This window comes from Rhea pennata, chromosome 6 (assembly GCF_028389875.1).
Source record: "Rhea pennata isolate bPtePen1 chromosome 6, bPtePen1.pri, whole genome shotgun sequence".
Lineage (NCBI taxonomy): Eukaryota > Metazoa > Chordata > Aves > Rheiformes > Rheidae > Rhea > Rhea pennata.
The window spans coordinates 20,818,711-20,962,889 of record NC_084668.1 but is presented as its reverse complement, the minus strand read 5'-3'; the positions used below and the strand labels follow the sequence as shown (position 1 = coordinate 20,962,889).

General features: G+C 35.6%; 2 protein-coding genes across 6 annotated transcripts; both read left to right on the top strand.

Moving 5' to 3' along the window:
* Positions 1-23,549: 23,549 nt before the first annotated feature.
* LOC134141993 (sodium channel protein type 1 subunit alpha) lies at positions 23,550-92,369 on the top strand. Its single transcript, XM_062578657.1, has 26 exons — positions 23,550-23,816; positions 32,032-32,150; positions 34,862-34,951; positions 35,782-35,910; positions 36,622-36,713; positions 37,629-37,901; positions 45,415-45,478; positions 46,097-46,238; positions 46,391-46,597; positions 47,137-47,442; positions 48,164-48,544; positions 49,751-49,883; positions 50,701-50,939; positions 53,275-53,448; positions 54,075-54,431; positions 55,153-55,635; positions 57,812-57,929; positions 60,012-60,166; positions 62,587-62,760; positions 64,244-64,366; positions 78,543-78,824; positions 85,960-86,013; positions 86,347-86,484; positions 89,357-89,461; positions 90,570-90,840; positions 91,201-92,369. The coding sequence occupies exons 1-26, from the start codon at positions 23,550-23,552 to the stop codon at positions 92,367-92,369; spliced, it is 6,045 nt and encodes a 2,014-aa protein (XP_062434641.1).
* Positions 92,370-97,744: 5,375 nt separating this feature from the next.
* Positions 97,745-140,061, top strand: TTC21B (tetratricopeptide repeat domain 21B). Of its 5 annotated transcripts, none has more exons than XM_062578286.1 (29): positions 97,745-97,800; positions 97,997-98,126; positions 99,739-99,849; positions 101,102-101,268; positions 103,322-103,444; positions 105,142-105,299; positions 106,830-106,914; positions 108,376-108,474; positions 108,955-109,147; positions 110,787-110,884; positions 111,357-111,557; positions 113,232-113,361; positions 113,835-113,992; positions 115,410-115,634; positions 116,538-116,776; positions 117,061-117,133; positions 118,183-118,293; positions 120,721-120,859; positions 122,755-122,861; positions 125,528-125,716; positions 128,658-128,768; positions 129,902-129,983; positions 130,758-130,908; positions 131,414-131,575; positions 131,961-132,156; positions 132,813-133,037; positions 135,860-135,980; positions 138,206-138,273; positions 139,244-140,061. In XM_062578286.1, the coding sequence occupies exons 1-29, from the start codon at positions 97,780-97,782 to the stop codon at positions 139,319-139,321; spliced, it is 3,951 nt and encodes a 1,316-aa protein (XP_062434270.1). In that variant the 5' UTR covers positions 97,745-97,779; the 3' UTR covers positions 139,322-140,061. The 5 variants fall into 5 exon arrangements, with proteins under 5 accessions (XP_062434270.1, XP_062434269.1, XP_062434271.1 ...); XM_062578285.1 differs by having other exon boundaries at positions 101,066-101,268; XM_062578288.1 differs by lacking the exon at positions 97,745-97,800 and adding an exon at positions 98,336-98,434 and having other exon boundaries at positions 98,045-98,126; positions 101,066-101,268.
* The last annotated feature ends 4,118 nt before the right edge of the window (positions 140,062-144,179 follow it).

Below are 144,179 nucleotides of genomic sequence, written 5' to 3'. Positions count from 1 at the left end.
AACTGTGTTTGATAATTTTCTGGATGAATATGTTTCTTTCATTTTATTATTTTTCTGAACTCCAGTACCAGCTCACTCATGGGAAAGCATGCTGGCTCTTTTGTGGTGAAAATATCATGAATAGGCTTGTTAATTCTCTTCCAGTGGCAGGAATATAGTCCACCTTCAGTTTCTCCATTGAGGACAGCTGCCATATATACTGGCAGCAGTGGAATTCCACAGGAGTAAGAGGGTATTTGGCCCATAGATTTTCTTTTACTGCCAAAAGGAGTAGCAGAAGACAACCTGAATTCTCTTTGCTGGCAATTGTATTAAAATTTGAACAATACATATTCACACATGTAAAAACTGAGAAAAAATTGTTATGTAGTCAGTAAGACGGATAAGGAAAACCATTAGGCTCTTTTTAGCATAGTCTTTTAGAGCACTTAAGAGATCAAATTGCTCAAAGGGAATAAAAATCATAAGGTTGAAATATTCTAAAATGGACAAAAGTGAACCTCTGAGTAAACCTTAACCTTTAAGCTACAAGTAATGTTTCTGATCAAACCTAATGTTGTAGGGAGTATGATGCAAAATTCTCCAAATGTTTTTCCTAATGCTCAGTAGTTCTGAGCATATGTTACTTTCATTATTCTAGTTATAATGTTCTCCTTAGAAGCTTTCTATGAACAAAAACTTCTAAACCTGGATGGAAACAATCTGAAGTTTATTGTAGGTGAAGTAATTAGTCAAGTCACATATATAGACACAGAAATCATAGTCCTTTTCATTACTGGGATTAGTCCAATTTCTGTTAAATGAACTTTTTAATTTAATATTAATAATTTTTATTTGAAGAATCACAATGATATCTTACTGAATACATGGATGTTCAGTGTTTTCAGGATTCCTGTCTTTCGCTGATAGTTGTGTTACCATTTCTGTCTCTTTCATTTCCACCCCTGTGTTTGATTCCAGGGACCCTTTCACACTCCTCTGATGCATTGTTTAGTTCTAACAAAAATAATTGGTATTTATTTTGCACTTTTTACCAAAATTTTGGATAACACCCTTTCCTATATTTAATATTCCATATTTAATATCAATTGAAATACTGCTTTTTTAACTCAGCCATCATTTCACTTATTGTTTCTGTTTATTAGCCCCAGAAGCTCATTCTCTCCTACTTCTCTGTGCTAGGAAATTCTGATTACTTTGCTTCTTCTATACCCAAATTTACATCACCTTCTCTCTCAGTGGTACCCAGTGTATCTCTGGCCATCTTTGCAATGATCCATTTTACAATGTTTCCATCCTTTTTTACTCATTTCCTCTTTTTTACAAGTCTCTGAGAAAAGCAGGATATAATCCCTCTATTTTTTGGCCTCAGAAACAGTTATCAAGCTCACTTTGTGATTTCAAGCTCTGTACCTTTTCATTTCCTCTATCTTGGTTGTGGTTGTTTATTTCAGTACCTTGTAAACATTCAGATCAATCACTTTTATCTTTCTGCTCTTACTCTTTCAACAGATTCTCTGTTTTACTCCCAACATTGTCTGTTTTCACTTATTTCATAATAAAATGCAGAAGATCCTCCTTCTGGTTAAAAAGAACCCAACAGAAATGCTGCATGAAATGCTGGCAAGGTCACAAAGATGATTTTAGAAATAAATCGAGGGGATTTTGTGACTCTAAGTGACTCTAATGTTTTTTTTGTTTGTTTGTTTGTTTGTTTGTTTTTTAGAGAGATGTTGGTCAAAGATGACAAAACTAAGCTGAAACTGCACTATTTTTTAGTTGAAGTAATGTATCTGAAGGAAGCTGTCAAATGTTTGGTTATTTAAGTGCATTTTAAACCAATGACTTGACTGTGTTCCAGATGTATTTGCATGCAATTCTTCCACCCTCTCATCCCTCCCTGGACACCATTTTCTACTTACTCTTTAATAGTATTTCTTTAAGAGTAAGATCTTTCATTTTATTTAATGTTTTCAAGCATCTAACCATTTTTATTTTACTGTAAATTTATTTGCCGAAAAGTAATCTTGCAGACTAAGATCTTTCTGAGGAAGATGATGGGTGTTTTTCTTAGGAATGCCTCAGAAGGGTGCTTTGTGTAGTTTTGGCAGGGTTTCTGGAGCAAATCTAGAGAGGAAAGGAAGGGAAGAGGGTCAGGCAGTCATTTGAATATACTGCAGATTAATTCTATTCTTCATGTCCATGGTGGATAGGACAAGAAGAATGCAAAAAAAAAAAAAAAAAAAAAAACTAGTTCAAAAGAATTTTCTGATGGTGAGGATAGCAAAGAACTGGAATGGGCTTTTGGGGGAAGTTGCAAAATCTCCATCATGAATGTCTGTAGGAATAGTTTAGCTGAAACATTTGTTGGGAAGCATAGTGATCCTGCCTTGGGCAGGGAGGTGAGCTGGACGGCCTCTGATGATCTCTTCCTTCCTGTTTTTCTGTTAGTCTGTAAAAGGAAATAGATATCTGAGGTAAAACAGACTTACAGAAAAGAATATCCTAAGTTATATAATGCATATTAGTTATATAGTCTTTGACCTCCTAAAAACATTTCTTCTAGGCTTTATTCTAAGTATGTTTCAGTAAATATATACGCTGCAACATTTTGAATAGATCTAGAAAGAACTGAAAACATGTGCCAAAAAACTGTTTAATTTCTTAGTGTTTCTCTTAGATTAAATAGGCTTTCCTGGATAACCACAGTGCATTTATGAATAAAAGGAGTTAAAAAAAAGAGTACATGGCAAATCTGTTAAATTTTTTTCTCGTTGTCAGGAGAATACTATACAGTTAATTAAAAAGACCTTTTTAAACAGAGAGTTTATCTTTAGCAGAGGGAACTAGGACAGTTCAAAAGCAGATTAAATGAAAGTGGGTGTACCAGAGCCATTTCAATGTTTTTATATTATGTTTACACTAATATTTAGTATTTTTGGTGGCTGAAAAACCCAATCTGATACATTTCTTTTCTAAAACTAATGCCTAAAGAAGGCTAAATATACATCTGAAATACATAGGGAGGTACAGGGGCAGAGAACTGTTTAGAAACCCATGCTGGCTTCATTAGCAATGCTTAATGGAAAGAGAGGTTATTCAACATTTTTTTGAGGATTTTTTTCTTAGCATTAACTAAGTGGTCAAGATCTAGAAATTCACCTCTGAGTATCTCCGTCTTCAGCTCAGATTATTTGCTCTTTATGGGCACATTGGTGGACATGGACCAGAAAGGATGACCCTTTATCATGTTTTCAGGACTTGTCCTCGAAAATCGGCTGGCCGTACACACCCTATTACAGGGCCTGCTGCCTGAGGTGAGCTAACTTGTCGGTCATGCCCGCAGACCCGTTGGCAAACTGCTAACTAAAATGCATCAAGATTGTGCCAGTGTTATTTTAACAACTGTTTAACAAAACAGGTGACTTTGTGGCCCAGGATCCAAAAGTATTTCTTGTTTAATGTATTAGTAAGATGCATCTTCTAAACTACAGAGGAAACAAAAAAAAATCGTTACTCATATAAAGACATTAAAGAAGATACACCAAAAATACTTGTAAATATGCTGCAGAATATTATACTTCATTCCATAGCACTGTTTTCTTGGTTGTGGAGCTTTGTAAAACTGTGTTTACTGGCACATCTAGATAAGGAAGGTCTGCTGGATGTTATTTCAGGATGTGTGTGTCTATTTTGTTTATCTGCTTTCTGATGGGCAAATACAAAATTATTCCTGGGCTGGAAATGTGTGAGTCTTTTTCCCAAATATTTTTGTTCTAATACACAAGCATGATTTGAAGGAACAAAGGAAGTTTCTATATCAGACAGTGAAAGCAAACAATTGACTTCCATCAGTGCTAGTCTTTCCCACAATTCTAGGTAGAGCTAACTACCTTCATTACTTTAAACACTTCAAAGGATCACTGCTTTTCATAATTACACTTTAACTAATACTATCTGGCACTTTGAGAGTGCTTTCCATATCAAAGAGTTTATGAATCCTTGAATATAAACCTCATGCACTGTGAAACAGTTATCTGTCTTTAACAAATGAGACGATTAAGGTGTTCAGAGATTACCTGAGATATGTTTGTTTACCTAAAGTATTTTACTGTGATTCTCATCCTGCATTGAAGCAACAAGGCAAGTTGCATAGGCGAAACAGTTAAAATTACAAATGCAACACAAAGTGTGGCAGAGAGACCGATAAACCCCAGAGCCTATACATCTGTAATAAGGGGCAACTATACATCTCTATATATGCATATACATATACAGATATATGTACATATACATACATATATACATATGTATGCATACACATACACACACGTGTGTGTGTGTGTGTGTGTGTGTGTGTATGTGTATACACACACACACAGAGCAATGCTAAGGTGGACACAGTCTTAAGTCAGCAGGTGTGAGGACTGTACCTGTCCTGAAGTAAAATTGTCATAATTCATGAATGGGACATACAGTAGAAAGTATTTCACTGCTTCACTGATACACATATTCAGTGATATTAAAAAAACATAGTTGCTTTGAGTACATTAAGTAGAATTCCATTCGAAAGTTAATTTTATTCAGATAATATTTTTAGTCTTTTATTTTTCAGTCCTTTTTGAAAGCGGGCTTTTGGAACATAGGTGGCATTGGTGCTACCATTTGCTTTTGTACATAAACCTCAGTCTAAACTGGAAGGTTGTATTGTCTCTTTTCATTTGCTAGCAACCATGTTTACTTTGGTTATCACTGCAAAGAGCTGAAAATATATAATAACTTAGAAGGTCTACACATTTTGTATTTTTTTTGAATCTGTTATTGTTATATGCCAGCCCTAAGGATTCTTACAGGAGTTCTAGAGCTGCAGTCTGGTAAAAGCTGTAGTATGTCTGGTAATTTTGGCTCTAGGTTATGTCTTACTTAGCTGCTGCAGTCTGTGAATTGAATCTGTCATTCACGGGCACTGACCTCAGACTTGCCCTCTACTTTCCCTTCAAGACAGATTTCTATACATCTGTAAAGCTGACTAATCTTGAACCAGCACTAAATAATATTTAATGACTCTGCTGGGAGAAACTAAAATGCATACTGCTGAAGAGCAGGCAATGGTAAATTATTACACATACTAAGAAAGCAAATAATTACCTCATGCAATGCTCTTTCTATTATGACTGTATATCTAATTCCTAGACAGTAGCTGTCATTGAGTTTCTTAAAGTCTACCTCTCCCCCAGATTTGGGAGTAAATATTCATCAAGAGGTATAGGGGAATAGAAACATTCAATTTTACTTTTGTAAGCTATTTCACTGTTTTAGAACAGATCTATCTTCAATTTGTTAAGGTATGCAGTTTGAGCATCTTGGGATAGTAACTGTTTGTATTAAAGATTTTTCTCTCCCCTTTCCTTTAGCCTCTTTGCCTGCAGCATTGCCATGGATCTCTCTGCAGTGGTGTCTGTTGATCAGGGTTATATGCTTTGTAGGATTCTGAGACGTAGGCTCTGGGTCATTTTGGCCATAGATTTTTTCTTCTGTCCTAGAGCTAAAGTAGGACTGACTATGGGCTATGGCTAAACTTTTGTAACATTGGTCTAAGCTTCTAAGTTTATATTTAGATGCTTAAATAAAAAATATAATTTCCAAGAAAAGAGCGACCAGAATTTAATAATGACTTTTGTGTGAATTCTTGATTGCTTAACACTTTGGAAAAGGTTGGCTTAAGTCTTTAGCTGTTTGTTCAGATAAATTCCAGATAGGAAATATAAGCCATTTGTTCTCTTTTATGTGAGAAAACATTGTGAAAATGACTAACTAATGGCTGTGAGTAGTAAAATTGTGATTAGCATTATTCTGAGGTCTGCACTGTTAGCAGTTCTCCCTTTCTTTTAGAGGTCTACAGATTTATTTCCTGTGTGTAATGCTTCTAAATCAGGTGGCTTTCCTGAAACAGCAGTTATCATTAACTGCTTTGGGGGATTAAGAAAAAAAAGATATTTTCTTGAGGTGTTGATATGTTAAAATAAAAGATTGCACTTTTGTAGGGCATGTTTTCATTTCTGGAAGTTTCAGGAAGAGAATCACTGCATCAAACAGCACACAATCTAAGTGTAACAGAAAAGAGCTCAGATGGTACAGACAGAAGTCTCCTTAAGGAGAAGCAGCAGTGATGGTAGCAGCTGAGCAGCCTAACCACTGCAAAATTTTTAAAGGTATCTTGAAAAAGAGTAGGTCAAGAGGAGGATAATGAGACAGCGCTGCAGATATGTGCACCTCCAAAATGAGATGAGGAACTTTCTTCAGAATTTTTAAGTTTAAAAACTGAAGAATGGGTTTGACTTCCTGAAAGGGAATTTCAGGTGATAGATCAGGAAGAAATAGACTGGAAAGACCCTTTGAGAGGAAAACAGTCATCTAATGTCTGATGAGGTTTGAATAGAGAATTTGGACAGCAGGTGACAGAATTTAAGCAAGGAAGTAGGAACTGATCTTCCTTTCATCATCACCCCGCCTAAGGGCAAGATGTGTTTGATGAAGCCAAAGAAATGAGCTTTCCAATAAACACAATGCAAAAAAGAGACTGGCTGGCATTTATAAGCTCATGGATGGATGAGAAAGTCTGTATCTTAGATAAGTTATAGGAAAAAAAATAGTAAGATTTTGACATCGCCTGGCTGCAAAGCTTAGACAAGGATGTCTGAGACCTGTAGGAGTTGGATTTGTCATGAGTGCTAGTAACATAGATATCACTCATCCCTAGCAGCCTTTAGGCTTGGCTGAGCCTTTAGGCCTTCATGTGCCAAGCTGTTGTGTTAAGCAGTGGTAGGTTGGAATTAGTCACTACACCTCAAAATTGAAAACACTTTTACTGGCAGTAGCAGTGGAAAGAAGTCTGAAATAATTAAAACTCTGGTCAATTGGGCTGCATTTATACTGCTGTATAGAATGTTTCAGAAGGCAGCTTGGAAACCAAAATAGGTACCCATCCATACTGCCTTTTTTCAGCAGTGCCTGTGTGGGCAGCTATGGTGATATTCTGAAAAGGTAATCTTCACAGGAAGGTGTAACCCCACTTACCTGCATTATGAAGACATCCTGGCTGTCTGCTGTTCAGGGGCAAGAACAAGATTAACTTATCTTCCTAGAAAATCTCATATATCCCCTGCTGCAAACTTGGAGATTTGAAAGCAGCCTGCCTTCTGAATCTAGAAGGACTTTCTAAAAAAGGCACTCTGGATGGGTTCATATTGTCACAAGAGCAGGCTGTGATAGAAGGCAGTTCTGGCAGCACAGTCAGATGTAGTATAGATATAGCCTATATGCATAGCTAAGAAAAAAAGTAGTAAAATTAAATGAAATCTTAACATTTCAAACCTACTGATAGCTCTGTGAACTCAAATTTCAAAACAGGAGTCTTAAAATTTGATGCTGTAATGGATCGTCTCTTTCCACACAGATCCTTTCTTCTCAAGGGACATACTCACGTCAGTTTCTGACAGGCCTTGTAAGGTACCTACTAACATTTCTATGCTTTGGCCATCTGTTATGCATCAGATCATTGTGCTCTCATTGAAAAAAAAAAAAACGCGTTGTATTCGACACTCTCATTACTTACACTGGATTTCTTCTTTCAGAAGAAAACAAGGTCCAAATAACATTAGCAAATGCACTTGATTTTGATTTGGAAAATGTGATTGCTCTTCTTTTCTTCATTGATTTCTACACAGGGCAGGTAATTTGATTTAAAATAGGATGTGCTTTAAAGGAGGCTATTCCTGACAAAATCTCTTTTTAGCCTTTACTGTTACTTTCTGATTGATCACTAGAATATCCTTTTGATATTTTACCTGCATCCTGTTTCCCTGCCTTTTTTAGAAAAGTCTAAGCATGTGACACAATAAGAATTAAAATATAGTTTCATTGTTTTGGTTTGGTTTAACAACTCTCAGCCTCCATTCCCTGTCATAAATCCTCTTACTCATTTTATTAAAAGTCATTACAGTGTCATGAGGAGCACAGGTAATGGAAGCAAGCTGTCTTTTTAATTCTTATTGATAATGTAGTGTATAAGTTTTCTAATAGCTGCTATACTGACAGATACCCTTAAGTAGTTTTCACATTCTCAAAAATGACCTTGAAAATTTCTTAACTTGAAGACATAAGAATCACCTATAAGAATCAAAAGCCATAAGGGGAGAACCATTAACATCAGCAAATGAATTCTTACTTTCCATATGAAAATGCAGTCTTTTATTTTTCAGTTATATACGATACACTTATATTTCTTCTCATCATTCTGTCATTCCACTTTATGCTGAACAATGATAGCACTTAACACATAAATGTTATACAGATATCAAACACTATGATTACTGGAAAAAAAACCCCAGCATACTAATGGTAGATTATTATACCTAGTTAGGTGCTGGCATATGCCGTGTCCTGGCTTCATCTGTACAGAATGACAGGTTGGAGTAGAGTACATTGCTTTTACTTGCAGGGGATGTGACAAATTCAGGTTGGAAGCCTTATGAATCTATAAGGGAAAATGTTTTAGAACACAGCATTAATTTGCATGGACTGGAGAGTATGGTAAAACTTGTGCACATACATAATAGTGCCTGAGTGAATATGGCCTTACCTCAGTAGCTGTCTGAAACACATAAGGACATACACAGGAGTAGGTTCAGGGACCCTTTTCCCACTCAGTTGTTTCTTCTTCTAGTTCCACTGATTTCAGCATCAGGTTTACGTTGTGGAGGTATCTGATCCAAGAGTCAGATTTTGTCCTGTAACTCTTTGGTACCTGCTTGGTGAGCTCTAGGACACTCACAGAGAGCATGCTGAGAGAGCACAGTTTGACCTGTGCTTTGGGCTGGTTCACTGTGTTTTGAATACCACAGCTTCCTATAGGAACCTGTGATATGTTGAGCTTTGCCGGACAGAGTACAAATTCAGCACAGATTTTAGATATGTTGATAGGCAACACTCTGGAATATAAGTCTGGCTTGTTTTGTTTGAACAGCTTTGACACAACAAAAGTTAAAGACTGAGACTACTTCCTCTCCTTTCACATCATTATTAAATAAACCTGTAAAAGCATCCAGTCTTTCACAGTGGTAATTCACTGACAGTTTTGATCTTGACCTCTGTTTTTGGAGTACTTTGGATACATTCACCTCCCTCCCCACTTGCTGGCCTGCTCCATACTTCTGCAGTCAAACTGTGCATCCCCACAAATTCCCTCACCCCACACCACCAGCCCACCAAAAAGCCTAACTTCACAGCCATATATCTGAAAACTCAGCCCCAGTCCTACCCAGCCCAGCTGGTCTGCCACTGAGCATGCAGCTCCAACCCCACTCCTTCCAGCCCTCTCCCTCCCCACAAGCCTGGCTGCCCACCAAGGGTGAAGGTGACCTTGGCCAGGGAGGCAGGGAGGGCAGTACCCTCATGTCTCACTCCCTACAGCCCACTTACACAAAAGGCTATGTTTAAACCCCTCGTGGACTTGCCAGAGAAGTGAAAACATATCAGGAGGGAAGAAGATGTTAGAGTAAGAGAAGTAATTGGAGAGGAAGGGAAAGTGGAAGTCTGGATGAAATTTTCATAGATTTTCTTGTGACTTTTCCTGGACTAAACCACTGACCCACTTCCAACCTTCCTCACTTTGAGAATCACTCTTTTACAGCAGTTGTTGCCAATGACATTACTTTTAGAAAGCATTTTCCTTTCACTACAACTTAAAGTATGAAACATCATTTGGGAAGTAATTTGCACTGTAAGTAACAAAAGATGACCTCCATCATAATGAATTTATAAACTCTGTACAAATATTTTAATAATTAATTATTGAATGATGGAAAATATATTTGTATTTTAATTATTTGCATTTACTAATTTATTATTACAAAAATTCACTCACTTGTGTCTCTTATTTATTAGTCCTACAGCACTGAAATATAAAAAAAAAAAAATCAGAAAAAGAAACCACATCTTTTTAGCGTATGTAAATGTCAGCTGGTAAAATTTCAGTGTATAAAGCAAAGTCAAGGAAAGTATTTCTCCAGGTTTATGTGCCTCTTCTTTCAGGTAAGACAAAATATTTTGAGTTTGAGTTGAATTTATGGTTTTGCCTAGCTCAAATGAGAATTCTTCTTCAAGATAGAAATCAAATATATTGATCAGATAATAAAACTTACCTGTGTGAATGGAGTCACTAACTTGTTTTGAGAACAGCTTCAATAGGATCAAAAATTCATCTACTCTATTGCAAAATAACTTACTAATATAATTTAAATCATAGACAAACCCAGCAATTTTAAAAATAATAAATACTGAAATATTTGAATAACAAACCAACTCTTTCTCAGAATTGCAAGGCCCACTAATTCCCTTTGTACCTATACTTTTCATTGACTTTTTCCTCTAAAACAGATAAAGATTTGTTTGATCTCAATTCCACGTATTGAGGTATTCATAGTATATTAAGTGCCCCATTGTTCCTATGCTCCTAGTTAAGGCAACATGATAATTTCTAAGCTTCTTAATTGTGCATGTTTCCTAGAGCCTTAAATGTTCTTTGATGTTTTGGGCCACGAACTATGTGATACTTTGATCTTCTCTCTGACAGTGTTCATTGTTCACATGCAAAAGTCTTGCTTTTCATGACTGCATATCGTTATCTTTTATGTAGTGTACTTATTTCCATTGCTGTGCACTCTCTCAAGCACGTTGATAAGCTATTTTAAAATATGCAGTTTCCATCTTTGGCACCTTCACTGCAAGCCTATTTATGCAATTGCTACTAGGTGGTATATATGGCATCTATGAAAACATTGTTCAGCTCTGAGAGTCCAACACGAAATGGTGCTTTCCCTTCAGATGCATTGATCAGAGGCGAGCACTGAGGAGTGCATCGGTACATTGTTCTCAGCTGGGCATATTGTAAATCGATACCTCGCTCTGGAGGTTTGAGTGGCTGGAGCTCTCTTGCATCTAGTAGGACTAAAACTAGCTTTTATAGTCTGCTATTAGCAGAGTAAAGATTTAAGGAAGAACAATGACTAATCTTACCATTTATCTAAAAACAATTTAAAATATTATGCTAGATACTCAGTGCCAGAGAACCTTAAGGCATTATAACTCACTACTGTAACTTAAAAATCACTATTTTTCAAAAATACTCCAAAATACTGTAACTACTATTACAGGATAAAGAATGACAATTTAGAACAGCAAGAAGAAGCCCAGTGCTCTAAATTCACAAATGCACAGGTACTTTCGGTCAAAAGAGAAATTCATATTTTTGAATGATAAGAATAGCTGAAAAGTATTTTTAGTCACAAATCTCAAATCCTTTAAAATAGGTAAGCATTGTTATTCCCCATTTTATAGACAGAAAAGCTGAGGTTGAGAGAGATGCGATTTGCCGTTAGTCAGATCTGCCTTTACTTGCTGTGGTAACGACTGTATCATGTTGCAGTTTTTATTTCAGCTCTCATCTTACAGATGGGTCTACATAAACAGATTCCCATGATACAGATGTGTCATCTATCAGTTGCAGTTCAACTGCAGGACAGAATTATTAAATACAGTATTTTTTCATTAGTTTCATTATTTTGGTTTAACTGCACACATTTGATGTGCACTGAGTGATATTTATAGGAAGTGCTGATCTTAAGCATCTTTCTTTTTGGCACTTCTCTACCTATATTGAGAATGGTTTCTTTGCAAAATGGTCACTTAATGTGCACTACAATTATAGTTTTAATCACACAGTTAAGGACTGTATTTGGTAAAATAAATGTAGTCTGCTTTTTAGTAGGGAAAGTATCAGAAGTGACTCAGGTTGTGAAAGGTTGATTGTGTTACTGCAAAATTTGGGATCATTTATGCTATTTCTAAGTATATAGCTATTACTTCAGAAATTTGTGATTAATGGTTTTTTATTATACTATGTTTTGCATATTATATCACATTTTTTGGCATTCAACAATGTTCCCTTAGTTCTGCTATTTTGTAACTTTGTTATCACCTGCAATGTATATTTTTTTCTATTTTTTCAGTATACTTAATAGCATGAAGTTTGGAATTTTGGAATGTTCTGGCCTGGTGAACATGTACAGCCTCTGTACTGCAAGTATATATATTCTTGTTTGTTTCAAAGAAACACATTTCTCTCATCTTTCTTCTTGATCAAGCATAGGTTTAAAAAATAATAGAGAAAGCTCAAATCTCAATACCACTAGATTTACTAGTGGTAATTATACTAGTTCTAGCTTCTGCCTTATCATTTATTATATCTTTAAATTCTGAAATTTTCAAAAATCGATATCCTGAACATCTATTGTAGAGTTAGAATATAAAATATTAAATCACTGGAAACTCACTAGCATCTCAAAAGAAAAAAAAAGGTGAACTCTGCTTCTAAATAAAGTCGGTGTGGCAAACAGTCTTCATTCAACAGCTTTCACACCAACTGCTTCTGCAGGAATACTAATTCCCAGGCTCAGCCTTTCTTTGCAAATCTGAAGCTTTTGGCCATAGGGCATGGCCCAAAGGGCGTGCCAGAGACAGCAGCTGCCCTTGCTGCTGCTTGTAGTTAACCATTTCATACCAGAAACGATTTCATTGTTTCTGGGAATTTTCAGGAAAGATTTTCTTTCCCTTTATGCAACTGTAAATATCACAGGTGTAACGTAGGGCTGTTCTGATTTCAAAACCAGGTAAAAGTTGGAGGAGTCCTGGACACCCAGTAGAATGTCTGGGCACTTTCGGGGCTGTGTGGCTTGGCACATCACAGCTACCGTCAGCCATGGGGAAGCTCTGTGCAAACATCCCTTAACTCTTTGGCTTGACTACCTTTCTCTCAAGGCTGTCTTAGACAGAGGAGACAGAAAAAGGTGGATTAATTTCTATAGGACCCATAAGGTTTTCTCCTCTGAAGCCCAGCTCTTCATAATGGAACTTCGTACCGTCTTGGACTGGGCCCACTCAAAGGAGTGCACCTTGCTCCAGAGCAGCAGGAGACAAGGATGACCCCTCTCAGATTTTCTCAAGGTCTCCCTCAGCATATACGAATTATGATTTCTAGAATGATTCAGAACTCCTCTCCTTGTCCTTGGAGACCAGCCGCTGTAGTGTCTGACTCCTCGCATATGGAGATCCTGGCAGTGCACATTAGATGGCATCTTTGTCCCTGACCAAGAGCTGCAGACTGTTGTGTGTGGCTGCTGGTGTTGGCGGCTGGATGCAAAAAGAGCTAAGATGGCCAGGAGCATCTGAGGGAACTGAAAGACTATTGACATGCAGGGCAAGAGTTAATTCAGAAGAGAAAAATCACAGCAGGAGTGAAAATGATGGCAAAAGCAACCAGCGATGGGAATTCTGAAAAGCAGGCATCTCCTTTTAGGTTATATTCTGTCTGTCTATTCTTTAGCTTATCTCAGTTAAAATTGTATTGCCTCAATGGCAGGGCTGGTTTTGGAAAATGCTCTGGGATTTCATGCAGAGAATGATTCCCAGGCTCTTTGAAAAACAGTATTTACTCTCCTATCAGCCTTTAAAATTAATCATGTAACTTCTTCAAGTTGGAATAAAAAGATCCTGGGTGCAAGATTCTGTCACCATGGCCCAAGGTTTTGTTGGCAAATAAGCAGCCCAGCTAGTAAAACTGGCATATCACACAAGATTTCTGCAGCTGTTTGAAACTGTGTTGCCTTTCTGCATGTCAATGGAAAACGTGCAGAAGAGAGCAGTATTTTTTGGTATATTTTTCATATAATCTGAATACATTATTGGCTTTTGATGTCAGTTCTGCCACTTGACAGACTCTCACATTTCTTTAACTTTTTTACATGACCAGCATTGTACAGAGAGTAAAATTTCCCTTCAGTTTTGTGTGTGTATATGATTGTTTATACCTATGTACAAGCTCCTTTTCATTAATACATTCAAGCAGAGATTTCAACCTCTGGAATAAATTTACTTATGTTAAGTACTAAAATATATGTAAATCTCAAGGCAGATTCTTTAAGCAAGTACATTAAGAATATAGAAAATCTTAATGACATTTATTTTTGTGCTCTTCGCTTGTATTCATAAGCCACTAAGATGTACTACACATAGGAGTGTACAGTTAGATTCACTGTAATACCTGTTTTAAACAAACAATATATATTTGTCTATGATGCAGTTGTGAATTCAGAAGATCAGATCAGAAAAGTGCTTTTCTTTTTTTAGATATTCATAAAATTGACTATTTTTGAAGATGATGATATTATCACTTTTTTAAAAGTATATTTTAGGTCTTGAATCTTTTTTTTCTTTCTCTCTCCTCCTGTTTTGAATTTTCCCTATAGTTTCTTAAGAACGGTAAAATCAGCATTTTAAACATTTCTCATAAAATTGAAATGAGGACAGAGGAAAAGTAGAAAAAAAAATAAGTCTTAAAAAATGAGTAGTGCCTTATATACAAAACGCCCAGGTCAGCTCTTAAATCCAGCTATGATCATTTGGATTTAGATATTACACTTTATCATTCTGTGCTTCTCTTTATTCCTAAACCCTTATAATTATCAATATTATGTTTTAATTTATGCTCCATGTGGTAAAATGCTTCATATCTATGTAAAATGCTCTCACAAATTATTAGGACTCAGTTCCTACCTGAAATAGCTGTCACTAGGTGGAAGTTAGTGCTCACAAAGACTATCAATGCAAATTCAGGCTTCTTGCAAATCCCTAGATGTCTCAAAGGAGTTAAGTCTGTCTCTCTGCTCAATGTCAGTGGCTGGGAATATCACAAGGGCAGCTATGGGCAGATGGAGCAGGTAAATATGGCTGGGACCCATCCACACAGGAAGACAACATATGTCTTTTAATGTCATCCAGATTATGTTCATTTTTAGTAATTCTTTCTGAGGCCATGCCAGCTAGGTCAAGCCACAGCTAGTTTCCATGGTGCAAGCAAGAAAATAGTGCAAACTTTATTTTTTTCTCCTTTATTCTGTTTAGGGGAAAGCATAACTATTAAGCACTTTGGCAATGTCTGTGTATCATTTTCTTCTGCTGTTTTTCTAAGTCACGTGCTTCGGTGGCTGGTTTTTTTTTTAAGTGGTGAGCTGCACGCTAGTATGAGAAGTTTGAATCTTTGGGATGAAGCTGTTTAAGACAGGAGTGTGGCAATATGCACTGATGTTGGGATTTTAGGTTGCTTCTGAACCCTAGGACCCATTTGTAGGAAAGGGAGCAGACAGGCTTTGCCAAAGAGATGTGCCAGACAGACTAAGGAAGGCAGTGGGTAACCTACTGAGAGTACCTTGTACCAATTACAACAGAAGGCAGAAATACAGCAGCTAACTCTACATATGCTTACTCAGACACTAGTAGCAAAAATTTGTGGATGTTAGAGCAAGTTACTTTGTCTAATATTCAATAGGGTACATTCAGTGTTGAGTAGGATATGCAGCTGTGCTGCCTCCCAGGGCAGTGGCTAGCAAGGCTAGAACACTTTCACATCTCCAGACGACTGTCGTATATAGACGTGCCTGGACGCAAGATTGAAACGTGGAATGTCCACCTGGTAGAACCTAATGTGGACTGCCACAAAATGACATTCAACTAACATTGCTAATTCAAATTTTATTGAAAATCAGTTCAAAAGTAATCAGGAAATTGATGAGAGTCATTTGCTTGTTTTGTTTTTATGAAGTCTGTGTTTTGGAAGAAGTTTCTTTACAGCAGTGATGTAACGTTTTATATTCATTGTAAAAAAAATTTTGAGATGTAAAAAATGTAGTAAGATTATTCCTTTTAGGATGCTTGCAACCTATTTGGGTATCTAAAACAGTAAATAAAATAGTGTATAAGCTTAAATAAATTTATATCTTTGGAAACAGATACAAACTGATGATACTGCTGTAAAAATCATTAATCTTCTAGTCATTATAAACTATTTCTTACATATTATTACCAAATTATTAATAAGTTAAAACAAACCTATTAAGAAATAAGAGCATTCTTTTCCTGCTATTAAAAATGACTGATACTTATGAATTCAGACCCTCAAAACCGCAGAGGAATATGAATGGAGAACTGTAGATGCATTATCTTAGCAGGACCTGAAGTGACCAGTCAGGGCACAATGTCCAGGGTTTGCCCACATGATCAGGAACAAAAATGCCATGCATTGACAGAAACCATTAGCATAACCTACAAGTTATTTTGACGAACACTTGATTCACAGGTAGCCAAAGAGCACTTGTTGCATCTGACCCAAACCTCATGAGAGGCTGACACCTGCAGACTGGGGTGAGGAGCAGGAGCTGCACAGAAGCTGTGCAGCAGCAGTAGTGCATTGGAGGCTGCAGAGCTGCTGTGGTTTGAGCATCTCCCACTCCTCGAGCACCCCCTCTTCTCAGAAACAGTTTCTAAGGTAGATAACTCACTCTGTGTACTTCACTACACTGACCTCAGCATATAATACCCTGCTGCTAAAACAGTGGGGCTGTTGCTGCCTGATCTCTGCACTGCGTATTAATTAGTGTGTGCTGAAACATGCGATAAGTGTTACAGCAAAGTGGAAGCAAGGAGGAAAGCAGAGTGTATTAGGGATTAAGTATCAGAACTTGCTTGACTGAACTGGAGAGAAACAAAGCTGGAGCATGGCTACGCAACTCCTACCCTTTATAGAGTGCCCAGGTTCCCTGTGTGGTAGCGTTTCCAAGTTTCTAAAGGTTTTTCTTATCAGTTCATAGCAGTCACATCATCTTGTTTGCACACCAGCAGCTCTTTTAGTTTTCTTAATTACAGTTGATTTTCTCCGTTATCTTCTGAGTTAAATATGTTCCTGTTGTCCCCACATCTGCTTCCTTGACTCAGGGGAACCTCCAGACAGTAGTGCTTGCTCTTCTACAAGTTTGCAAGAAACATACATAAAGAACTACAATGTTATGAATTTTTAAAAATGAAAATGCTTCTGGCATTATATCTTTAAGGCTTCTCGCTATGATGTCAGATTGGCCTTCCCACTGACCAGATGAGATAGCAAGAACCAGAGTGCTGTTAATGGGGTTAAGCAACCCACAAAGGTCATTGAGCATGGAGAGATCTTTGAGTTTGTTAGCTCTGTAAATTCCAGAGTATGGAGCAATCTGTGCTCCATCATTATTTATTTGTTGTTTTTTAAGTATGGTAATATGCCAGCAACAGAACTTAAATCTTGTCTTATATTAAACTTTAATGTAAAAGAAAAGCATCATTTTTTCATAACTCTGTAGCTATAATTTACACTCCATAACCTTTATTGCTTTGTTTTGTTTTTTAAGCAAATAAAGATGTTTTTATTTTTGCTAAGATAAATGGAGAAAGATATTTCAGACATTGCTTGAGAAAATTAAGATTGAATTGTTAATGTAGATTCCCAAGAGCAGGGGTCCCTGCACTGACTGAGGGAAAGAAAGCAGAAAGATTGCTATTTTGTACTGCAGTCATTTGCTGCACAAGATATACTGCAGAAACACAGTGCATGTGGAAACCATTCAGCCTGGTAGCAGTCCAGGAGTTCTAACCTATTAAATGTATTTGCTAGGATGGAGTAGCAATGCAGATGCCTTGTGATTTATGCCATTAACATTTTTTTTTCTTGCTGTGGAACTACATAACTAATTTTGTTCTTCCTGCTTTCTAAAACAGAAATGACTCAGTTGCAATTAACGGAATTAAGCTAGCAAAGCAGCAAACAGAAGCAAGCTCTTTATTTTTAATCTAAAGCAAAGCACATTAGTTATGTTTTGGTCTAGAGATACATTAGTTACATTAAAAAATAGAGAGAAATCCACTGGAAAACTAAGCAATACATATATATTACTAATGCTGATGAATAAAATGCTGCATCCAGCATCATGTGGCCTTCTGATTTATTCTAAAGCAATAAAAAAGGATGAAATAGTGAATCAAGACTTTAGGGGGGAAAAAAGTTGCAGCTATACAAGTCTGCTTTGACTAGAATGGACACCAGTTCTTAGCACTGATATCTCACATTCATGTTTTCCCAGCATAGGGTTTTTATTTGGTTTGTTATTTTGTTTGTTTGGGGAGAAGAGATTGGGTTTTTTGTTTTATTTTTTCAAAACTGAGGCTTACGTTTTCTTCTTGAATTGAAGAAATTAATCGGAAGTGAAAATGAGAACTAAACAATCCTTTCCTATAGATATTCCCAGTTTTTTTCTTTTCAGCTATGAAATGCAGCTATGCATTTCTTTTCAGCTCCAGCAATTTTCCACTGACTCTTCTCAGGTGCAGTTATAATAGAGAAGTAGCCTCAGGAGCAGGGATGAGAAGCCATAACTGCCTTTCTGAATGAAGGTTTACCATCATATGGTAAGCTTGCCATTAAGATGTCAAGCTCATATTTTCTCATGGTCTTTCTATCCCTGTAAATTTTAACATCATTCTTGCATAGTGATGGCAAAGAAAGCTCAGATGGTCTGTTGCTGGTGGTCAGGTAAGAGTTTTGCTCATTGATGGAATATGTGTTTTGAGTTCATCAGAGCTGATGAGGAGTTTAGCATAGATACTGATGGAATGAAATGTAAGCTAAGCAATTACATAAAAGCAAGGATATCACAGACATTAACTGTTTCCTCTCTCTGTATCTGTTTTGCTTTCTGACTGTGGTGCAGCCTAGTCTGGGGCACTAAACTGCCCTCCTGAGTCATGTAGGATGAGCTACCCCAGCTGTTTGAGATTCTATAGCAAACTAAATAGCCACCCTCTGCCCTCATCTCTCCCCTGCTGTGACTGCTTCCCCATGCCAGTAACCTTGCTAATGGTAATGGAAATGGCTAGCTGCAAAGCACAGACTTTCACTTGAGCTGGTATATGCTATTTGATTGCTTCCAATATTTCAGATAATTCATTTATAGGTCAGTACATATGTATGACCACTATTCTGATGTCTTCAGGATTGATGTACCCTTTATTTAAAACTAATATACTTTAAGTAAGTATAATTAGCCAAGTCCAAGTAATCTAATATAAGAAGCAAGTCCTTGTGCCCAGTTCTGCATTAGCCGTGCTGACAGGGAACATCAAGAAGACAGTAAAAAAAGATATGGGAGAATCCCATTATCAGTCTAGTAATATGTATGTTTCCCTTATAAACCTGTCCATGAAAATTAATTTCATATATGAGCCACAGGGAGTCATAAAAAGTCCTAATATTCTATTTTGATTTCTGTCCTTCTGCCAAGTGTGTTGCTTTGGATATGCTACCTAACATTACTTCTTAATGTAGCCCTAAAATGGAGATAAGTAGACCAGATACAGGCTCAGTTTCCTTGAAGGAAGGAGAAGAGAGTTCTCCTTATCCACAGTCTCACATACAAAGCTGCAGTATTGGGTAGTACATCCCTTCCTCCCCTCCCACAAATCCACACTTTGAGGAAGGTAATTCATGTTTATTCCATATTTTGAAGACAGAAAATGTAATGATTAATTGATATGTTAAGTCAAAAATAATGAGAAATTGTGCCCAGTAAGAATAAATATAAGTAGTGATTTGAGCTGTGAATTTAGGCATGTGAATTTAAAATATAGATACATTCATTTGTCTTTATTTTGTGATAGTTTGAGCTACTGGATTGTGCATGGCTTTAAATCAGGAAGGTGAAGTTCCCTGTGCGTATCACAGAAAACCTCGCTAGTTCCCAGTTAGTTGTTTTATAAAAATGAAGTTAATGACATTACCTTAAACATCTAAAGCACTTCAAAATATTATTGTGTCTGTTTACTGCTGTAATGCTTTTTCAAAATAGTAAGATAAATGATTTTTAATAGAAGTGATTTGTTAGTTTATGCCAAAAGCAAAAACATAATGTGTGTCACAGGGCAAGGGCAAAGTGAAGATCACAGATTAAATTCTGCTTATGCTAGTGGTTTCTCCTGCCAGAGTTTTCCCTGCGTAATCAGTTCCATGGTGCTGCAAAGTATGAGGGAGCAGCACAGGGTACAGGCATTTAAGGGTAGCTTTCTGAATCAAAGGAAGATTACCCAGGCAATGAAAACAGTACAGTTACATTTGCTAAGTTCTTGTTTTTTGATTTGATATGTTTTACAATGTGTTTGATTTGATTTAGCATCATTTTTGGTTTTTATAAGTGGTGAAAGACGACATATTTCTTGTATTGCAAAATGTAACAAATGTAATGAAGAATCCTGTGAGTCATTAATTTTGCAAGTAGAAGAGCAAAAAAAATGTGCAATGTATTTGTGAAATATTGATGCAAATTTCCTATTGCACCCCTATTTCCACTTGTTCTGGGAGGTAGATTCATATCCAGCAGAGTGTGCTATCTCTGATTGCATCATGTTACAGTATACAAATCTGCTCCCAGTGGCCTTTTGCCTAATTAGGAGTTGGAAAATACAACAGAATTGAGGGGAGAGGCATAAGTATTAATTCACCACCACTTCCAATGGCTAAAAATTCTATCTACAAAATTAAAGAATGTAATCGCTTCTCTTCTTCGTGCCTATCCCGCCTTCATCTGTACCTGACATGACTATGCCAACATAAGAGCGAATACACAATTCTGGTCTATTCACTCTGTCTGTACATTAGAAACATGTTCGCATCACTCGGCACCTGCAGTGCTATCCCCAGGAGCAAATGAACATTTATATGGTGTGTTCTAATACTATGTTCTAACAGATTATTCTGCTGATCACTAACATGGCAAATCTGAGAAGCTGCAGCTTTTTAAAGTTAATCATAATTTCAGGTATGTTTACTGAGTAAAATTAAGTATTACCTAGTAATAAAAGTTATCACATTCCTGAGAATCTCGTCACTGCAAGAATGGGAGAGGTAGGAATAAGTTTGGTTTTTTTAGAGATCAGGTTTGATTTCAGCACACTGATATAAAATGTGATCATGTTTGTCTCTATATAGCTGTTTATGTAAGTGGAAGTATAAAGCTGAATTTGACCTGTTGTACCATAAACACTGTTTAAACCAGTGTGTTAGGATCAAATTCCTACCTTTCTAGGACATAGGGTCCAGTGGGACTTCTGCATATAGCACTCCTATGAAGACGAATTTAATTTACAGGTTTTATCACAAAGGGTAAACACAGAACCATATTACAGCTTTAAATTTAAGCATATGGATAATATAAATAAATTATCTGTATAGAGCTCAAGTATTTGCAGGTTTTGCTTATATGTCAGTTACTGCTGACCAAACTCTCCCAGAAACTCTTGATGCTATTTACTATTTGTAATTTGCATTTACTGTGTGTAGAGTCAGTTTGTAAAGACAGTAGCTGAATAGGATGTTTTCGCAACCAAAATAATGAATATAAAATAACTTGTTTCTATGCACCTGCATTCAAATCCTGCAGGATTAACTCCTCCTTCGGAGGAGCACTCAGTGCTCTAAGCCAAGCTGACACTGTGCCGTAAATTCGCAGAGCTTGCCAGCACGGGCTGGCTGCCGACTGTCTTCACCTCTCCCTGTAAAATGCGGCATTGCCCTTGTTACTGTCCGGCAGCTGCTTCTGTGCTTGCCGTGATTTGTTCGGCTGGTGGTGCACTGGAAGTGGACATAACCAAGGAGGCACCGGGGACGTGCTGTTTATCTAAAGGAAGAGGAGGTCCTTGGTTGACACACACTTACTGGTATTCCGTTTCCCCTAATGGAGAGAGGCCGGGATGGTTCTGCGATGTCTTTCAGGATTAGAAAACAGGGAATAGTTCAGAGTATCCTTTTTGACTTGAGTTTGCACTCTACATAGGTCGATACTTCGTGTTTTGGTAGGATTTGTACAACCTTTCATTTTTTACAATTTGAAATCTTTCAAATGGCTTCTTTAGAAGCAATTCCTCTGATTGTGGATAATGATCCTATAAAGGCAGGTGAAATATATTTTTAGAATTTTTCTTTGGAATGAAGAAAAGTGCAGTTAGAGAATCCATGAGCACTTTGACCCTTCTTCACATATTTATCTACTATATTCCACTATTCAATATGTCTGTGTGATTAAGATACTTGTGTTCACACTGTCTAGTGTGATCTGGAAGATTTGGATTTTATTACTTAATATAATTTAGCGAACTACTCTTTCATTTCCTGGTTATATTTTGCTTTCTTTAGTCCTCATTTAGTTTCCCACTCTCCCTATTGACTTCTTCTGAATACAAAGTTTAACCCTATATATTTTTGGTATTCTTCCTGCTCCTTTGTCCTTCTCCTCTCCTTTTCTCTGCTCTCTTTGACATATTTTCCTATTTTTCATTGCTTTCAGTTCTGTATTGGTTTTAGAATGCTTATCTTCCAGCCTTCCTGTTTTTTCATTCACATTCTTCACTTTGTCTCCTAATTCTTTCTACATTAATTGATATTACTGTTTCCTCGTCTTTCCAGTTTATTTGCCCTGTTTTCCTATTTTTTCATCGTCTTCCATGCTTCTGCTTTCGTTTGTCTCATTTTCAGCTGTGTTAAAATGTTTCCCTTCTAACCATCTCTTGTATTCTTACTTCTCTGGCATTCCATATCTCTTGCTTATTCCAAGGTGTGCTGACCTGCTTCAGTCCTGAACTCTCCTTGAAGGCAGACTAATCCTTTTGCAAGGAGACAAGCAATGGGCAGAGACCACAGATATCTCTCTAGATTCGAGTATAAGGGATGTGCTCCACTGTGTATCCAAATTCTAGTTTCATCTGTATGTCTGATGTCATGAGAAAGCCCTTCAGCAGATTAAAGATGAATGATCTGTAGCTTTTAACAGGAATTCATTTCTTCTCTCTTGGCAGATATATTTTTTCAGTTCTATTATATAAATAAATACATATATTAGAATACTTCCAAAATTATCCAGCTACAGCTACTGACTAAAGCTGCAATTCTATAGCAACTATTTAAATGATATAAAAATGAGAAATTATTCCTCTTGTTATCCAGAATAACTGTTGTATAAGTGCTTGGAACCATTAATTTGCTCTCTCTTATAATATATAGAGCTGATTTTTATCCAACAATGCTTGTTTACTGATAATCTTACTGGAATCAATGGGAATTTCTGCATTAGGACTGATGAGCTGTGCTCTGTATAACTACCAGTATTATCCTGATTGATTCCATGTGGGTGTGGGGTGATTTTAAGATAATTACAGTTACAAAGAAAGAAAGAATCTGATTGTTCTTAAGTAATATGCTTTTGCGTATTCTGTGTATAAAGAGTAGTGTATTTCTAGAGTTGAGGAATTATTGCAGTTTACATAATTAGCATAAGAAGCATCAAAGTAGTTCCTTTTGAAAGGGTCAAATCACCAGCTAACTGCTGTTTCCCTTGTCCTTTATATTTGTTTCAATAGGGCGTATTTGAATGCTCAGCAATAGCATAAACACGAACATTGTAATGTAAATGTTACACCTTTCTTAGCTGGTGGCTATAACACATTTGTTTGAATCTTCTTTTCTGCTTCCTTCTAGTATTTTCCTATGCAGAAGAATAAATGGTAATTAAAATGTGCAGGATGAAAAGATGGAGCAGTCAGTGCTTGTACCACCAGGACCAGACAGCTTCCAGTACTTCACTAGAGAGTCTCTTGCAGCAATTGAACAGCGCATTGCTGCAGAAAAAGCTAAGAACCCTAAACAAGATCGCAAAGACAACGACGATGAAAATGGACCAAAGCCAAACAGCGACTTGGAGGCCGGAAAAACACTTCCATTCATTTACGGTGACATACCTCCAGGAATGGTGTCTGAGCCCTTGGAGGACATGGACCCATATTATATCAATAAAAAAGTGAGTCTAATACAAGTCTATTAACAGCCTTGTTCATATGCTTGTTCAGCTGTGCAGATAGTCTTTTATAATTTTCATGATATATTATTTCCTTACAGTGCATAATGTAGTTTGCTACTTCAGTTTGTTAAATGACAAACATGTAGAAAATGTCATTCTAATAACGTGGAAATGGCTGGGCATTATTGAAGGGCCTAGGTGTGCAAGAAGTGTAGAAAATGCTTGATGCCAAGAATACATACATATTCTACCTTCTAAAAAGTTAGCAAATATATATTTAGCATCTTCTATTTACAAAAAGTTGATTTATCTAATTCATGGTTTTGGAACATTTACTATTGTATGACTGCCTTCGGCACACCAGTCCTCTGACTTTACAGGTGGAGTAATTTTACAATAATATAAATTTTAACATTAAATTAATTGCATTTGCAATTAATATAAAATTATGAATTACTGTTTAACTTCTTCAGTGTATGTAGCAGCATGTATATAAATAGCATGAAAATCTAGGCTCGTATCTCTCTGCTTTCTAAATCAGTAGTGAAGTGCCCACTGCCTTCAGTGGTACAGGGCAGAATCCGTAATCCTCTTTTTTTTCATTTTCATCAAAATTTAAATAATTTATATCCATTGATATAATTTAATTTATATCAAAGGAGAAACATAGTATAGAGTCTTGACAATAAGTAAATTCAAGGTTTCTAGTTGTAATAATATTACCTATAGAAACATGTTTGTGTAGATAACATTTGACATATTTTGCAAACTTCAGAAAAGTGAAGATATACTGAAACTGGTTACATGAACATACCACCCTTTCTCTAAGGTTCTTTAGATTTAAAACAGATTATGAACCAGTCCATAGAACATTTTGGTCTCAGGAATCTGCTTTGATAGCAGAGGCCTCCTGAAATTCTTAGGAAATTTTTGGAATCAATGGAGAAACACATAGTTAAGCAGAAAGTATCTTAAAGAGAATGTAATACTGATCTAAAAGTTTCTGGTGGAACTGGCCTTTAGCAGGTCTGCAGTCCTTGCAGAGCCATGTAGAGCAGAAAAGATTCACAGTTTATAGTGATAGTTTGCCTGGATGATACTTTAATTATTAGACAGTGTGATTATGGAAACTCTATAAATACTAAGAGAGGAGTTATTTTGATTTCCACAAAGTGCTTTGTTCTAAGTGTCTTTTAGCTTGCTAAATTTTATGTGATTTATGAGTCCTATTTTGACAAGAAGAGAAAAAATAATATGTGAAAGAACAGTATTTTTGTCTTTATTATTTGATGCCTCTGAAAGAGCCTTTATCTGCCATTCACAGTGTATGAAGATTTATCTTTAAATTCTAGTTCTACTTTTGCAAAGATAAAAGATGTGTTTTTATAAAAGCAGACATTGTGGAGTACTGTAATAATTTTATCTGACTGTTCATCATATAAAATCACATATAATTGCACCCCTACCTACCCATAGCCCATTATGGATTTTCATAGTCAAATAAGTCTGTCTTGTGCATCACAGTAGTGGTAACAGGGGAAGACTTGCTAGGTATGACCTACAGGTACCCTTTTCAGTCTCTAGGTATGGAAGAACATTCACAGAAATAGCTGATAGCTCAGTATAGTGCCATCAACCAGGCCCAACCAGTCAAAGACAAGATAAATTCTTTCCATTTTTCTTTCGTCCACTAGCAGGCAGCTTCCCCAGACTTTCCTAATAGAAATTCCATCATCTATTTCAATTTTACAATCAATAATTTGATTTTAAAATTTCTATTTCTTGTATTTGTTATCTAGCTGTATGTGAATTTTGGAAGGATTTTTATCTTGTTCCGCTTGTCTTCTGTGAGTAATGGTAGCAGGGAGTGCTTCTGCTGGTGCCTCTGTGGCTTCAGACCAATATGAAGACCTTTGCACAAGCTGTACCTGGATTTATCTGCAGAAACTGTATCAGTTTGGATCCCAAACTTTCAAGTGAGGTTACTTAAAAACAGTTACTTAAAGCTTTGGTCAAATGATACTAATGAACATGGTCATAGTGTTTATTCTGAAAGCCTAATAAACTGTGCAAGGTTTATTAGCAATATCTTTTTATTCCAAATTGGAGTCATGTGTAATGAACCATTATCAGCCTCAGATACAGTATCTCATCCCATTCAATGGATGTTTTTCCTATTTTTAGAGAATCATGGACCAGCAGAGCAGAGCTCCTCATAAAACATCTAAATAAGAATTTAACTAAAGGCTGTTAGACAGTTTGCCACCATCAGACAGTTATTTTTCAGATAGAGAGAGTCTTTTTCTTTTCTTAGTTCTGCAATGAGATCAAATTGTAATGATTAAATTCTCTGAGATCATGGTAACAGTAATATTAACTTTAGGGGAAAAGAAAATTTTCCATGCTTCTGAGGATAATAATTCTAATGTATATGAAGAGAAAACTGAAAGAGAAACACATGGTGATGCTGGTTCTCAGAGTATCTAGGACAGGATATAGAAATAGACCTGAGATGACAAAGAATGCAAAATATATTCATAAAAATAATTTCAGTTCTTATTGGAGCCTATTTAGCTTTTGAGTACACACAGAGGCAGCTTTTAATGATCTAAATTTCATAAGATATCTATCGAGTAATTTCTGATATCCCTTTTGTACCTCAACATCTTATATATTTAAAGTTTAATTTGCCTTCCATCCTAAGGCCCTCTGTTTTTAAATCTCTTTGTGACTGGTTTGTCACTCATAGTATGAAGAACAGAAAATTGTGTTTGCATTGATTTTTCCTTTTGTGGAAGAACACTGGCCACAGGTCTGGTGTGGAGACCCAGAAAATACCAGAAATACAGAAAGACATGAAGGATCTGGCCTGATTCTCTTTAGGTGGTACTTATATCCCTTGCAACAGAGGAAAATTTATGTAGCATGTATCTGCTGTTCAGGAACATTAATGAACACTGTTGTCCATTCCATTTATGGAAGTTTTCTTAACTGAAGAGACAAAGTACTCCCAAATTCAAAGCAGGCTTTCATACCTGTTGCTATATACTTTAAATATTTTTATCTTTTAGATATTTAAATACTGCATGATGCTGCAGACAAGCTAAACTCACACCTTTATTGCATGCATTACAGTTTCCTTCTGCATTTCCTCTCCAGTTGGTACAGACAAATCACCATGACATTGATTACGTTTCAGCTTTAATAGCTAGTTCTGTTTCCAAGTCAGGAGATACATTGCTCAAAAGTGGCCCTGAAGCTCCGATCCTGCCCTGCTGAAAGCCGAGGGCCAGAGGCCCCCCCATAAACGGCTTAGCCTTGCTGAAGCCAGCGCCTGCGCACCTTGGCTGTCTTGCACCAGGTCCTGCTCGCTCAACGGCAACATTGGGCGGGTGGCATCTGGCTAGCTGGAATGGTGATTTGGGGATCTTCCTTTGCTACTTCAGGGCTTCCTGGACAGGGCCGTGGGGAATCACAGCTGGCCCAGGCTCACTGTGGGGACCTGGCCCCGAGGAAGGTGTTTTAAGGCACTGCAGGTGCAGTCACAGCTCGCCACCACTGCCTGCTTTCTGTGCTTCCAGCACGCTGCGGCACATGCGTTTGAGAAGGTGGAAGCTTACACAGTCATCGAACTGCAACGAAATAGGGATCGTCTTAAAATCACCACCTTATCGCCACTGTTAGTGTCTCTTGAAAAATAAGTTGGCCCTTCCTATTTTTAGCTGACTATGCCTATTTGAAAATATATCCTTTCAGATCACCTCCTTTCAATGTGAAAGTAGCAAGAGTCAAATGTGTACATGTAAAATTAATAGAACTTTTCAATTACATAGCAAGATTGAACAAATTCCTTGTATTTTTGCATGTGTTGCATGTAGAAACATCATCTAGAGCATTTCACGTTTTATCTTTAAGATTTTTTTTTCAGCAATAGGTTTACACATGCCATGATTTTATATAGTTTAATATAGAATAATACAGGAAAAATAAGTATGTGCTGAGCTGATGTAAGAGCATTAATTTATGGAGAAGGTAGTCCTGAGATGAAATGATAAAAACAGGAAAACCTGCCAAAAGAAAAAAAAAAAAAAAAAAAAAAAAAAAGACAGATGTGCTAGTTTTCTGTTTTTTTAACTGTGTTTCTGTGTAAACCAATCTTCAAATATTTATCTGAAGCTGGAAAGAAAAGATAAAAATTGACAATCTCTGTTTAACAACAAAGCATCCCATTACGGCAAATTCAGATTATTGATATATACTGTATTGCAGGTAGCCTAAATGCCAGCAGCTGTAGCCTTGAGACATAATTATTTTTTGCAATAGAATACTTGTTCTTATATTCTTAGAGTTTTATCATAATGAAATACTTTTGACCTGGCATTCCATAATAGTCTTTAGAACCATGAAGTTTAGAATCCAAAGTCATTGCAATGCTCTTGGGTTTTTGGGCTAAAATTGAGTAAAAATGAGCTTAGGATTTTACCTGTTTCTTGTGTTCCACTTCTCTGTAAATGAAAATTTGTGTTCCCAGTCCAGTGATGACTGCTTGTTCATGCTCCAGCTGCCACCACAAAGGATCAAGGAGGCCCCATCACTATCTGTAGAAAAGGGATCAGCTGGACCTCCTTAAGATCCTGACCTGCAGGCCTGCATCAAATTCTAGTCTGCCTAGTTTCATACTTTTGAGGGCTGACTATTTTCTCTTGCAGCTAGCTTGCTAGCTAGAGGAGGGACAGAATAGCTGGAACTACATGGGCCTTACCTCACTTTATTCCTGCTATAGTTACAGATTTAGTATTATCCATTGCCTCCCAATGCCTTGCCTTGCTGGAGGGATGTTGAATGATATCTGGCAGAAAAGATGCTTCCTTTTGTCCTGGCATTTGAGCATATCAGTCCCAAATCTGATCAAAACCACTCTCTCCTGGGATTTAGCCATAGGAAGCAGAAATGTGGTGTAGCAGCCCTAGCCCTCAGCCTGCTAACCTTCCAGAAGCTACTTTTAAAGCTAACTTGGAAGAAGGAAAGTAGAAATAAGCTTTTAAAACTCTCTGTCCTGAGAGGTTCTTGGAGGCCATGTCTGCCTTGTTCAGCGTGGATTGATCTACTCTTTTTCTTACATCTTTTCAGAATTTCTCATTATTTGCTCTGGTAAGAATGCAGTTCCTCGATTTATATCAAATATGGCACAAGCCACAGAACTACAGTCCAGGTTACAGACTGCAAAAGCTGCAAAGCAGATACTTCTGCTTTCCTACTAATTTAATTTATATTCACATTGGAATCTTTTGGTGTGAGCAGCTTTCCTGCCTTTATAAAGTGAATAAAACACTTTATACCAAATAAAGTAGGAAAAGTATTCATAATACTTTGTATACTAATACTAACCTCCTATTTATTTAGAATTTATTTAACTTTTCTCAGTGTATGTCTACATTGCCCTGACAGCTTTGGATACAATGTTCATCCACACTGCCTAATGCATGGGATTGCATGCACGTTGAGACTAGAATGAGGTAGCAGGCATAACACAGAAGGAAGCTTGCATGGGTATTAGATGGTAGCTAAGGATGGATTTTTGAGGAAAATTCTTCCTCAAAAATGAGATATAATTTTGGTTCACATTTAAGGCTAGAAGTCAGGGGACCAACAAAGTCCTTTTGAAGGCTCCGGTCATGAACATGCTTTGAGTGAAAAATTAAAATCAAGACAGGAAATTTAAGTCTTGTTGGTTCTGCTTATGCAGGGCAGCAAAAAGTAGAACAGCTAAAATAGCAGCAGCTTCCAACTGAACCTGGAGCTGTGCCAGCAGCCTGTTATTTTCCATAAGGTATGATAGAAAAGAGATGTATGCTTAATATGCTTGTGTTCAAAGATTTAAAGAAGCATGTGGGTTGACTAAAAGTAGGTGGTGTAGTCTTGGATACAAAGTTAGTAGGGAGTGTGAATTTTAATGTGTTTTGTCAACTACCTCATAGCTACAAAAACAGAGAGGGCAAGCTTCTGGTTTCTGAGCTGCTGTGAGTTGGGGCAGCCAGGGACAGAGCTCCAAGGGGAAACTGGCCTTCCCCCTCAGAGGTGGGGAGGGAGGCTTTAAAACAGTGTACCAAAAATCATTCCTCTCCTTAGTGCCTCAGTATTTAAAAGGAAAGCTTCATTTAAGGTCAAATCATATAACGTTGCCATTTGAAGGTCATCATTTTCTGTAATCCATAACAGAAAGTTTAATTTGGAAACATTAGCTCAATTTTTATCCCACTGTTCTTAGTTTCGTACGTAGTCTCTCTGTTTCCGTGCAGACAAAGAAGGTAATAAAATACATATATTATACTTATACTGTACATCTTGAATCTGTACTCAAGACTCATTATAAGTATTATCATATTATATTATAATATAATACTCAATATCATTGAGTATTAACATCTCTTACTATTAAGAGTTTAAGTCTGGATAGGAAGGTGTTTGATAGGAAAGTGAGCAGGTGGTGACAGAGCTATGATAGAGAACGAGAGCAAGGGAACAAGGCAAAAGAGGATGTGTTGCAAAAAAATCCAGAGTGTGCAAGAAGCCAGCAAGCGATTTGAGATGGGGACAGCTTTTCCTCAGGGATTAATTCCTTCTGCCTATAGTAACTAGAAGCTGTCACAGACCAGGAGAAACCCTCACTTACCTCCCCATCTCCTTCCATGTATGCACGTCATGGGCCATACATAATAAGCTGCCCAAAGAGTTGTCTTTCTTGAACCTGCTTGTCATATTTTCTCTGTCTACCAGCCAGTCCCAGAAATAGAAGCTTGTAGCCCTGTTGCTGAGAGCTGCAGAGCAGCGCTGGGTCCCATAGGCGGCTGCACCCAACCTTGCCCACAGCTCCACCGGCGCTCTGGCATGCAGCTTGCTTTTTCACCCTGGTGACGAACACAAGAAGTGCTACCTTGAATCAGGCTTTATCGTCCTAATCCAAGAAGTGAACTGCTCTGATAAAACAAAAAAACAAATTTAAACATTTCTCTTCTTCAGATTCTTCATTACCCTTTAATGTTGTTTGAGTTCAGGCCATAATCCTTGCAGCATCTCTTCCACTGCATGCAGCTTTCTCCCAAATTATTCATCCTTACCTCTGCAGTGTATTTCATTCTTTTTTGATTGATCCTGCAGCTGAAGAGCACCTCAATGGTGCAGAGAAGCGTGACTGTCCACATTTCAATGCAGGAGTGTTAGTGTTGTGGCAGCCACAACGGCCTATGGTCTAAGCACGGCAATGTTTGGTTTGCAGGATTTGCATTTGTGCAGTCGACATTTGCCCCACTGATTTATTTGAGCAAAATAGTCAAGCTTTCAGACCCATTCATCTTCTGTTTGCTATAGAAGGATTTGCATGCTTAAAAGCCTCTTCTTTCAAGAGTATGAGAAATGTCAGTAAAAAATATTACCTCTATTCAGAAGACTTTTCAAAATTTCTATATGCTGTGAAAATTCTCTAAATTTCAGACTCTTTAGCTTTTGAATTTAAATTTAACAAGCTCTGCATGTTCTGGAAAAATTTCATGGTTTCAAACCACAATTACCGTAGTGAAGTGAGCTAGGATGTATCTCTTGTTTTCCTTGGATAAGGTGTATTCAGATGGCCACAGTCCTCGGCAATCCACCTAGTCATGGCTACATGTGTTACTGCCATTTCTCACTCTTCTTAGCTCAAAGAACAAGAAGGGGAATAAAATAAAAACTATAAAGGAATGGGTAGTCTGTAAAATCAATTTGAGTATATATTTCTCATGCTAATACATTGATAACATCCACAATAAAATGACCCTCCTCGCTATGATATTTCAAATAGGAAGAGAGAGGCTTGTTTTCTATGGAAAAAAAAATGAATAAAATTATCATTTTAGTTAATCATTTCTGCGCCTTTTGTTACAAGAAATGGATCATGTAAATGTATCATAGTAAGAATTACACTGAGATTGTTTAATGAACTGTTATTATAAGGTATTAATGTCCTATCTTTAGAATTATTATTTTCTATGTATCAGGTAAGTACTGAAGTACTGAATACAAGTTTTATATACAAAGTAAGTGTGAAGAAATATGTTTTTTCTGCATTATTATTTATATAAAAAGTTAAACTTTTGATGATCGTCAATAGGAAAAGTTTTAAAATGAGCATCTACATTGAACACACACTTACAAAATGCTTTTTCTTTCTCTTTTTCAGACCTTTATAGTATTGAATAAAGGGAAGGCAATCTTCCGATTCAGTGCCACTTCTGCCCTGTACATTTTAACTCCTTTCAATCCTCTTAGAAAAATAGCTATTAAGATTTTGGTACATTCATATCCTTTCTCAGTCGTCATTCAAAATTTTGTTCTTAAAAATTAAAAAAAAACATAACTGATTTTGTGTCATTATAAATGAAAGGTTTTTGTACCCTTTAGGTTTATTTTAATATTAAAATGTAAGGCTTAACAGTAAAATTCTATATGTAATAGAAAATTTTTATACATTATATGGATATATTTTAGCTATTCTCTACAATTTCAGTATTTCTATTGTAGAAATCTATGGAATGGATAGATTTAAGACAACAGTGTTTTGGGGATTATTTCACCTAGAACAGTTTAGCCACTTAAAAGACAAAAAGCTAGAGGATCACATTGCTTATTATTTTTAATAATTTTATGACTGTGTTACTGAAAAGATCTAGTGCCCGGATGTTTTTGGCCTCTGAAACAGGACTGGGCCTTTTGCTTTCCATGGGACAAATGTATTCCAGCATTGTGAAACTGGCAGATCTTGGAAAACCTCAGTCTGCGCATGCTCCGGATTTTCAGTGCCTGTTTACACAGTGCTCTGGCGACATGTGCTCTGCCACACAGTTACCTTGTGTCCCCCTGCAAAGAGTCAGTGCGTGGCCTTTCCCAGCACTCAAGGCTTTTCCCTGCACTTTTTCCTTCTTGCTGCTGGTGCTATTGCAACACTAGAGACAGCAGCTGGTAACAGCACAAATTCCTCTCTTGTGCTCTGTCATTTCACTGCCTGGGATTGTCCCTTTTATTTTCTCTTGTAGCCTGCCTGACTTGAACTAAGGCATGGAGCAGAGGGGGTAATGCAGGAGCGATGAGAGGTGACCAGGGCTTTGCAGGAGCACTGCAACGTGGCCAGGGCTTTGCAGGAGTGATGGAAGATGGCCAGGGCTTTGCAGGAGCACTGCAGTGTGGCCAGGGCTTTGCAGGAGTGCTGGGAGGTGGCCACAGATGGCCGGGAGCGGGAAGGGACAGGAATAGGTGTGGGGAGCAGAGAAGAGGGCACAGTGGCTGTAGCTGAGGAGCACAGGGTGCATTAGAAAGGAGCAGGGAGATGCCCACTGTGTGTGCTGGTGGACAAGCACGGCACAGCCCTCAAGCAATGGATTCCGCAGCACAGAACAGCAGTTTTCAGTGCCCAGAGTTTGTGTGACTGTGCACGATTGTCAAAATGAGCTAAGTCACTTAACAAGAGATATGGCAATATTCACTGCTTGTTCAGGAATTTAACCAAAGATCACTCACATATCTATGGGAATCAGGCAGCTAAATCCTTCCCTGTGATTCGAATGCGTACTTGAAAATGTCTGTGATTTGTTCAGCAGCTCTAAATGGCTTTTGCCATTCTTTTCCACAATGTTTAGACTGAGGTGTTACTTCTATTCTTCTTTCATCTCAACTGAGGTTACATTTTTTTGTCCAGAGCATAAAAATATACTCAACCCACAAAATATTACCAATTTATTTTTAAAAATAAAATTATATACTCTGATACAAGTTTGTCTGTAAACTGCTTTCTTTAATTTAAGCTGGCTTCTGTGCTAGCTATTTTGATGCAATTGTTTTTAAGGAGCACATCATTTAGAAGGCTAGAGAAAAAAAATAGAGATTTCACCTTTTGGTACAGAAGTATAGTATTTCTTATTTTTTTGCTGCCATCATGTGGTCATTTTGAGTCACTTCTTAGTCCAGTTTTGTTACTTGTGTCATTCTGATTGTTTGGACAATCAGTATTATTTTAGTACCAAGAAAAGGGAAGAACCTACTGTTCATAGTGTCAGAGATCCTGTAAGCCAAGCTGATATCAGTGTAATGAAACCACAGCAGATTGCCTGAACTCCTTATCACAAGTCACTTTGAGCTATCAGTCTCAGTTCGATAGTCCAAGAATAATTGTTCCTTGCTGGAACTCTTAAAAAAAAATAATAGAGAAAAGAAAAAAAAAAAAAAAAGGAAGAAGAAGAAGAATTTTCAGTCTAATCCTCAGCACTTTTTCATGCTTTTCAAGCAGTTGACCACAAAATAGTACTGACCATTTTGAAATGATAGCACTGGTAGAATAAGACATGCTTCTTTTCCTGTTAGCATCTGCTATGTGTCCAAATACAATACAGTACAGTACAAAACCCCTCAGTATTCTCTGGTTTGATCTCATGCAGCTGGTGAACATAGTTAAGTCTCTCCAACTAGCTGACCTTTGGGTAAATACTAGTAGCTGGGAAGGATCAGTTTGGTTAGAGCAGTGCTAATCTTGAATGACAGAAAGAGCAAACAGAAGAATTGCCAGAAGTTATTCTAGTTTTTAACACAGAGTAAGAAACTAGAGTACGTTCACATCCCCTTGTCAAAGTAGGCCCATTTTTTTCACTTATTTGCCATCCTGTAAGTCTTGTGTTTTCTTCTACTTATTCAGTCAGGTTAGGTAATTTGGTAAAACAATACCTTTCTGCAAGTTGCCTCATTTTGGACTGTTATTCAGCTAGCATCACCTACCAGGCATGTGAGACTTTGTTTGGTCGTCTTTCAGCACCAGCTGAAAGCAAAAACCCAAAACATCAACAAATAAAGACTAATATTAAAGTTCAGTGTACTAAAGTGAAAATTACCAGATTAATCAAAATGTATGTGCAGTGGAAAGTCAAAAAGGTTTATGTAAGTGGTAAGATTTTCTTGTACTTAAGATGCATGACTGGTGTGATAGTGTGAAATTTACTATTTTATTTTCCTTAATTGTAATTTACGTTATTCAGCATGCTTATCATGTGCACTATTTTGACCAACTGTGTATTTATGACCATGAGCAACCCTCCAGACTGGACAAAGAATGTGGAGTAAGTTGCATGTTTTATTTGAAGAAATTCCTATCTCTGCCTCTGTCCCTCTAGGAGGCAGGATGCTAGTGATTGCAGTAACATGTGCTGGCAGGAACTACCAGGAGACCCTGTTTCCTCTCTAGACTGCATAGAAATACTGAATAATTATTTAGATCTCCTTGTAGTAAAACAGTTGGGTTGAAAAGACACAATGATTGTTTACAGGCAGTATTCTGCTTCGATTCCATTCGAAGTTTTCTCTCATAGTCGCGCATTACCAGTTCGTATGCTCTTACGCCTGCTTCACAGCGCTGCATTAATAACAGCCTGGCGGCCGTCCACTTGTAGGTGCCAGTTAAGGAGGACATAGAAGCACAAGTGTTCCTAGTATGGACACAGGTGCACATTTGTATTCTTGCTTTGCTAGAGTGAATGCTACATGTTTCAGATGTTAGTGATTCAGACAGTATCCAATAACTTATTCCTACAACATTCTTGGATAACAGGAATGGATCTAGTGTTGTTTACTTTTAGCCTGAATGTCACCAATAAATTTTTAATATACGTCATATATTTGATTGCTTTATTTCTTTTGATTTATGCAAAGACCACTTTAGCATATGTACAATTAATGCATGTAAATCTACAAATATCTGTGATGAATATAATGAATTTTAGAAGAAATTGCTTATTGACTGCTTAATAAGAATTGCTTATTGAAATTGCTGTATTTCCTTTCCGGTTCTGAAATAAAAGAAGTCCTCCATTTTATTGTAAGATTTCTAGCAAAATAGAAATGTAAAATGTAGCTACTTATTTCCTCCATTAAATTTTCTGGTATTTTCCAGGTATACATTCACTGGAATATACACGTTTGAGTCGCTTATAAAAATCATTGCAAGAGGCTTCTGCTTAGAAGATTTTACTTTTCTGCGAGATCCATGGAACTGGCTTGATTTCACTGTCATTACCTTTGCGTAAGTTTTTGCTTTTTGCTTTTTCTTGGAAAGTGAAGGGTATAAAGGGCATGAAATTAGTATCAATAAACATCAGTTTTATTAAAAGGAAATTGTTCTATGGATTTACTGGTCTAAAACAATTTTCATGTTCACATTCTAAATGCATATTTTGATGTAAACAAAAGTACTGCAGAAGCCATTAGTACAGTTAGTAGTAGAGAGGCTAATTTCATGTCCTGAATTTTTTTCTCTGAGCAGAAAAGGAGCATCCCTTTGACTTCCTGCTACAAACTTACCAATCTAGTCTAGATAAATTTTAGGCTTTCAAAGTTAAATCACTGTGATTCACTTCAGTGAGATTTAATTTAACTGAAGGCCCTGAAAGCATATTAATGCAAGGCAAACTGCAGTGAAAGGTAAACCTCTGACTGTTGCTATTTAATTTTTTGCTAAACTCGCCAAAGCGGTCTTGATGAAAGACCCAAGTAAGTAGCATAAACTTTGCCTAAATTCTGAATAACTGTGATTTAATCCTACAGGTATGTAACAGAATTTGTAAACCTAGGCAATGTTTCAGCTCTTCGAACTTTCAGAGTATTGAGAGCTTTGAAAACTATTTCTGTAATCCCAGGTAAGAAGTAGTTGGTGTAAGGTGTTAGGCCCCTTGTACCTCCCAACTGTTCCTTTTTATCCTGTCATTGTGTTTGTGTGTGAACTCCCCTATTACAGATATGTGACAGAGTTTGTGGACCTGGGCAATGTCTCAGCGTTGAGAACATTCAGAGTTCTCCGAGCTTTGAAAACAATATCAGTCATTCCAGGTGAGAGCTAGGTTAAACACTGAGGCTGACTTTAGTTCACCAAAACTGAATGCACTTTTTTTTAAACATAAGCCTAATTTATTTCCACAAAAAAGCAGGAATCAGAAGATATTAGAATTCACCAAAATCTCCGATTCGCTGCTTTTTAACATGAGCTCTTTCCTTTTGAAATCAGCCTTTGAGTTTAACAGATTCTTGCATGAGACATTGCAGCACAGCGTGTGTGGTTTGCATCTTACGATGTCAAGCTTTCTTCTCCACATTCAACGAAAATCAGTAATCCTGAAGTTTTCTTACCCATGTGAATTTTACCTACATGATGTTACGTGTTTTTTGTTGTGAATATTTGTAACTAAAAAATAAAAATGTTTGAAATGTTGACTTAGTAATGACGATAAAGGAATAAGATAATAAAGAGTAGCATGGGCATTGCATGGGGGATTTATTATCTTAAAATTCTACGATTTTCCAAACCATCTCCAGTTTTATAGCATTAAATTTTAATCCTATTTATTGTTCAGTGGGCTCTTTACTACTGTTTTCTCAATCTAGTATGTTATAAAACTGATAGTAGCAAAGGTTTGGGGCAAGAGGTAATGGCAAATAAAAGGAAGGAAGACTTTTATGTGAGATTCATGTTCAGCATGAATAATGAAGTCACTTGTTTTAGCGTTAAAACAAGTGTTTTGAAATATATGCAACTCATTCCATTCACAGTTTCAAATGAACATAAACTTCTGCTGTTTATTCATTTTCACAAGTGAAAAAGTTCTTCACAGAAATGTTATTTCACAGACATTATGATCATGTATTTGGGCTTCTGCATGAAATATATAACTGTACTGGGAGACATTGTCATTTTTATGCTTTAAAAATGTTTTGAGCATCAGAATAAAAATTCCTTTACTTTTGCAGGCTTGAAGACTATCGTGGGAGCCCTAATTCAGTCTGTGAAGAAGCTCTCAGATGTCATGATCCTGACTGTGTTTTGTCTGAGTGTATTTGCACTAATAGGGCTGCAGCTGTTCATGGGCAACTTGAGGAATAAATGCCTGCAGTGGCCTCCAGAAAATTTTACTTTGGAAACAAATATTACTTCCCAGTTCAACACCACGATAGGGGAAAATGGTACATTGGTTAATTCAACAGTGACTCCATTTGACTGGAAGGGGTACATTGAGGATGAAAGTAAGTATTATTAACATAATTCGTACTGAAATGCTAACCCAGTAGCTAACCCAGTTCTTAGAAAGAAGGTGAGGAAGAGGGGATATGTTTGGCTGAGAAGGAGCAGGAAAAGTGTTTTTTCTTTCTCATAGACCTGCTTCAGGAGCCTGTATGACAGAGGAAGGAACAAGGAGTGCAGTCGCTCTAGATGATACAGCACTTTTTCTCAGCTCCCTGTGCTAGATCCATAACTACATGACGATACAGACTGGTCGAAATTTAAACATTATCCATTCCCATACTCTAAAACAAGATCAGCAATAGTCATTTCTGACAGATATCCACCCAAAATGTGGTTAAAGACTTCCAGGGATGGAGTCTTCTTTATTTTCAACTTCTACCATTCTTGTGCTTTACTAGCCTTATTGTTAGAAACTTTTTTAAGGTCTAACATAAATCTTCCCCCTGCAATTTAAACTCAATGTTCTTATCATATTCTCAACAGGCATGAAAAATAAATTATTCCCTACCTTTAAACAGTGTCTCTGAGGTAAAATGTAAAATGTAAATGTAAAAATGTAAAATGTAAATTGTAAAATGTAGTCATTTCCTCCAATTCACTTGCCATCCTTATCAGATAAGTATAATTCACAAATTTAATAAGCATAATTCCTCTTTCATTATCTAGAGTAGTTCAATTCTTTTCCCAGACTGGTCCCAGAAAAATCTCTTCAGAAGCCTTCTTGACACATCTTTCCATTTTGATTGGAACCAGTGTTTGATTGGAACCAGTGTTTGATTTTCTACTGAGTTTTGGCGAAACAGTAGTCTAACAAACTGGAGATAGATAAACAAATACATTTCAGTGCAGCTAAATGAGAGTTTACAAACCTAAGCTCCCTGTCCTGAAAAGCAGTGCTGCACAAAGCACACTGGGACAGGTTCACATGCACAAAGATTTCTTAGTGGGGTTACATCATCCCTAACAGTAAAAGCTATGCTTAGAGAAAAATAAAAAGAAAAGAGGGGGGAGAGAGAGAGAGAGAGAGAAAGAGAGAGAGAAAGAGGAAGGGAAAGGGAAAGAGAAAACTAGGTAAAGTGGCCAGCTGCAAAGAGAAGTGTTGAAGTCCCCTGGTGGACTGCCCTCTGCTGGGTTCTCACTTTTCCAGTGAAGTAGGTGGTTCCCTCATAATACTTCTCCCATATTAAGTATATGTTTTCATCACAATTTGCTCAAACTCCCTGCTAGTTGTTCCTTCTTATAATGCTGATAGCGTTAATGGGAATTTGCTTGGATGGAGGCTGGTGCAGCATGGTTAATTGTTCAGCTTTGTGCATGCATATATTGGCTTTCCTATATAAACGAAATGCTACAGCCAAGGAGCAGGAGCAGTGGGGGAAAGAAGGGATGCTTCTCATGCCAGCAGCAACCTCAGACACAAGGCCAGGAGAATAACAGCACTGGAAAAACAGCAGGCAAACAAAGGCAAAATAGTGCCTCAGAGGCTCTGGAAAACGCTGCCACAGCCGCGTAGGTGAAGGGTTACAGAGCTGCAGCTGAGAGGCAGCATATAAAATTGCAATTAGAAGGCCCTTAGCAAGATAAAGGCTGAGGCCCCTAAGGCACTGTGCAAGAGCCATGACTCTGGAAAATTAAGGCCAAAAATCTGCAGCCAAAAAGCTAAATAGTATCCTGTTCACATAAATAATTTATTGAATAGGAAGGCAGTATTACCTCTGTATTTAGCACTTGCTACCGGAATACTATGTAGAGTTCAATTTAGGTAGAATGTTGAAAAATTGGACAATGTTCAGAAAGAGAAGAATGATTAAAGGACTGGAAAACATGCGTTATACCAAGATAGACCAGGAGCTCAACCTACTTAGCGTATCAAAGAGAAGATTTAAGGGGTGATTTGATCACAGTTGAGAAGAACCTCATGGGAAACAGAAAATTCATCACAGATATCTCTTTGATCTAGCAGGAAAAGATATAAAAGGTTCAATATCTGGAAGTCAAAGCTAAACATATTTGAAGTAGAAGGAAAACAGTTTCTAACTGTGATTGCAATTAAGGAGCTGATCAATGACTATGATGGATTTCCATTGGAATTTCTTAAATTGAGATGCAATCTTTTTAAGAAACACTCTTCATTTAAACATGTGTATGTTCAGGAAGATCTTGTGCTGCAGCATATAACAAAATCTAAGCAAAGTCTCCTACTAATGACCTAGTCTTCAAGGTCAAATATTTTCTAGCTTTATAACAAACAATCTGTAAACTCAACCTCCAATTTCATTTGGCTTATAGAAGTCCTAAAGCCCCTTGAAAAAATGAAGTTGAATTAGGCAGAGAAAATACTTTACTGGACTGGCTACTTCAGCCTTTGGTATATTTACACAGGAGTTCCTATGTATTATGAAATTTATCATGAAATGATGAGGCATATTATGAAGTTAATAGTCTTGTTCTTGCTTACAGGCAGTTGCACAGAGAAAAATGATCTCACAGCTTACTCTTTTTGTGGTGGGCAGACAGGATACAGCAATGGGGATGAGTTGCAATTAGTTCTTAAATCAGTTGTCTGACAGGGCAATAAGAAAGGATTTATCTGGAGCTCACAGCAGTGCAATGGCAATGTAGGAATTATAAAAGTTTTGAGGACAACAGTTCTGTATACTATGCAAAAAAAGGCATGTAAGCTCTGATTTTTTATCTGAACTCATTTTTGGAAATACCATTTAGAAAGACTTTATTTAAGCTTGCTGACGTTGGTGAGTCAGATGCTTTCTTCCTTTTCCCACTTTCTTTTGTGATATCAAGTCTGATAAATTTAATACTAGATTAGTTTGGGTTTACTCATTAAGCTTGTCATAAACAAATTTTTCTGGGAAATAGATCTTGCACTATCTTTCAGCTAATAATTGCTATTTCTCAGTTAGTACTATATATTTAATGGTGTGCTCTGGAACATTGCAGGGAGATTGAAATTCATCATTGCTCGTTAGGGAGTCAGTCCAGTGATGGCCACATTATCTACTTTTCTGATGTTCTGTGCAGCTGAAGTCCATGAAATCCAATTTTTTTGGTTTAGCAGAATTTTTCAGGATGTCCCTGTGCCATCTCTGTTCTTTTTTTCCATGAAATATCTATTGAAATATCTATTTTCTCCTTGCCTCTGCATTTTATTAACTTTGTAATAGCCTTGTAATATAATATTATTATAAACTATAGAAAAAATTATATAACTGTAATGTATAATATTATGATATAATATTTATAATATAAAAAACAAAATAGATCCTCATCTTAAACCTATTGCCAAGGAGTCTGCTCAGGAACAGAGGATAACAGCCTAAGAGATATGAACGTGCTTATCAAGTAGTGCTCTGGATCTTTTAAAGACCAAGGCTGGTAGAGAAACTAAGTTTCTCTACCAAGTCTAAGTTACTTAAAAGGAGCAGAAAGAAGCTACAGTGGACACAGAGGCCTCCTGTGCCCAGAACTGCGTAAGGTGAGGAGCCACCACCACAAGTCTTGGGGCCAGAGGCCACAGGCCAGGTGCTCTCTCTAATGTCCCTGCACAGTAGTGGTTGCAGACACGGAAGGATTTGGTACTGCTGACAGCAAGATACATGACTTTGTCACTGGCTCAGTGTTGCAAATGCTCCTTCTCATGATCCTGTGCCAGATCTTGCAGGAACTGCAAAGTTCCTGCTTTTCCTTGTGCTAGGTTTTGCAAAACCTTGATCTTTCTGCTGTCACAGCAGTCTTCTCTCTCCTAGACACTGGGTTCCTTCTAAAGTTCTAGTGACTATTTACGTAGGAAGCAAACACTCATTTCTAGTCTTTGCCCTAAATTTTGCGAAACAAATTTAGTATCTATTTAGGTAAAAGTGCTGCCATATTGTTTTCTTTCCTATTTCACAATCCAATAAAGGGAAGTCAAACCTATACCTTTGAGGTAGTGAGGGGCTTTCCACAGTACTTTGGCAAAATGCCATTCTGAATTTTGCATCTAGTTAGGGGCACATGCTTATACCATTCACCTTGTTTAGTTATAAAAATTTTCCTGTCATGGTAATATTTTGAGCATTTGTTATCTGCCGTCCTGCATAACGTGGCTGTATTATGGCACTCAAGTAAAGTCTGGATGGCCATTTCCTGTGGATCTGGCAAGAACAGACTGCTTTTAGGGCGCATCTTGTCTGAACTACAAAACTTTAGTAAAAAAAACTGTTCTGAAGATTGAGTTTAGCCAATGCCGTACTGAGCATGGCTGACTGTTCCAGGTAAGCGTGTAACTGGATCTGGGTTCCTCCCAGCCCACTGTTATGTTCCAGCATGTTTTAATTGGGATGGGCTGACATAGTACAGAGTAAGATTTGCTTTATATGGTCAGTTGTGGTCAGCACCATGTCAGCTAACTTTACTATTTGCAGCTCCCCTTTCAGCACATTGCTACTCTGTAACAGGTGCCAGCCCCGAAAGACGGCAGCAGTGCAAAGGGCTGTGCGCTCTGCACAGTACGGAAGATTGTGTGCTGTTTCAGGACACAGATGTTTCATTAGATCCCAAAATTCAGTCCTGCCCAGAGTGTCAGAACAAGAGCTACGTATGGCTTCAAGCCTACCCTCTCTGAATGGTGGGTTTCACTCACAAAACTGACAGAAAAGAGCTGCAGCTAGCTGAGATGTTGTGTCCCTGCTGCAAAAAGTCAGTCTGCTGGGACCAATGACTTGTGACATCTCTTTAGCCTCCAGATTTGTTACCTTCCATAATAACAGTGCCCCAGCAGCAAAGTGGGTACCAACAGTCATGTTTAGCTGAATGGTGCTAGTAGCATCTCAGATGGGCTCCTGGGGAAGCTTAATAGGCTGGTTCAGTGGAGCAGAATTCCAGCGAGGGTTACTAAATCTGTAGGATTGCCTTAAGAAGCAAAAAAGGGAACGTCTGAACTCGGAAATGCCTGTGCTTCAAAACTGCAGGAGGCTGAGAGGGCACTCAGGAAAGTGCCAGGGTGCCCCTGCTCTGTCATTTGCATCTTCCAGAAGCATCACTTTTGGTCTCTGACAGAAATGAGACATGGAGCTATGTGACCTGACCCTGCATAAACAGTGTCCCTATGTCTGTGATTAAACAGGAGCCCTTTACTACACTGAGAATCTACTTCTGTGGTCACTCTTTCAAAATCAGGAGCCCAGCATCCATAGGAGTCTGATTTGAGGGGAAGAAATAAAAGCACTTTTCAAGGGTAGAGTCAAAGTAAATCTTAAGACCCACAACTTTTTACTTACAATCACTTTTTATTTTTATAAGAAAAGACATGGCAATGTCACTGCTGTTTAAACTATCTGAGCTGTCCTTTAAATACAAGATTACTATAGAGATTATCAGATGGTTAGCTATGGGACAATTAGGTGGAATTTACCTAAGTTTTGTCTCCAGAAATGATCAATGATTTCATAATTTCTGGAGGGATGTGAGCCTCACTTCAGAAGTGGAAAGCTATACAAGAAGGACCAGGGAATATTAATCACCCTTTTCTACTGTGTGAGAAAATATGGTGCAACCTTGTTGCACTTTTAGCTAGAGTGACTCTCTTCCCTACTCACGTTGAAAGTTTTATGTGAATAAGAGGTAGTGCATGCTGGCAGAAACGTGTTAGGATACGGACTGTACTGCTTTGCAAATAGGTGAGATCCTGCCAGTCAGTTGTGAGCCGTACCTTGGCCTGGGCAGCGCAGTGAGGACAAAGCAATAATTCTAAGCACTTAATATTTTAAAATATTTGTAAAACACTGAAACTGTTTGTGCATGTTAAATGTCACCTTGGAAGAGTAATATTAAAAATTCTATGATGATAGTTTATGCTAAACAATATTTCATTTTCAGGATGCTCATTTAGCTAGGATGGCATTATATACAATCTATGAAATAAATCAATTTTAAGTCTTTTTTAGATAGAGAAGACATATCTAGGATTAATTCATCCTTCCTCTTATGTCAAATAGCTTCAGCTTTGGGAAGTGAAAATCAACTCATTCTTTCAAAGTTCCTGAACATTTTACCACATTGCTGAAAATTTACCAATGCTGCATACCTTCAACTTCTGTTAATTAAGAAATAGTGCCTTAAATAGGCACCTGATGTTGAATTACTGAGTTTTTTATCCATATTACTTATAGCACAAATTACATTTATCCAACCTAGGAGAGGACGGAAGCTGCTTAACATCTTATAGTATCAGCTTCTAGATTAACTGCAGCAATGTGTTAAGACTATCATTTTTATACATTTATTCATTTTTAGCATCGCTGATCCCTTTTACAGTTTTTCTGTCTCTTTAGATTATTCCTATTTTAATTTTAAACATCTTTCAAGCCTCTTCTCTCTGTGTCTTTCTTTGGGGTGCACATGAAATGTGTGTGCTCAGAGCCAAGATTTTGTCGTGAGTATTTCTGAGCTTTCAGTTATTAAATAAACCATGTCTACAAAAGACAGTGTGACCAACAGTTACTCCAGGCGCTTCATATGACGCATGATCTGATGTGAAGATAGAATATAGCATAATTTAGTATAGTTCATTGTGTTAGTCATTTGAGAAATATTTAATTCCTTCACTACATCTTGTGGGTTTTTTCATTAATTTTTTCATTCAATTCCTTTATTGACGTCCGACCATCTAGGCTTCACAGAAGATTCCTAAAAGATTCCCTCGGTTTCTGTGTGTATCACATGGGGAGAAATCATTTCACTGAAATGTTGTATGTGCAAATGCTTTAAGAAACGTGAGGAAATCTGTGTCAGGATATTTCCTATGGACAAGTCAAAGACACTGGAATCTGACATCTGTCCTTTAACCTTCCCTAAAAGCTGAGTTAGGAGTCATGGAGCTCTCCTTCAGTTGCAGGAACTTCAAGAACTGTTAAAGTATTTCTACTTATCTTACTTTACCTACATTGCAGAACTTGATACTTCATCTACCGCTACATCGTTCTTATTGAAGGCATTTAGATCTTGCATATTTACTTGAGAACCAGCTGACACTTAGGCCTAAATGTTACTTGGCATGCTGGTTTTTGCAGCCAGTTAGGTACACTGCAGGGCCAGAAGTCTAACTAAACCCTTACGGGGTGCCTAATGTCCTCCTGGTGTGCCTCCGTCCCAACACAGCGGATACCTGCAGCAGTACTGAAGTAAGTAACAGCAAAATAAAATTGCACAGAACATGATTTAGTTCAGTGATTAGTCTAAAAGGAAAATGGTGCACTTCGTCTAGATCCAGCAATATTTGAGAGGGGTTTTAGTACATTTTTGCCATATAAACAGTGAAAGTTACAGAGAGCAATTATTGCAATTCCTATTGTCATTTATTCTGACGTTTTGGTCTTGCTGAAAAATAATACTGCCTGTTTAAAATTGCATCATGAAATCGCCTTAATACTTTTAGGTCAGCGCTAGTTATTTCACAGAGCTTTAGCAAAAATAGAACTGTAATATTCAAAGTTTTGTTTATTCTTTTCTAAACAGGTCATTTTTATTTTCTGGAAGGGCAAAATGATGCTCTGCTCTGTGGAAACAGTTCTGATGCTGGGTAAGAACAAATTTCACTGTGTTATTGCACAATGTAGAAATTAGAGTCACCATCTTAAGACATACAGTTTGACTTTTTAAATATTTTGAGTGACTGATCACGTTCGTGTTACTAGGATTTTTCACTGGACTGTGGCTTTGAGTTCCTGGTCAGTGGAGTGGTCATATAAACGTAGTCTTTGTGTGGCCAACTCAGGAATTTAGTGTTAGTGTAGCTCCTGCCTGGATGAGAAGTAAGAGAAACAGCAGTTGGAAAACACATTATTTTGCAGTTCCAGCCACTTATATGAATATTAACAGATTCGGGAACAAACAGGTAGAAAACACAGAACTTGACATAAATTAGAACATAAATAATTAAATAAATTACTGGAACATTATATTTTAGAAGCTGAGAAAAAACTTGATGCTAATTATTTTATGTGCCCTTCCTGCATAATTTTGGGATGTTCTTTAGAATAATTTTCTACGAAACATCACAATTATTATTATTTACAGTCTGATTAGTTAACTAAAGAAAAATCCACTTTTTAATCCTAATCTTCTCCTAGACCTTCCAGAAGATAATATTAAAATAACTATATAAGGATATAAGGTAACAATCAATTTATTTTTGTAGGCAGTGCCCAGAAGGATACACATGTGTGAAAGCTGGTAGAAACCCCAATTATGGCTACACAAGTTTTGACACCTTCAGCTGGGCTTTCCTGTCACTGTTTCGCTTGATGACTCAAGACTTCTGGGAAAACCTTTATCAATTGGTGAGAAATTTTTATGGCAAGTAGGTTAAATCAGTTTATACCAATAACGCAAGAGGCCTAAGACTAAGATCTTTGGTCATCTTAATTTTCGGTATCTGGAAAACGGAACTTTTATTAACCTATTCTTGTTCAAAATGTATTGTTACTTCCAGACTCTACGTGCTGCTGGGAAAACGTACATGATATTTTTTGTTCTGGTAATTTTTCTGGGCTCTTTCTATCTGATCAACTTGATCCTGGCTGTGGTTGCCATGGCCTATGAAGAACAGAATCAAGCAACTTTGGAAGAAGCAGAGCAGAAAGAGGCAGAATTTCAACAGATGTTGGAACAACTGAAAAAGCAACAAGAAGCAGCTCAGGTATAACTTATGCTATAGTAATGCAAAAGCGTATGGAAGTAACTTTTCTAGAGATAGTCAGCCTCCTTAGATTTAGCATGCTTTTTGAAATTTGAGTTGTAAACCCACCTGTTGGTCTTTCAAGGACATTGCTGCAGAGCAATCCAGGCATTACTATGAATAATCCAGGTGTAAGCAAGAAGAATATTCAAAACTCTGAATACATTATTCATGGTGGTTTTTTTCTAGTCTAGTACCAGTAATACGATTCCGCATTCAAAAACTACTTATCCATGATCTGAAATGCTTGCAGTCTGAGAACAAAAATATGATACGAAAGGTAGAATAAGGTTATGACCAAAACATGCACGTATTTAATCAATTAAGTATTAAAAAAGAGAAGAAACTAGGGAGAGGATTCCCTATGGAAAGTCTTAAGGTCCAGAGGTTTTGGACTAAACATTAGTAAGTAAATACATACTAAAAAACATAAGTAAAACTAAAAAATCCCTGATGCCGTGGCTTGCTCAGTGACACAAACGCATTCTGCAACATGGCAGGCAGCAGCAGAGGCAGCAGCGGCAGTAACAGCATCTGCAGAGTCCAGAGAGCCCAGCGTGGGGGAAGGAGCCGGCGGACTCTCAGAAAGTTCTTCAGAGGCATCAAAACTGAGCTCTAAAAGTGCAAAAGAGAGGAGAAATAGAAGGAAGAAAAGAAAACAGAAAGAACAGTCTGGAGGAGAGGAAAAAGACGAAGATGAATTTCACAAGTCTGAATCAGAAGACAGCATCAGAAGGAAAGGTTTCCGATTCTCTATTGAAGGGAATAGACTGACATATGAAAAGAAATACTCTTCTCCACATCAGGTATTGCATTATTTTTAGTGGAAGCACACATTTAAAGCATCATAGGCTGTTACGAAACTGCTTCAGTCTTCCTGGTACAGTAATATGACCCTACTGCCTACAGAAGGGGAAGACTGAGATTTCAGTTAAGCTCATTTATTGTTGTCGGTGCTGGAGAGAAAGTGCTGTAGCTGCTAGGCCATCTTGTAAAAAAGCACAAAGACTGAAATGTAACCTCATAATTCCATTCCTGTAGTAGAATTATTTTAAAATCTTATTAAAATATTCTTCAATTGATTTGGGGGATTTCTTAGAGTGATTGTGTATTATCTATATTCTTTTAAAAATGTATTTTTCCATAACGATATCCTCACATTTTCTTCTTGCTTCAGTAATGTTTGTAAGTTGGCTCAGTATGTGAAGGATGCTATATATATATGAAACTTATGTGCATGTTTAGATTCACGTTTTTGCTTAGTGGGTATTGTGCAACTACTCAGCAACTCCAGCTGACTTTAGGAGCAGGGAGTGCTCAAAATTGTTTTTGTCTTAAGGATCCATGAATAGTGATATTTCTATCTGTAAAATATAAATATAATGAAATACCTACAAAAATCTCACAGCAACATTTAGCTTCTAGAAATAATGGTTTCACTCATACGTGAAAAAAATCTATCTCATCTGAGTAACAATGCTAAGTTTGAAGTTTTCAGCTAATAATTACAAATTTTGTTTGCTGCAGTCCTTGCTGAGTATTCGTGGCTCCCTGTTTTCTCCGAGGCGCAACAGCAGAACAAGTCTTTTCAGCTTCAGAGGTCGAGCAAAGGACATAGGCTCTGAAAATGACTTTGCTGATGATGAGCACAGCACTTTTGAAGACAATGACAGCAGGAGAGATTCTCTCTTTGTGCCACGCAGACATGGCGAACGGCGCAACAGTAACATTAGTCAGGCCAGCAGGTCATCGAGGATGCTGGCGGTGTTTCCAGTGAATGGGAAGATGCACAGCACTGTGGACTGCAATGGAGTGGTTTCTCTGGTTGGTGGACCATCTGCTCCTACATCGCCTGTTGGACAGCTTCTGCCAGAGGTGATAATAGATAAACCAGCTACTGATGACAATGTAAGGAAGTTTTAAATAGTTTAGGCATCGTGGCCTTTTCTCGCTGCACCAGCCAGTGTTTTCTCCAGAATGGAGTCCTTGGGAATGATTCCTGGTTGGCCAAGCTGTGAATGCTCCTGCATCTTGTAAAATCTTAAATAAATAACACAAATAACATAGGTTTGCAATCTAAGCATTTATTTACAAACATTCTCAAAACTAACAAATACAAATTACAGTTTCCAAACAGTAAAATATTAATTTACTTATACACTCACAAAAATATGCTACACTTTACTTTTGTTGCTATAAAGATCTATCTGGCTATGGTCTGCAAAATCAAAGTTACTACACAATTGAAAACAGTATACAAAAATGTTATTGAATAACTGCAATCAATATAACACTGCTGATACCAGTTTATCAAAATTAGCAGTATCAGATAATTTTGATAACATTCTTCTATATCAGCCCCATGAAAATGGAATAAAGTTGTGAGTTCATTTTTACCATTCATTTCTCATTCCTACTTATTTTTCATCCTTTGCTGATGTAGTTCTGTAGTGTAGACAACAAATAGCTCATTGGAAGACTGCATTTATATACACACTTCCAAAAATACAAATGTCTTTGTGAGCATTTGTGCAGCACATATTGCTGTCATTGTATATGCAGGTAGGAGAGAATGTCCTGAAAACAAATTTCTTGGCATAGTTAAAAGTTGTCTACTTACATTACTTTAAAAAAAATACTAGCATGAGGAAGCATGATGAAGTCATACTTTTCTTATTTGTTACAGTGTGCCTGGAGGAAAAGATTGTCAATGATATAAAAAACAAGCTGTTTTCTCAGCAGAAAAAGAAAAAGTCAGTTTGCAAATACTGTATACCCTACTTTGGACTCCGTCACTTTCCATTTGTTTAAGTCATCTTTCATTGGTTAATCTGATGATTGAAGGAAAGAAATGCAAAAATTAAGCAATATCACACTCTAAGTCTTGAAGAGAAATTCCAGCAGGGGACTATTTCCCTTACAACATATATGAGGATATATCTTTTTAAATTTATTTTAAAGATGTTAAAAAGTAAGAAAAGTCTGACACAATAAATAAAAATCGCAGTGCACGAAGCACGTATCCAAGCTAAGACGTTACTAACAGGGTTCTATATATTACTTGCTTCTCTCATTACTCAAACATGGTCTCGTCTGTTACTGTTCTCTGTGTAGGGCACCACAACAGAAACAGAAATGAGAAAGAGAATATCAAACTCTTTTCATGTTTCTATGGACTTTCTAGAAGATCCAGCTTTAAGAGAAAGAGCAATGAGTATCGCTAGCATACTCACAAACACTGTGGAAGGTGTGTACCATGTTTTTTCAATGAACTTCTGTAAATTTGAGTTGAAACTTAAAAACTGACTTAAAATAGATAATTGATATCATCCCATAAACAGCAAATATTTATCAGTAAACCCAAAACTTCATATTCATTGCTGTATTTGCTATATATTAAGTAAGTAAGCATTTGTATCTCGCTATTTTGCTATCATCTATCTCATGCGCACATTAGAACTAGAGAGTTACATTCAAGGATCAGAATTGAATAGAAACTTATACATATTAATTAAAAAACCATATTGTTGGACACAAAATTTGAGCTTGTATAAAACAGTTTTCAAATATATGCAATCATTCTTAAAATACATTTTTAGCAGTTATATTTATTCAGTTACTCTATAAAGAAGTTCTATTCTAGCTGATAAAAATATTTTTTCTTGAAATAGGAGTTAAAAATATATTGAAAATTCATATCTAAACTCCACAAATTTCAAAATAAAAATATTTACATAATGGAACAGCAAGTTGGAGAAACAGACTGAAGTTTAATCAGGGAATAGTAAAATACAAAGTACAAATCAAAACATAAATTGCTACTGACTAGAATAGTGATTGGAATACAAAGAAATTGTGTTTGGCATATAAGCTTTGAAAAAATTAAATATATCTGATAAATATTTTTAAAGGGTTTATAGAAAAGCTCTGTAAGTGTTATAAGGGGCATGCTTATAGAAGATTAATGGGTACCAGTGCAGATTGACAATTTGACTGATATAACCCATATAGGTCTGAGAAAGGTTAGGGCAATCATATACTCACCTGACATGTTTTTCCCCTAGAACTTGAAGAATCAAGACAGAAATGCCCACCGTGCTGGTATAAATTTGCAAATATTTTCTTGATCTGGGACTGCAGTCCACATTGGTTAAAAGTAAAGCATATTGTCAACTTAGTAGTGATGGATCCATTTGTCGATCTCGCCATTACTATTTGCATTGTCTTAAACACACTCTTTATGGCCATGGAGCATTATCCGATGACTGCTGAATTCAATAATGTTCTTTCAGTCGGAAATCTGGTAAGTCTATTTGTTGTCAGGTGACATATTTTTACTTTTCTATGTTTACAATTTTGAAGGAACTATATCTGAAGTAAGTGAAAGCGGAGTTTTAACAACTTTCGACCACCCCTTTAAAAAGTGAATGCATTGCTCTCCAGAAATATCTCTGCCAGAACATTCCTGGAAATTTCACCTTCAGCCCTGGCTCATATAAATTAGGATTCTATAAAATCAATATATGCCAATGCTCTACTAAACCAAATTAAATATTTAAAAAATGGCACCAATGCTACATTAAATCCGTCTTAAATAAAAGTTTATTTATCTAACTACTAAACCAGGCAATGCATTACTTCTATGCAAAGGAGACTGTGAAAATAAATGTAGTGGTGCTTTTTCAATCAGTACATTACAAAGGTGTAAATTATGAATGTGTTTTTAATTGCATTCCTCTTGTTGCTCTGTTTCCTGAGCAAAGGTTTGCAATAGCTTAAAGCTATTTAAAAGCATTCTAGTATTTTCTTCTGTAAATGACTTTTTATGGGGATATGTTGATCATTTCCTCTGTATGCTATATGTAAAACTAAAGAAATATCCTGCAGTACTTCTTCTCTTGGAGTTTGTATATATTTTAGTATCATAAAATTAGTAAGATATCTTTTCCTCATATTGTCAACTCTATTTTCTCACTCTACTTCAAAAAGATAAATTATTAAAGAATTCAGCAGTTAATTTGCTGTAGCTCTGAAGCTTTTGAACTGACAGGTTTGATCATGTAGAAGTATTTGCAGCTGCAGTCCTACTTTGTCTCTTATTTTAAGAATTGACTTCTTATAATGAGATTTTTAATACACATAGTTTTGTAATGAGAAAAAATGTTTAAGATCATGTAAATAAATACCAGACTTACTATGGAGAACTAATAGATAAATGCATAACCTCTTTCCATAAATTTAAAATAAGTGAACCTCTGAATATGTCCTTCCTAGTAAATTTTAAAATCTTCTTTTGTAGTATTTTATAGTTTTGTTTTCCAACCAAAAAAAAATGCCATCTAAACCTTGGTGAATAACATGGGAACATTAGACTGTAAAGAGGGTGGAAGAGAACTAGCTATAATCTCAGCTGTCTTCCAGTCTTAAATTCCCAGACATAAATTCCTTCATAAATTTCTTAATCTGCAGTGGGAAAGCTCTCGGGGTTTTCACATGCCAGTAGTTCCACTCCAGAGCTCCTCTAAGATCTCACTCCTCTTATGCTTAGGAAGCTATTCTCACTTTCAGACTGTATTTCTTCATTCCTGCATCTTACTCCAAATCTGTAACTTAACACAATAAAAACAAAAAATTTTTTTCCCTCTCCAGTGTTCTTATCTGTGATGTATCTAAAAACAGCAGTAAAATCTACCTTGAGCATAGAGGCTGAGCAAGTAGGACTATTCTGGTTTATCTTCTGATTATCTCAGTTAGATTATTCTTGTTACCTGTCCCACTTTCTGTTCAGCTTACTTGAAAATGGGTTATCAAAACTGAAAAATGCATTAGTACTTTCCTATCCTGTGGCAACGTCTAATACTCTTAGGACTTGAAGAGCTTTTTCTCAAAGCTACTCAGGGTCACTATTTTGTTGGCTCTTAAATGTGATTTAAGTATATTGTATCCCATTAAACTATACTGTGTCCCCTGGTAAGAAAGTGTTATGAGTACTACCACTTTCAAAACACATTATTAAATGCTATCTCCTTCCTGACCTTAAAGTTAGTGATCCAGTGTTCACTGCAGTTAGTGGAAACACCCATATGGAAGTTCCTCAGCTTTTGCAAATTATTGTAGCTCGACTGAGCTTCAGCTGGTATAAATAACCTTCCCTATAGAACTGAATGGAATTATGATTGTTCATACCAGAAAAGGAGCTGACACTCAGGAGTCTTAGATTTGGCCTCATTAATGCTTCTGTAGAATGTTAGTATACAAAGAATGATGTCATACCATTTAATTTCTTGGAAAGCACTCTGTTTTATGTTGTGAAAATCAAATTTGAGACATTGTTTGTACAGTTAATGAGAAAGTCCATATCCTGAGAGTTAAAATTGGATTATAAATATTATAAAGCAGAAGTTTATGTAATGTGTTTAGTCTAAAATTTAAACATCTGGAAAAAAATTACTTAGTGTGTATGGCACTTGCTAAGAGAAGGTAAGTATAATAAATCACTACAGTACACAACTATTTTTAAGTATCAATTTTGGAGGACACTTATTGCAGTTATGTTGCTTGAATATAAAAACTAAACAACAGCTAAACTTTTAATGTTACATTTCACACAGAAATAACAAACTGCATTTTGAATTCAGGTCTTCACTGGGATCTTCACAGCAGAAATGTTTCTCAAGATAATTGCAATGGACCCTTATTATTATTTCCAGGAAGGCTGGAATATTTTTGACGGCTTTATTGTAACCCTTAGTTTGGTTGAACTTGGTCTTGCAGATGTGGAAGGACTCTCAGTTCTTCGATCATTCAGACTGGTAAATACACATCAATTGCACTGACTTTTTCAATGGGGCTTCATTACACTAATGATAGTCTACTTGCCATAAAAATTTGCTTGATGCTTGCCATGATACTGATCCTGAAATCTCTTTCACTAGTATATGTCCTTATTACTTGCAGTATCTACTGTCTTCAGTGGGAACTGGTGGAGATCCAGGCAAATGGATAGCGAAGGGTGCCTGGGCCTATTTCCAGTTTATTTGTTGCATTTATACATTAAAACATTCCATGATGTGAAAACAAGAACAGCCACTAGATGTATGCTGCTCTGGATGACAGCACAGGGGTAGATCTGCTCTGCAAATAAACAGAGAGAAGCAGGAGGCCCAGATATTTTGTAAGAGATGAACCCTAGATTTTAAATTCCATTTAGTATGTCTAGTAGATTTGACTTTCAATAAAAATTATGCTTTGAGGACACCAACCTCTAACATCACAAAATTTTGTGACTGGCACTTCTGTCATCATGCTTTTAGATAAGAGGATACCATCTCAACAGTCATACTCTGGTCATACTTTGCAGTAATACATTTCCACAAATTAAAGTTCTTCTGTGTCTTTCTTGCTGTTTGTCCTAACAGTGGTTTTTTTTTTCTTCCAGTTACGTGTTTTCAAATTAGCAAAATCTTGGCCAACTCTAAATATGCTGATAAAAATTATCGGTAACTCTGTGGGAGCTTTAGGAAATTTGACCCTGGTGCTGGCCATCATTGTCTTCATTTTTGCTGTAGTTGGGATGCAGCTGTTTGGGAAAAACTATAAGGAATGTGTCTGCAAAATTGCAAGTGACTGTGTACTTCCACGCTGGCACATGCAAGATTTTTTCCACTCTTTCTTGATCGTATTCCGAGTGCTCTGTGGAGAATGGATAGAGACGATGTGGGACTGCATGGAGGTTGCAGGCCAAGCCATGTGCCTTACTGTCTTCATGATGGTCATGGTGATTGGAAACCTAGTGGTATGTAGCCAAAATATTAACAAAAAATGATTTGGCAACAGAGTGGGCTCAGTGCACTAAGTGTTCTGGCTCTGCTTCAACAAAGCACTTAAGCAGGTAGTTTGAAGCAATGCTTAAAGTTAAACATAAAAGCTTTTTTGAATTGGGAACAAAGTATTCTGCACCTTGCAATGTCAAAATCCACAGACTTAATATAGGAGTGAGCACTTAGTCACATTCTTAATTTGTCTTTTGGCTGTTTGCGAATATTTTGTGCTTCACATAATTTTAGTTTATGAGCTCTTTATAAACCATTTACTGTATTTTTATTATTTATCACATAATTAGTCAACTAAATAATGGTATAATTTCTGCTGTGTGATGGGATATATTAAGCTTTCTGATGATGTTGAATAGCAAAGTTTATCTCTCTTTTTAGATGATAAACTTTTGCACCAAAATACTTGTATACTGTGGGGATTTAAAGACACATTTACAGATATAAAGCAGCTGTAGGATTTTTTTTTTTCAGTACTGAACAGGACCTGCAAAGCAAAACAAAGGCAAAATGGAAACCTGAGATTTCTTGTAGGAAAGCAAAACATACTGAGGATGTTTTTGTCTGGCTTTGGTGATGTATTGGGACTTCAGTCTCAGGTGTTACCTAATACGACAATTTTTTATAAAATAAATATTCTTCATTGTGATAAATTATAGAATGTACCTTTTTATCTTTCTGCAGGTACTGAACCTATTTTTGGCCTTGCTGTTGAGCTCATTTAGTGCAGACAACCTTGCCGTCACGGATGATGATAATGAAATGAACAATCTCCAGATTGCTGTAGCAAGAATGCAGAAGGGCATAGATTATGTGAAAAGAAAAGCACGTGAATTCCTCCAAAAGGCTTTTGTTAAAAAACAAAAAGCATTAGATGAAATCAAACCACTTGAAGATTTGAACAACAAAAATAGCTGTATCTCTAACCATACAAATATGGAAATAAGTAAGGACCATGATTTTATTAAAGATGGGAACGGAACAACTAGTGGCATAGGCACAGGCAGCAGTGTGGAAAAGTACATAATTGACGAAAGTGATTACATGTCGTTCATAAACAACCCAAGCCTCACCGTGACAGTGCCCATTGCTGTGGGTGAATCTGACTTCGAAAATTTAAATACAGAGGAATTTAGTAGTGAATCAGATCTGGAAGAAAGCAAGGAGGTACTTAGATATTTTGTGCAAATATTTTGGTGTGATGTACTGAAGATTTTTCTTTTTTTTTCAGCAGAAGCCAGCATATTCAGTTCTAGAGCATTTGTGATTTTGAAACTGTTTTGTAATGGGCAAAAATAAGTGTATAAAGAAAAGCTTAATTCTAGATAAACAAAAGTATGAGGAGAGGTTAAAAATTACTGTAGTTCCAAGAGCAAATAGGATGCCAGGCAATGAGGGACTGAATCGATAAGAATTATCTGTGATTCTCAGTCATTGCAATAACTGGCAGAGCAGAGCAGTGCATCTTAGCAACATCGTTATTTACCCAGAAACACTTTCCTTTGCCTCCTGTAACAAAGATCCCTTTACGAATGATAAACATCATTCACTGTGAGATTGAGAGAGCACTGGGACAGGTTGCCCAGAGAGGCTGTGGAGTCTCCTTCACTGGAGATCTTCAAGGCCCGCCTGGATGCAACCCTGACTACCATGCTCTAGGTGCCCCTGCTTGAGCAGGGAGGTTGGACTAGATGATCTCCAGAGGTCCCTTCCAACCTTACCGATTCTATGATTCTACCACCCTGAAAATCCCCCTTTATGCCATGTTTTTTGAGAGCAGAGGTAAACTACAAAGCATAGAGTTAGTTTATGTGTTTTAGACTCTGGAATTCTTTTAGATTTTTAAATTGTCAACTCTTCTAGACTGAGAGTCCAAAAAAAGAAGTTTTTGATCATAGACTCTTCCACATTTTTCAAAGCCACTTAGTGGTTAAAACTGAAAATTGTATCAATAGACTAGACCATCTCCTGTTGCTAAGTAAATGTCAAAGCAAGCAATAGATATAAAGTCTTGTTGAAAATTGTGATAAAATATATATATATAGAGAGAGAGAGAGCTTGTAACTTCTTTTAAACAACTTTGTCTCCATGACTGTTTTAACAAAATAATTTATATCAATTTGATGATGATATTTGTAAAACAGCCACACTCTCAGTGATTTCCAGACATTTAACAAATTGAATATCCTGACTTGAAGAACCTGAGATTAGTCCTTAAATTATCACAAAAGAGATTATCCTTAAACTAGCCAGCTTACTTTCTGGTAGTGATCAAATTTCTTGGTGGGATAGCTCATCTTCCTCCTGCCACTGTTGTATTGCTAATAGTAATTCAAATACTTAATTTTAGGCTAACTGAATTCTGTGCTGCTGTCACTTTCGTGTACGTAAGCCCTCTAGCGTTCTTAATAAAAATCCAGTATTAATCCAGGAGCAAGCTTTGGATCTTCACCTGAGAAAGTAGCTTGACCTAATAATTTCAAATATGGCAGCCTTGCAAGTCTTTTACTCAAATTAATGTAGACTAGATCTACAGTACTTCTTTGCCTAGAAAAACAATTATTAAAGAGTCCGCTGCAACGTGGCTTTGCTGAACCTATATTGCAACCAGGTCACAACTGCATGTTACAATTGTTTTAGAATTTTATGGTGGGGATTAGTCTAAAAGCATTAAGTTTTTGAGTTTGATTTGCACCTTCCACTTCCCATTCTTTATGTGTATCATGTTACTAAAAACTTGACAAAATTATAAAATATAATGTTTTATGGGCTCTCATTATTCTATCTCAGCTTCATTGTCAGCTGCTTCCACTTCCTTCTGAGCTAGAATTTCAGCAATTTGAATCTATCCATAGCTGATCTCTAAATTATAGCTTCCTATGCTGATCAGTGCTTTTCCCCCTCATTCCACTGAGCTCCCACCTCATTTATGTTATTATATTAGGCTCTTGCCCACTTTTCAGTGGATTTTACAAATTTCTGTATGTATATTTAGCTTTATTAGTTCTATTCAGTTCAGTCAGATCACTACTTATTGCCACCTGTGGTCATAACCCTTGGCAGGCTTCAGACCATCATTTATACTTTTCAGTTTAAAAATGTCATTTTGTTTGCAGTGTTATCTATCACTGATGCACTTCTTATTGAAAGGTCCCATACAGTGCAGAAGGAAAACAAGAAAATGTACAAATTTTACTTAAGTATGTTTATCAGCTATTCACTTACATTGAATATTAAAACATTAAAAATCAGCAGAATTATTTATTTATTATTTATTCTGAAAAGTACTGTTTTCCTTAAAAATATTTATTGTGTATTTGTGATACTTTTTTTTTCTTTACAGAAGCTAAATTTGTCCAGTTCATCTGAAGGCAGTACAGTTGACATTGGACTTCCTGCAGAAGAGCAACCAGAAGTTGAACCTGAAGAAGCCCAGGAGCCAGAGGCCTGCTTCACAGAAGGTTTTTGGAACAAAAATAATAATACTTATTCATGAAATATAGAATAACATGAATAATCTACTTAAATTAGCTATTAATATTTACATGTTACTTGCTCTTGTGACAATCTTTAAACTATGATCTGTACTTTTAGAGCATTATTTATAATATGAATACTGATAATGATATGATCTTTTAGATAACTATTAAGAAAACATAGTTTATCATAGATTTGTCATTGCTAAAATGACAAGAAATATATTACTCAGTTATGTTTTAGTACCAAATACTATACTACCCGAACTGAGTTACAGTCTAATTAGATAATAAAATAGCACATTTTTTATAGCACTCCTCATAGCCATCACAGTGCTTTGCAAAGTATATGATACTTAAATTGCTGTTGACTGGTAAATAAAAAGTGCAACTGGATGGTCTTGTGCAAAATGCTAAATGAACCTTCTACAAATTGGCAAAAAGAGAAGGAAAAGGCTTTGTGTGCCACTTGAGGGAAAAATAACAGGCATATCTGGTTGACTCACTCATGCTTCCATGCATTGGACTTTCATGCTTCCATCCTTTGGACATTTTACACAACTTGATACAGCAGGAATGTGGTCTTAAACATTATTTGCTAAGTTACTTTATTTTCTTGTGGGAAACATCATGAGTGTGTGTATGTGTGGAAAGGAGGTGGGGAAAGAGGACTAAGTTTACAACAGTAATGTAAGCATACATGCTGGGTTTAGTACCTATAATCGAAATTTAGATGCTGAAAATGCAGGTAGGCTGGATGATGCCTTGACTCAAAAAAAAATCATAATCAGTGTAGGTAATAATCTAACTTCTTGCTGAGAACAGAAAATTCTGCCAGATCCTGCTAGAAACTGGCTATGCCAGTAAAAGACAACAGCAGTGTTTGGGTACGTGCCAAGATGCCTGTAGACCAAACTGATGAAAACTCAATTACTTATACAGATATGTAACAATATGATATAATAAGTCTGATATGATAGAGATTAAAATGCTCTAATCACAACTAGAACTGAGTAGTTAAAAGGTATATACAAGACAAACAGAAATAGTTGGCTTTGACGGGTAGCATTGTACATGAGATATGTCAAAAGTGAAAATATAAGAAAAGGATATCATTGATAAATCTGTTTAGGTCAGTATCACATATGGGATGTTAATCAAAGAGATAATGCTGGGATAGTCTGAAAAGCTGACTACAGACTCTAGGGTTGTCCTGGAACAGGGTGGGTGAAGTGAGGGGCTCTGTGATAATACTAGGCAAAGAGAAACACAAATGGAAAAAGCACCTTCATACTAGACCAGTATGAAGTACTAGCCCAGACAGAGTTTGGAAAATAATTGCTACCATCAGTGCTGGGAATGAATTATTTCTGGATGTGATAACAGAAAGATTTCTTTACAAATTTATGCTGCACTAGTAAGAAGTAATACTTCTACAGACTTGGCTTTGGTAAAGAAAATAACATTATTGATTGTAAGTATTTTCCACCTAAAAATAAATTAAAGAAGAAGCAAAATCAAGTTAGCAGGTTAAAGGCAAACCTTAAATAAATTAAGGGCACAAGTTAGAGAAGTCAGCTGGTACTGAAAAGCTCAGAACTCAGAAAGGGAGCTTAGAACTTATTCACACTATAAATACAAAAATTGTCTAATCCAATATCCTAAACAAGAAGAAAGTAGAACTGAATAACTCTTGCATATTACTATGTAAACCTACTTTAAATTTGGATGACATTTGCTAGTATATTTTTATCTCACATTTTGTAATTTGCCTTCATATTGCATGAACTTTATCTTTTTGTGTGTATCTTACTGAGCATTTGTTTAGTTCTTGATAAATAAATAATTTTTCTTATTCTTTCATTTAATTGTAAATTCTAATCGTCTCAGTGCTTAATTTTCTTACATTGAAAAAAAGGACATTTAGGTAAAATCTGATGGGTTTACTATATAGCACTGTTTGTGGAAAAGTAGTGGTTGTATCACTAACAGAATACATCATTAAAAGTGAAGCAATTCAGCAAAAATTCTCACTTTTGTTTTCTCAATATACATCTTTTTATAAAGGCTGTGTACGAAGGTTCAAGTGCTGTCAAGTAAGTGTAGAAGAGGGGAGAGGAAAACAGTGGTGGAACCTTAGAAAAACCTGCTTCAGGATTGTTGAACACAACTGGTTTGAGACTTTCATTGTCTTTATGATTCTCCTGAGTAGTGGTGCTCTGGTGAGTAAAATATGAACAAAGTATAATGATTTAATGAGTAAACTTAAAGGTTTGCTTTTCAAATATTGTTATAGCTTGGTTTTCTCCACTAGGAAAAAAACCCTGAAAAACTAAAAAACCCATAATTTCATGTCTTTAAAGGATGAGGGCTAAATTTTAGTTATGCTTTTGAAAAAGGGTAGAAAAAGTCTCTTTTCAACAATACGTTCAAAAAAAGAAAAAAATATAATTGATTAGAGGGTTAACTATATTCCTGAAAGAGATTGTGATATGCCTGAAGCAGGGAAAGTGGCACCATGCAGTACAAGAAGAGAACATATTTAACTTTATTATACAAATGTCCCTTCTAATTTCATCAGTGTTTATTGGCCTAACTCAGGAAAGAACCGTATCCCAAGAAAAAGAACACCTTGGAGGTAATTGTGTGGGTACAGACAGCTTATGCTGCCTTGCAAGAGCTGCAGCTGTTATGCAGCCTTAGAAATGTTGTGATGTGCTGGAAAAGCAAAAAAGATTAAAACTAAGTTTCTGTGATTATTGCTTTCTAACAATAAGAACTTACCATATATACTTCTAATCCAGCCTCTACCGAGTCATAGTCAAGTAGACTAAAGGGATATCTCTGCAAATGCAAAGTAACCAAACATCATGCTGTAAATTTAGCAAGATTGTGAAGGCAGAATAAAGAGAAGCCAACTTCAGTTTTAAACTATAAGAATAAAAGAAAGAAAGCCAATAATATATTAGTTTACAAATACAAATAATTACAAAAAATACAAAAACGGAAATGAATTGTTAAATAAAGCTGAGCCTAGATACATACTGAGCAGAAGTTTCTTAGGCAAACTATTTACCCTGAGATAACCTGTAGTATAGTTGGTATATACCCTGGTAGATGTGGTTACCCTTTAGTAGGTACCCTTTTAGGTTGCTACATTATAAAACAATAGTGCTTTGTAAAAGTGTATTAGAAACTTTACTTAGACTCCATCCAAAACTTTAAAATACTGTTAATGGTTAGCAATTTATGAATATACCCAGAGTTAGTTTTGGTTAAATCTATAACTAAATCTTTACTAATCTATAACTATTCAGCTTCTGTTTGGTCTAATATTGACATGTCAAATCAACAGCTTCTACTGAACACCATGTGCCTGCGAAACCCAGATCTAGGAGCATTGGGTCAGAGAGCAGACATACCTTTGCTGCCAAGGGCATTGTTAACTTAGCCTCTGGGACAATCTAAGCTATAAAATGGGAATGGTATCCACTAGTAGTTCCCATTTTTGTACGATGAAGTTGTTAGTGATTATGGGAGTCTCAGGTACAATAGTACCTGTTTCAAGTATCCAAAATTACTGACACAGATACTAATTTGATAATTGATGAACAAATACAAATCATTTGAACTTACAGGTGTGAAATGATTCAAAAGCAGACTGGGTAAAAATGAATGTTAGTATTTATAAATATCTGAATGTTTGCAAAGCCAGCAAATGATTCCAGTCCTTTCCAATAAAACCAACTTTTTTCTTCATATAAAAATAACTAAAGAAAATTTCTTGAAGGATGGGAATAATTTCTGAAAAGCATAAGTTGTATATTTGAATAGCTTCTTTTTCAAATATCTAAAAATGAAAACACACAATACTGTCTAAATGATATTAAATGATATCTCAATGAAAACATAAAATGCTGTCAAAAAGTTAATCAGTAATTTTAGGTATCATCTCCTATAATGTGAGAAATACCCTGGTATTATATTTACCTACACAGGTAGGTAAAAGAAATATATTTCTTAGTAAAGAAAGAACTTGCTTTATGATTTATTACCTACAGTTTTCAAAAAACAGCAGGACTTAAAAATAGAAACTATATTGTCATTGTTTTTGTCATGAAAATTTTACAGCCATGGCCCTTAATTTAAAAACTTGATCTGCCTGAATACAAACCAGCCAATTTCACTAGAATTCAGTTCAGGCATATCACTTTGCAGAATCATAGAATCATAGAATGGTAAGGTTGGAAGGGACCTCTGGAGATATCTAGTCCAACCCTCAGCATAGCCCTGTATGGGGACTGAACCCATGACCTTGGCATTAGCAGCACCATGCTCTAACCACCAAAACTGAGTAGCATAAACAACCTGTTATTCAGCAATAAAAAGATCAGTGACTAATGAAGCTGTGGCTGGGTTGCTGCTTCTTCCTGCTGTGAGCTGAAGAATACAACTCCATAGGGAAAAAGAGCGATACAAGCTGAGTTAGCAGAAAAGGAAACATGAGATAAAACCCATACTACCATGTGTTTTCTTGAAGAAAGACCTTAATTTTTTTTTTTCTGTTGCAAGTGCCCACAACCTAAACTATGTGCAGTAACAAAATGGAATAACAAATATTTTTGAATGTTCTTGCTTATAGGCATTTGAAGACATATATATTGAACAGCGCAAAACTATCAAGACCATGCTGGAATACGCTGACAAGGTCTTCACTTACATCTTCATTCTGGAAATGTTGCTAAAGTGGGTAGCCTATGGCTATCAAACATACTTTACTAATGCCTGGTGCTGGCTGGACTTCCTGATTGTGGATGTATGTAGCATATTTCCTCAGTGTTATTATTATATTTTATCTGCTTTATATTACTTTATTTGCAATTATAATATCTATGTATACTAACTAATTTACTGTTCAATTTAAAAACCAAGGTAGACGATAGTAAAAATTCCATAGTTCACTGTCTTTTACTTTACACTTGCAACACTGTCTTCCTATATCACAGAGTAAGAAGGACAGGAAGATGTTCTGCTATAACACTGTAGATCTCTAAGCAGTTAGAAAGAGTATATAACCCAGCACTGCAGCTGAGAGGTTGTGCTGTCCCCTCTTCTGCTACTGGTTGCTAGTTCCTTCAGATCCGCTTTCTCTCTCTCTGTGGTCTAAACAACATCCAGCAACATGATGAACCAGATCAGACATTTCTCTGAATTAAGACCTCCATGGGAAAGAAATGACTATCATGTCCACAGATTTCAGCATGTGGCTGAATGAAGTTTTTTAAAGGAACGGAAGATGAAGCTGTAGAATTGGTGGTGTGGCTTACTCAGTATTAGAGTCCCATAGGTGTTACTGAACTTACAATGTGCACAGCTTTGTTTGAAATCAGGCTCATTGGTCTTTCTAGCAAGCAATAGTTATAACTTTACTGTGCTGAGAATGGTGGGATACCATTTCTTGATGTATTGGTCCAATTATAGATAAAGAATTTAAAAGTTAATGTCCTAAGTATAGTTCTTTGAGCAAACCCTTAATGTACAGAAATACGTGGTGTTTCTGCAACCCGTGACCTTCTGTGTCTGAAACTAGAATATTTTATTTTACATAGTTACAAAAGCAAAACTATTGTCTTTATTTTTTTAAGATAAGAATGTCTTGTAAAACTTACAGGAAAACAAATATTAAACAAATTCAAATTTAAAATTATAATTAATTTTGTCCTGATTTGAATGACTTAAGAATGGACATGGTAATGGTAAATGGTCTTACTTCTTAAGCGGTTAATGAACCAAAGAATTACTAAAAATCCAAGGGACTTTGACTGTGTTCCCAGCATATAAGGGCTAATCAAATAAAATTGAGCTTTGTTTTATGACTGGTGTTGACAACCTTTGTAATTTGTGTATGTTATACATTAAATATATATGAGATTCAACATTAAAAATACAATTAAAAATAGAGAAAAAGTAAGTTCAGCACCTAAATCAATAAAAAGAAAAGATTAATTTCATTTGCTTTTGAGGGTCTAAAATGTCCTCAAATCACCAGCAAAATAAAATTGCAAAGTATTAATGTTTCCAGATATTATTTATCTGTTAACTTATGGCATTCCTGTTCATTTATTTATTTACCTATCCTACTCTTTTTTCTTATTACTTCTTTTTTATTGAAGAGATTTCCTGTTCTTGAAGAAAGTGGTGCAAAATTAGATTCTGCTAAAGAAGTTTGTATCTCACATTTATGGTATGTGAAGTAGTATGTACAATATAGTAATTTTTACTTTCCTGTTTTCATATAGGTCTCTTTGGTTAGCTTAACAGCAAATGCATTGGGTTACTCTGAGCTTGGTGCCATTAAATCCCTTAGGACACTAAGAGCTTTGAGACCTCTAAGAGCTTTGTCACGATTTGAAGGCATGAGGGTAAGACAACATGAAAGAATCTGGAATTATGCATGCATACAAAGAATCATGCATGCAGAATAAGGAATGACAAATCCATGCAGAAAGGCTGCACTATCTCTTTATCTATTGCATACCTTTTACTAACAGATAAGCAAAAAGCTTCATCGGTTCACCTAAATCTATATGCAGTAATATCACATAAAAGTTGTGTTCTTCAAAGTTACTTTACTTTCTAGCCAATCTCAGGAGTTTTTCATTTAAGGCTTTGAAATTACCAACTATGAACTCTTTTAACACATTCTTAATAATGAATAAAATGTAACAGGGTTTTAATTTTTTACTGATCGCAATACTTATGCAGGAATCTAAATTAGCATTAATTAATAAATGTATTTTCTGTTACTTCTTCAAATCTTCCATTTTTCCTTATATTTGATAAATTAACTTTGTCTATCCCAGCCAGCTGAATTTTACTAGATCACACCAGAGATATAGTCATACTAGCTAGTGGTTTAAATCTATTTCTGAGTTTGGCTGACTTTAAAAATAAAAATAAATCAAATGATTTGATTTCTCTATGAAATTACTCGTTTGTAAAGTAAGTGGATTCTTACTTCAACAAAACTCCAATTATTCAATATTTAATACAAAGTATATAAGGTTATTCATACTTATTCTGAGTAGCTTAGAGCCCTGCTTACTTACATTTCACACATGAAAGCATTTTAACTGTTTTTTCATTTGTCTGTGCCTTCTGTTCCCTAAAGCCACTGAATACAAACTAACTCTGTATGCATGTTATTGAACTATGTTTTAGAGAATGCTTTTTTCTACTTCATGGAAACATGAGAGGAAACAGTGTGCTAATGAATTTCAAAAGTCATGTATAATCTAATGAAATTGTCTACAATATAGTGTCTGAACAGTTCTGAGATATAAATACCAGCTTAATGAAATCAAATTCAGATTCTTAGAATTCAGTTCCTTAAATTGTATCCATCAGGTTGCATATCTCTCCTTCAGAGTGCATCAGAAAAAATATTGCTAAAGATGATTACTAGATTAATTAAATTCAGTTTCATCTAACAGTTTGACTTTTAACACTTTTCTCATCATTTGAAATTGATGAAATGATAATTCAGCAGGGTAAGAGCTGGTCAAATACTACAGAGCATATGAGCTTTCATTTAAGTTTAGAATGACTATTTGATTTACCCCTTTTCTCTTTATTTTTGTACTTACTGTTTGTGAACATTCAGATAAATGTGTTTTTTGTACAGACAGATGTTTGGGAAATTGCTGTCAGTTTTACTTCTAATAACTTCCTGGATCAGCTGCAGGAAGACTGTGAGACTAATATAAAAATTACACAGGGACAAGCAATACACCTCTTTAGATGATGTTGGAAAAAGCAGAAAGATAAGAGAAGATAATGTCAGTTACCTAATGAAACTAGAAAGATAATGTTGAAACTGATTGCTAAATGTTTAATTCAACTCTCTGTATCCTCACATGATTTCCTTAGTAAATCTTTCTACTTAAAAAGAATCAGGATATTCATGTTCAAAGAAAGGTATCTGTTATCTGAGATCTGTTTATTGCTTTCCTTTATAAAAAGTTTTTCTCTCTGAAAAACTACAAAACTATGCCAAATGCCCAGTCATACAGCAGAAGCTCACCTATGCAACATGAGTAATTCATGAGCAGCACATCACACCAGAATCACAGACAAGCCGGAAAAGGCAAAAAGGGTTGTTACAGCTCTGTCCTAAAAAGTTAATGATAATCAGTGAAGTACCTGAGCTAAGTCACTTAACAAATCTGGTCAACTGGATAGATCTTATCCTCACTGTGAATTACATGCAATTCTGAAGATCATTTTTCCACAGCACTTGGCAAACATTTACAGTAACAGTGTATTCAGAGAGATTAGTATTAGTTTATGAATGACTCTCAAACAGTAAAAAGGTTCAGATAACAAATGGTAATAAATAATTGACCAACTCATGATAAGACTATTGCCATATCAAGTTACAGTCCTCCAGCAACTTAGTTCATTTCATAAAAGTCCATAAAAAAGATTCTTTTATCTGCCAGAAGGAAGTGAAAATAAACCAACCTCTTTGCTTACTTATATTGCTTATACCTACATTGACCTGTGGCAAAACAAGCTGAGGTTTTTTTTATTCAAAATGTATTCATAATTTTATGATTTTTGCCCCATGTTCAAAACTCTGAAGATTTTGTCTTGAAAACATAAGCGATCAAATGTATTCCAAAAAATCGCCTATATGTAAGATGCTCTGTATCATTTTGGAAAATAAGAGGGTAATTTCTCAGGAACTTTAAATTGATGCAGTTTCATGATTTTATTAAGAAATGACAGTATACAGAAGTTTTGAATCAGACACTTTCTTTTTCTTAAATAATTTTACAATTCTGGTAAATTAAAAGAATACAGCTTCTTACATAATCAGTAAATACTAGTAACTGTTGTCTCTAAATATGAAACATACTTCACTTTTTAAATCATTATATAGTCCACAGTTACAAGTTAATTTTGCAAATACATTGTTTAAAGAGTGGGTTAAACAAATCCTCTTCATGGAACCAACATAGGATGTATGAATCATTTGTACCAAAACAGATATAAGTGGTTCATAGCTTGTGCTTGCTCTAAGTGAATTTTGCCATGCTAAGGGCATTTAAAATATCTGCTAATATACTGCATTCTGAGAAATTTTAGTACTTTCTATAATGAATCTCAAAACCAACTCCACTCAGATGCTGGAAGGCAAAGTAAAGAATTGCTTTCATTTAATTCAAATATCTATCATAGGGTTTATATTCTTATCTCAATTAATGTATGTACTGAGCAGAACTATCTGCAAACTGAGATTTGAATATAGCCATTGCTTTTTGTTTAGCTTTTTAGTACTTGCAACATAATGCTTTTGCGCTAGTTCTGAATTGGTATGCTACTTGTAAATGTAGAATACTGAATATACATTGCTTTGCTGAATTAGAGAATTAAGTGACAATAACGCATGCATTTGTGTGTAATTTCACAAAATAAAGCATGTCATGCCGTGCTTGATTTATTTATTAGAGAAATAGTAGAAGGCAGCAAACAATCTGAAAACCACTTGCACTTTCAGTTTTGCATGCCTTATGCATATTTCTGGCTGATGGCTTTAAACACTTACTGTATTTCAAATTTCCAGTCCAATTTCATAACATGTAAAACTAAATTAGAGTATTTGATGTCTTAAATATCCTCTAAAATTCAACAGATTCCTTTGATTCCCTTACGAGGAAAGCGATAACGAGACATTTTCAAGAGTTCTCCAAACTTCATTAGTAGGAAAACAACAATTTCTCATATGATTCGTTATAAAACATAACATCAAGTGCCTGTCATTACAGATTCATGACTAATAACAAGCTATATATTTCTATTTCATATAGGATAACCTTTCTTCAACTGGGATGGGGTGGAGCACTGGTTCCTCCCCTTATCTATATTATGGGTACAGTATTTCCCCCTTTTCTACACTTAATATTTACAGTGTGACAAATCACTACATTGTGTATTTAATTTTAGGAAGGAGATATCTTTCTGGAGAATCTTAGTAACAGCAGTGTTAGTTTATACAGTCACCCTATCTTAATTGCTTTCAATCTCTGAAAATAATCATTTGAAATTTCTAATGTTACAAAAGTAACATGAAAACTTTTGAGAAAATCAGGATGGTTATTTTGAATTATCTGAGTTCCTTTTGCACAAGAAAGGTATTTCAGCTGCTTTTAGATTTTCAGATACTCTTTTACTGATAAAAAGTGTTTTTCTTTTTAACTAAAAATCTAGCTTTTAGAGTGTTTTTGAAAGATCTGTGCTTTACTCTGTTACTCAGTTTATAGTTACAAACATTTGAAAATATCCCATCGAATAAATTTTGAACATTATTTATAATACCATAAATGATACTGTGATCTGAATAATCACAAGTACAGATATTTATATAATTGTGGTTTAAATCTTTACAGAAACTTTTAAACTCATATACGTTACTTAAGTAAATCACTCTAAGTATTTTTATATCACATAAGACATCGTATGGCATCCTTATTCCTTAGAATCTCTCTCGCAGCATCACACTAGTTCAAGTAGAAAGGAACTGAGCAGATAAAGGGAAGAAAGTTATGAGAAAATAGGACATTCAGGGAGTTGTAAATACTTACTATTGGCCTTCAGTCTTCATTGTGATAGGAACTGGTCTGTGTTGGAAATTAATGTTTATAATTTTCATTGAAAATCCAGTAACTTTCTGAGCATTATTTTTATAGCATCTTCTTTGGAGTTTAGAAAAGTTATGCGAGAGAAATGTTGGTGATTCAAAAATTTGCGTTCATTATCATATCTTTAGGGAAAAAAAGATCTTTGACTATACCGTTCGCAAGCACCAGCTGCAAGAGGATATTGCTTGTGCAGCATTCTTTTATAGCTTCAGTGTAAATGCTGCATCAATATAAACATGATTCACTGTAAGGTTAGCATCTTTTGTCACAGTTATGAATTGTATATTCACTCTCAAGATTAAGTTCTGCTAGTTTCCCTTACATTTATAAAGAAATATATTTTGCTGAGTGATGTTATTCACTACTTCCGAGTGTTAAGGAAAGTCTACAGGAAGCCTATGTTTCCTGAAACACAAAATTTACCAAATTCAGTGTAAAAAGACTTTGTGTATAGATGTTCATAAATCAAAAAGGAAATATTTTAGGATTTTGAGATTTTTCTTAGACTATACTTCTTCAATTAGAAGAGAACTTCTGAAGGAGTTCCTTATATAATTGAAACATGATTTTTGTCAAGATGTATGTTTGTTTGTTGTAGCTCGAAAGAAATTTCTTACTTTTAGGATCACAATGTAATGAAATTTTTTAAGAGATATATAATATAGTTTATACTTTTATTAGCATTTTTAAAGGCAAAATAAAGGAAAATATATTTATGCAACAGCAAGAGGAAAATGTTATTTTTTCACTACATCCAGTGAAATTTAAAGTTATTGTTCCTGCATCTGTTAATTATTCTGTTTTGACGTTCACATGTGTTAACAATATTTATGGGTTTTCTCATATAACCACTGCCATGTGATGCACTGCTTGGCAGATAATTACTATCTTTCCTCATACAGTATGTTAAATAATATCTTTTCCTATATTATGTCTTGAAAAGTATTTTGTCATATGCTTGATCTCTGGTAAGAAACAGAATTAAAGTTGCTCTAGGAACCCCAGTATCTCATTAAATGTAAAAGTGTAGTTTGTTTTTAGTAGCCTGTTCATGAATAAAAAAGGGTACCGCAGGCATTCTGCAAAGTCAGCCATGCTTGTACAACAAGCAAGTAAGGAAAAGTGGAAATGACCACGTTGACTTGCTCAGAAAGCCATTTTCTTTTCCTCTGAGATCTTTTGTCTCTTGCTTCAACTTTGTATTTCACTGTTGTTAAGACTAAGTTGTTCCTCCTTGTCAAGGTCTCTCCGATCCTTTCCATCTGCCTGTCTTATTCTTTGCATATTCTCAGTTAACTCCAAAGCTTTTTTCTATTTGCTGCTCTAAAAAGTAGATTTCTTATAATTTTCACCCCATGTCCTTAACACAGTCTTCATTTTAGTCAGAAAACTGAAAACTTTGTCATAAATCTTGTCATTTAATGCTCAAATTTTCCAGTTGTTTCATGTCAGCTGTTTCACGTGCCATTTCGAAGACTTTGACACATGCATTCATTTCCTTCATGGTCTCTTTCGTGAAAAAACTTTCCGTGATAATTTTCTTGATTTAAATAACATTCTATTTTCACTGTTGTTACTTCCTTTTACATACTTTCTTTTTTGTACATTTTACTGGTACTGAATTAAGGATAAAAGAATTAGTTTGCTCAAATAAGCTTGGAAAAGATTTGTCTCTTCCCTTGCTTCTAACTGTTATAAACATTCTTCTAATTTTTTTTCCTAGGCTTGCATAATCGCAGCTCACATACTTAAGAATAGATTATATGGAGATACATGGCATTAACAAAAACTATGTAGCAAAGGTGAATTCACAGCAAAACTCTATTTCTTTTACTACTGAATATGCACTTTTTAACGCTAAATTCCATGAAATAGCTCTAATTTTTGATTGGAGGATACAGAGAAGACGAAGATCCTCTTCTTAGGTGTGTGCAGCACTAGCACAAAAGGCAACGGGCACAAGTTGGAACACAGGCAGTTCTCATTAGGCAGGATTTTTCTTTCTTTCTTTTTCTTTTATTTTTCTAACCATGAGGTAAATAAATAGTGGAACAGGTTTTTCAGAGACACTTGGGAATCTCTATCCTTGGACGTGTTCAAGACTTGAGTAGACAAGTCCCAGAACAACCTGATCTTTTATACATGCTTTGAGTAGGAGGTTAGATTAAAAAAATCAGTAACTATCAGATTATAGATTATAAATTCATACAAACGTGGTTCATCACCCTGATTTCTGTTTGTGAGAGACAAGTTGGAGAATTTCTCACAGAAAATCCTTTAAGATTTTATACTGGAGAGTAATTTACTGGAAATGAGAAGCTTTTAACAACTTGAATGAAACCACACTTTTAGAGTCACCATACGTTCTCTCCTCAGTCATTATTTGGAAGATGTCAAGCAGACTACACTTCCTCTCACAGAGGTATCTAATTCCCATCCTCTGTTGCCTCTATGTCCAGCTCATGTCTGGTCATCATATATATGCTGCAATCTTCCCAATTTCTTATTACATCTGAGGATGTATTACTTCCATCCTAAAGTATCAGTTCCAACCTACACAATGAGAAACTATATGATTTTGAGATGCCTGATTAAATCACAGATTGGCATATAAAACAAGCAAAAGACCATCTCTCTCTCTCTGTAAAGACACCTTATCTTTTTCCAAATTTTTTATCAGATAATAAAACATATCTGATGATGCAAATGAGGACAGAATGAGGGAAGAATATTATCTTTGAATAAAAATTCCCATCTACGTTACCACTGTGGGACAGTACATACACTTTATCACTTCAGCACAAAGAACTTTTAATCCTTATCTATCTAATGTTTTTACTCTGCAACTGAGAGGAACTAAGCTCCTGCTGAGCCCTCCCTCATCCACTTTATAAAACGTCATAGGACACATGAGGGAAGGTAGACCATGAGTAAGGCTGCTGCCCTCCCATGATACTGCAGAGACACACATTTCCCTGTTTTTTCAAACCAGCACTATAAATACACAAAGGGAATGTGCACTGCACTACCTGCACATGTTTACTTTGCATGTATACACTTTGAAAAATGAGTAGTTACTGATAAATTATTTGAGCCTTTTTTTTTTCTTTTCTCTCTTCTTTTTTTTAAGAAAACAGGTTGCTCCCAAGTGTCAGGTTTACTGAGAAAACAGTACTTCTATTTTTCAAACTTTGAGGGATTTTGAAACAGTAGAAGTTCATATGCCACTCCTGCTTTACCACTGAAGTGCCAGTTCTTTGAAATTCATACCTTGTTTTAAATCGTCTCCTATACACTAATTTTTAGATTCCAGTTCTTAAGTTTAAAGAGGACAAAATTCTGTGTTCTTCTGTATGCATCTGTACGCTTATGTATAAATCATTGTGTTTGGAGTAAACTGTCAGCAGAAATCTTGAATTGATTTTAATGGCTATAATTCATTGTTTCACAAGTCAAATCTATCTCCTACCTGGCTAAAATTATTTTGGTAGAGAATGTTTACACATTACTTAGGGACAGCACATTGCTGATATCATTTCAGTGCTGCCACAAGATGTTGTCATGATAAAAATGAACTCAAATAGTTATCATCTGGCCATCTTCCAACTGAATTATTTTAAGGATTTTGCACTTTTTAATTTGAATTATTTAAATGTTTAAGCTCACCTGCACCATTGTTAACTTGAGCACAAACCTGGATACAAGCAAACATCTTCACTACAGTGGTGGATGGTCTGATAACTGATGAAATTTATTTTTGCTGAGATTTCTTTCTGTTGATTTTGTTTGTTGATTACGAATTTGCCCTGCAAGTGCATGCATTTCCTCTTTTTACTTAACAAATCAAATAAGAATTTGCACATTTCCTAAGGTACTTCTCTTCTAGAAATCTAGTGCTCTGTTTTACATCACACTACACATCTACAAGGTTCCAGATTATCCTTATCTATATAATTTGAGTAGTGAAAAGCCAGAAACCACCATGCCACCTCTGAACCCCAAAGTATGAAAAGATAACAATGAGATACTCTGCAAGAGAGCTTCAGGAAATTCCCCATTCTTCATAAACACAATTATGAGAAGAATTTCATCCTGGAGACTGAGGAGCCATTCGAGTATTTTTTGGAAGGTATTTAAAGAATTCTTGGGACCTTCTGCTTTATATCTCTACATTACCTCTTGCATTTCTCATTACCTTTCAAAAGGGGTTTTCAATAGGTTGATTCATGTTTTGAATTTGGATTTACTGTGCAATTTGTTTTGGATATTTGGATTTACTGTGCAATTACCAAAAGTCTTCCCCCCCCCCCCTTTGGAAAACACCATCTGTAAATTGAAAAATTCCTATTGCATATTTCTGACCTAGTTCAATTGGTACATGTACCCATGTTTAGTGATGAGTAAATTAGAAAATGAACAGTATACATATGATAGAGGATGAGCTCTGGTAGGAGAATTCATGAGACAGTGAAAAAGAGGTCAGTTAAATTTACATGAAGGAGAGCCATACATTGAATTCAAGCTACTGGACAGCTGATGTCATTGTGTTGGTGCTTGGCTAATGAGTGACACACTGGTGGTATGCTTATGCATAATAAAAATAAATCAGCTGATGGGCTGAGCCACTTCAAGCTGTTGATTCATGAACGCAGAGAGCAGGAGGTGATAGCTTTCAGGACAAAGATTAGTTCCAATGATTCTTTGCTTTGGCCTACCAGATAGCACCATCTTTTTGATGCAGATACAGGCTTTCTCTATGGTCTTACTCAGATGTGCTTTTGATCTCCGGACTAGGAAAGTTACTGTATTCGTTTTGTCTTTTCCTCCATTGCCTCAACTCAGCCATATTTGAAGACCTGTAGTTACCCCAGTGCCTACTTCCTGGTCAAGTCAGTGTGGTTTCAGCATCTTCTAACCTTCTTATTGTGAAGTCCCCAAATAATTTATCCATTGTTCTACGTGAACATGCTAAACTCAGATCACGGATGTCATCTGAGCCTCTATTCCTTTCCACTCCTTGCATGACTACTTACTCATTCCAGCGTCTTACCTCTGTGACAGGCCAAGCATAAAAAACAATGGGCCAAGCGTATAAACCAATGGCTACTTGCTCACTACATCATCTGTCTTCATGCTCTCTCTGAGAGATTTATGTACCTCTGGACATTGGCCAGGTGAGCAGAAGAGATCTGTGATCTTATGGCAATGTTCTTATGTTATATTTGTTCAAGACTAGGCAAGACTTAGAAGTCACTCTCAAATCCCACCCAAGGCAATTTCAGAGGCTCATTTGAGTCATAATAGATTTTCTTTCCTAATGCTAGTTATACGATTGCCAAACTCTCTCTGCAGCCTAGGAACAGGTGGGTCTTCAGCCTTTGTACTGCTGAGAGACATGAAGGGCTTTTTGTAAAATGCACTGCAGGAAGTCTATGACTGCATGACTATGCAGACAGTCACTTAAAGAGAGAGAAACTCTTCATCTCTGAGATATGTGTATTCAAGCCTACTCTTTCTTCTTCTTCTTTTAAATTATTGAAGGTTTTCTTAGGCTGTCTAAGCTAGTAAGGAATTGCATATGGGAGGAACATATCCCACACTTGTTATAGTCATTTACTAAGCATGCAGAGAAGACAAAACTTGCTTTCATCCATAAAGGTACAGCTGAAGTAAAAATTGTTTCACTTTCCATGCTTCTGTACATCTTATTTAAGAAAGTATGTACAGAAAAAAAAACTGAGGAATCATAACAGTTTAATAACCTTTCTAGCCTTCAATAAATAGGCTCCTTCAGAGAACTGAGATACGAGATCAAATTTTTGGTGAACATCTTTATTTAGATTATAAAAATATAAGCTGATGACTCCCAAAGTGGAAGCAAATGAAGTAGACAGTTTTTCATTTTTATCACAAAGAACATTCCAGACTTAATCCTATAATCTTTCTTTTTACTTAAAAGATGGTAGCTTCCTTCTCTTTCATACCAGGGACAAAGAGTTTGGAACTTCTGTAAAGAAGCTACAAATTTTACTGACAAAATTGTTAAGTACTGCTAAAGATTGTTCCAGGTTTATTTACAGATATCAGGAGGCCTTGATATATCCATTAATCAGATGTAATGTCAGAGTTCCTAGGAAGCCTGTAGTTGCTGAGATGCTAGGAGCTATTGAAACTGTTTTGCTGTGAGACCTATAATTCAGTTGCATCTATGAGACTCATTACATGCTTTAGGTCCTGTCGTATAGCAAGGCTGAATCTAATAATACTTCCTTATAACCTACTTATGTAGCAGGGATAAACTGTTAATTTGCATATTCCAGTGCACATTCCTCATGCTATGCATCTAAACATGCTGTCTTCTTTGGTCAGCAGTCTAAAAAAAAGATACAAACAACAACTAACTGAACTACCAAATTGGATTGGCATAGTTTCAGGTCAGCTAGAAGATTAGACATACAGCTAGCATCACAGTAATTCTTGAATCTTACATACATATCTGACGCTTGGAAGATGAACGTTATGGAAGTCTAAACAAAAAAAGCTGTGTAAATGTATATGAGATAGTGCTTTCTTCTTAGAAGAGTCATTATGGTTTCCCACATTTTTTTTTTTTCTGGATAAATACTGGCTGAGACTTAAGATCTAGATTCCACTTGACTTTGCAGGTGTCAGATGTTGCTTCTCGCTGTTACTTACTGCCATTCCCTATACTTGAGGCCATAGAAAGGTGAATGCGCAGACTCAGCTTGCTCACTCAAATGAACCTGGCATACACCATCCCCAGCCCTGAGGGAATGCATAGGTAATTTTGAAAGGAAAACCCTGAAAAAATCTTTTTCCAACTTATTTGCATTCAATTCAATATCAAGGAATAACAGAAAATAGACCAAAGAGAACAGCCCCTTAAAAATTACATTTAGGATCACATACATTTGATCTAGATTTGAAGAAAGAGCAAAAAAAAATGAAGTTCTCAACTCATTTCCAACAAGATGAGACTGGCAGGTTTTTATTTGTTAAACTGTTTAACTGATGAAGAAATGCTACTTGACTTCTCTTCTGCATTCAGTTCACTTTTTAATTGGTTCTCTTTTTTTGATGTCCATTTGCAGTAACTTATGTGTGAAGGTGTTGTGTTTGTATATGTATGGGTGCCTTCTTGGTATTTATTATGTAAGATAATATCCTTATTATCCTAATATACCTCAGGTGTTCCCGAATACAACACAGAAAATGTAAATAAATAAAAAAAAACACTGAAAAAGTGATTGCCTCTAACTGTACATGTTGAAGAAATGAAAGGCTTCTTCCCAAAGTGGACAAAGTGGACTTAACAGTGAGGCCCGTAGCATCTGACCAGCATGTAAAAATCCAGTTTTACATTGTACATAGGTAGGGCAGAAGCTTAACACTGGTGCAAAAAGAATAAACAAAACCAAAACAAAAAACACAAACAGAAAACAACTTCTAAAAGTTTTAATTTTCTTTTCTTCTTTTCTTAAAAAACCTTCCAGGGGGACTGGATAGCTCAAGGGGTTGGTAATAGGATACAGAGCCTTTCATCTCTAGGTCACCAGTTCGCATCCAGGCCAGGTCAGTAGTGACCAAAAATTGTTACCATTTGATGGGTATTCAGTGACCTATATGAATTAAGTTGTTGGAACCGTTGGTGGAACAGTTGCTGGAAGCTGTTCAGTTCTTATATAAGAACATGTGGCTTCTTTCTTTGACAGTCTCAGTAGAGAGACTGCACTATGTGTTCATCTGAAGATGTGAGACACTTTGATGGCATTTTGTAGAAATCTTTCCTTCTACAACTATTATCAAAACTGTTGTAACAACTACTGTAGCTGTTAGTATTCTGCTGCCTGTTCTGGATCTGTGCTGTGGTCCAATGGATCTCAGGGTTGTTAATAAGGTAACTGCCACAGGCATTCAATTTATACAGCAAAACCATTCTTTACTGTGAGTGCACGTATCCTTAATTTATTAGAGTTGTGTGAATAAATCCCCATCTTCCTCTCTTGACATTTCTATTTTCAGGTTTCTCATTAAGACAAAACAGATGAATCTCAATCCATATAATGCATCGTGAACAGGATACAGGCACTAGCTGGCCTAGAATTTCAAAACAGCAATACCATAATGCAGTGACATAGATCAGGTCAGACTAAGAATAAATTCCAGAATCATTCCTAATTTTTATGTTGTTCTCAATTTCATCAACATAAATAGCAACATATTTATTCCCCCCTACTGGATAATAAGACAAGATTTCGCTCAGTCCTTTGAGACTGGGATTCTTATGTTCAGACCTTATTAGCCTTTTTAAACAAAAATTTTAATAAATGTCTAGCTTATGCACACATGACTTAAATACTTCACATTTTCTGTAATAGAAATCTCAACAATGCAAGCATGCTTCCTTTAAAGTTACCATCAAAACTAGAAGCTGCCGTTAAAAGTTAAATCTTTAAACATTCAGGTTTTTATAAATGAGAGGATAATTCTCTGTTACAGTAAGCTCCCATTTCAACCCTCTGGCAATAGAGGAGGTCCTTAAAATGAGAAGCGATTACACCCTGAAAATAACATTTCTATCTAAGATCTTTAAACAGGTCCTAAATCCTGACCATAACATTTGGGAGGAGGAGGGTGCTGAGTGACAAGTAACACTGCCACAACACTCTACTTCCAAAGGCCTTCAAGAGGCTGTGAAATACAGGTAGTAAGACCGAGCAGCTTTGACCTTGCTGGAAATCATATTGACAGTGGGGAAGATTCCTGCATGCTGCAGAAAGCAGGGCCAGCAAAGATGGAATAAGACACGTTAATACACCCCAAGTACCCACCCCAATCCATTCCTGCCTTACTGCAGGGATTGGATTACTGAGAAACAGACCCCTAGTATATATTTTATTTGTATTCCTACAAGGTCATAAGGTTTTACAGAGAAGAAAATAAAATTTAAAATAAAATGCAACTAGTAATGGAGAGATCTGGTTTTGGATATTTAAGAGTGATTGCTCAGCTGTTCAGCCAAGTAGATACCACAAAAGTTTTAGTAGATCTGACAGACACATGCAATTACTATATCTCTTAGAAAATATATTTTTTCTATGTAAGTAATTATTGACCTCTTGCCTACAAGGGACTGAGGAGGCAACTAGCCAAAAATAATTTAAAATGCAAAATCAAAATCCTAAATATGTCCTTGATACTTGTCCTTCTTTAGATAAATGAAGAGTGTTACTGGCTTAAACTCAATAAATGAAACAATAAGACTGGAGCTTGAAATAAATTATGTTGGTTCAAATAGAAACATATTGCAAAACTGTCTTGCTTTTCTATACAAAGAAATTAATCTTTGTTATAATCTTGCATGGATCAATAAGGCAATAAAGATATGTATATTCCTGCATAATCTTCTTAATAGAGACCTTAGTTTCTAGATTCATGGCATTTGTGTTTTCAGCTTAAATTTCAAAACTATGTTGATCAAATCTACAGGTTGCCACTTTTAAAAAAATCATTTTTAAGCTATAATTTATTGCATTTTTAGATTATTATTATTTCTGTATTTGTATTTAACACATATCTCTTTTTTATATAGAACACATCAATGTCAGGCTTCATCTTACTACCACCAGGTCTTCTATTTTGTTTTACTTTTAACTATTTTATTTTTCTCACTTATTTTTCTTTCATAACATATACTAATGTTAAGTGTTTAAAAGAACAGTGCAATGCTACAATTATCAATGTATTGCATTAACATTTATAGTATTAGTTTCTTAACAAACATTTATTAAGCATTGGTAAAACAGTATACAAAACTTTATTGCTGTAAGTATTCTTACACTCTTTTTTTCCCCCCCCTGTATTTGTGTACTAGGTGGTTGTGAATGCCCTTTTAGGAGCAATTCCATCCATCATGAACGTGCTTCTCGTTTGTCTTATATTCTGGCTAATTTTCAGCATCATGGGAGTAAATCTGTTTGCTGGGAAGTTCTACTACTGTGTTAACACCACAACTGATGAAAGGTTTGAAGTCGACCAAATCAACAATTTTAGTCAGTGCGAGGAACTCATAAAAAACAATCAAAGTGCCCGATGGAAAAACGTGAAAGTAAACTTTGATAATGTAGGATTTGGGTATCTTTCTTTGCTTCAAGTAGTAAGTGATCACTCTTTATATACCTCTTACTATTTATATGTAATACTGAAAAGCAATACTAGCTCCAAAAATGGAAAAGATATATATTTACCTGATGATTTTTATCTGTGACTTGGTAATACCACTGCATTAATAACTGATTACTCTTTTCATAGTAAGCAGCAGATAGAGGCTACTAAGAATAAAGAATTTTTAGGACATCCAACAGAACATTTTTAGTCTTCCCATTTGTATCTCCTTCAGTCCTCCAGTCCCTTCTAACTTTAAGAGTTTCTAGAGGTATTTGAATACTTTAAGTTTTACTGTTGCTGAAAATCAAAAATCTGCATTGGTTTAATTAAGTCACAGAAAAGAATTCATGATAGGAAATCCCTTCTCAGTAATGTGGCTGCCACGAATGCAGACTTACATGATCTAAGAAGAAATTTCTCATTAGGAAGAGAAATAGGAGAAAAAAACATTAGATAGTATAACCTATGAAATATTTTCCCTAGTATTTTGTGCATTAACACCTAGTGGAGTTTATTTAGCAAAACCAGAAGGAAGAAAAGAGTGTCAAATACATGTGGATACACACTGTAAGTTATGTCTTCACTATCAAAAATTGTGTTCTCGGAGTATTAGCTACTGCTTTATGTTTTAGAATAGTTTACAGTCTGTCCCAGCTTTAGTCAACAAAATGCTGGACTCTAACCTGAGTTACACGCAGTCAACAAGCTCTGTTTTTTTGAGGTTTATTGTCTAAGGCAGTAGTTTCCCTTTTTCAGTTTAGTTAACATTTTAGTTCAGTTACCCAGCGCAGTGATTGATGTGGGCCTGCAGAGGATCTAAAACAATAGTTCTGAGGATCATGAACTGCCCCTTCCAGCTAATATCATAGTGTCTCACCTGGGTGACTCTGATAACTCCGACAATTTAAATTTCATTGTGATTAATTACTGTCACATCAGGGAAGAGCAGAGAGGAACCATCAGTATTAAAGAAAATACATACGTTACTGAATACAAAATTGGGTTGTATTAGAAAGACCTTGAATATTTCTTTCTCTAAGTCTGATTTTTGAAATCCATTGGCCAAGAATGGGGAAAGGGAAGTTCAGAATGCTTTATTAGGCATGCTCAGGAGAAGGAAGGCATTTGGTGGCAGGTTTAGCTCAGCTGGTTAGAGCATGATGCTGCTAATGCCAAGGTCATGAGTTCAATCCCTGTACGAGGCTATGCTGAGGGTTGGACTAGATGATCTCCAGAGGTCCCTTCCAAACCTACTGATTCTAAGATAAGCAAAACTCTTCCCACGTCTGCATCTCTTCTAGTAGTAACCTGGTCTCTTCTGGGACAGGGGTAAGACCAGGGACCCTTTTTCCTGGCTTATGGCTTTTATCACCACCCCTCAGCTATTTGCAGTGTAACATACACTTTAGTGTCTCAATTACATGTAATTGATACCATCTTCACTCCAATGGTGACAACAGAAAGTATTTCTGACATGAAAACTTAGATACTTAAGTAATTGCATTGCTTGAGGAGTCAGGTTGAGAGAAATTTGCCTGTTGTTCCCATGCTTCCAAATGGGAGAATTAATCTAGACCTATCAAAGAGGGGGACCCTGCTCTCATAGGAGGAAAAGCCATTTTAAAAAAAAACTCTGCAATGTCGTATGAGTACTATTTCACACAGGTGGATGTGTGAAAAACTCCATCAGTGGATGGAGTTTATTGTGAGAGTAGGATTTCAGTGACACTGCTTAGTTTTTCTGTTTTACTAAAATGTATATAAAAGTGTGAAGAGATTTTGTGTTTTACATGCCAAAAAAAAAAAGAAAGAAAAAAAGAAGGACACTTCTGTCCCTGCACGAAAAAAGACACTGGGCCCTGCTAAGGTTAAAAGGTTACTAAACCTTTTAGGGTTTAGTAAATACACTAGTAGCAGTGATTTTGCAGTTATGGAATGATAAAAGCCCTAGGGCAAAGAAAAGTAAGTATCAACTTGATACTTTAATTAATTAATTAAATTAATGCTTTGAAATTTGCAGAAGCTATGGTCTTTGCACTGTTTTTCACATTTTTTTCACCCTTTAGAATACTATATGGCCACAATTCATAAGTATCTGAGATTCTCTGCATCAGTTTAATCAAGGAAGATATTTTTAAGGTGATCTTCTGTTTGATACGTAAAACACTTTAGATGTGGATCCAGTACAGACTTCTAAGGCCATGATATTCTGAAGAAATATGAGAAGTGAATAGATATATCATAATCTTAGATTTACCTACCATTTTTAGTCAGCTTCTAGTAAAAAAAATATAATAATTAATTAGAGGGATCCACTAATATATCAGAAACAGATGAAGCTATTTGAAGCTGGGTATTTAGCTCAAATAAGATATTAAGTCTAAAAAATCTGATTAAAAAAATCATAGTTTCCAGTGGATATACTTTCTGTGCTCTCAGTGTAAACATTAAGGGCCATTCTTTACATCTTAATCATTAGTTGAAAAGTCCTCTGAAGTGACTTGGTTCTCTGCCTTAACAAACTAAGGCAAAGACTTTTATTTAGGTTTTGAGGGATCTGAGAATAACCCCAGAGAGGGTTACCATGTTTCTAATGATGAACACAGTGATAACTGTCAATAGAGGAATTACAGCTACCAAGTTCCTTTTTGCACAAGACTAGCAGCAACAGAAAGTTGTGTTTTACAATCCAGTATTTTTTGTTCTCCCCCAATTTATACCTTTTGAGTTATTCAAAGAAGAAAACTATAAATTCCTTCAGCTTTTTTGGATTATAGGTAATATGAGATAAATCCGTATTTCCTAGATCACCAATGTTTTCTATTTGAAGGGGATATTACTGGAAGTGGTACCTTTCATGACCAAAAAAAAAAAAAAATCCAAATAAAAACAAATCTGAAAACATGCAAAACCTGGGATTGAAGAGCTTAGTTTTCTGGGAAATACATTTGAGTTCCATGAAAAAACGTTCTTCTGAATCATGAACTTGCACCTTGCTGGAATTAAACATAGACATTTCATACAGAACTACTCAAAAGAACTAGGAGATAATTTTAGAAAGAAATATTCTAGGCTCCAAAAATAGATCAGAAATATGTCACTGTGGATTTTTATGTCAAAGTAAGTCTCTGAGAAGCTCCTTCTTGAGTTTCTTTGGTGGGGGGGAGGAATGGACTCCTAGAGGGACTTCAGAAAAGGAGATAAACTAATCTTGGTTTGCATATTGGGGTTTTTTTGCATGTTTTTTTATTTTTGGCTGGAAAATCCATGATATTGATAGCAATGTTGTAATTCTTTTCTGCCCCAAAATACAGGCTAACAATATGTGCTATCAATGTTACAAATTTTATAGACTTTGGTGATCAGAGATAATACCATTTTCCAAAAGTCTTACATAATTTACAATTGGATATATTTAACTGGAGTGTAAATATTCATGCCATAGGTCATACTAGTTCACAACTGTTTCTGTTACAAAATTTTATCTTATATGATCCAGCATAGCTCATGTTGGTCTATGTGGATCTGCAAAGTTCTTTTTTCACTTTTTGGTTGGAACTTGTATGAATATTTCTCTGTCCCTAAAGAGAAGCATCAAAGCAAAGACAGATCTGCTGGAGAAACTCCTTTCACAATTCTCATGCATCAGTAAGTGAAGAGGAAGAGGTAGGTGTGCACAAAGAGATGTGGCATCTGCCCGGATACTTTTACAGCGTTATGCCTTTATAAGATAAATGTGCATCCTAGTGTTTGGATTCTTTGGTAAGTAAATCTCCTGGAAGCCTAGCTGCTTACCACAATAATATGTAGCAAACAAGTGGATCTCAAAACACAATATTATATACATTATAAAACAGATCTTAGTAAGTGAGTGTAGGGTAAAAAAAAAAATCCTAAGATGAAGTCTAGAGCTATCAGAGAGTTTAGGATGGCTTCAAAGCTCCAACAGGTTAGTATTTTAAAAAGAAGACACTATTGTATCTCAGAGGGAATGAGAATATTCCTGACAGCTATTTCTGGTAAAGAAACAGAGTGGCGTAACTCCAATGTTACTTACAATACTATAATTGGAAATTATTCATCAGGGAAAAAAGTTGATATACTTTTAACAACAGTAAAGTAAGTTGGATGATTTTTGTGTTGTTGTTTTTCTAACTAAGTTTGGATTTATGTATGTCTTTCAAATTTCCTTGTAGGAAAAATATTTGGAACAGATGCTGATCTCAGTTACACTGCCATAATCTTTGAAATCAATGAATTACTCCCGATTTAAATTTGTGTCACTGAGAATATACATCTGTATAACTGAATATCCAAAAGGGAAACTAAGATGTTGATCTCTCAGTCATGGTCATGTGTTGTTTTCTATTCAGTATGCAAAAATGCCCAAACAAAACTTTTTTCATGTTAAAGAAAAATCATTGCAGACAAATTCAAGCCTAACATAAGGAGGCATAAGCATCTACTGACTGCAGTAGAAATGACACTCTTTCATTAAATTTGATACCTTGACAATGAACCTCCAGTTCAGTTGTTTTGCTTTACTCAGGCAACATACTTAAAAATGAAAATTCTCCTACTGAGTTGTGGCTTCTGCTTTGGAAATTACAGAATGAGGTTTGTTTGCAGCTAAGCTCCCAACTAATGTAAACATTTTTGCATTATGATGATTATATTCATAGTTTTCTAATGATTCACAAGCAGGATATGAAAGAAAAACAAAAGATACGATGAGGGAGCATATTTTATTATTGAAAGAAACCATTCATCATTTTAATTTTTACTTTTGTTTTTTTTCTTCGCTTCTTCAAGTGTGGTAATTTTTCATAGGTTTATTTAACTGAGTTGTGGCAAATACAGACTTTATTTTAGATATGTTTAACTACCAGATAGTAACATATTTAAATCTTTTCAGTCCCCACTCTCAAGTCTCCTTTTTAACAACAACAACAACAACAACAACAACAAAGCCTACAACAGCTCTGACAGTTCTTCAGATCTTCTTCCTACCTCTAACTAAGGAGTACTGTCTGTTTATAATGGAATTTTTTTTTTTACTTTTATCAATAGATGATGGTGAAGCTTAGTATTTAAAATTAGGTGTTTTTTTTTTCATTCCACTTTAGTTAGTCTAAGTTACACTGATAAGCTTACAAAAAATAATTCCACGTTGACTAAAAATGATATGCAAGGATTCAAGCATCATGCACCTGAATCAGAAGCAACAGCACACACTTTGCATAGCCTCTCCATCACTTGCACCATCTTTCTGATGTAAAAATATGCCTGTTATTTGCATTTAGTGTTTCAAGTGGAAGAGCTGATTTCAAAGTCATGCTGTTCCAAAAAATGCACATAATGTATGATACTTCAGGAGATAAATCAGTCAGGTAGACTCCAGAAGAAAATAATACGAATGATCACAGTTCTGGAACACAAGATCTACCTAGAAGATGCACAGTGGTTGGCCTAAAGAAGAAAAGCAACATTAAAATAATTGTGAAATAAGTAAAAGGTGCTGCACAAAGGATAGTAGTACTCTCTTCTCCACATCTGTGGTGGCTAGGACAAGAAATGACAGTCATAAATGCCAACAAGAGGATTTAGATACTTGTAAACACAATAAAGGCAAGTGCTGGAATAGTTATTTTTGATGATTTTGTGGTGTGTCCATCATGAAAGTCCTTCAGAACAAGTTAACCATCTGTTAGGAATTACTTAAATAAAGTTGATCCTACCTCTCTGGCAGTCCAAATATTCTACAGGGACTTCAGATTGTTTAGCTGAGAGTTTCACTTTTTCGGATTTATTGGTGATTTATTGATCCTCTAATACTGCATTTTGAATTCACTCTCATACCATACGTTGCCTGAATTATTTCATCTTTTGCGTGTTGGCCCAAAAGTGTGCAAGTTGTTGCATGTTGGACTTGCATCTCAGGATAACTCTACTTGTTTTAATATTCTACCATTTCAGAAATTTAAGAGACTACTTTTCCTTAAGAAAATAACTTCTCATTTGAAGTCCATTTTATGATGATGCCACTTGTTTTGTACGCTGCATAAGCAAAATTTTCTTGAAACTCCCACTAGTAAAGAAGCCTCAAGATGCTGGAGATGATACAAGAACAATCATGGATGGAGAACGTCCTGTTCTCAACTTGTGCCTGCCACTGGTCTCTATTACAAAGAACATGAAGCAATCAATCACCTGCAGCCTTGTTTAGAAAGATTATAATAGGGATTAAGTGACAAAGAACTACCTCAGATCTTTGTTTCTTTATTCTGGGCACAACTGGATGAAAAACAGTGATTTTTACTTGTACATATGTGTTTGGACATGTTGCTGACACTGTTGACTCCTTCAAAAGAAAACAAATTGCCACAACAATGAAAATGCCTTTCTATCTTGAAACCTCAGATGAAGCAACATGCACCTCAATGTGAAATGTGAAAATTTACACATTTGGGGCAGAGGAAATGGCTATAAAAGTTAACTAAATGCTACTACCTATTAGGGATCTTCAGTCTTTGAAGCACACATACACTCTTGTTCATCTCTGAACATATTTGAGGGATCTATCCTCTGTAAAACACAATCAACTGTATCTAAAGTAAAAACAGAATCACTAAATCTGGGTAGATTTCAGGTAGATCAGGTAGAGAAATCAGAAGATCAATAGGAAGATATCTGCCTTTTCTGAGCCCATCAGATCTTTGGTTCCCTTTGACTGCCACCTTTCTGACTGATGTGAGAGGGAAGGACTACACATCAGTCTTTACTGGTGGTGACTGAGTTACAAAAGTTGTTTCTCTGCTGTACACAACCTTCACCATTGATGAGACTTTGATGAACATTTAATCCATTAAAATGATACTGCATTCTATCATTTGTGATAAATTAGTTGGTTATACTTACTGCCTATATGTCACTGCTCATATATAGAGACAAATAAGGAGGGCACAGTAGTGTATCTGCTAAGCAGCTCTGAAGTAAGCTAAGAGATTAAATTATCAAAAAATTTTATGTTATGCTAATAATTTCTGGTACTGTGCTCAGTTGTTGGAATTAGTTGTATAACTTTCTTAAAGCAATATGCTTAAATAAGTGTGTACTATTTACAGGCTACATTTAAGGGCTGGATGGATATTATGTATGCAGCTATTGATTCAAGAGATGTAAGTACTGCAAATATTTTAGAGTACCTTTTTTCTTGAGGTATGCTATCAACAAATATATATTTACATATCTTACAAAAGCAATTAGTATCTATATAATAGAATCAACCAAATTAAATGATCTAATATGAGACAAATTCTACTGTAAAAAATTGTTGAAAACTGAAACTGAACTGCCAGATGCTGTTGGCAGTAGATATAATGGACAAAAATACATTGATTTAAGTAACAAAGATATTGTCTAAATACAAGATATTCTGGATATTTTGCTGCTCATTCAGTTGAAATTTTCATATGAAATTTTAGGAATGATATTCCATTTTTTTTCCTTAGGTATTAATGCAACCCAAGTATGAAGACAACCTGTACATGTATTTGTATTTTGTCATCTTTATCATTTTTGGGTCTTTTTTCACCCTGAACCTGTTCATTGGTGTCATCATTGATAACTTCAATCAACAAAAAAAGAAGATAAGTATTAAGTATTTCCTTTTGCTTCTAAAGATACTGCAAAACATTGATTTTCAAAGGTTCATAATATATAGATTGTATACCCAAGCTTTGTTCAAAATTGAAAAAGCTGAAGAACATTATGATATAAAATCTTAACCAAGCTATAATATGTATTAACTTTGTAAGACTCTGCATCGTAGTGAATGGAACACACTCTTCTGTTTTCAATGTCCTGCTGAGTCTTCTTCAAGTCATCTGCTTTTTCATGACTAAACTTAATGAAATCAAACTGCTGATTTAGGCTTCTGCATTCAAGCACTCAAAAGTTCTTGATTTTTCATTGAGTGCAAGTAATTTTTTCTTGATTTATAATGAGTTTATCATTATGAATTTTTTAAAGCTATTATTAGCTACCTGTTTTTGAAAGATAAAGCATTATTTCTACATACTACTACAGATACTGTTTAAATGATCCTGAGTATTCAGTGGCTCACACAAGTTGTTTCGTGGTACTGAACAATATAGAATGATACAGAACAGGACTGATCTGTAACTGTTTAAGGGCCTTTTTTACAATTTGGTAGTGCAGATGTAGAGAATCTTGCTAGTATAGGTAGTCTGAGTATCAAATGCTCACCCTTAAAATAATTTTCTGTAAATTGTTTAGACAGTTAAAGTGAAAAATAATCTATGATCTACTTAAATACTTCATTAAAATTGCATTTAATTTTCTTTCATTCATATTTCTTTCATTACATTCACTGGACTTCCTCACTTTCTTGGGTTTAAGCCACTAGCAACAGACCCACAGAAAGATTTTGGAAGTTATACAAGCTAGTCACCAACAGGTATATGATTAGGGAGCCTGTGTAGTGCATAGTGCACACATTCCCATGTCATCAATACCAGTTCCTAAGCACCTATCCAAAAAAGGGCTGCCATCCAGGCCTCTGTGTTCATAGACAATCCTGCAATTAGATGTCTGCAGGTCTCTTATTTTTATCTGGGAAACATGAACTCAAAGAGATATGTAGAGTCTGATGAGTTTTCATTCAAGCCATCTCCTGTTATGATGGGCAGTGGATTTTGGTTAGGGTACCATGGAGGTCCCATACATATCTTTTTATCTCCACAGTCAGACCCCAAAGGCCAGTTCTGGCATTTGCTAAGAATTTCATTACGCACAGAAGTCAATCAAAAGAATTAAAAGAGAGCACTTTACTGTTAACAATATCAAGACTGCTTCTCTCTAGTTGAGTTTCTCCAAAGCCTGGAAGCCCACTTTCTCAAGAACCTTGAAGACTTTGAGCCTCAGTGTTAACTGTCATTGCTAAACCAGAGGTATCTAAAGCACTGAGGCATTCACATGCTGAATTTGTCCGCTTTCTTTGTTTCACTGTACTCACAGATGAGAAATGATAGCATTTAACCACTCATACTGAGATAGAGATTATCTCAGATGCTATTTTCCATACCACTTCCTGGAAACAATTTGTTGGAGTCTGAGGAAATAACTGTAGAAAAATGTCACATTACTGTTTTTCTGTGGCATGCAGTATTGGATTTTCAGCAGACAACTCCTGGACTAAATGCTTAGATTGCCAACAGCAATATTTAATGAAGTAAGGGATTTTTCCCCAGACAGTCTTCTTGCTTTTCAGGAAATTGCTGCCTACATCAAAATAATTCCAGGTTTAATCTCAAATTGATAGGTAACTCAAAGCCTCAGATACATGACATTTTTATGTTTGTCTCAAAGTTAATGTGTTAACTTTTTCTAAGATATTAATGTTATGTTTGTCTCAGAACTAATCAGAAGACAGTAGGCCTTAGATGATGTTTCCTGTCAATTCCATAAATAATGAGCATTTTAGAAGATTTTGCATGAACCTTTAAGATTACTCATTTGCAGTACTGCCACATGATGTGGAGAAACTAAGCCAACACAAGATCTATAAAATAATCAGAGTTCATGTTGAATATACACCTAGTATTTATCAAATGTATGCAAAGCCAATTCGGTTGCATTTAAAAGAATGATACTAATGGATGTCAACACTACCATATAATACATAACCAAAATTATTGCAAGGATACGTACTTTATCCTTGCTCTTGTTTTACTAGACAGGCTACCCCAAAGCATCAAGGAATAAGATCTATCTTTTAAAATATTTGTGCCATTTGAATTTTCAGAAAACAGAATCATAACTCGGCATATCTGATGTTTACCGTTGCAAATACCCCTGCATCATTTTTGAGTAGGAATATTACTGAATACATAAAGTATGGTTTTTTTTCTGACTGCTGCTTCCTCACGTATGCCTGAGACAATTATGGGTCACCAAACTACTGAAGCTGGCAACAAGCTGTATTTTGACTTTCAGCTGCCACTAAATAAAAAATGCTAAGAATCAGTGTCTAGACTCTTGGGAGCAATATCCACATTGCCTAACAGTATCTGAGTTCTCTGCAGATCTAAATGATCCAGTCAGAGTAACTTTAAACATTGCCTAGCTTGGTCATGCCACTTCCTAGTTAGTGTCCAGTATTTAAAGTTAAGTCTGACAAACATATGATGCTGAAGGTCAGTACATGTGCTTACATAGATGTCCTGTTCATCATTACTGACAACATACATATGCTTTATCTCTAAATATAAAAAAGCTTTAAATTAAAAATTCACTAGCTTAATTGTTAACTAAGCTTCATAATGAATGTTAATATTACAATTTGAAAACAGCTACTGAAAAGAGCAGCAGCTCAATGTCATTGTAGTCTTGTGTCTTCTTACTAACACACACACACACAAATCACTTTTCTCTAAAAGCTTTTTTTTTTAACACTGCTTATAAATGTGATTATAACCAGTTTTGATTTCTTGTTTTTACTTTGGAGGTCAAGACATATTTATGACAGAAGAGCAGAAGAAATACTACAATGCAATGAAAAAGTTGGGATCCAAAAAACCACAAAAACCTATACCAAGACCAGGGGTAAAATTATTTCTATTCATCAGGCCAGTAGTTAACTTATGAAGAGTTCAGTTTTCATTGATATATACAGAACAGAAACTTGATTTTGTACAAATTATCTCTAAGTAGTGTATCAGTCAGCAAAAGTGGGAAATAAAAACACAGAAAGAAAATTATTTTTTCCTTTGCAATCATTTCACGTGAATTCCAGAGTTTTACTTTTGCTAAGCAAACAAAAGACATGTATCTTCTTTCACTACAGCAAAGAAAACAGAAATGAAACCATCGGTTTACTTACAGCTAAGGTTTTTCAGAAATGCCTGAGGAATTCAAATTTCTATGTCCTTAAAGTTCAATGACATGTCAAAGCATTTGACAAAAGCTTTGTCAAAAATATTGTATTTTTAAATTATTCATAGAACTGTTGTTAGAAATACTTCCAGTTAAAATTACCTAACACTCCACATGGATGATAATCCATGAATCACAATTCGTTTTAAAATTCCTATACTTTGGAAACATTTGGTTAACTTGAGTAGTTTTTTCTGGAAATTTCCAGAAAAAAAAAAAAAAAAAAAAAGGAAGGAAAAAAGAAAAGAGGAAAAATTAGCAAACTGGTCAAAGATAAATTATTTGATGCAATTTTAGAAAGAATGCTAAGATAGCAAAAACAAACCCATAGTCTGTTAAGACATACAAAATCAAAACTGATCAAACAATCTCCATTCATCCATTTTCATGGCTATGCTTTAAGGACTGTCTTTAACCACATTATCTCTCTGTATTTTTTCTGTAAGGGCTCAGTCTTATTCGTTTCACGGAACAGAAAGTGGTTCAGGCAAAAGCTTCAAGGAAAAAAGTTGTGGTGGTGAAACCAGGACCGAATAGTTAAATTTCCTTCATAAATCTACCAGACAGATGGATGGATGGAGACTATCACATTGCATACATGCAAAAGAAGCTGAACTAAGCTGTTTTATTCACTTTGACTAGCTTAGTTAATTTCACTAATTACTTCTTTATTGAAGTCTTATAGGGATTACTGAAAATCATATTCTGCTCTCTAACAGGAAATGAAAAACAATTATAATTCATATTGGACGTTTCTTTTTTCTTCTTTCCTCCTCAGAACAAATTTCAAGGCATGGTCTTTGATTTTGTGACCCAGCAAGTATTTGACATCAGCATCATGATTCTTATATGTCTTAACATGGTTACCATGATGGTAGAAACTGATGACCAAAGTGATGAAATGGAAAATATTTTATACTGGATAAACCTAGTGTTCATTGTTCTTTTCACCGGAGAATGTGTACTGAAATTAATTTCACTTCGCCACTACTATTTCACCATAGGCTGGAATATTTTTGATTTTGTAGTTGTCATTCTCTCAATAGTTGGTAAGTATTGTTTATTGTACTTACTTACAAAAAAAGGGGTAAAATGAATATAAAGTGAACATTTACTCAAGGGGCTGCATGGTTAGCTTTTGCCACTGTTAAGTTTACAGATAAGTCACGCACCTTTCATTTTCTCTAATACTTTATCTAATCCACCAATCAAAACCATTATTATCACTCAACATATATTGTGTCTGCAAATTTTAAATGTCATAGAAGTGAAATTATGCAAGTGGAATCTACAGAATATCTTTAATTGTTATATGTAACCAGCAACTTTAAAATTACCTTTATATCTAAATTTCTATTATAATATGGAGAGCAAGCGGTAAAACCTCATCCTTTTTTTTCCTGTTTTAGGTATGTTTCTAGCTGAGATGATTGAGAAATATTTTGTATCCCCCACACTATTCAGAGTCATTCGACTTGCCAGAATAGGTCGAATCCTGCGTCTCATTAAGGGCGCTAAGGGCATCCGCACTCTGCTTTTTGCTTTGATGATGTCTCTTCCCGCTTTGTTCAACATCGGTCTGCTGCTGTTCCTGGTCATGTTTATCTATGCCATATTTGGAATGTCCAACTTTGCCTATGTCAAGAGGGAAGCTGGTATAGATGACATGTTCAATTTTGAAACGTTCGGCAACAGCATGATCTGTCTCTTCCAAATTACCACATCTGCTGGCTGGGATGGTTTGCTAGCCCCAATTCTCAACAGCGGGGAACCAGACTGTGACCCTCATAAAGCTCATCCAGGCAGCTCTGTTAAAGGAGACTGCGGCAACCCTTCCGTTGGGATTTTCTTCTTTGTCAGCTACATTATCATATCGTTCCTGGTAGTGGTGAACATGTACATTGCTGTGATTTTGGAGAACTTTGGTGTTGCTACTGAAGAAAGCGCTGAGCCCTTAAGCGAGGATGACTTTGAGATGTTCTACGAAGTCTGGGAGAAGTTTGACCCAGATGCAACACAATTCATGGAATTTGAGAAATTGTCTGATTTTGCAGCAGCACTTGAGCCTCCTCTTCATCTACCCAAACCAAACAAAGTCCAGCTTATTGCAATGGATCTGCCCATGGTAAGTGGTGACAGAATTCACTGCCTTGACATCTTGTTTGCTTTCACGAAGCGGGTTTTGGGGGAAAGTGGGGAGATGGATGCCCTCAGAATACAAATGGAAGACCGTTTTATGGCATCAAATCCTTCTAAAGCCTCCTATGAACCGATTACAACCACATTAAAACGAAAACAGGAAGAAGTATCTGCTGTCATTATTCAACGTGCTTATAGACGTCACCTTTTAAAGCGAACAGTAAAACAAGCTTCCTTTATCTACAACAAAAATAAAACTGAAGGAGGGGCTGGTCAAGGTATAAAAGATGGAATTCTTATCGACAAGTTAAATGAAAACTCATTTACAGAGAAAACTGATATAACTGCATCAACTGCAGTTTGTCCACCATCTTATGATCGTGTAACAAGGCCAGTCAAAGAAAAGCACGAAAAGGAAGGCAAAGATGTTCAGAAATAGAAGTAAATTGCAAACAAAATCATCTATGTGCAAAGTAGTTCATAGCCTGTAAAGGTGATGTGTTTGTGTCAACAGGACTCCTGATGGAAGGTCTATGCCAAACGGACAGTTTTTACAAATGTACTGTATATTTAAGGTCAGTGCCTATTAAAAGACAGTGACCCCTCATCAGTAACTGCGACTGTGATTTGGGGAAACAACCTTGACATGAGGTTACTGTTCTCACTACCAGCTGACACTGCTGAAAAGGAGAGAAAAAATGGCTACTCAGGCTGTAGGGACTAGTAAAAGGGGTGCAAACCAATAATTTGTGTGTTTAGCATAAAACAATACAATAACTGTATCCACTGTTTGCATTTCAACTGCCACATATGTCATATTTTTACAAGATCTGTGTTAGTGGATTCATCTTTTTTTTATTCATATGTTGTTCATTATATGTGACTATTTTTGTAAATGGGGCTTCTGTTGGGGAAGGGTTAAGTACTACTTTACAGGTATAAGGACCAGGTGTTCTATTATATGACTCTCTAATATACAGACAGAAATGATTTGCATGAAGGCATGCAGCACTTATAGATCATGCATGAAAAAACATTAAGTCACAAAGAACAACAGGTTTTTAAATTCTGTCTCTGGAAAGGAATAATAAATTTTGAGGTGCTTAATTAATGTACTCATATATTACATCCAAACAAGTCTTGGTATGCCTGTAAAGTCCCCTATAATTCACAAGAGTAAAAATGGATTATTTTTTTTACAGACCATTGAATTTCAGAAAGAGAAAATTTCTTTCCAGGTCTAGATTCACAGATTTTGTCAAGTCTTTCTGCATACAAATACTAAATGAATCTGCCCAAAACCACAGAATTGATCAAAAAGAGCCCTTTGAAAAGCTGTTCTGCTTTATCCTGCAGTATTGTTTAGCCATCTTCAGCTCTCAGTAAGATTGATGTTGTATATGTTAATGAAAAGCCCTCTGTTATGTAAATAGTAATTTTTAACTTGTGGTGCATGTTTGAGCAAACGAAGAATGACCTGAGCACATTTATTGCATCAAATATGTACCACAATAAGTGTAGCGTGCAAGCTTTTGACAGGTAAAATTATGTATTCTCTACCATTATAGATAGTTTGGATGCTATCAATGCATGTTTATATTGCCTATGCTGCTGTTCTTTTGACTGTCCAAGATTCTTAAATATGGGAAGCCATACATCAGAGCAAAACAAAATAAACTATTCAAGAAGACCTCATTCCTCTATACCATTAAGCAATATTTTGCAGCTATTTAAGAGCTTATTGGTTTTACATTTTTGAATTTTAAGTGAAATGCATATAGTGTGTATCCAAACTGTACAGACATGTTGAAAACTACTAAATCTGTTGAAAATAATGTTAGAATTTTATAAGTAAATATAAATATTGTAAAAATCATTTTATTTATTTTCAGCATTATGTACATAAAATAACTGGATTTTATCTTCAGATTGATGTCACACCATTTTTGTTACTTTCTGTCCATAGCGCTTTTTCATAGAACTCCAGAGAGCAAGAGATGTCTAAGAGAATGGTTAGCTGTAGGTTCTTACTTTTTATTATATTTGCAAACATTTCAATACTTTCTGCAAAACAAGCTCATAATTTGCTTCCAAAAAAGTATTTTTTTTTGCAGTGGGAAATGGTGTAAAGTTTTAACTGAATGTCTGAGTAGTGCCTGCATCAGAAATTTTCAGATATATTTTTTTTCTCAGAATTCTTTATTTTTTCTGTTTTTTTTTTATTGCGATCTATTTTTTTTTTAGTTTCATGCTGCATTAGAACAGTTCTAAATGTAATCTTGGGTCCACAATATTTTTTCACAAAGAGAAAGTAGAAAAATTGTATAATCAAACACATCAGGACATTTTATGTTTCTTACACAGGAAAATTAAATATAGATTACTTTTACTAAAATTACTGACTAATACTGTATTAATGAACTGCATGCAGGAAAATGCTACTATTAGCCTAACTGATGCTAAACAACATTACTAATGCGCCAAAATAATAAAGATTACATTTTTTTATTGTATGTTCCTATTGTTTTTATTACCTGACATTAAAAAAGCTAGAATTTAAAAAGCACAGGATACTGAAAACCTGTACTATTAAAATCCTAGTGCTGTCACAAAGCTGTCTGAAAGGTGTACTGTTTCTGTACTGACAAGAAAGACAAAATATAGATGAGATATACTATTTCATAAATGGAAACAGCAATATATAAAATTATTATTTTTTAATTCCTAAAGAGAAAATGTTTGTTTTGGTTTTGTACATAATACTCTATTTTTCAATTTTTCTGTATATTCCCTTGTAAGGACCTGCTCCTGCAGCCTTAACTTTATTTCAGTAACATTTTTCTGTATGAACAGCATGCTACAAAGATATGCTGTATACTCTGGAATAGACGCATTACTTGCAAATGGACAAAAATATGCTCTGGCTATACAAGAGCATTAGGTTGGAGAAATACGCAGGCAGGAAAGATACCTGCATATCACAGTGGGGATACTAGAAAAATGTTGATATCAAATAAAGGGTTTTTGCAGTGTATTTCACCTCCTGCTTGAGTGAAAGAGAGACAGATCAAATGCTTTTCACTGCCAGGTAAAACAGTTCATTCTATACAAAAATCACAGGTGAAGGAATGTCATTGTTCAATAATAATCTCTGGAATATCTTGGAAGGAAGAGATGGAAGCATGCCACAGAAAAACAGCCACATGGTGGAAGTGTCAGTAATATTTCATATCTCAAGGTAAGAGAGGTTTGGTAGTTAAGAGGTTAACTCCTAATGTTCAGCTGTTACCAGGAAGGAAACTGAAAACATCCAGTTCAACTGTAAAAGATTTTTTGCCATAATTCTGAAGTTCTCAAGCTAACAAACGCTGATTTACAGGTAGATCATTTGCATCTAAAGATATAGCTTTGTGGTACCAAGGAGACTGCAGGATTATGCTGATTTTTCTTCCACTAAGCAAATCCTTGGGACTGTCCCATTAATCACTAACTCAGAATTTCTAATTCAATGCATGTTAGACACTGAACATGATGATTCTGTATGTTTCAACAGTACTGCATTGAGTGATTTCATGTAGCAGCTCCATGCAACGGAGTAATCAACAGTCAAATATTTAGGCTGTCCCAAACATATCGTAGGAGGCGCATACCATTTATTTGAACGTGAAGAACTGAACATTCCTCAGTTTGCAGAAGAAACTGAGGACAGGATATAGTTCTGCGTGCATAATATTCCCCATATTAGATCATAAGAACCACTTTATTCCTGCTAATTCCTATTCATAAATAGGATATAGAACATCTCATATTCAAGTGTATTTCTGAAAAGGTAAATCAGCATTGGAATGAGTAGTCATTTGTTTTCTTAGGAATTTTTAAGAACCTTTTCACGAAGCATCACTATCGTAGAAGCTATCTTCCGTGGATACTAATACTGACAAAGCAAACAGAGCTGGAAAGTGGGACTGTCATTTACTCCTTATCAGTTGCTTCACTGAATTTATGAAAATATTGATTTTATATGCTTAAATAATTTTATATTGCAGTCCCATACAATTTATATTGAAGAAACTCAGAAGTGAATACTGACATTAGCATAAAACCAGTATTTGAACAATCATATTCTGTATGCTTGGTAGGTGCTAATGCAGAAATAAAAATTCAAAGCATCTTTTCTAAAATTCAGTACAGCTCTTTTGAAGGAAAAAAGAGTTTCTCCTACACAGAGAATTCAATTTCTCCTTGAAATTGCTCTGAAATGCGTTACGGAAAATAGAGTCTGTAACTTTGATAGAAAGGCTTAAGTATCAAAGTGAAAAGATATGTATTTTCAGATTAGTATGTAGCTTAAATAGTTCTGAAAAGGTTATATTAAAAGGTATGTAAATTACCCAAAATCTGACAGAAATAATAGACTCCTTCAAAAACCTAAATAATATTATTTAATATTCTATCTACAGATTTTAAAACTTCCTTTGCTCAAAAAACAGCTTGCAGGGTAAAAGAGAACTATACCAATGTAATTGCTGATTACAAGTTATAATCACACAGAAGTAACAGTTTCTTACACCTATCCAAGGTTTTCAATGTTACAGAAGCTTAAATGTTATGTGCAAGATTTGAAGCATGGTCTGCCCCGTTGTATTAAACAGCAATTTTGATGGTTTTGCAAAGGATACTTTGTTTACATGTTTGATGGACAATGAAGAAAAATTATTTAGGAATATTTGTTTCTGGTAACTCTCAACAATGAAAGAGGATGCTTTTGTATCAGGTGGAAACCCTGAATTTTGTTAGTCCTTCCAATTCTGTAATTCACTGGGAGGAGGGAAAGAGCAAAAATGAGAACTTTCTATATTGCATTTTTATTTCATTTCTACAGAGCTTTACACACTCTGAAGAGCTCAATTTTGTGGTCTTTGACAAACTTCGGGCCTCACAGTAGTCCGTCTAGTCATCTCCAAGACCACAGAGGCTCAAAAAAGAGAGACAGAGAATAAACATAAATTGTTAAAGCGTTCCATTCAGACAACGGCTTGTGTAAATATTCAAGACAGAGGGCAAGTGAGATGATTCATGAAAAAAAAATGTCAACTATGGTTTTCTGATCTTTTAAACATGAGATGCCAAAACTAATTTACTGGCATACTGGCAGTGCTGAAAAAGCAACTGCAGTCCTAGTTGACAATTTCGAGGCAGCCTGCACAGCCCCTGCTGGGACGGCGCGGACATCGTGACTCCTGAGCTGCCAGCCAGGATACCTTTACACGCGTCAAGCGGGTAAGTATTAGGCTTTTTCAAAACGAAAACGCGTGCAAAAAAAAAATATCAGGCTAGCGATGCAGATCCATGCTTGATAGTTAAGCCACTGCGGCATTTCTACTAGTTCATATTCTTCAGAGAAGCGCTTTGCCCACCCACCCCCGCGCCGTTAGCCGTTAGCCGTTAGCCCATCCCCCTCCCCCCCGCCGCTTACCGCTGTCGGAGCTCGCCCCCCCGCGCCCGCCGCCAGCGCGCGCCGCACCCAACCACCACCAACCAAAAGAGTCGTGTTCCACCCCCTCTGCCTCGTTTGCCCAATGGTAACAATCTCCTGTCGGGGGTAGCAAATGCGAACTCGCTCTGGTCCCACAGTCCCGCCTCCATCTCCTTAGCTGGCAAGGGGAACAGCAGGCATGCTCCGCCCCTTCGCTGTCTTTCTCTCCGTGTCCCTCCCGCCTCTTTTCCTCCAAGCCAATGGAGATGCGCGCTCCTGCCAGCCAGCCAATGGCAGTGAGCTCCAGCCCCGCAGCCGCTCGCCCTTCCTCTGGCCCCGCCCCGACGACGCGGGGTAGCAACGCGCTGAGGCGATGGACGCCGCGGGCCAGCAGGTGCGGGCGGCTGGCGGCCGGGGCCGGGGCCGGGGCCGGGGCCGGGGCCGGGGCCGCGGCCGCGGCGGCGGCGGCGGCGGCGGCGGCGGAGGAGGAGGAGGAGGAGGAGGGTGCGCGCGGCGAGGTCTCCAGCGGCCGCGGGGCGAGGCGCCTGGCCGGGGGGCCTGGCTCTGACCCGCGGCCGCCTCTCCCGCAGGCCTTGCTGAACTACTACTGCCAGGAGGGCTACTTCCAGCATGTGCGCGCCGCGGCGGAGGAGGCGCTGGGGCGGCTGGGCAGCGATCCGGTGCTCCTCTTCTACCGGGCCTACGGCGCCCTCAGAGCAGGTGAGGCGGGGCCGGGGGGCGGGCGCCGCTGCTCAGGCGGCTCTGCGGCGGCTCCCGGCCTGCGAGCGCGCTCGCCCGGGCCTCGGCTCGGTGAGCCCGGCGGCGGCGGCTGCCCTCAGGGGCTTCTCCCAAACGAGTCAGCTGCAGGGACCGGCTGGCCGGGACCTCACGGTGCCCCGTGTCTCGGAGCGCCCTCCGGTTCCTCGCAGGGGTGCAGGGTCCGCCCGGAGCCGGCTCTTTCTCGAGTGCTTAGTACAGCTGCTGTCTGGTCTCCGCTGGCTCTTTTGAGGATACAAGCTTGAAAAACGGTACGAGAAAGTAGTTTTATCTGTGAATGTGTGGAAGTGATGAGCCGGTCAGGATAGGCTGTCCTTTCCTGGTCGGTGGAGCTGAAACGCTTGCCAGCCTGCTGTTCTCAAGGTAAGCTCGTTGGCTGTGGGGACAAGGGGCAATTTAGCAGGGCCCTGCCCAAACACTCGTTACTTTGTTTCACAAAAATAGGTTTGCTAGTGGTTCCTGCTAATATCGTCGCTCTTTAATACAGTTACTTGTAACTTTGTTGTACTTATCTGCTTCTGGGGAGCTGACAGGTAATTCCTATTGGGAGAATCCTCATATACATTAAACTCTTCTAAAAAGTTTATATAACTAAATCTATGTTGCTGAGAAGTCATATAATGCTAATGAGTAACCCAAAACTTGTGTTTACAAGATTTTTTTTTCTTTTTCCTCCTAGGAGTAAAGTAGTAAGGTAGATGTACCTCAGCGTTTGTTTGGCAGTATCTGCCTGTGTGCTGGACTCAGCTACCAAATGCGTATTTAAAAAAATAAAATAAAGTTATGTGATGGTATTAACACCAAGTTAAATACTTTCCTATAATCAGTCGAAAGCTGCTATTTCATGCCACTTCAAAGAGGTCCCTCTATATTTTGGAAATTTCTGGTCTAAATAAAAAAAATAACAAGTCCTGGAAAACAAAGGAGGTATAAATAAAAAGTATTCCTAGACTTCACTGCTGGACATCTTTACATTATTTTAGTTTCAGTAATTTAAGTGTATTAAATTGGAATTTTGGGACATCAGTAAGATTTGTGTAACTTCTTGCAGGGGGGTGGAGGAGGGAGACCTGGCATCTCTCTACCTTTGGAAGCCTTCCTGCTCTCTCCCCAGCTCCCTAATGGTTTTTCTGTAGTTTTACGGTCATATATTTCTATTTTTCAAAAAGTTTTCTTTCCTCTTCTTTTGATCTTCAAAAGATTCTTGTGAACTAAGCAAAAATCCTGGCTGTATGAAGAAACGAAAGTGCAAATGGCTGCTGAATGCACCATATAAACCAACTAATACAGATGATTTCCATCTTTATGGAAGTTGGCAGAACTAGAACATAACTCCTTTCAAGTTGTCTGCATTGAGATGCTTTTTTTCTTTTCTGTGTTTGGAAGATTTGCACAAGCATGAAAATAGATCTGTGAATGATAACATAAGTTCTATAGAGAGATTTACCAAAGGCAGAGAATAAAAAAACTAAGGAAAAAAATTAAGTCAGGTTTTGGTGATGATATTTTCTGTCCTGAAAGAGAGAAAGCTTACTTTGCTCTTTGTTTTTACTAGGTGATATCCAAGAAGGTATTCGGCAACTGGAGTCTATTAAAAATAAACAGGAGGTATCACTTTGTACAATGATGGCTCTAATTTATGCTTACAAAAAGAGCCCTAATCCAGGTATGCCCAATCAGACAGTAGTGTTTAAAGTTTTTTCACAATTGCTTAATGTCTATAAAAGAGTTCTGTAAGTTATGACCCAAGTGTTCTGGATTATTTCAGCTTTTTTAAAAAGATACGCTTCAACTTTATTTAATGTAGTGTGATTGAGTGAAATACATCAAGAATGTAAACAGCAATACCAAAATATGAAACTATGAGGAGTAAGGTTGATTTTTAAAATAAAACACTAAGAAAATCTGTAATCTTATGTTGTCTACCACAGTGAAAAATCTTCTGTGGAGCAACTTGGGTCAGGATGTTTCTGGTTGGTTATTATTGACTGATGCTAGTTCTTTTGAGCAGAACTGGAACTTAAGTAAGGAGTCATGAAAGCCAGATCCTTTCTATCTTTCAAGTTACCTTGACTTTCTAAAATGGGTAAAAACTTGATAGACTTTCTACTTGGTACTCTTTTTTCCAATCTAAAACCTGCAATATCTTGCTCAAAATTAGATTCTGAAAAATACATGTGAAGAACATGAGCAAATAGAGTTGCCATTAGATTGTTGCCATGGTGTCCTGACTCTGTAAATTGGTAACTGTGTTGTTGCAAACCTTGTCAAACAGTGTGATGTGAAACTTAGCTCTGACTAATGGCATCATTTTTACCTGAAACCCTGATGTTTATTACTATAGCAGTAGTAAAATTACTGTTCACTTAAGTATTCCTTGTGTACTCAGGCAGTAAGAATCTAGGGTTTAAATTTACTGGCTTATGTATTTTTTTAAGATAAATATTTGGCAGCAAGTCCCACACAGCAAATGAAACATGTTAACAAGTGATTAACCTGGTGATAATAGCTGACAGTAACAATGACAAAGTAAGAAAATGAGCTTTAGATCACAAGTTTTCAAAGTACTCTAGACTGCAATCATCTTGTATTCCGCATTTTAGAATCACTCTACAGCTATTGTTTACTTAGCTGACTGATATAAATATGAAAGTTACTGTTAGGTTTCCATTTAGATGGCAGAAATCAAAGCTCAGAGGTTTGTAAAGTAGTTGGGTTTTCACATAAAAGACTATGTTACTGGACCCCTCTTCTGTTTTTTATGTTTGTATTTGATTAGCATTTTCAGTTGGGAGGGAATGCCTATGTGTTTACCAATACACAAAAAAATGTTTGCTTTGGAAGACCTTGCTCTGTATGCTGTTGTTCCTCAATATTTTGAGGTGGTATCACAGAAGACCTGAACAAAACCTTTTCAGATCGAGATGCTATTCTAGAATTGGATGCAAAAATGAAGGAGCAACGTAAAACTGCTGGACAACAAGCTCTGTACTACGCAGGCTTATTTTTGTGGCATCTTGGTCGTGAGGACAAAGCGCGTGAATATGTTGACAGAATGATCAGAGTTTCTAATGGTGGTAAAGAGGTAATCTTTTTTTTCCTCCTCCTGTGTAAAATAAGAATAGGATCCTGTATACTGTGAAACTGGACTTAATGATCCAATGCTATGTAGAGGCTAATCAGATTTAGTGTTTTTCTTTTTCTTTTTCTTTTCTTTTTTCTTTTTAATATCTAGTTGCCTTGATTTCCCTATTTGAGGCTCAGCATCAAGGTGATTCCTGTCAAAAATTCAAGAGTGATGTTCTCTTCCCTTGCCCTTGGAGAGGAAGGCATCTGTTTTTAAATAGATTTGAAAATACCTAGAGTATCTAGGCTTTAAAATTTCAAAATTTAATAAATAAAGGCAAAATTTGTCTAGGGTCTTACTGGATGTAATTTATTTTAAAATCAGTGTGAACGCATGCAGCAACAGTTTCTGTGTTTATCTACACGTATGAAAATTTGCCATTTTTATAATCATTAAATGGGGTTGCGAAAAACTTAATATGGTGGGTTTTTTTCTTCTTCTTGATTTCTGATTTTTTCTCCTTCTCCTCCCCCCCCAAAAAAAAAAAAAAACTTAGATCGCTTGAAGGCAGAGCTGATTAAAATTGTTCTAAGTGGTTCTCTCTCCCTGTGAGCAATGCAGTACTCTTAGACACATTAAATACTGATGTTGTTTATGGATTGTTTTTGTGTGGTGTAGTAGACTGCTCACTTTGAGTTATAATCGACAGTTTTATAGCTTCTGTATTACAAGAGTTAGAAATCTGTAACTATTAAGTAATTTCAGAAATTATGTTACTAATTTAAGTAATAACTTAGATTTTGAATATACCACTAAGAAAATGCCAGTGGTTGAAGAAATAGTTAAGGACATCATAAAGCCTGTGCATTGATATCTAATAGGAACAGAGTACTTACTTTGGCACAGCAGTATTTATGACTCTTTTGGAATGCTACTAAGTAGGAAATATTACAAGCTGAAGTGTTTAATGACTTTCAAATAATTTTTATTTTACGGAAGGACATGCACATATATAAAAATACATATTAAGATTTAAATGTATATGAATATTTTCCTATTTCCTGAATTTGCTGTATGCTTGTATACATCCGTTTTCCTGATTTAATGCTATGAAGTTATGTGTAATTCTATTGAGGGGAGGGGAATGTTATGCTTAAACTTAATACAATACTATTGCTTATTATATGGAGTTTTTGATCAAATATTGCATACTTGTTATATATAAAAAAAAATTCCTTCAAGTGTTTTAATATAAATTTCACCCTGTTTCTGTTGAATAAAAATCATAACTAATTGTTAGTAAAATGAGCCTTTTGTACTAAGCTTGAGGTTTTAAATATGTGATCCATTTTTCATTTGACTTTAGAGGAAGACTAGCAATATTTTCTAGTATAATATTTGTTTTGTTAATAATTATAATTTAGTAAATAATTCAACACTTCAAAGTAGGTTCAATTTACTTAATTAAACTTAGAGTCAAGTATCTGGAACATATAAAGGAAAAATATATTTTAAAAGTGAAAGGTAGCTTTTCATAAAAGGAACTATTTTTAGTAATTAATGAATTGAACTACTCTGCTTTTGTTAAAGTGCTGTTTGGTATTTTGGAAATGTCAGGTCTTTGTCTCCTCCCACAATAGGGTTTTTCTTTTGGTCAGATACTACAAGAAGAAGAAAGCAAGTTTCCCCTGTCTTTCAGCACCCTAGAAGTTTATTAGATTAGTCTGATATAAACCAAATCTTAAGAGATACTCTGCAGAAGTATATGCAGAAAATACTCTTAAAAGCTGGGTAATGACTTCTGCCAAGAAGTTCCAACTGCCTAGCATATTATCTAATTCAGAGGCACGTTGGTTTTTTTACTTCTGTAAAGAATTACTAACATTTTAGCTTGTATTGCAGACTGGGTATAACTTCAAATATATTTTAAATAGTTAATAATAGATATTTTCATTTACTCTTACTTTAAATCCTAGTTTATTAGATTATTTGTACTTATTACTATGAAATAGCTAATATTTCTTTTGCTACCTAGTTTCGTGAAAAAATCCGATTTTTATTTTGCTTATAGGGATTGATTCTAAAAGCTTGGCTTGATCTCACCTGTGGGAAAGAAACTCATATTAAAAAAGCTGTGAAGTACTTTGATGAAGCACTGCAGGAAGGAAATGATGTTTTTGCTCTGCTTGGTAAAGTAAGCTTATTTTAAGATTTTAACACTTCATAAATACTATATTAGTAAAGCTCTGATAGAATGATCAGAGAGATGCTGAGAAAAGCTGTCCATGACAGGCACACTTGTCAGAAGTAGAAATTTAGGTGGGGGGGGGCAGGGACAATTATTGCTTGTTTAAATCAAATTTCTTTTTTTTTTTCTGGTGAAATGCAGCTGATAACTATGTGTTTCTGCACATTTTTTTTTAAGTATGTAAAAGTGATATTGTTTCTTTCTTAAAATATAATTAGCTAGGAAGCTTAGGATCCACCAGCCATGAATGTAAAAAAGGTGCTATAGACTAAATACAATCACTCCAACCGTATACTGAGTTTGTTTATACTATAAGAACAAGAAAAACAGGTTTTATTTCTGTATTGATGTATCAGGGATAAGATTTCAGTATACTTGAACGTGTAAAATTCAATGCAAGTTCTTCCTTGTTGCAAGAGACACATGTCAATGTCACAAAATTGCTGTGCATCATCATAAAAAATTGTAGTGGTTAGGTCATGAAACTGCAGTGTTCATAAATATTTTATGATTTTAATTATCACTTCTCCATTTCAAATGTTTTGATTATATTTCATTAAGGTAACAGCCTGACTTTTTTTCTTTACAACAATTTCTATTTCAAAACTTGGTTATATTACAGACATTGTTACTTATGAATATGTTTGTTTAGTCTTCTAAGACTAAATGTAGGCTTCTAGAGAAAATTGCTTAATTAATGAAATTAGACTGATAATCAGAAAAGTATGTATAATAATATTTGAGTATGCATGTCAGCATGGCTGTATGTGGACTACTAAGTTCAATTGCCAGTATATTTCAAATTTAGTTGTGACAATTACTTTGCTGTGGCTTAAACTAACTTGCAGGATGTACTATATTTGTCTATATATAGCTGTACTATATATAGTACAGCTCTGTCTCAAAATATGAAGTAAAATGGCATGTACGTAGTGACCTGGTATGACTGAAACTACTAAGCATTGTAGCACAATTGAGCATCTAAATCCTAAGGTAATTTCTGCTCAGAGGGAATTAAACAAATATTTCTCTAACCTTATTTAAAAGTGATGATCAACACCTGTGGAGAAGCGTTATATTCAGGGTGTCCAATAATGTGCTTTATAATGAAATATTGTTAATTTTGATTACAACAGTGACCTACTGATTGTAGGTTTTCTAGATTCTGCATATCTCAAGGCTTGAAAAATTGTTTAACCTCCTCAGGTTGTGTTCAATATCCTAAAATATTGAGAGTCTTTCTACATAACTATCTGAAAGTTAATAAGGCAGTAATGCCCCTCAGTTACTTTTCAGCTGCATCTGTCTCTTTCTTACATGTAATTGACTGTTAACTTTTAAATACTGTACTGCAGTTACTACTGTTATGGAGGTACCTAGCAAGCCCTGGCTTTTATGTGTCATGTTTTGCTTTTTGATTATTACAGAATCTCTAGTTGTGGATGAGACTGAGGTAAAAATATTATTTAGACGTGTGTGTGTATGTATATGTATTAAAAGAGTGTGTGTGTGTGTGTGTATATATATATTTTTTTTTCTTTTTTGTTGCTAGCTTTTCCAGATTTTCTTGTGAAAGGAGTTCTGAAACTTTTTGCTTTTGTGGGAGTGCAGGCTTTTGATATGACTTCTCTTCATTTCATTAGGCACAGTACTTTGAGATCCGCCAGAATTATTCAGGAGCTCTGGAAACTGTGAACCAGATAATTGCAAACTTTCCAAACTTCCTTCCTGCTTTCATAAAGAAAATGAAGCTACAACTAGCCTTGCAAGACTGGGAACAGGCAGTTGAAACAGCACATAGGTTGAGTATGAAGTAGCATGTCACTAGTTATGTTCTAGCTGTGCCTAGAGATTAATACTTTGAAAATAGGTAGCTGGGTTTTCATTTGTAGTCAAATAATCAGGAAAATATTTGTGTGATATAGTATGTGATACTAAGAAAATTGATCCAGATCATCTAATATATTTTTAGCGTGAATGTCTGAATTTTAAGTAAATCAGTTTTTGAAAGACCCTAGCCTTGCTATTCATGAGAATGCTGCATTGATACGTGGATCGATTTATTTATTTCTTTTTGGAGGGAGTGCAACAGAAGGCGTGTTCTGAAATGAACTTGTGATTCAAAGTGACTGTGGAACAAGTTATAACAGCAGTCTCTGTCAACTTCTTATAACACTGTTTCCTTCGCAGTTTGACTTTTTGGTTTTAAATTTTTTTCCTTTTTGCTAGAGGCATATTAGCAGAAAAAGTTTTAAGATCGTTTAAGGGGATAGATTTTGTGAAAAGCTTTACTCTTGATAAATTCTCTCATAGCTTTATGTATGGTAATATTACATTTTAAAAACTAACCTCAGGAGCCTCAAGTTAATTTAAACAACTTTATTGAAAATGGAGGAGAGCCTTAAAGCAGAGGAGGAAGAGCCTTAAATCCATGTTTAAGTAGTTGGCTCTCTGATTTTCCATGCACTGAACAGTTTTGCATTGCCCAAAGGATCATTTGAGTTTTAACAACTGTTAAAAGTAAGTCATGTCTAAATATAGAATTCTGTACCTAACTTGGCATCTAGTTTGTTGCTACTATTGTTTTTTATATATATATATATATATATATATATATAATCACCCCCTCCCCCCCCCCCCCCCAAAAAAAAAAGACCCTAACCTTTCCTTGCACAAGAAACATGGTCAAACTCAAAGTCTTGGAAACATTTTTTTTTTTTGATAATGGATGCTACAGCTGTTAGGTACCTTGTCAGTAGAAACTTTCAGTTGTTTTGCAGAGCCCTTGAAAATAGAAGGTACTACTTTTTTAAGGTACTATTCCCACATGGATAGTGTGTGAGGTACATTCATCTATGGATGTAAACTCAGTGGGCTGGAACTTTTTTTTCTCTGTAAATATGACCAGGATCTCTGATCAAAAGTAGCTGCATCCTCCAGATTTTTAAACTATGAATTTTCTACTATTTTAAATTATATGGCAGATAGTTCTATAAGAGCTGTAAATAAAGATAATACGAAAACATCTGAATTAGTCCTTTTTAAAAGAATTTTGATGTATATGAAATATCTATATTGAAGAGAGATTCAGATTTTATGCAGTTTAACTGTTTTCCATTGAAAATAGGTTGTATTTTCTCTCAATTTTCAAAGTTCTGGCAGTCCCTCTTAGTATCTAAAACATGAGATGTTTATTTGGGAAAAAAAAAAGGCAACACCCCTCTCCAATATTTTAAACACCTTATTAAAGTGTATTTTCATCTCTTCTAGGATGAAAGAAAACATTGAGCAAAGTTCTTGATTTTGGGGGGGAATTCATCTTTGTTTTTAGACTGTTGCAGAAAGATACTCTCAATATAGAAGCCCTAAGAATGGAGGCCCTGCATTATCTGTGTAGGGAAGGAAATATATCTGAGGTGAGTCTGTTAGCAAACTGTTAAGCAAAACATAGCTTTTGTAGGAGCTAGATCCCATGTACACGATCTTCCTTGTGTCCCTCCCCTTGGATATTCTGTGTGGTTCTGTGTTATACTACATACTTACAGGAGGAGGTAGATGCCAGTATTCTGACCCACGTGACCACTCCGGCTTTTTGTTTTCCCGGTACAGAAGGAAACATTGGCTGTCCAAATACCTTTTACTTCCTGTATGTTCTTTTATAAATTCTTAAGTTATTGCAAGTACGCTGTTCATTTTAAGTATTTTATTAATAAAATAAAGTGAGTTCTTGTGATAAATTTTTGAAAGGGGGTTGTGTTCTATTAACTTAGCTGCAAATCAGATTGTACAGTCCTGTTTTGTTACTCTCTTTTGACAAGGATTTTTTTTATAGGTCTGAGTTTTCTTTAATGTTTCTTTCCTTTTCCATAGATCCCTTTTTGCACAGGAGTGCATATATGGTGGTTCTGCCACTTTCAGGAAATACGTGAATTATCATGAAAAAATCATTGACTAGTTTTACATGTCTCTTATTTTATGAAAATGCTAGTATAGTAAATTTAAATAAATTCTAGATTTAGAAATAAATGAAAAGTTGTTTTGGTGTTTTATAGGGTTTAAGTTTTAGAGGAGAAGATCTGTATTAGGCATTTTTAATCTGCTCTAATGAATTTTTTGAAGTTGTTAATCAAGTTGAAAAGTCTTACTGGGTGCAGTCAAAGGAAATGCAGAAACATATATATTGCATATATATTACAGTAACAATTGTAGATTCCAATTCTTTAAGGCTGTCCAGGAATTTAATAAACTTGCTTAACATCATAAGATGCAAACAGAAGATTCCAGAGTAAAATGTCAGATGGAACAAAGTCCTAAATCTAGGAAGATCACAAAAACCTTAAGTGAGACTTAAACATGATTTAAGTGCCTACATCAAATATCATATAAAAACTTCTAAGCATTTAGGTTCTTATTTCAACCCTAGAGATGCCTGAAGTACCTTATGTGTTTGAGAAGCTATAATGTTTAAAGTGAGAGCATCTAGAAGTGCTTCAGTTTTGCAAAGAACTGAACAGCTTGCATGCCTGTATCACACTGAAGCCCTAGGAAGATTAACAGATCAGGCATTCCTCTGACTGTCTTGCTTCATGGGACTCTTCCCATGAAGAAGAGTATTGGTTTGATCAGATTCAGCTCAAATCAGTCACTTCTGAAGCACAGCAAGAGGATATGTGATGATCTACTCTATTGTCTCTTTATTATTCCAAAGTATTTTTCTAGAAATTCCTGAATAAATCTAACTCCTAACACTGAAGAGTTTTACTTCGAGTTTCAAGATACTTTTACATAGTAAAATATGTGACTAATTTTTAGTGAAAACTTTTCAATTGTCCTAATGCACTTGTTCCTTTTTCTAATTATGGTTCCTTTTTTTCAAGGCTTCAGGAAGACTGGGAGATCTAATTGATGCACTGAACAGATTGGAACCACATAATCCTCAGCTCTGTTGTAAAATGGCTTTAGCCTTCAGTAGAACAGTGAGTGTTCTTTTTCTTATGCAAGATACAAATATCCATACATCCTGATTTTGATTTATTTTCTGGTAGATGCTAAGTGTCCACTATAAACACTTCACAGAGAGTTAAAATAGGTTAACATACGCAGCTTTTGGTGTCTGAAGTTTTTAAGTCTCACATTGTGTGAACTGAAATACTTGTGCCATCTCATTGCAAGGAATGTTTTTACTGCATGTTTTTAAATGAGAAACAGATTTTCACTGAATATACCCTCAAATGTTCACTGACCATATTTTTACCAAATGTAGAAGTGACAATGGTTGGGTAAAAATATTCAAACAACTTTGATTGAGAGAGATGAGATGTTATTGTCTCAATTGCTGCAGCAATACTCAGTGTGCAAACTTTAAAGTAAATCCTGGAGAGATTGTTTAAATTTTTTCTTTCAAAGAAACTGAAAAATGTGAACAGCTTAGAATAAAAGATTATTCTTGTCTTTAGTGTGGCCGCAACCAACTCATCCTTCAACATACACAAACCTTAGTTGAGAGAGCATTTGATTTGGCATCTGATAATGCAGAATTGGCTACTGAACTTGGCTACCAAATGATTTTACAAGGGAAAGTCAAAGAAGCTTTAAAATGGTACAAGACTGCTATGACACTTGATGAAACAAGCGTTTCTGCATTAACTGGTAAGGCCTTATGCTCATTTTTTGTCTGTCTTTTTTTTTTTTTTAAGACTTAACACTACTTTTTGAACTCTTTCTTTTTTACTACTACTGTTGCTAGGAAAAGCTAGGACTAACAGGTAAAGAGCATTGGGCAGTGCTTTCTGTATTGATGTTATGCAGTCTTCATTACAGCAATTATGGTTTCCCCTGTTTGGATCAATCTTTTGGTTTTTCTTTTCAAAAGAGAAACTTTTCTCCTTTCAATTAGAACTCTTAAAGTAATGGTAAAGATCAGAGATTTGTGACAGACATGTGAGTGTGTGTGTGTATATATATATATATATATATATGTATATATATAATCTCACACACCTGTGCTTGGACAGTTTTTAATATGAAAACATTTATTACATTTTTATTAATAAAGTGTTTAAATTGGCAAATTACACTCTGAAGTAGACATTATACCATTCCACTGTGTTTTAGTACAATGCTTACATGGTCCGAGACTGGAGAGCTCTTACGCACTAGAGAGAGAACTTAAGGTCAATTGACAGAATCATAGAATCGGTAAGGTTGGAAGGGACCTCCAGAGATCATTTTGGCAGGGTCACCTAGAGCATGTTAGACAGGGTTGCATCCAGGCGGGCCTTGAAGATCTCCAGAGAAGGAGACTCCACAACCTCTCTGGGCAACCGGTTCCACTGCTCTGTCACTCTCACAGTGAAGAAATTCCCCCTCATGTTCAGGCGGAACTTCCCATGCTTCAATTTCTGCTCACTGCCTCTTGTCCTGTCACACAGGACAACTGAAAAGAGTTTGTCCCCATCCCCTTGACACCCTCCCTTCAGGCACTTATACACGTTGATCAGATCCCCCCTCAGTCTTCTCTTCCCCAGGCTGAAGAGGCCCAGCTCTCACAGCCGTTCCTCAGAGGGCAGGTGCTCCAGCCCTCTGATTGTCTTCGTAGCCCTACGCTAGAAGAACAAGCTATTATCTTCCATGTCCGTGGCTAAGACTAGGGTAAATGTTTATGCAGATGTCTAAATTAAAGAAACAATTCAAAATATCTGAAACTTACTGTAACTTAGGATTTGAGGTATGCACATACATCTTTTGGAAAAAAAAAAACACTTTTGATTAAAAACCCAATTGCTATCAAGAAAATGAACAATAAACTTTGCACACTTGCATCACAGCATTTTCGCTGCATTCTTCTCCATGACTGTGCCATTGCCTTCTACTTTGATATCAAAACAATATTAAAAACTTAGTGTTCGGGGGAAGGGGAAGAGCTGTCTCGTTTTTGCTTTTTGTACATGTTCTGAGGTTTGGAAGGCATGGTTTACATTGTTTAATCATAGAGCAAAATAAAGATAATGCTTTAACTTTTTAATACGAGGAATGAGATCTGTCTATGCAACTATTTTATAGCATTGCATATAGTAATGTATTGGTTATACATCATCTAGTCTAGGTATTTTTAAGTATGTTACCCTTAAATCTTGATCTATTCTTTTTCTTATCACCACTTTATTAAAAGGCTGAAGAGTTTGCAGTGTACAGAAAAGCTAGTTACAGGAAAAATTACTTTTGGAGAACAAAGTCTGTGTTCAACTATGAAGATGAATCTAAAATAAAATGTTTTAATCTGTTGCAGGAATTATTCGCTGTCAGCTAACACAGGAGCAGTTAGAAGACGCAGAGCAGCAGTTGGAATTTCTTAATGAAATTCAACAATCCATTGGGAAATCTGGGGTAAGAGATGTTTTGCTTCATTAAAATACTTCAATTACAATCTGAATTTTGGTCCTACTGATGCTATCTAGCTTATGTTCTATGTTCCATATTTCTATCACTTGAGCAGAGGTTGCTTAATGCAGCGCCATTTTATCTAATTTTCATTTTCCCCTATCAATCTAAGTTAATGTGTTACTTAACTTTACAACACAAAACTCTTTTCTTATTTAAACTTTATTTCAATCTTCAGAAATAACAGAGAGGGAGGTTACTAATTATTTTCAAGATTTTGCAGTTAGAAAGCTTTGTAGCTTCTTGCACAAACTAAAGGAATGCTTTGATACAATAACTTTTGATGTCATTTACAATGAACATCTTAAATATTTCTACATATAAAGAAGAAATGGCTAATGCTAATAATTACTTACTACTGTATGAGTAAAAGATGCATGTATCTGGAATGCTGAGAATGTTCTGTTTTTTTCTGTAGGAATTATCTTTCTTGCGTGCAGTCTTAGCTATGAAAAAACATAAGAGACAAGAGGAAGTTATTCCCTTATTGAATGATGTTCTGGATACTCACTTCTCGTCTTTGCATGGTTTTCCTCTTGGTGTGGAGTATTTTGAAAAATTAAATCCCGATTTCTTGCTAGAAATTATTACGGAATATCTTAACTTTTGCCCAGCACAGGTAAGCAGCCATAGACCACATCTGTATGAAAATAGGAATTATTCTTGGATTTTACTTTGAGATCACTTAGCTATGAAGCAAAGATTTAGAAGACTTTCCCCTTCAAAATGTGAATTTATATGAAGTAAGAAGTTTTGTATTTTATCACTTTTTAATCTGAAATTAGGAAAATATCTTTTGTGAAGTGAGCAAGATGCAATAATGATATTTGAAGAAAATTCGGGTATAGGTTTAATAAACAGCATGTTTTTTTTTTTAATATATCATTTGGTCAGGAGACTATAACAATACAATGAATAGAACTATCTTAATATGAAGCTTGGATGTTCACAATGTGATTATTCTGTTCTTGAAATATTTTATCAGCTGAGGATATCTTTCTAGTAAACATATGTTCCATTTTCACTTTGGTTCCTTTTTTTTTTTGGTGCAAGTCAGCAGAATACTATTTTTTTTCTTCTGTTCTTAAATTTTTATTAATCCTAAACAAAAATCTTCCTTACTTAAGCAGCTAACTTTCTGTAACTAAATTTACGAATTAAATTGCCAGTGTTGGCAATTGTAGAGCTTCATAAACTGAATAGGACCTGACATCTCTAAAGCAGGAAAGGAAAACATTCAAATTTTCTCAAAGTATGTTCCTTAAAATAGATTCTTTCTCTGAGAGAAGACTTTGTTATCCTGTAGTTTAGCAGAGTTATAATTATAGCTGCTAATTTTAGAACCTTCCTCAACATATTTGCTTATGTACAATTTTAATATCTTAGCAGCAAATTAATAGTTTTCCATTCTTATGCTCTGTCACACCATCTGTAATGAAATGACATTGTTTGAAAGCCTAAAACTATAATAGCAGTGTCAATGTCTTCTAATTTTGTATGCAGATGAAGATAGCATAAAAAAGCAATGTCATTCCATTAAGTAAACCTTATTTGAAGATTTCCCTTGGGTACTTTCCAGAATTAATCAATGGTGATGATGGTTTTTTAGCTTTCCAAGCTAAAAAGTTTTATTTCCAATAAAACTGTTTTTGAAATTATTGTCCATAGTAGGATCTGTAAAAGATAAAAGAAAACCTCAGAAAAATCTTTTTATTACAAAAAGAGGAGTTTGTGACATTAGAAACTGAGCAATATAGTCACATAGTGGAGCCTTCCATTTTGATAGCAGAGGATTGCTGCTCCCTCAGGGCATGTGTCCTGAGCAAATGTGTTAGCTGTGAACAGAAGGCCTCTTCTTTGGTTGTATACAACTGATTCCTTTCAAGGAACTAATTAAAGCAGTAGAGGGAAATGAACAGCATTTTTAATACAAGCGACTAATATGTCGTACATTGTACTAGCAGTTTATATGAGAGTAACTATTTCTCAAATGCTATTTTCAGTTGCTAGTTGTGTGGATATGTTCTGTGGAATGAAATGAGGGCAGGAGGGATAGGTCTGACCCAGTATCTTTTCTTCTCATCCTTCTGGTCATTCCAGCTTGATTCTCCTTAAATTGAATTCATATTACCATTATGTAAAAACATTTGACGTGGTAATTCAGTATATGGGCAAACATTGACTCTATTTAGCTTCTGTCAAATTTGAGTTGTTAGATTTTCCTTGGAGTGAGGCTATTTTGTGTTCTTGTTGATAATCTGTTTTTTTTTTTTTTTTATTTTTTTCCCCCTAGCCTGCAAGTTCTGGGCAGTCGCCTTCACCACTTCTCAAGCATTGTGCCTCTGTTCTTGAAACTGTGATAAGAACTGTGCCAGGTCTTCAGCAAGCTGTCTTTTTAATTGCAAAGGTGAAATACTTGTCAGGTAATACTTCAGCTAGTTTGTCACCCTTTATATGAATTCAATGAATGAAATTACTTGTGTGCTTCTAAACCTTAATCATAAAGAATAGAATATTTTTTTCTTCCAGTGTAGTGTGCTGCATTACAAGTAAGTGAAGAGCACGTGCATTTTTTTGTGTATGATTTTGTGATTATTCTAAAATGCACATCTAAAGATATAGAGATATGGTATTGTTACTTCCTCTATTGTTTCCAAAACCCCACAATTATTGAATGATTTAGGGGTGGGACACTGGGAATAAAAATCTTGTCTCTGACTTGGCTTTGATTTCAGTTCTTTAAATTAAAAAAATACTTCATATGTGAGTTCTTCCATTAAATGCCCACACTTATGAAAAAAGTTATAAATTTTTGAAATACAGAGGTTAAAGGTAGAGTATTTATTCATTGTTTACTACAACCTATTTTTTCTCTTTCCTCCTTTTAATCTCTTAGGAGAGATTGAAGCCGCCCATAATAATCTACGTCACTGCCTTGAAAGGAATCCTTCTTATGCAGATGCACACCTACTGATGGCTCAGGTTTATCTGGCTCAAAATAATACTAAACTGTGTTCTCAATCCCTAGAACTCTGTCTGAGCTACAATTTTGAGGTAAGTTAGACAAAAAAAAAAAAGTTCCCTGTACATTTTGGATACAGTAATTTTTTTTTAACATTTTTTTTGACTCTTTCACTGCAAGTTCCGTATCTAAATGTTTATATGAACATGGAATCTGAATATTTATCAGAGAAATGACTATTAGGACAAAACTAATCACCTCTGCAACATATAGAAATTGTCTTGGAAAACAAGAGAAAGAAATAGTAGCTTTTTCTCAAATCCTTACAGAAGTGTTAAGAATAAGTTACATAAACTGAATTTGTAGTTCCAGACAAAACTTGCTAAAGAGTCGTTAAAAGCCTACATAGAAGGACTTGAAAAATGACCGAGTGTCATTTCTAAACTTCTTGCCCAGGTGTACAGTTACTGATGGAGATAAGCACAGATTCATGAGGAGGTGAGAAAGGGTCTGTTACTACTTCCTGGCAATTCATGCTGCTCTAAGCACTTGAAGTGATAAGAGAAGTAGCCATATGGCTATATTGGTCTTCTATTAACATCACATCTTTGTTCATCTTTTCTGTCCCTTGGGGCAGCAAATCTGGTAAATCAAGCATTGTTGTAGAAAAAATAACTTCTGCTATTTTGGAGTGGTCGTCTCTAGTTTCATTTATTGTGGCCAATGCATTGCAGTATTGGATTTTTTTTTTTTTTAATTGACATCAATGGAATTTTTTACGATTAACAATGAATTAGGACTACTGTACTTGGCACTCTGTAGGATTAATTTGTGCTAAATCTCTAGAGAACAAGTACATGCTTAGGATGTACAAGTACACTCTTAGATGAAATACAGAGCAAGCTAGCTTATTTCCTTACGGGGAAAAAAAAGGGGTCTCATATTAGTCTCTTGCTCCAAGTGATCACAGAAGACTGAAGGATAACTACCCAATCATGAGATGCTGAGGAATTTGCAACCTTGTACACAGTAGCATCTCTATTAATAGAGTTTTGGGTTTTTTTCCATGTGAAAACTTTGTTTTTAAGAAGGTGGAGAAATGGCAAGCGGGACTTATGCCAAATAATGATCATGTATTGCCTATACTATTTTTTTTATTAATAGCCTAATAAGAATGTGTGCTGCAATGTGAGATGCTCAAAATCCCTTAAATTTCTAACTAGCTTGAATTAATTGTAGTGCATGTTTTCTGTCCCCAAGTCTTATGTCATGAAGCAGTCTTTGATTATTAAACATTTAATTACTGATTTACATACTCTTTGAAAATTGTAATGTTTTCATTAATAATTTATTGAATTTCAAACTGGACATACTGGGGGAAAGAAACTAAGATTAATATTTAGGAGAGAAAGAACAGTAAATGGAAACCTTCTTTCAGAGAGCTTTATACAGAGAATATTATACATAAAGTGAAATCTAAAAACTCTTCAGCTAATTATTTTTTTTTAGGTGAGAGAACATCCTGTTTATCACTTAATTAAAGCACAAACCCAGAAAAAGATGGGAGAGCTATCAGAAGCTATTAAAACCTTACAAATGGCAAGGAGTTTACCTGGAATGAGGAAACCTACAGCTTCCTCAAAAGCCAAAGCAAAAAGAATTGAAATTGATGCCAGTGATCGTGTGTCTGTCTTTCTAGAACTAGTAGAAGCTCATCGTTTGAATGGAGAACCGGTATGATAACTAACTTGAGTAATACAAATATGTGAAAACAATTCTCTTTTTCTATTAACGGAAGTGTCTGTCCTCATTAGTTCAAAATAGAAAACCATTGCTGCTTTTATCAATAGGATTTCCTAGGGACAATGCCAAGGACATGTAATATCTGACTTGATGTTTTATACCTTAAATTCTACCAAGGGAAAATCTGAAACAAAATGTTCAGATATGATTTTTTTTTCAAAAGTTGCATTAACACTTTTCAAGTATTATGTGTATTTTCGTACGTTATATAGTATGTATCATTATACATCCATTTCAAGTATATGCTATAGACTTCATTGTGTTTGCAGGTGCTTTGTTTGAGTCTGCAAGTCCCTTTTTTAGTTTTGAGAAGGGGCTACTGTCAATTTTTTCTTGTTAGCACTGACAGCAGAACAGGTATCTATATGCCATGAAAAATATTTTAGATAATGACCTTACTTCAGTGTAGTAGTACTGTCTACCAACTGGATCTTAATATGCAGTTGGACATAACATATGTATAAGAATATACCATAATCCATAGAATCATATAGTTAGAAGGGATCTTCAGAGGTTATCTAGTTTCACCTCCTGCTCAAAGTAGCTTTCTCAGCATTACCCAGTTGAATTTTGAGTGTGTCCATGGACACACTCAATGATTTTTTTAAATCCACACTTTTTTTTAATAATTCATTTTATAACTTTCATTTATAAAATTAAGAGAAAAGTAACATTTCTCTACTTTTTAGATGCATTAAGCAAAATAAATGGGGACACCATGATTTGATTTATTGGTGTCCTTTTGTTTAATGTGCACAGTCATCTCTTTGAAAGTGTATTTATTTTTGGCTGCTTAACGACAAGAAATAACTCTATTGGTTTTATTATTTGCAGCATGAAGCTGCTATAGTACTGCAAGATGCTATTAATGAATTTTCTGGAACTCCTGAGGAACTAAGAGTCGTGATTGCCAATGCAGACCTGGCACTTGCTCAGGGAGATGTAGAACAAGCATTAACTATGCTCAGAAACATTACACCTGAACAGCTTTACTTTGTACAAGCTAAAGAAAAAATGGCAGACATTTATCTTCAGTGCAGAAAAGATAAGAAGTTATATGCTGGCTGCTATAGGTAAAAGTTTGTGGTGTGTGTTTTGGTTTTGTTAGATGTTAAATGATAGCATTCTGTTAGCTCCTATTTCACTTTTCTACTAAAATAAGGCAGCAATACTTATTTAAGTGTTGTAACGTTCAAAATAGTAATTGGTGTTTGTTTTTGAAATATGTGGGTTTTTTATTTCGGGGGGGGGAGGACAGGCAAGGGGGGTCTCTAGGGGATAAAATTGGCCTACTTTATTGTTTATCTCCTGGTACTGGTATGTTAAAAATGAGCAAGATTCTGTCTTCTGTTTCTAGAGACCTGGTAGAAAAGCTGCCAAGCGCTCATACCTATCTCCTTCTTGGTGATGCATACATGAATATCCAAGAGGTAGGTGCTTGCTAGAGATGAATGGGATGACTGAGTCATGGCCAAAAGTCATTGGCTGACTTTGGCAAGTTGAGACCAAGTAACATACTCATATGAATAGGTAATTAGCAAACAAAATGTGCTTAACGTTGTAATTTTTTTTTACTTGCAATAAGTGTTTTATATTCAAAGAAAAAGATGCTGAAAATGCATATCTTCTAATAACTGAACGGTGGAAAGTCAAGGAGAGAATTCTATCTTGAAGAATACTTATTTGCCCATAAGATGAATTATGAATCTAAAGTGAGAGCTAAATCTAATTCAGAAAGAAGTTGGAGATGTTTAGAAGATTCATGAAACTTAGAATATATCTAGTTAAATTAGTTCATATATTGAAAATTATTTTAAGCTCTGTTGATCTTAAATTATTGAATTCCTTCTATAGCTTTCCAGTTAATCAACAAAAGGGATGTCATTCAGTATTTGTAAAAGAGACAGTGTAGTGAAATAGACATAAGAATTTGAAAGATGTGCATCTGAGTTCAGATTTTGAAAGGATATGTTGGCTTGGGACATACAATTAATTGTTTAGATGACTGTTCTAGTTTTGGGAATCACAGGTGATTAACGATCATTTGGGTATTAATGCTTGTTTTTCTCCTTAATAATAAGTAATAAGGCAAAGGGGAATTTGCTTGCTCAGTATCTCTACTATGACAGAGCTGGAGGAGAGAAAAGACTGATCTTCCAATACATTTAAGAAGTTTGTTTGTCCTTTATGCTATATTGTAGTGAAGTTGTAGAGGAGCCACAGTGGCAAAAGAATCTAACGTTAATTCAAACTCATTTGTTTGCCAGATCCTCTGCATGTTCTGTTTTAACATGAAAATGTATGTTAAAATGGATTTTAGTTTTCTGCAATCTTGTTGCGATCTTTCTTCTCTCAGAAGTATTGCAGCTTATGAATAACTAGTACTGGAATTCATTCTTGGTAGTCTCAGAATTTGCTTTCTTCACAAACTTTTTTTCTTAATTTTTGAATTCTGTGGTTTTGTCTGTTACTTTTTAAGCCTGATGAAGCTATAGAAGTCTATGAGCAGGCCTTGAAGAAAAATCCCAAAGATCCAGCTTTAGCAAGTAAAATTGGAAAAGCCCTAATCAAAACACATAACTACTCAAAGGTATGTAATAAATACTGCATTAGACTAATCAAGTATTATATCTGTTATTGTTAACATAAGAGTTTTGCCTTCATTTTATTTTCATTTTATTTTCAGGTTGAGTAGAAAGAAGCATTTCACTTTACAGCACTCTTGATCCTGAAAATAATTTTGTAGGTTCCCTTTGAAATACTTCATGAAAGTTAATTTCAGGCAACTTTTTCATTCTATGTACTGTGTATTTTAGGACAATCTAGGAAGGGAGCAAGGCTATAATGTTAGGGGAAGGGTGTGATGTAGCCGCAGTGCTTACATACAGGAATGGAGAACTTGAGTTTTTTCATGTCTTGTTTTTATCTCCCTGAGCTCTATAATGCCATGTTTTTAAATAGTCTCTATTGCCAAAAAGACTTAACATTTTTTGTGTTCAGTATTGTTCTTCACATGTGATGTGAAAGAAGCTGAGAGGTTTTTTTCTGTTTTGGAAGAAGCCAACATCTTCTCCAGCTGACAGCCACTTTCTTCCATATAAGTGGCATATAAGTGGCTTTGACGTGGGCTGATAGATGTGCTCACATTGCAGAAAAATGTGTGTCAGGTTTCTACCTTTCAATACTTGCATTTCTCTTCCTAGTTGCACATATTGAAGTAACAAACACAAAATGGGTACAGAAAGTACATGAACTTCCTGTGACCAGCCTCAAGCAGTGACTGAGGAGTTCTGTCACACTGAAATTCCAGCACAGGTTTCTGTTACCCAAATGAGTGAAATATTCAGTGTTTTATACCAGGGAAGGTACAAGTTTGATATTTTTCATATGTAACCTGGTTCTTGAATACATGTTTTTCCTAATCTTTGATACTCCGTGTGATCAATCAGTGGCACTATTGCTGCTAATTAACAGATAGAATTCTGGTGAATAGATCTTTGCAGAATATCTTCTCAGATACTAATAGCATTGTGTTCAGATATGAAAGCTGATTATATTATATTTTTTGCATGAGACAAGAAGTGAACTAGAGTGTGGTGTGTGTTCTGACTTGAATTTGAGTGTCTGCATTGCCAGGTGCAAGAGTCATGCAGCAACATGTATTAGCAGCAGCCTCCCACTACCTTCTGCCATTAGAGGTGATCAGAGCTATGTGTCAAACTTGTGAACAACTTGTAACAGGCTTGCAATTGGTATGAGTTTGGGCCTGCACTCAAAATTGTGGTTAAGTAGTTCTTTGTTGACCCAGTCATGTTACCTCTTCTAGCCTTGACATTGGCTAGGAGAGTAGTAATAGAAGCTTTTAATTTAAACAGGAAAATTTGGAGGAGGATGCTTATAGGACCAAATGGTGTTATTTGGGTAACACTCAACTGTTTGAGTGTCCAGACTGCATTGTATGTTTAGAAGAGTTAGAATATTCGTCAATATTATAGCAGTCAATATTATAAGCAGCTCAGTACATCGTTCCTGGCTTGCTCAATGATACTTCGGGAACTAACTAATGCACAGTGAGGACATGTATTAGGCCTGTTCAAGCATTTTTTCTATTTTAAAGCAATAAAAGTTAATAAAATATTTCAAAATAATTTTGGAAATTTATTTTTTCAACATAATTCCAGTTCCAATTTTCCTTTCAGCTAGTAAATCAGTGTTTTCAAATGTATACTTCCAGTAGCCAGGAACTGTAGTTGATACTTTAATCTTGCAAGTAGCATATTCGTAGTTACTTGAGAAATTCAGAAGATATTGACATACATAAGAAAAGTTAGAAATGCTTGTAAACAAAAGATTTTTGCCTCTTCTATTTGGAACTACTGCAATGAAACCTAAAGCAATATCTGATTTCAAGACTATTTAAGTTATTACAAACTTCTTTGTAATCTAAGGTAAAAAGCTATTGAGACAAACCACTGCTTTTTTTTTTGAAAAAAATGTCTATTTTTCTCATAGATTGTCACTTCTTAACATTATTTTAAAATATAAACTAGACTAGAATGACCTATTTCTGTTCAGTTATAGTTTGTTTTATTACCTTTTCATGACTTCTCTTATCTTCATGTTTTGCAGGTAGACTTAGGTTTGGGAAGATGCTTGTCTTTGAAATTCAAATTCTGCTTTATTATTTACCAGTCTGACTGGACTTAAACAGTTCTATCAGCTAATGAAAATGTAGCTGCATCAGCAGCAATCCTGTCAAAATAGAATGACAGTGTGGTTTTGTTAATGCATATTTACTGAAATGTGGGCTCTGGTTATTCTCTTTGTCTTTAATTTGGCATTTCTAAGTTTTTTGAAAGCCTTAGTTAGCAACTAAATGCCATTCTTTTAGTATAGTATTTATTTAAAAATACTTGGTTACAATAGGAGTGAGAAAAGTAGATATGTCATTAAATAGCTAAGTAGCAAGGTAATTGTCTTTTTAAAAACTCTTGGTTTTTTTGTTTATTCCTTTTAGGCAATCAGTTACTATGAGGCTGCATTGAGAAGTGGTCAACAGAATTACCTTTGCTATGATTTGGCTGAGCTTTTAATGAAATTGAAGCAGTATGAAAAGGCAGAAAAAGTACTTCAGCAAGCTTTAGATCATGAGCCTGGTACGAATGCCATTAACTTACAACAAAACATTCAACGGGTGCTGTTCTTATTTTCTACGGGACTGTGAGGAGTGAAGAAGGTCAACGTAAACACTTTATTTGAACTGTAAACCACCTGCAACTGTTAAGTGAAAACTTTTAAGTAGAATACTCTAAACATTATTCTTACTTAAATGTGCTTTTGTCTGGACTTCTAAACTTTGGTCATCTTCTGATATGTAATTTAGCCCGGTAGATACAATACTAGAGCTCCAAGGGGACAAGATACTTTCTCTTCCTTGGTTACAGATGTCCTGGTTCTGAATTGATCAAGAACAGATGAGTCACTGCTGCTGTTGGGAACAGTTGTTCAAGTGGCTAATGCTGCTCAGCATCCTTCAGGGAAAAGAGGTTAAACTAGATTCAAATAGCTGTTAGGACCTTACTTTACTCCATGTTAGGTATATGCACTAACAAAGCTAAAACTTCTTTTTTTCTTTTCTTTTTTTTTTTTTTCTTAAAAGACTATTAAGAAATGTTAAGAGATGTTTATTGTGGTAAGCAATTAAGCAAAAAGGAGTCTTGCAGTAGTTTAATTCTAATATTTAGTTATTGAGGATACTTGAGTAGAGAAACAAATAGTGTTACAAAGTCTTGTTATCAATCCCTGTGGTAGGCTTTTCTTATGTCACTGTTTTACTAATCTTTCAGACTGTGCAGGGAAGTGTTTGTTTTCTGTCTTGTTTTTTTTTTTTTTTTTTTTTTTTTTCTAAAAAAACAAAAAATCAAACCACTGTTCTGAAGTCTTATTCCTGTCTTAAGCCCTTTCGTGGCTCTGGCTAATCCAATAATCATATGCTAGACTAAGTTTGATCTCTTAGTAAAGATAAACCAGCATTCACTAAAGTAAATATAGCTTGCCCCATGTACTTTAAAATCTTCCATCTCATAATGAAGCAAAAAGTACACAAATTGGAGTTCTTTCATTTCTTGTTTTTTCTTGTGGAGCATGTGCATGTGTCTGTCACTGACTGAGTTGTTCCTGTAGGTGAAGTACAGAACAGTTAATTATTTTTTGTAGAACTTCAAAACTATGTCCTTTGGAAGAGAAAAATGAAATACAGGAAATATACTAGAGGGAATAATTTCACGTGGTTAAGTACCTGGGCTAATCTCTGACTTAAAATATTCTGTCGCAATGACAACACTTTAAAGACTGTTTGCGAAGTTCAGTACAATGTTTTTTTAAAAAATACGTAGGTTTTGGTGGTATTTAAATAGGTATTACTTTGTCAGTAGATTAAAATTAATACAAACTAGGGGAGTTTAAAAATAACTTATTATTCAAGAATTATTTTATGCATCTATATTTCAACCACTAATCAAAAGTAGCTTACTGCTTTTTGAGTAGATGCTAAAATATTTGTTAGAATGTCTCTGTTCATGTCTTTCTCAGACTCTAGCAAAAGGAAAGTAGTTTGAGATCTGACTAAAACTTCATGATAAGATTGTATGTTTTTTGTGTACAGTTACATGCTCGTCAAATTTGTTAGAACGTTTTTCATTGCCTTAGGGGAGGTTTTATAGAAGACATATCAGAAGCAGCTTTGCTTCTGTTGTCAATTTTCATCAAAAGCCTTTCTCTTTATGTATTTCTGAGAATGCAGATAGATTAATGTATATTTTACTGTATGCTTTCTTACGGGTTTTCAACATCTTTCTGCCTTAAAGCTCACTCTGTTTATAGGTATGTAATGCTTACTCCTTCCATTACTCCAAGCATAGTCAAATCACAGTGTTAAACACTTTAAATGTGAGCTGCAAACTTTTTATTTAAACTTTTTTCTGGAGCTTCATGGTGTTTTGAATTTCCCGTGTTCATTTCTTGAAATAATCGTATTTGTTTAATGTTATAGTTAATGAATTGCCTTCTCTGATGGAAGATGGACGTTACCAGACTCTTCTGGCAAAAATTTACAGCAAAATGGATAAGAATGATGAAGCTATTGTTTCCTTACAACAGGTAAAGGAAGGGAAAAAGGGGAGAAAAAAAAAACAAGAAAAGCCTGTATTGTCTTCATTTTTTTTTTTATCCTAGGTTCTAACTATAACATTTTTGGAATGAGGAAAAATTCATACATGGTAGTGATAAACCACCAGCAACTGAAATAACCACAGTGATTTCATATCAGTGACTGATATGAAATGTAAAGAACATAAATGATCTGAAAAAAGCTTCATTTTGTTTTCTATATAATCTGAATTCCAGATCAGAATTCAAAATACCACTGGAAGCCTGGGTTCATAGTATAAGGTGTTGGATGTTTTATGTGGTCTCTTTCTCTTGTGAAGCATAGTTTATACAACTATGAAGACAGCTAGCTTACATAGCTTTAGCTCAGAACAGAAGTCACAGAATAATCTGGGATAGCTTTCAGTGGATGCCTGTTACCTTGTGGTATCCTTATTTTTTGTGCTTTTTGTGTGTTCCCTTTTTTCCTCCCTAAGGATAACATTAATAATAAGGTCTGTTAATTGAAGAGTTGAATACTGTAAACAGAATGAGGCTCGAAAGGAGCAAAGCTGGAAGCTAGAGATAATTTTGTCTATTCAAAAGTAATTTCTCAGCACACAAATACTAAATGCGTCAAGGACTCTTTTTTTTTTCCTGTAAATTGTTCTATGTAGGAAAACTAAGATGATATATCAGTACGTTTTGCTCTTCCATTACACCTTAACTCCATTACACAAACAGAAAGTCTTGGTAACACATGAGCATCGAGAAGAGTCAGTCAGAGATTGGTTGGATAATTTTACATAAGAAATAGTCATATATTAAATTGCTCTATCATTTTGAGATTTTTATCTCCTCTTTTTCTTTTGTCACTGTTTTTGTTACTGGCCTCATTACTGGCCTCACAACTATTCTTCGTTGTATCCACTTTTTCTCCTGCTTCATTCTGCCTCATTTCTACAGGAACGTAGGTATTCTGATGATTTCAGTAAGAGCACCTGCACAATCATGTTATTACCTCTTTTGTTAAACAATTTTCTTCCCTTGCTTTTGAGTGATATTAGAATTTCCCCCCCGATTTTGCAATATCTGTTTATTTTGGTTCCCTGCCAGGCAAAAAGGTAGGGAAGAGGAAAAAGCAAAAGGTATTAGAGCTTCCATCTCTCCAACTTGTGAATTTTTAAATGAGTGAGCAGCCCCTCTCAGATTTGATTTCAAAGTTGAGATAGCGAAGCTCCCCCTCTGTGCTCAAGCAGTCCTCTATCTCATGCATACTAATTGAGTAGAATTCCAGTTGAAATCAAAGAGAACAGATCAGGTATAATCAGAATTGGATGTAGCAGTTCCCTTATTTGAGATCTTATTCTTGCAGGGCATCTGATCTGATCTTAAGAGTGTTACTTCCTTGCTTCTGCTATAACCTTCTTAATTGCTCCGTAATGAAGAACTTCCAAAAAACCCCTCCTCTTTTTTTTTCTTTTTTCTTTTTCTCTTTTTTTTTTTTTTTTTTTTTTTTTGCTGAGTTTTCTGTACTTACAACTTCAAAGGTCAAAATTCCTTTGTTGTTTGTCCACCTTAAAAAAAAAAAAAAAAAAAGAAGAAAAAAAGACATTATGTAGCACTTCTATTGAATAATTTTTATGTTATGAAATAGACTTGAAAAAGCAAGTTATTAACAGGAACCCACAGAACTGTAGGGTTTGTGTGCCAAAACATTGCTTTTCTCTGTAACAGGCTTTGTTCGATGTTCTAGGCCACCATTTTTGTTATTGCAACTCTTTGTTATAGTTTGGAGCATGATCGTTTAAATTGGAGAAGACATTAGTTATAAATAATGCAAGACCTTAAAAAAAAGGAAATAACACATTTTTAATGGTTTATATCTTAATTGAAATTAATGCATTAGCCCTGAATATTAGTAATATATAACTAATCCATATGATCACAAGAGTGACTTCAGTTTTAAGTATCACTGCTGCCATTACTACAGAGACAGAGATTGAAGGACAGTCCTCATTTACCTTTGGTAGAGATATATATATATATATATATGGATATCTATCTATCTATCTATCTATCTATATATATATCTATATATATATATATATATATATATACACATGTGTGTGTGTGTGTATGTGTATATATATATATACATATTTTTTTTTCCCTAATAAAAGTTAGGGAAATCCATGCACAGATGTACCTGAGGGTTTTTGTTCATACCACCCTTTTTCATCAAGTATGTAGGGGATAAACTGGAAACTTCCCTTGGCTTTTTGTTTTAATGTCCTGTTCTTACATATCACAAAAATGAATGGTTACCTCAAAAGTACCTTATATGAAGTATAGGTTTTTGATTGGGAAATATTGTGTTAGCATATAGTTGTAATAAGGAATGTTTTAGAAAAAAATGTTGGGATTTTGCGTTTTTGGCAATGTTAAACACTAGGTTGCTTTTCAGTGTTTTTAATGTGGCTTTTGGGAAAATGAGGCAATTTAACGTGTTGGAGGAGACATATTTGGGGTTTTTTGTTTTGCTGATTTTTCTTTTGTGAAGCAGGGGGTTACATTTGGGGGTTATATTCATAAAATGCAGGAGAAGTTGCATTTATAGGCTTGTAACATTCATTCCATTGAAAAATTTTGATTCTTTATTCTTCTCCCTCTACTAGGCTCGGGAATTACAAGCCAGAGTACTTAAACGGACTCAAATAGAACAGCTGGATGCAGTTCCTGCACAGAAACAGTTAGCAGCTGCAATTTGTGCTGAGATTGCAAAACTTTCTACAGCCCAGCGAAACTATGAAAAAGCAATTAAATTTTACAAAGAAGCTCTTGTTCACTGTGAAACCGATAACAAGGTCAGTCTTCCCACTGGCTATTTTACATTGCTTTTCATTCCATCATTATATCTAAAAAATATTTTTCCAACTATCCTCAGCATAGAAATATATTCAAGTTATGTCTGCTTTATGATGTATATAAAACTTACAAATTTTTTGTATTATTTCTACTTTGAAGTTTCTTCTTGTTTGGTTTGATAACTTTATTTACTACTAATTCCTGTCTGTTTACACAAATTTCTGATTGAAGTGGTTCTCTGCATTCACTTTGAATTGTCTTCATGCACCAGATAATACACCTGTTTTCATGCACCAGTGGAGGACATCTAAGGTCGAGTAGAGAAATAGCAGAGATTGTGCCAGTCCTGCTTGTTGCCTGTGGTCTGGAAGTTCAGTTCAGTCAGTTCAGATAGCTTGCTTTCTTCTTCTGTGTGTTTTAACAGTTTTAGACTTGTAACTGTACTTGGTAGTGTGCTGGTTTTAATAACTTGCTGTTGTTCAGCAGTGATTATTCTGCTGCTTCTCTCTTCCCTGAACTTTTTCCCTGAACTTTTTTTTAGAGAGGGAATAAAATATCCTTAAATTTTCAAAGGAGGCCAGTTTCCCCATTCTACCATTAAAAGCCAAGAGACTGCCTGTCCTAATACAGATACTGCTAGGGCTTTGATGGTATGCAGTCCCAGTAATTCAGTATCAAAGCCTAGATCTTTTCTTCATACCAGTACTGAAACACCAGCATGGCATTTTGCTGCGTTTCTTGTTAAAAGCTCACAACAGACTCCCCTTGTTACAATGTACATTATGCACTGACATTGTACAGATCTGTTTTGTGCACTTACTAGAGAATGTTGTGGGTTTTTTAATGTTTTTGCTTTAAACCTTTCTCACTAGCAACATGAAATACAGTGACATCTTATTTGGGAAATCTTGTTCCCTATTTAGAGTGCTGAAAGCAGAAATTCTGTAACCAACAGCTAGAATAAATGAATCATCTCTCTCTGCCTGTAGTTTTAGTAGAGTTGAACTTGTTTTCTTCCCTTCATTTTTAAAACTATTGCTAGTACAAGGTCTGAATTGAATGCTTATATTATCATGAAATTTACATCTGCCCATTTTTCATGTCTTCATTGAGGTTACTTTCCTTAATTACACATGGAAGAATTGGACTGAAGATTTAGATACCACTTCCAGTCACTAGGATCCAGTGTAGATGTCCAGTTTCCTCGACTTTCTTCCTACACTCCAAGTGGAAAGTGTCTCTTAATGACAATATTGACTTTTTAAAATCTTTTGGCATCCACAGGAACAGTGGCTTGAAGAAAGTTTTCGTGATAGTTCCATAATTATGTGCTGTCTCCATATGCATGCTGTTCCCTGCTCACTTGTATTTCTGTTTTGGAATTATATAGCATATATTTGAATAAGTAATAACACAGTAGTAAACAAAATATGAACTTTGCAGAGCCCAATATTTTTTGCCGTATGCCCAGCCATGGTCATATTTTCTAAGGTTATGTATATGTCTTCCTCTGTGGTGGGATGTACACAAGAATAACACATTCCAAAGATCTCCAGGAGCAATACTGGAAATAATGTTGGGTGTTTTTGTTTCTTCCATTTTCTGAAGGCAGATTTGTGATTATGGTGAGATGCATGTGTGTACTGTTTAAGCAGAAGCTTGAAAGAATTGTTCGGGTGTGAAGGATATGTTCTCCTGTATATCTTGTTTATTCTTTTCTTGCGCGTTTGCTTTCTTTTAACCTGTTTGCCCTTTGCCTGTGGGTAGTGAATAAGGTTTTAATGTATTTATAGGAGAGCTAAGAGTGGGGAGGGTTGGGGAAATACTTATTCTTCTGTAGCTGAATTTTATGTATCTGGAGACTTATCAGTTGCCTTGACAAAATAGCAAAGCAGATGATGTATTGATCTGTATTAAAGATGTCCAATATTTGAATTTATCTTGGTTAATATTCACTAAAGTAGGCTAATGTATTCTGGGCTTTCAGTACAAGGTTAAGTAAACTTTTTTTGTTCCCGCTGATTATTTTTTAGCTTTTGGGATGTCAGTTGCTCAGCTCTCTAGTCTGTAAAAAAAGAATTATATTGGCTACCTTAATTGTGGGGAATAAATTAGTAGATAATACACAGAAAACAGGTGTTAAATATTATGCAAATAGCCTTTTTATGCTGAACAGGATGTTTAAAATACAATTTCCATTCAGAAGTGTCTTTCACAAGTGTAACTAGAGGGAAAATTGAGATGTAATTATAAATGCCTTCTTTTTAAAAACAAATCAGCAAAAAAAACCTTTAAAATTAACCAGGAATAATACTGCTTACCATTCTGTATAATGCCAGTTTTACTTTGTAGGTGATTTAACTCACTTTTGCTTCAATGGCAACTTAATTAAATCTGTGGTAATGCTGAGTGTTTACAGACTTTGGGGGATTTTATTCAGAATGAGATTTCAGTCTTAATGATGCATGCTTATGCAAATTTCAGTTTCTGATATATATACTGTGATTGCTTCTCAGAAATAGATCACACACAGTCTTAATGGGCTTGAAAATGCAAGTAAGAAAACTGCTGGAATTTGCTAATACTCTAGTACTAATTAGTAAATGTTGATGAGATTCTTGCTTCTGTCAATGAGTTTAAAAATACTTGCATTTACACTTTTTTTTTTCCAAGAGAATTATTGTTACTGAAGATAAAGTTGTTGTTTTCAGACCAGTACTAAGCATGTTTTCGATATACCACCAGAATATCCCTTTGAAGCAGAAAATGTCTCTTTTGCAGGTGAAGTGAAACTGGTAGGCCAAGAACCCAAAATAGAGAAAGCTTTTGCTTTAGAAGAGGATTACACCTGAGAGTCTCAAATCTCAGACTAACAGTCTTAGAACTGAGTGAGCTTTCTTATATCTTTGAATTATATATGATTAAATATTTTATCTGCAGGCAATGATGGAACTTGCACGTTTATATCTTGCACAAGATGATACTGATGCCTGTCAACACCAGTGTTCATTGTTACTCAAGAATGACCAAGATAACGAGGAAGCTACAATGGTAATGTACCTTTGTACCAATTCTGTATCAGAAGTGTTTTGATATATATATATGCTGTCTAAAACATGATGGAACCGTAAGTATTACTCTTAAAAGTCTACATTATTTGATTTCAAAAGCGTGAAAAATCTATTACAAAAAAAGTTCTCCTGTTGATGCTTGATAATGATTCAGTACAAAGTTTTTAGCAATTGTAACCTTCCTTTTACCTCAATGCAGAAAATGTGCTAAAAACACCAGTAGAGGAAGAAATAGTAATTATAAGATTGACTAAAGAATGGCTTAACATACATATTTTTAACAGTAGACTAATGGGCATGGAAAAAATTATTTTTCCATGTGCAGTAATACTGAATCAAACATCTAAAAACTTCAGTAGTAGCTTCACAGTTCCAGAGGAACTGTATATTTTAAGTGATTCTTGCATCTTTATAGTATTATGGAGTATTAAGTGGGAACACTTAACTGTTTTTAATTATAGCTATATAATCTGGTTTTTGTACTTTTCTTCCTTAAAAGATAGCTCAATAGGCTAAAAGTCATTTTGCTTATGTGCTAAAGCAAAAGCTGCTGAGACAGGAGCAACTTATTCTCTCACTGTAATCTAGGTAACATCTGGAATTTATCCTAATATGGACAAGGGATAGGATAATAGTACTTTAAATGTCATATTAAATTTACTCTTAGTTACCGCTCAGTGGAAAGAAACTGAAACTACATAATTTTTTACCTCCACGACTGCAGGCTATAGTCTTTCCCCAATTTTAATTTATATTTGCTTTTCCATATACTTAATCTGTATTTCTGGGAAGTAAAAATAAGAATAAATATAAACAAGTAAACCCAAAACTTAGATGTATGTTAAAAGGTTTTATTTTTTTTCTAATTTCTACTGTAAGTGAAAAACAGAAGAGAACCTGTAACCTGTACCTGCTCATTATTATGTGTGTCTGTGTATAGTATGCTTATTTAAAAAAAAAAAAAAAAAAAGAAGACTCAGTTTCTTCTCGCAGAATTCCTGGAACATTTTAAAGCTATAGTTTCAGCTGGCAACTTTAAACAACTAGAGTTCATTATAAAACATCATTTATAATGTCTTGTTTTGTTTTCCTCTAAATGGGTTGCTACTATAGATGATGGCTGATATCATGTTCAGGAAGCAAGATTATGAACAAGCTGTCTTTCATTTTCAGCAGCTCCTAGAACGCAAGCCAGGTAAACACTTAATAGTGATATCTTTTATTTCAGATATGTAAATATAATGAGCTAGAAACATGTATCTTAAAAAGCTTTGTTATTAAAAAGAAATGAGCTGTCTAAAATACAAGGTATATTTTAGACCACTATATTTTTTAAAAATAATTTTATTTGTGTATGTAAAACTAAACTTTTTATTCATATAAAAATGTTGCTACTTTAGGGAAGATGTGAAAATTACATTGCAGTAATGTAGAGTACTATACCTAGGGGAAATAATGTGTATTGCTTACCTAAAGCCAAATATAGCTACAGGGTTACTTAATGGTAATTGTAAAGCACTTTCTCTTGTGCTTAAGATACCAAAGTTGCATACACACAAACCTAGCATTTACCTTTCAAGATTAATATAAGAAACTTGAATCTGACAGGATAAAGTTTCTTTGAGCTATTTGCAAATTATGAGAAAGAAAAAGCTATTAAAATTTATTAAAATAATACCATAATAAATATAAGGCGTTTTACTGGACTTTATGTGAAGGAAGTTGAGTATGCAGCAAATGTTTTGGGGTGTTTCTGAAAGTGAAGTAAAATTGTACTTATCTTTTACAACTTTTTTAGTAGCATTGCAAGTATCACATGTTATCTTCATTTTGCTTTTTAGCCTGTGGTCATTATGTAATATGCCTTATGTATTACACCCTGTATTATTTTTGTGTCTGAAAAGAGGCTCACTTCTAGCCTCAATTTCAGTAATCTGAAATTGTAATGTTCTGATTATTGTTTATTTAGATAATTATGCAACCCTTTCACGATTAATTGATCTGTTAAGAAGAGCTGGGAAGCTAGAAGAAGTCCCAAAATTTCTTTTAATGGCTGAGAAACATTCTTCCAGAACAAAACTTGAACCAGGCTTTCAGTACTGCAAAGGACTATATCTCTGGTACTTGCAATTATAATTAAGATAAGGTTTATTTGATCACGTAATACATATATAAAAACTTACTGTCTGTTATCATTCAGAGGTGCTACTTACTGTGCTAAGTACTATAGCACTACTTTGCTAACTGCTCTAAATACTAGAATTTTAGGACAAGTGTCTTCATCGCATCTAAAATACTTTCCAGGAAGGTCCTTTTGAAAGTGAAGCTATTCATTTCATCTGTCTTGCATACATCTTCTTGTATTTGTTGTTAAAAAGGATATTCTTGTTGATTTAATAATGTAATAACATCACTTACTTTCAATTCTTAGAATTTTTCAGACTTTTTAGTTTGCAAAAACGTATTCATTGCAATAGTGTGTATGCTATTCAAAACTTGTTTTTTCAACGCATGCAAGTATATGATTTGTGTTTTAAATGTTTGGTGGTGGTGTTGGGTTTTGGGTGGGGCTGACGGGATGGAGTTTAACTTGCTCAAGCTTAATAATTTTATTTTTTCAATTAGGTATACAGGTGAACCAAATGATGCACTCCGCCATTTTAATAAAGCTCGAAAGGACAGTGACTGGGGACAGAATGCTGCTTATAACATGATTGAAATTTGTTTGAACCCAGATAATGAAACTGTAGGGGGTGAAGTTTTTGAAAATTTGGATGCTGACATAGGGTAAGTGAATGAAGTAAACTGCTGTTTGTTCTTCATCCCCCTGCTCCACTCTTAATAATGTGCCTTATCTAAAGTGTACAAATTGAATTCATCTAATGCTTTGTATATTATACCTACTGTACTGTGAGAGACTCTGCTGGACTATGAAAAAAATATATCAAATTCCAAGCAGAAAATAAAAAGAATTTTATCTGGAATTCCAGTCACTTGTAGGATTAACAGCCTGCCTTTCTAGGTAGTTGGAATTGCCTTTGTTACAGAAAAGAATGTAGAAAATATATGTAACAGGTTTGTTATACAAAATGGTATGCCTTTAGTATGGAGTCTGTAGTAACTCATAATTTGATTGTATAATGTTTTTTACAAACACTCTTTCTGATAATAGTAATTCAACAGAGAAGCAGGAATCTGTGCAGTTGGCAGTGAGAACAGCAGAAAATCTTCTCAAAGAACTCAAGCCACAGACTGTTCAGGGTCACATTCAGTTGCGAATCATGGAAAATTACTGTCTCATGGCAACCAAACAGAAATCAAATGTTGAACGAGCCCTGAACACCTTCACTGAAATTGTAGTGGCTGAGGTTAGTAATCTGTCTCATCCCTGCTGTCTGTCCAGCCTCACACCTATTATATTTATTTAACTAATCTCTCAGTTTAGATTCAGAAATATTATGATGTGGCTTAATATTGATTCTGAGGTTTTTATTTTTCTCATTAAGCATATTTTATTTCAAATTGATAAAAATGATTTGCTGAAAATAACATCTTTTACAAGTTTTCCATTGAATTGCAGACTTAAACTATATGCCAACCTTACCACAATTATTGAAATGTGAATTGGATTTTTGGTTTGGGTTGTTGGGTCTATTGTTTTCTAATTCCTAGTCTTTGCCAGCAGCAGGTCTGATAAATTCAGACAGTACCTTCATTCTGTAAGCACAAACAACTTGGTACAAGTTGCCTTCGTGTTTTTTTTATTGGTAATTTGACAGAATTTAAATTCCAGTGCAAAGTTATCTATCTGCATGAAAGGTGGTGGTGATAGGAGAAAGGATCTGGCTTTTCCTTCTCAGGGGACATTTAAAAAAATTTTACTACATTAAACCTATTTATAGCACTAACCTAAAAAGAGGTGTGCAAGCTAACTTTCTGATGTCCAGTGAAAATCTTATTTAGAAAACATTTTTTTTCTTAAAGCAGTAACAAAAAACCCAAGCAACTACACTTTTTATTGCAGAAGGATCATATACCAGCACTTTTGGGAATGGCCACAGCCTACATGATCTTAAAACAAACTCCACGAGCCAGAAATCAGTTGAAACGAATTTCAAAAATGAATTGGAATCCCATTGATGCAGAGGAGTTTGAAAAGAGTTGGCTTTTGCTTGCTGATATATATATCCAATCTGCAAAATATGATATGGCAGGTGATTTATTAAAACGATGCCTTCGTCATAACAGGGTAAGTGACTACATACTAAAAACAACTTTCCTTTATAATTCATCTGAATGTTTAGTTTTTCTCTAAAATATACTTGCAAAAATGTCTTTTTCCAACTGCTTAGTATTTAACTTACTAAGCAGAGGTAGACCAAAGCAAACTTGGAATCCAACAATTTGCTCTGGAGGACAGAAAACATATCTGTCTGTAAATGCTTCTTAGTCATTTTCATTCATATTCAGTAAGCAATTTATGCAGGTCTTAGCTGTGGTGAAACTAGAGTCTGAAGGTGTTTATGGAATGCCAGAGATGCATTTCAGAGTCTTGTAAAAGCTGTTGAAAATGTAGCCATATAAATTCTAGAGACTTGCTGCATTTATTAAGGGATGTTATCTTCCTATCTTGAAATACATTTTTAAACATTAAAGTTTGTAAGCTTTGTTTTGCAAGCTTACTGCTATGCAGTGTGTTTTTAATAAGGCCTGTATTAATTCTCTGTGTGAAGCTATTGTTTTGTAAATTGACTTGAGATAAGGCCTAATATTTTACCTCAGGATTTCTGAGCAGGCAAATTACAAAATACTTTGCTTTGACTGCAGGAACAGCTGTGGATTTTTTTTAGCTGTTTTATTTCCCATTTTTGTGAAAAATTGATCACGTTTTTATTTCTAAATGCACATTTTGCTTTCATTCAAGTGTAATGCATGTAATGGTCTAAGTCCTCTGCAGATGCTATGCTGCAGGTTCACGGTTACTGTTTCTACTATGTAAGCTTGATTTAGATAAGAACCCTGTGCTGTGTATTACCTTCTGTGTTGACTAATGAGGAAAGAGAAAGGTTTCTGCTATTGCATTTCTGGAACCTCTATGAGAGGCTGACTTTTTTCAGAGCTGTGTTCTTTTTATTTTTACACACAAAATTAAGAGGCAGCCACAGCAGATCTTGGCATAATGGTATCATGTACCTCTATTGAGATGCCTCTTAAAATAGGATGTGTTCAATTTAATTTTTTCTGAAAACTGTTTTGAATTTAATTTTAGAAAAAAATCTAACTGGGGACAGTTACTTGCTTGTCCAGATGACCAAAGGAAGCTGTAAATTCCTTACCATTGCAGGGTAGATGAACATGAGTCATCTTTCAAAAGAAGATCTCAAAATAGATGATCTTTTGATCACATCTATACCACAAATGACACATTGCTGCCAAAATATCCACACAGTTTCAAAAACATAGACTACATCAGACTACCAAATAACTTGTTTTCTTCTAAAGGTTTGAGATGCCTGACGTAGTTGCATAAACAAGCTCTGGATAATAGGAGGGAGGATAGAAAGTTAGAAATCTGCAACTCCATTTCTTTACCAGTACAGTACAGAGAAGATGCTCCTTTTTCTCCAGCATGCAAAGCAGGAAGCCAGGCAGGAATCATACTATGCAATTAGATGGTGAATGTTTTAGATGTTAGAATTTATGTATTTTTTTTTCTAATTCACTAAAAAGTATTTTCTATGTCATCCTCTAGCTTAGAGCATTTGATTAAATTTAAATACATTATTTAGTTTTTAGATTGGCTTTTAGCAATCAGAAATGAATGATGTGGGGAGATTGTGTGTGTGTGTGTGTAAGTGGATAGGTTCAATGAAGATTGTATAAAAGCCTAATATGTGATATGGGTTTGTTTCCATTTAAAAGGTTTAGAATCAGTTCAGTTCATGAGCTGTATCTCAAACTAGTGAGAGCCAATGAGCATTTTTCCTTTTTCCTTGTGAAATTTGTGTTTCTTACTGACTTCTCTTCCTGCATTTTGAGCCTTCCTCCTGTCCCCCTCCATTTTTTTTCACAAATGAGAGAGATTATAGGGAATATACTGTCCTGGTCCTTCAGGTGCTCTGTTTATCCCAATGTGCTGTCATTTTGGGTACTTTCCATCAGTAGACTTTGGAAGCCTAATTGGGAATGGCAAAGTTAAAGATGGAATGTAATTTATCCATCAGTGTTTCTTTGTTCTACTGTATGATAAACTAGGTGGTGCGTATTTTCATGACGTTCATTTTTTGCCTTGAAAATAATTGGCCTATTGGCAATGTCATATAAATTTGCAAGCTTATAAGCTGTTCAAACAGACCAAAGTAATTTACAATTTTGCTTATTAATTTTTTTCTATATATACTTAATATAAGATTTTTGCTTTACTTTTTCTGAATGTACAATGGTTTTAAATATGGAATTAAATTCTTTTTTATGTGCAACATAGTCAAAACTAATGGTTTCACATAGTGCTTGATGCTTTTTGGAATCTGATTTCTCTTTTGCTTGTAGCTTGCCAGCTGCAATTGTTTAAGATATATACTTAAAGACAGATATCTTAAAGAGAACACTATTTTGCTTTAAATTGAAAACTGTAATGCAAAACATCTTCCAAAAATAATGCTCAGAAAAAGCTTTTTTCTGTTTAAAAAATAGTGAAACAAACCATATTTGTGGAAGATCCAATACTTTCAGACTGGACTTGAAATGTGGCTGCCATATGGAATTATTACTATTAAGAGAGGTATCTACTGGGCTTCTGGAGGCTCTAAACATTTTTGGAAGATTAACTGTAGCCTCTGTGAAGGACTTTGTACTCTGTACTTAGAGTAATTTAGAAAGTCACTGTGCAGAAGTCCATACAGCTGGTCTGTATTGCTGGTATTTTAAATAAAGAATATTATGTCACAGAAGTTAGCATAAGTATTGTTTATGCTTTCTAGTTGTACAGATTTCAAATGTGTAAGCATTAGGCTGTCAATACTATGTGAGCTTCCCTAAATAAAATTTGGAATGAATATTTGTATTTTGCAGTCATGTTGCAAAGCATATGAATACATGGGATACATAATGGAAAAAGAACAAGCATATAGGGATGCAGCAATAAATTATGAAATGGCCTGGAAATATGGGAACCAAACAAATCCAACAATAGGTATGTTTATACAGCCTGCACTTATTATTTTGGGCAATGCAGTAGAAATGGAACAGCTGCCTTTTATTGGAAAGACTGCATTTAACTTTTCAAAGTATAAGAAGAGTATGTTTACTAGTTGTCTTCTCATAAAACTCTTAATTATTTAAAGATCCATTTAACAGGCACTTGGAGAACCTGCCTGGCGAAAGATAACGATTTTGTAATACTTAAGTATCCAGTTACTCTTAGCAGGCTTCCACACAAGAGTTGGTTAGGAATCATTCTATACTTTACTGTCTTTGTAAACAACTTATATACTGACTGTAAAGACAGTAGGCATTTTGAATGTGTTTATAGGAATACAGTATGTACTATCACATATTGCACATGTATCATGGTAGCAGATCTATGATTTAACTTTTATTTCCATAAATATCTATATGGATATGAGCGTGTATACATGATTAAGGATTTTAAAAATAAAAATTTTAAATGTTTTTATCTCTTGTTTAAAATTGCTAACTGAAAGCTTGGAATACTATTAAAGTTCCATTTCAGATGGTTAACATAAGCTAATATAGGAAACCCTCTAAAGCCTGTACGTAGGATAAAATCCCCTTCCTTACTCAATCTGCGTCCCAAGGTCCCAAGGACAGTGGTTTTCCCAACTTTTGGTCTCAGTTTAGGATAAATTTTTGAGATTGTATTTTTCTAAGCAAAAAATCTTATTACTTGCAGTCTGTAATGTGTGGGGGTTTTTTGGTTCACCTTTATTTTCTTTAGTATTAAGGTGAGACAATTTTCAGTGTCAACTGGAACACCGGTGCTTTTTAACAAGGTTATAATTGTTATGCATATGAATTGTCATACCTGTTTTCCTAGCTGCAGCTCCTGGATGCCACAATGATTTGGGTTCATGATTATATCTGATATGCTCTGTAGAATAAAGAAAAGTGTTTTATTAATAAAACTAAATGTTTTGTTGTTTAGCTCCTGCTTTCGTAATACAATTAAAGAATTAGTAATGGACAGGCATGGGTGGATTGCCAAAACTATGTATGACCCTGCATATTCTGGGTCACAAAATCAGGAGATTGAAAGCAGAAATAAGACTAAAATGTTAAACAGAACAAAAGGATTTCTAGAAATCTAACTGGATTTATATGGAAAAATCTCCAGATTCTCTTGTAAGAGCTTGGATGCAGTAATTTTAATAGTACATAGTCTTATAGAAGGACCCATGGATGTTTTGGCCAAGATCTTAGAATTACTGTTCAAATAAATACAGTAAATACCTTAAGATCTTTATTGCCTGTTTTGAAACCCTCTTGAGGGTCAGATGTGAGCCTCTTTAGGGTTGACTCTGATTGTCATTTGGTGTCAGCATAAGAGTGCCTTAGCAAAGTGAAATGTATAATCTTGCATGTAAAAAAAGGTCAAATTGAATGCACTGTGTGCTGTTTTCTGTTTTTGTGTACAGCATTTTGAGACTTAGAATTGCTGTGCATTAAAACTAAAGTGGTTAAAGCAGCAAAAACTGGGGCTGTCAAGTAAAACCGTATAAATTGATCTCAGATCCTTCCTCATTTGCTAGGATAGATTTGTAAATGATAGGTTTGAAATTCCGAACTCCATTTTACTATCTTTTAGAAATTACATTTTTTTTAACACTTTTCTCAGTCCTCAACTATGTCCATGCTTGTATAATTTGGCTATCTCTACTACCCTGAAAATCAGGCTGACGTGTTGCCATAGGATTTTGTAATTTCTTTCATCTATGCTGACAGTGAAACAAAGTAGCATTTTTAATTCTCTCGTTTGTTATTACTAGCCTGATTATTTTTTAATTTTTGTCTTTTAATAAAGGAATTGGGTTCTGGTGTGCTTTTTTTTGTTTGTTTGTATTTTCCTAGAAAAACAATGTATTTGTAGACCACAGTGAGAAATTATGTGAAGTACTGCAGTAAATGAATGAGGACAACCTTTACGTGCTCTCTGTAATAGCACATACTCATTGGAATAATGTTGCTTTTGATTCAAACATAACTATTAGGGTAAAGGATTGTATTTACCAAATGTGAGATTAAGACAGAAATTTTGATCTTTACAGGTTTGTTGAAAGAATATTAGAACACAATTACATTAACTTTAGAAATATATGGTGGACAAAATGAATTTTAACATGTTTTCATTAGTTAATATAGAAACAGTAATTGTCACCTTTTTTTTCCTGCTACTTACAGGATACAAGCTTGCTTTTAATTACCTGAAAGGAAAGAGATACGTTGATGCAATTGATGTTTGTCATAAGGTAAAATTTTTATACATACTTAATACTCTCTTTGCTGTGGTGACTCTTTTGTGTACTATTTCTTTTTGTCTTTAATGTTTCTGAAATATACAGCTTAACAGCAGAAGGATGTCCAGTTTAATACAGTTATGTAGAGGATAGTAAATTCAAGCTATCTGCTTTACCCTGAGCTTTCTGTGCATGAGGTAAACAAGGGTGTAAAGGTGGCTGGATATCCTATGTGGGATTACAGCAGAGTGACAGCTCTTTCTTTTGGTCCTGTGGTTGCAAGTTGGTAAATCATACAGAAATGCAGTTGAAGAAATTGATCAAATCTTAATACCAGAAGACAGTGGTAGGAAGGGAATTCCAGTACTTCATTTGTATAGTCCAGGTGTATGTAGAGCAGATAAAGAATAAGGGAAAGGGGTACGGTTACCCCAACAGAGAGAACTTTATGATAATGAAATTAAATATATTTGCTCTTAACTTTGTGCAGAAAGGAAGAGAGATGGAGAGGATAAATTGAATTGAAGGATAAGGAAGAGAGAATTGGAGGGCAAAAAGATGAAGTGGATGGGTTATAGCGAGAAAGAGCCTGAGGGAGTAGAAAAATAAGAATAGAATATTTCATTGTTACAGAGAAAGTACACTTAAAATTTTGGCAGTGTCACTGGAGATAAACTCTTCTGAATGCATGTTTAAAACCACCAAAATGCTTTAGCTTTTGACACCTGCATTTTTCCTGCTAAGGTTACAGGGCAGAGTGGAAGGGAAGCAGTGGCTGATACATCTGTTCTTGACCTCTGTGCACAGTAGTCTCTGGCTACGGTTAAATGTTTGTGCATTTTCCAACAAATTGGTCATGTTATTGAGTTTTATAATGTGTTCATTAATTTATAATGAATTCAGTGATAAGAATAACCAACCACAATATTCCTTCCTTTTAAACACAATGCTCTACACTTGTGTGTTTTTTGTCTTTTGACAGATCCTTGAAGCACACCCAAACTATCCAAAGATCAGAAAGGAAATACTTGACAAGGCCCGTGCATCATTAAGAAATTGAATTTTGTTCGTGTGGCTCACTGATTTGTGTGTATGTGTTTAATCTGACTTTGGAGATTATGAATTAGATACTGTAGTGACAAAAGGCATATTAGCACAAGAGAGTTGGAAATATGAAGAATTTAAATTGTATTAGAGATCTAGATTATTTTCAAGAAAGAAAAAATCTGCAGCCCTGAGAGGAATTTTATTTGTTTTTTATTCAGCAAAGGAGTCTTTTTATACACAAGGATTTACTATATTAATATCAAAAAGTATGTTCATTATAATTTTTGAAGTTAGGAATCTAGATGACAATTGTGGATATTTTTGATGTTTCAATAGATAGTATATTTATGCACAAATAACGAGATCTGTAATACTCTTACAAGTGGCAGAGGTAATATGTCATCCAAAACTAAAAATAACAAATGTGAAAGCCATGAACATCTCTACAGAATACTGCCTAAATGTATTTTAGACAAAATAATTCACCCACAGTTAGGGCATTAGTGTAGATTCTCTGTCTTCATTTATTAAGATGCTGAATTTCCATCCTAGCAAATCATTTATTTGGAATAACAATGTGATCTTTATATTATTACTTCGAGTATATTTCCAAATTGTGTGTGTGTGTAGTGGGTTTTTTTAACATATTTTTAAGGATGCTTTATTTTTTTTAATGTTAAAATCAGTAATCGTTGTCTCAAACCTACTTTTTTAAAGAAAACCTAGTGTTAAAATTCTCTTGTAAACTTTCAGTAAAGCCTTTTAAAGATTCTCTAAGCTTTTTTGCACAGCAGTTATTTCCTAATCATATTGTCCATCAGTCACTTATTTGTCAGATTTCCATTAGAAGAAATGTATATTACTTTTCATTTTGAGGCTTTTTAGACTTTGAACATTTGTAGACAATGGAGTTGTATGTGCAGAAACTATTACTAGTCTCTTTCTTAGCTTATATAAAACATCTTTCTGGAGAAACCGTTTTAATTACAGGGGTTATGATCCTGTCTTATGTACACAATACACTTGTGGATCCACAAGGGAGCCATAGCATGTCATAAATAAGATGAAAGAGAAGGATCAGGTCTTTTTGTCATGTTTTTGGAAAACAAACTTCAAACACTTATGTTACTGTATTTAATACTCAATCAACACATTGTTATGTATTTGGAAAAATCAGGTTTTGGTATGAAAAGAATTCTTAAAACTAGCAATTATTTTCTTAAAATAACCAATTTCACTTTTCTCCTTAGGTAATTTTAATTTTTTATGTTGACATTTGGCATTGTGTGAAAGTCATTTTCATTTCTTTTTTTTTTTTTTTTTTTTTTATGACAACTCAATTTTAAGGGTACAAAAGGGAGCCGGTTTAAAATCATATTTGATCTTGACTATCAATAACTGGGTACTGTATCTTGGGTAGCTTAATAGCCTAGCTTGCATAAATCTTATTCAGGACTGATGCTGGAAGCAGGGAGGAAGGGCACGGCGGTTCCAGCCTCCACATTTCAGTGGCTGTCAAGATATTGGTAAGCTAACATAAAATTAATAGAAACTTAAAGGTGCCAGATGTATAACAATTTTATGGGTCTTGTATGAAAATTGGAGTTGGAAAAAGTCCCAAATAAGCCCCTCTTCCTTCCCAAGGAACCTTGAAACTTATGCTGCAGTCTTTATCCCTTTTGTCTGGCAATTGGCATGTGCTTAACTTTGAAGCTGGTACAACACAGCTTCCTGGTTTGTGCCTTGGTAGTTAAGCAACATGGTAGAGCTCTGAGACAAAAGTTTTGGGGAGATTGGGAAGAAACTAGTAGTATAATGGTGGAATGAGAAATGTAAAAGGATCAGGAAAGTACTGGGGCTGGGAGAAACGGTAAGGGATTTGTACTGTAGAAGTCAGTAGGCTACAAATCCATAAGAAACTGTGGTGAATTTTTTCTACTGCTCAAAGACTAAGTATGCAGACCATACCATGGCAGCTTCCAGTAAAACAGCACTTCTTACCCCCAGGATTAGTGCCTTTTTGCTTGCTCAGTAGCATTGGAATAATTTTTAGTTTAAGTTGAGAATAAAAATACGTGTTTTCATATCAGTACATGTGTTCAAAGGAGGCAAGATTAATGTGTATCTGCATCTGCTCATTCTTTGGTTTTCATAATGAAAAACTAAAATTGGGTAAGAGATTGTGTCGTGGCACTGATATGATACAAAAATTAGATGATAGAAATTGAACTGAGACTTCAAGTTTTTCTTAGTTTTTAGCAAAGAGATTTTCCCAGATGGAACACAAAGGTTTCTAAATTTCCATTACCAATTCTGAGCATATCCAGCCCCTGTGTTTTATGGATGAGACTTTAAAAAGATGAGTGCAATTGAGGCATATTTTTTGGATTTCAATTAAAAAAAAGGGCTATAAATACTCCTTTGGAGAAAACCTTGCTTTAATATTCTGATTCTGAGAAGAATTCCAAATTCTAAGAAGAAATAGATGGCTTTTCTATTTCCCTTGTGATTTTTACAAGCCAGTCTGTTTCTATCCTTGCTGGTTTTTTTTTTTTTTTTCTTCTTCTTCCTCTATAAAAGCTATGGCTTTGTTTGCTTTCTATTTTCTCTAAGTTAATTGATAATGTTAGTTTGTTTTTTATTTTTTGCTTTTACAGTTTCCTATATTAATATGGATGTTTTGGGTAGTCTTGCAGTGATGGGATTTTTTTTTTAATTATTATTTTTTTGCCACCTCTTAATGAATGGTTTTGAATGAGAGAGACTCCTGGGACTGAGTGGAATGAGTCAGTAAGGCTAATTTCAAAGAGTTGCAGTCTTTATGTTGTTGCTTAGCAACTCATCTTCCAGTTTTGCCTTTGGTGAATAAAAGAGGGGAGTGAAGCTGTGTTTTCTATTGATTCATTCACTGGAACTGGAAATTTAAGCATCTCGCAACATAGCAACATAAGTTATAGGTGTCTCATCCTTCCCTCTCTTTCCCCTTTTCCCCTGCAGGTACCAAATGCCTGGAATATCTTTGTAGGATATATAAAGGTTTCTGGTAACATTACACTAAATATTTTTGCCTTAATTCTCCACTTTTCAAGTTTTTACAAATATTGGGAAAATGGCCTAGAGATTATCATTAGATAAAATAACTATACTAGAATCCTATAGAAGAATAAAGCACAAGAAGTAAGTTACAGAGTTTTTACTTTTTTGGACTAAGTTTGACCATTTCTTGAGGCATCTTGTGGCTACAACAATTTTAAAAAGACTCATAATTCAAAAAACTCAGCTTTAATTTTCTCAGCCCTTAGGTAACTGAGTAGCTTTACAGCAAGAAATCTTTTTGAAATACGAGACAGTTTGTACTATGGGGAAGCTTGTTGAAATACTTCTGGAAGAACTGTCTTAGGAAGTGCTCAAGTAACCACATTTCAATGCAGTCGTGGTATCTGGGGTAAAATCCTGGCGCTGAAGATGTCGATGCCAAAGATCTCATTGGTGAAAGTCTTTCCTATAGAAAGACTAATAGAACAAAAATTGAGAGAATTGTTCTATGCTGCTGCTTAAAGCAACATCACTGGTTTATCACTTTCTGCTAAAATTGTGGCTTCAATTTTTGACTTCATTCACTCTTCAGTTTTAGCTCATGGTCATTACTGTGCTTGAAGATGCCTACAATTGGGCTATTTAGCAGACTGATCTACATCTTCCTTTTAAGCATTTTTTTTTTTTTAAGGAGTAGATATGACTATAATGTAAACATTATTCTGAAAAGGCACCTTTTAAAACTGTCTTCCTCTTAGAAATTCGCTGTACTTGAATTTCATGACACATTGCCAACATTCAGCTTAATTGTATAACCAAGATGCCTCAACTTTTAAAGGCAGAAAGATAGATTTTAATGTGCTAGAAATAACATGCTGACTGTGATTTAACTTTGGTCTAAATCTTGATGCATAAAAGATCTCCTGGGGAAGAATTCCATCATAAAATTTAGTAATAAAAATTTGGTTGAGTCAATATAACTGCTGCCAACTAGCTGTATATTTGCACAGCAAGTTGAGCTACCTGTAGTTAAGCATGCTAAAAGAAGTCCATGTTGAAATACGGTGCTGAGGCTGTAATTATGCTGCTTTTATCGGAGAGTAGACAGAAAGAGAAAGTGCGCTATATTAAGAAAAGTTTGCTGTGGAAGGAAAAACCCCTCCAACGCTGCTGTTAGAGGAAAGTGATTTTATATCTCCCTCAGGGAAAGGCTGTAGTGGAAAGGAAGGGAGCTCAGTGTGATATCCTTTCCTCAGCCTCTGATCTCACCTCGGATGGGTTTTGTGTTGCGTTTTCCAGCAACGTGTGCCGGGAGGGCTCGGTCACCCCCATTCTGCGTGATGCCACACCGCGGTGCTTGAAGAAAAAGCGCCGCGCCCTGCTGCGGGGCTGGGGGCCCGAACCGCGCCTGCCTGCGCGGCGGCGCGGCCCGGCCGTGGCTCCCCGCGGGCGGCGGGGCCCCGGCCGCGCCCGCCGCTGCCGCGCACCTGGGCAGGTGCGGGCGGGGCCGTGCGCAGGCGCAGCGCCGCGCCGCGCCCCGCCCGCCGCCCGCGCGCACCTGGCTGCCGCTGAGCGGAAACCGTCGGCTCGGCCCGGCCCGGCCCGGCCCGGCCCGGCCCGGCCGCAGCCTCCCCGCGCCGTGGGCGGCCTCCCCGCCGGGGCGGAGGCGGCGGCGGGCGGCGGGCTGCGCTTTCGCTTTTTCTGCCGCCGGAGCGAGGTGAGCGCTGCAGGGAGCGGGGGAACCAGCCCGGTGCCCTCGGGAGCCCCGTGCGCCGTCCGCCTCGGGCAGCGCCGCTCCCGCGGGGCCCGTCCCGCGGCCCCCCGCCCCTCCCCCC

Bases quoted from the DNA above. Each gene is read 5' to 3' on its own strand.
- LOC134141993 (XM_062578657.1), top strand. From the start codon at position 23,550: ATGGAGCAGTCAGTGCTTGTACCACCAGGACCAGACAGCTTCCAGTAC. The intron at 47,443-48,163 runs GTATTGCATTAT...TGTTTGCTGCAG, and splicing joins AATACTCTTCTCCACATCAG to TCCTTGCTGAGTATTCGTGG. The intron at 50,940-53,274 runs GTAAGTCTATTT...TTTTGAATTCAG, and splicing joins TTCTTTCAGTCGGAAATCTG to GTCTTCACTGGGATCTTCAC.
- TTC21B (XM_062578285.1), top strand. From the start codon at position 97,780: ATGGACGCCGCGGGCCAGCAG. The intron at 97,801-97,996 runs GTGCGGGCGGCT...CCTCTCCCGCAG, and splicing joins TGGACGCCGCGGGCCAGCAG to GCCTTGCTGAACTACTACTG. The intron at 98,127-99,738 runs GTGAGGCGGGGC...TGTTTTTACTAG, and splicing joins CTACGGCGCCCTCAGAGCAG to GTGATATCCAAGAAGGTATT.